This window comes from Sciurus vulgaris (genome assembly GCF_902686455.1).
Source record: "Sciurus vulgaris genome assembly, chromosome: 9".
Taxonomy (NCBI): Eukaryota; Metazoa; Chordata; class Mammalia; order Rodentia; family Sciuridae; genus Sciurus; species Sciurus vulgaris.
Genome location: NC_136469.1, coordinates 9288269 through 9410164, shown reverse-complemented (window position 1 = coordinate 9410164; position 121896 = coordinate 9288269). Strand labels below are relative to the sequence as shown.

The following is a 121896-nucleotide window of genomic DNA, read 5'->3' as shown; positions in this document are numbered from 1 at the left end:
AAGGCCAATGAACAGCCACATGGTTGGTGAAGTAGTTCAACCTTAAAACAGGTCTCTGATCCTAAAGCCTATGTTGCCTCTACAAGTAAATGTTTTCAGATCCCAAACTGTATTCTAGGGAAAAGAACTCCAGGTGGAAAAGACTAAAACCAAGTGTTACCATAGTTATCAGAGCTGAGCCAGAAAGCAGCCCAGTGAACCTGTGTCCCCTGCCATCCTGGAATGTGTCCTTCAGCTCATCCTTGAGCTGACTTGCAAGACAGTAAACACCCATTCAGGGCTGCTTAGTCACATACTATGCCTTTAAATACAAAGCAAAAGCAGATTTCAAGACACTTAAAAATGTATTGCAAAATGTACAGCATTTATTCACATACAGACAAAAAGGCACAAATTCTACTAAATAGTTCAACAAAAAAATACAGCTGTCCTCAACTAGTTTTATAAATACTTTCAAAAAGGGGGTAGAAATAAATACAGGATAGGGCCATGTAATATAAAATAGTCATCTCTACATATACTTTGTTTAATTTCTGATTTTTAACTCTTCATGCACCTTTTTTCTCGATTTTAGCTGAATGGACACCAAGCTAGGCACATAGTGAAAAATCCTCTGTACAAGGTTACAAATGTAATGACAAGTTTGTCCATTTCAAAATAATTAAGATTTGTACACAACACATAAAATCCTTCATTTAGATTTTGTGTTTATAACCTAACAAATGACATTCCAGGCAACTTTACAAAAGTTTAACTAGCCTACATTTTGACATAATACATTGATCATAATCAAAGATATTTCTTGGTCAGGATGCACAAGGAAAGATATAAAGAAGAGGAAAAATAAAGAAAAAGAAAAAAGAAAGCAAATGGTTCCATACTAATAGAATGTGAGTGGGTAGCCGGCTGGTTGCTGCCTATGGCCACTCATACAGAGCTCCCAGCATGACACGAGACTAACCTACAGAGCTACTGTTACACTGTCAGAGAAACAGTGCTCTATACCATTTGCATTTTGAAGCAGGAATAAAAAGTGTGGGCTTTTTATTTTTTGTGTTTTGTTTTTGTGTGGGTTTTTTATTTTTATTTATTTTTTTGTTTGTTTGTTTTGTTTTGTTTTGTTTTTTTGGTTCAGCATAACTTGGAACATTTGAAAGCTTTTCAACCTAAATGTGGGGAAAAACAGGTAAGGCATATTTTTTTTTTTTTTTTTTTTTGCACAAAACTAGCATTCCTAATAGTGCAAATGAATCTGATACCTCTTAAAATGGTGAGAGGTCATATACTTACTAGATTAATTTAGATTTTCTTTCTATGGCTTAACAAATTATCCCTCCGTAAATTCTACTCTCACCCAGAGCTGTTGCTGCAATCCAAAGATTAACATAGAGTCCAACCTTCTTCTGTATTCAGCAAAAGGTTTTTGCTCATATGCAAAAAAAAAAAAGTTTTAAGCTATGCTACGAGCAAATGTACAACTTGGATTCATAAGAACCTTCTAATATCTGTAGCAACAAGCTGATCTGGACAGCAGTCTTTCAAACTGAGCCCCATAGCTCAAAAATAGTCAATCTAAAAACCTGGGTCATTCTTTCCCTCCCCTGAATTAGCTACGACAATGTACTTGAGAAGTCAAGACTTGGTTTGGAAACGGCATACACACAATGGGGTGCACTGGATCTACTACTCGATCATCTGATAAAACTTGCATAGCAAGATGGAATTCAATAAGCCTTTTGTGTTGTTGACAATCATCTGGAAGACTTGAAAGTTAACTATAGAACTCAAAGCATTATTCATTAAGCATCAGAATGTCCCTGCCACATGGAAACAGATGTATAAATGAATCAGGAATCTCAATACTGATATTAACAAACTAAGGGGTAATTTAGGGGAAGCTGGGCTTGTTCCAAATGCCCATAATTCTAAATCTCATTTGCTATTTAAACTTTCCTTCTCATAAGTTTGATTCACAACTACATTGAATTCCAAAGAAAATTAACAGTACCTTAACACTATCCACTGTCTTAATACACACACTCCAGCGAGTGCAAAAACAGAACATTGTACTTGAATGCTAAATTATTGCTGATAACTTACTAGTTATTGCCATTTGCAATTAGAAAGTCCAGGTTACGAATGAGAGTGCAGAGCTCCGACTCCAGGAAACCTGCGCAAGGGCACACTTCAGTCTCCTGCCTGTACAACCTCGGTCAATGGTAAGAGCTTATCGCAAGTTATTGCCTTTCTATTGTTTTTAAAATATAACCTATTTCACTTATTCATTTTCTTTTTTTTCTCCGTTTTTTTTTTTTTTTTTTTTTTTTTTTTTTTCCCTTTTTATCAAGGAATCCGTTCATGTTGGAAGCCCAGATCCCCAACTTATGCACTAGTGTGGGCTCTGGGAAGTACCAGTCAATCACCAGAGTCTGAAGTTCATCACTTGAACTTGAATCGCCAGATGGCCAGGTACTGGCATCGGCCAGGGCAAACCTAAGTGGTTGGGGAAGAGGAGGCAGGACTGGTGAGAGTGGGGCCCAGCTGCCTCTCAGAACTTTCCCAGTGGCTTCGCTTAGGCCAGTCCTGCATCCAGCGTCCACTCACAGGCTTCAGGAACAAGCCTGGCCACATTTCCCCAAATCTCCAAGCCATAGCAGCTCTCCCGTCCTCAGAGCAACTCGGTAATGACCTTCTTAAAATGCTCTCTTCCCTGGCTGCTGTGTCACACATGAATTTCCTAGTGTTGCTGAAGTGCAGAGCTGCCGCCTATACTGTCAACACAGCCTTGTGGGCCAGAACCATTCCAAGGTTCACCACAGTCCTAGAAAACGAGCTCTATGGGCTAGAAATGGTGCGGGAGGGTGTGTTTCTATAACTGGTAGTAACTCATTATGCAGAATCCTATCCGATTCTGTATGTTCAGGTAACCAGGAGTTTGTGCTTTGGGAAGAATGCAGAGGGCGACAAAACTTCATGAGGCTTGGCCCTCGCCCTCTTCAGGACTGGCTTACTCGGGTCTAACCTAGCATGTCTTACAGTTAGTCTACACTTCTGTCTCCTCAACAAGCTGCAAATAACACAAACTTCTCACAATGACGATCTGTAAATGACTGGGAAAAAAAATTCAATCTGAATTGCAAGTAAATGTGTTTGTGTAGCTAAGGAATAATGGCTCCTGCTTGTCCCCCGCACCAGGCCTCCCCAGCGCCCGGCGGCAGGCCAGGGGTCAAGAGGCCAGGATGCTCCTCCTGATGATGTCTGTCCTCCTGCTGATGGTGCTGCTGGCGTGGACGCACTTCTTCTCCGAGGCCTCGCTCTCTGAGTCGCTCATTTCTGCATCGGGGACATACCCGTCATTCTCGCTGTCAGGTTTTAATTTGCTCTTGGCCCGTTCCTTGGCTGGAGCTCGGCCCAGGCCCAGGTACGGGTAGTCTGAGTGCTGGTGGCAGGCGCCCTCGGCGGCCTCTCCCTGCTGCGGCCGCTCCCCCTTCTTTGGAATCCGGAATCCCCCCCAGTCTTTCCCTGGGCTGGCAGGTGTTGTAGGCACTTGGACTGCAGTCTGACTACAGTTCGCTCTGACCAGGGAGCCATTGCACCTGGGCACCACGTCCCTCCTGGCTCCAGGAGTGGCCTGCCCCGCTACAAGCGAGGGGGTGGCTCTCGCGCTGTCCAGATGCCTCTGGGACACGTCTGTGGACCTGAGAGGCTTGTGACTCTGTTTCAAAGGTTTGTCCTTCAAGTCTCCTTTAATGAGATCACAATGAAAACGATTGTCTCTTCTTTTCCCGTGGTCTGGCGTCACCACGCCATTTTTCTGTTGTGCTGATATGAGACGTGCTTCCGCAAAGGTCTTTTCAAAACTCAGAAGGCTCTCGGGGACCCCCAGCCCCTCCCTCACACCGCACAGCTCTGGCTGCCTGGGCAGCATCTTGCCCTCTCCCCCACTGCTGTTCTGCAACAGGTCTCGCTTATGGGGCTTTTTCAGTGAATGAACTAAGGAAGTGCCCATTTGTTTCCTGAAGAACGCAGAATGCCATTTCAAGTCCTCTATCTTGGGAGCATCAGGGCCCAGGGAAGGACTATTAAACAGAAGCATGTGTTCCAGTGAGAAGGAGGAGCAGGAGGAAGGCACACCTGTGAACACAACAAAGGGGGATTACGCAGGGCAAATCCAGAGGAAGCGAAGGCTACCTCCTCAGCATCGCCCACCGCACACAAACCCCCCTCCAAGTGTGTAACACAGTCACCTACTCCGTAAAAAAACTGCTCTTAATATAAAGATATCACCTGTCTTAAGAATCTGCATTTGATATGCATACTTTCCTTTTCCTAAAATAGCTGGAATACCATATAATTCTTCACAGAAAAAAGTCTTTTCAAGGACTACATTTTCCTTCAAACAAAATAACCGATCTGATTTTCCAAGGAGAATCCCTGCAGGATCCGTCAACCGATCCATGGCTGCCGCTCTCCCTCCTGGTTACAGCAACCCTGCACGGGGGCCAGTCACTAGCCAGCAGCCTCCCTCTGCGACTGGGAGCACAAAAGGGCAGGCTGGGGCCTAGAGACACACTTCCTTCTCCCACGTGCCCATACCATGAGGGTTGTTGTGGGGATAAATACATGTAAATATATGTGATGAATAAAGTGTTTAAAACAGTTCTTGACACATAGTTGTTCAATACAATGTTCATGATCATTATATGCAAAATCCACGTGAGATTCGACTGAATCGTCTTCCAACTTGAGTTTAAGTTAAATTGGTCTTTTTGATGCAAATCATAAGAGTAAAAGCTCACATTTCATGAAATAACATTCATCATCATTGCCTCATATGCGCTGCTCTTTCCTATTTATTTCACACCTTTTTTATTAGTCATGACCCACTGAAGCCATCTCACTAACGCATTACTACAGCCCGAGTTTGAAACCCACTGGGTGGATCTGTGCTTCCACAGGAGCACCTACGAGGAGCAGTGCCCGTGCTTCCCATGCTTCCCATCTCCCAGAAGGTGTGAACCAGGAGAAGAAGGCTCAGGCCTCAGAGTCGGAGCAGGAGCCCCTCAGATGTGAACACCGCAAGCAAGCAGAGCTCACAGTTCATGACTGCAGGCATGGAAATGCCCGTGTCCACGAGTCCACTGTTAGCGCCTGCCGCACTTGGTAAAGTGCCACCACAGAAAGCAGACAGGCACTGACGTTTCCTGAACTCTGACCTGAACTTAGTTGACACAGCACCCATGTCTCCAGAGAGCTTCTGACTCCAGACCACTCAAGTGCCGTTCCTGCTGAGGACACATTCATTCTGCACAACCTACTCGCTCCGAGAATCACACAACGAAGCTTAAACCATGGGCCCTGAATGCCACATACCATCATTTGGAATCATCTATTTCACAAGGCAGATGCTTGACCTCAGGCATGAAGAACACAACCAAAGTCTAGAACTGGGAAGAAAAGCCACCAGGACATTAACTGGGCTCCATCTGGTCACATCACTTCCAGCTGATCATCCCCGGAATGGAGAACTCGTGTCCCTTTCTGAACAGCAGGTGGATTTCAAGCGCAGATCTACCTTGCAGCTCTTGCTGCTCAGCCTCGTGAGGACTCTCACTCACTCACCCAGTAGAAGCCGCGACCACAAAACTGCCACCGCAGCACCACAAAAACGCCTCTGGGACACCAAGTGAGAAGGCCCTCCTCCGCAGCTTACTCTCAGAGGCTCACTAGACAAGAGCTGCACACAGCCTGCAGCAGCGGCCCCACACACTGTGCCACCATCCCTGGGACACTGATCCAGGAGGAGCCGAGAGACCGAAGTGTCCTCTGAAGAGTCTGCTCTACCTACGACACCCTGCTTAGAGTGACAAACTCCGAGCTCCAGCTGAAGATGCACGCTGGATATGTCTGAGAAATATTTAACCTCAGGAAGAAAATATCTAAGATAGTTTCAGTAAGTTAATGCCACCGAAACTGGTACCACTTCCAGAATATCATTAAAAATTCCCTCAGCCTTTTTCAGTTTGCTCAGCTGACCCTCTTACCTCTGCTCACATATATCTACATAAACCAGAATGTGGATTTCCATATAAAAGGTGGTAACATCTCTGCTGTCTATATGTGACAAAAAGCCACAAGTACAGAAAAGTGAGTGTATCATCCATGGCTCTCTATGCATGAAAGTCGAGAATGCCGTGTTGTACCCTGCAAGCAGTCCAAGGTGGAACCCCTGTCTTCCACCCACGGCCAACCTCAGACCCACCTCTCCGTGACCTGCCTGACCCACCCTGGACAGACCTGATACCCTTATGCTACCAATTTCAGGGGCATAGGACCACAGAATGTTAGGGCGAAGAGGCACTTAGAGGTCAGTTCTACACCAAGCCTCTTACAGAGAGGTCAAACAACCTGCGACCCTCCAAGCAACTGATGTGCTCTCCAGGGCAGAAGCAGATCCCCGTTTGCTTTTCTGTCTTCCCTCACCCTTGGCAATGTAGACTAGAAAGCACTGACTGAATACCCGGTGCTCAATCAGAAATAGACAGAACTCCATCCGCCAAGAAGAAGTCTGCTGTGGGTGTGATCTGACAAGTGTCATGAGCACCCTTATCTTAGAAGGGTGCTTATAATGTGCTGCAGGTAGGTGCCACGGCTGGATGATCTGTAAACAAATCCGTCACACAGACATACAGACAGCAGAGATGTGGTTACCACTACTACAGAGGAATTCAAATTAGGGTTTATGTCCCCAAGACACATTTATCAAGAGCTCTGCCGAATGTGTACTGCCCTGGAGTGTCCTGACGGTCGGGACGTCATCCTCACCTTCCCCAGGGGGCGGGGCCGAGAACTAGGCGTGCTGTGTGTGTCAGGGAGAGGACTCTGGACTGAGCCGGGAGGACCGGTCCACACCTCACCCCCTGCACCGTGAGGCCTCCAGTGCCTAGAGATCCTCTGTAAATGTGGAAATCTGTGCTGCTTATGGTTGAACAGATAAGAGAAAAAAGGGCAAACCATGTGTCCCTTAACGGGCAGGGAGGGCACGCAGCCCCACCCAGCCGGCGGGCACGATGCCTACCTGAAACTCTTTCTTGCTCCAAGAGCTTAGTGCACAGACTGAACATCTGTTCCTGGACTCTGCACACAGATCGCTTGATCTTTTCCCTGCGGGTCACCATGTAAGTGAGGTTCCGAACCTAGAACGCAGAGGATAAAGATTCTGAGTGAGTGATACAGTTGTGGTCATGGATACATGGTGCTTTTTAAAATCTTATTAAATGAGAGAAATCGGTTGTACTCAGGCCTCAACAGACATCTGAGATCAAAATGTACTTTAAGCCAATCTCTAATCCCCTCTGAGGAGGAGAAGGTTCTGCTTCTTCCCCCAAGGTGGGCAGCAGTGTCCCAGAGAGCAGGAGCTGGGAGCTGCGGCGCCGCAGCACACGGCCTATCTGCTCCTCACGCCCAAGACCACCCGGGGAGGTCTCTGCTGCTCCTCACACCCAGGACCACCCGGGGAGGTCTCTGGAGAGGCCACTGGCATCCACTGCAGACTTGCTGCCTTTCCAGCTGCCGGCCATCTTCTTCCCAGTTACCCTACTGTCAACAGCTTTAGAGCCGTTCAGAAGTCACCTGAGCTGCACTATGACAAGCACCTTCTGAAGGTTGAACTAGGTAAGCACAGGGTCACCTGGAAGACCAAAGGGTCACCAGGAACTTCAGGAAGCTTCTTGTCCACTGGACACTGAACCAGCAGGAGGGCCTGGCTCCCAGGTGTCGCAGCACCTAGGCAACGTCCCTCTGGCTCTGCCAGCCAGCCACTGGTCAGCATCTCTGGTCCGGCTACATCTCTCGCCTCCTGGAAACTGACATTGCCCTCTCCCTGAACCATCTGTAACTGCAGCACCAAGTGCTGGGAGCTCTGCTTCACAGCGCTGTGGCTGCTTCAGGTCACGCCCACACTCCCAAGCAACGCTCAGTGACCCACAGTACAGTGGTCAGTTCTCTGCCATCTGCCCATCACTCAAATAGCACCAAGACCTGGAAAATCAGTCACTTCACCCCACTGATTCCTCTGTGCTAAAATCTACAGCAAACCTCATTAGGTGGCACAGGCCTGGAAGCACCAACCAGCGACCACCGCAGCACACGGCCTGGACAGCGCACCTGGCCAGGGGAACAGGTGCATGAGAATGAGCCCAGCACGGAGTGACAGTGGCATGCCCACACGCTCCAGAAACTGAGCCTTTGAGACCCGCTCGGAGCAAGCCCTGCCACCTGGAAGGGAGAAAGCTCGGAGGCCTCCAACCTCTTCTTGCAGCGTAAGGACGGCAACACACCTCGCGTACACAATTTGCATTCTGGGTATAGACAGCTCCCCTCAAGTCTCCAGCCTCTCTCGGCCCTAGCCATTGGTAGGGCCATTGGAGCTGCGTTCAGGGCAGTCTCATTTGCCAAAGAACGTGACACGCCAAGAACAGCACAGGTTGGCTGGCTTTGACATTTGGCCCAAAACAGGAAATGACCAGGTCAGACTGGCCCTGCCCTAACCAGTTTGCTACCAGGGTCTTCCCATCTTTGTTCCCATATCAATCTCTTATGTAACCAATACTTAACTGTTAAATTCATCTATTTTTTTAATTAAAGAATTGAGAAGAAAATCATTCTCCATGAGTAAAACTCATGTTGGTGTCCTCCGCCTGCTTAAAGGTACTTCTTTGACAGCCACACCCTCCCAAAGCCAGACAGTAGGTACATTTACAGAAATCCTGATCAACATGAAATGGGGGTGGCGGACCATTTTATTTACTATTCATTGTTCCACCCAGATGAGAGTAAGAGTGGAAGTTCAGAAACAAAGGTTCAGACCTCCGTCCTTACCACAGACTCAAAACTTGTGGAAAACACAAGTTTCTACACGAAGAGAAATCCAACTTCCAGAAACAGGAAATGGAAATGAATTCTCTGGCATCCTAAAGAGTAGAAAGGTTGCTGTCATATTCAACCCAGATGTGCACAAATTGCAGGAAGTTATCCATGAAAATGGAGAACTAGGGAAGCACACACTTCCACTTTATATATGATTTGCATATTATTCAGTTAGGTGGCTGGCTTCAGTACTTCACCCAAGAAAGGCTTCACTGTGGCTGCAAAGTCAAAATATCCCACTTTTATTCCCCACTCTCTGAAAAGAAATACCTAAATAAACCCAAAAAGCAAAGGCCACGATTTCTAATTCACATCAACTGGCCCTGACTGGTCCACTGGCTCACCACTCCAGAGAAGCAAGCACCCAAGCCTAAGAACCCTCCTATGAACAAAGCAGTCTTGCAGGACAGCTGGAGTTGAGCTGGAGTTCATCCATTCCCCAAGCTCATCCTGCTGTTCCTTCCTCAGACTTCCCCCTCTGCCCCAGCTGCCTTCAAGGACACCAAAAGAGTAAAACAACCAGCTCACGGTCCGCCCTGACTTAAACCCCCATCACGCCTTCCCTAAAGCAGTGATTCCCAAACAAGTACACGAGGGCCCCAAATAGACTGCGGGTCCCACCTGTGACCTGAGTTTGCAGTTGTTTTCAGTAACGCTGCTGCTGTCCAGGGGCCACAGTCCAAGAACACTGCCCTCAGACTCCAGAGGTTCCAGTGGGTCTCCTTGAATCCCAAACTCTGCTTGCAACACTGAAGCTTAACATGCCTTTTGCTCAGGGGACTATATCCTCTATCAGATTTTCATTTTCAAAGATGACCATTCTGCCCTTGAGTGACCTGTGAGTAGGACTGTCCCCTAGTCACAGGACCAGAGTGCAGAGGAAAATTGTTTTATTGCAACAAGCACTCATTTTCTGAACTCACATTTACCCCATCTTCTAAAAAATATACTCAGGGGAAAGGAGTCCCACCAGTGACGTGGCAGCCTTGGGGACGTGAGAGGCCACCTGTCCCATCAGCAACCGTGTCTTCTGAAAGCTGTGGATCCCCAGAGCCTCCTGAAGTCCACTCCTGCCATCTGACTTTGTGATCCAGAACTGGAAGGCAGGCGTGCAAGGCCCTGAGGCCTGTGCTTGCAGGAAAGAGCAATCACCATAACCACTCGGCTGTCTGCACGGCTGAAACCACCGCTCATCTGCCAGTTCAGGAATGGCCACACGGCACGGCCTCTCTTATGCTCAGGTATTACCTGATTCCTGACTGGCACAAATTGAGATTAAGGCAGAACACTAACTTACTTGAGGAAAACAGAGATAACTTCCAATTTGTTCTTAATGATGTCCCTACCCCAATCGGCTGGCCTGGTACACTAGGTTTGTTATCACAAAGACTGGGCTCTCGGCGTGGTAAAGGTTGACTTTTTAAAAACCTCAACCATCAGAGGCCTGGCCGCAAATTTGGGGCATCATTTTTCCTTATAATAAGCCCATTTTAAGCTTCTGCTAATGTCCCCTAAAATCTCTTAGGCTTTTTAATAAAACCAATGTAAGTAATGCCACACACGCACACACACAAATCCTGATTTATTCCCTGTTTCTCGTACATCATAGGCGGTGTTCTACTTAAAAAGCAACAGTGACAACTCCAAAAAATCGTTCAGTATTTAATTGTAAGTGCATGTTAATCTGAGTAACTCACGTACAGAAAAGAGTTAGTACACCACAAGCATTTTCTACACTTTTATTCTGTGGTGATTGAGACAAACACAGGCCACACATGAGACTTCTCCTCCCCTCCCACGACTGTCTGCCTCTGTGCACCCCAGTGACAGTAGTGTTCAGGCTAGGATGACAGCTTCTCACCAGGATGCCAGCTCATCCTCCCAAATCCCTTTCTGATCACCTAAAATGCCAGGGAAGGACGTGGGTAAGAGCCAGGTCTTCTTTACACTCGCCACTAGGGGGCATGCGGGAGCACAACAGCCTCACCAGCCCACTTGTCTCGGGGCGCCCTCACCTGAAACCTGACCTGCCCAGAACCTGACCTGGTCTAGGAAGTGGCAGGAGGTGCCCTCAGAGGGTCTCTGAGGAGCACTCGAACTTGCACTCTCACACCTCCAAACAGGGCCATGCGGGTCTCAGATCTGGGCCTGCCAGCCCGTACTGGGCAGCTTCTCCCTCCTGCCTACACTCTGATTTCCTATCACGTGTGACTCGTTCCTCACTAATAAGTGAGGTGCTTGGGGGGTGCATTAACTGTTCCCAGCCACTTGGGTGCCCTACGGTGCAGGCTGCTGGGCCAGGAAACCTCAGTGCCATCTCCTTCGCACTAATGAACTTCATCGGTAGTTAGCAGCCAGGGGAGTTGGGCGGAAGGTGCTCTAAGACACATTCCCAATTAGCAAGCCTCAGTCAGACCCCACCCCCAGAAGCAGGAGCCCCAGGGGAGGCAGCCAGCTCCTAATTACTCCTATGCTGGAAGGGAGGTCCAGGCGGGGACTCCAGGGGTGATGGAGATGGGGAGGCATGAGGCGGCGGCAGCTGATCCAGTGGCGAGTGCTGAGCATTACGAGGCCTCCTCAGATCTGAAGCCCGGTGCACCCGGAATCCCACCTCTCCAGACACACAGATGCACACACGCCACATGCACAGCCTCGGGATGACTTAGCACCTCACTGCCAGGGTGTCTTCTGTAACAGATGCGTGTTGCTAAGTAAGTTCATGCACACGTCAGCACAGCCTGCTCTGCTCCGTGACCGTGCTGGAAGGCCCCTGGAGATCAGCCAAGAAGCCAAGCGGGGCCGGGGAGGGCAGCACATGGCTCTCCCAAGCCAGCCCTCACCAGCACCTGCATCTCCCCAGGCTGACAAGACAGTTCCCTACCTCTGCCCCCTCCCCTGCATTAAATCCATTCCAGTTCTCAATATCAGTCTTAATTGAGTCATCCCCTTGGTCATTTTCCTGGGGCTCAGTTCCCTCCAGCTCTAGAACGAAGGGGGAAAAAGACACACCCCATCTGATCTTGCAGAACAATAAGGATTAATGGGAACGTGTTTAAAGAAAAGAATCACAAAGCAGCTCAGCTCTGTGGCAGTCTTACACATATGCACGTGAGCTGACCAGCCCATAACACATTTAACCAACACCACCTCATGCTGCGGTGTGCACAGGGTCTGGGAGCAAGGACTGGCTAGCATTTCTTGCTCTGGGCGAGCGTTCGCCTCTTTGCATCTTCTTCTCTAAGTCACTATAAGGTGTCAGTGTCAATCATTACCCTCTCCAGGTCCTGCCGCAGGTGCGTGAACAGCTGCAGCCTCCTAAACAAGACATCCTGCTCCCGCTTGGCTAGATTGTCCTCTTCATCTTTCTTTGGGGTGATCAGAGGCTTGTTGAAGTTGACCTTCCTCTTGAGCTTCCAGTACTGGTACAGGAAGTCCACCACTTCCTCAGGCAGCCGCAGGGCGCGGGCCACGTCCAGCAGGTTGACGAAGGTGTAGAAGCCGTCCTCCAGCTGTTGCAGCTTCTGCTTGCGCACGCTCACGCGGTGGGCCTCCTCCCGGTTCTGCTCCAGACTGGCAAAGGGCTCCAACGGACTCCGGGGGGAGCACTCGGGGGCCCCGTTCTCCTGCGAGGCCCCCTCACCAAGGCTCTCCTCAGGCTTCCGGTGGGAGCTGTGCTTTGGGCAGTAGGACTTGAACTTGACTTCGTCGTTCTCGGCCAAGATAGTCTTCATTTCCAGGCCCCGGTCAAAAGCACAGGTCACGTGGAAGGCCGTGCGGCAGTTCTTCACAGAGCACTGGAAAGAACACACAGTGGGGAGAAGACCGTTAGGGAGCGGCAACCAGAGCCCAAGCTGCTGGCCCCACCCGTGGGCAGCCCAGGTCCGCACTCCAGCATGCACTGCAACAGGACAGCCAGTAAGGCTGGGCCCTGGCAGAACATGCTGGTGCCAGGTGGAGTAGCGGGGGGCTTCAGAGGGCTCTCCAAATGAAAGCCCGCCAACCAAACTGCCACCTCCTTAGAACGGGAGCCACACCCGCGACTGCACAGGGCGCTCGTGGCACAGGTGCATGGTCCTCAGACCATGCTTGCAGCGTTACCTGCCGGATGTGCAGAGCGCGCCTGCAGCACTGCCCGTTTCCTCCCAGCACGAGCTCCTCTGTGTTCCTACAAAGAGCCTGGACCAGACTCTCCCCAGGACGCTGACTGCCAGTCAGGGTGTTAAGGGACAGTGCAGCCCCATGACTCCACAGGTGGGAAAGTAAATAGTACACTCCCTTGAAGTGGTGCCCAGGGGTCACGGCAGAGGGTGCAAAGGAGACAAGAAGGCCCAGCACAGCATGGAGACAGGCCCCGCCAGCGCAGAGGCTCCCTTGAGCCCAGGGGGCAGGAGGCCGTGGGAGCCACGCTGGCAACTCAGGGGTGGAGGCGGCACCATCAGGGACACGCCCTGTGGTCAGGAAAGTCAACCTGAAGGCCAGGCCGCAGCGGGCTGTGCTGACCGCCCTCACTGCTGAGCAGGCCACGGTTCAGTGCCTTGATCCAGACCACAAGCCTCTGGCCTAGCAGGAGCCCGCGATCGACTTCCCTGCCTGATCTCACTGCCTGATCTCACTGAGCAAATCCCTGGAAGGAGGTTCCTTGGGAGGCCCAAGTCAGTCCCTTAAAGCAACACTGCACTGTGTGAGGCCAAGAGACCCCAGGGCCCGCCAGTGCTGCAGGAGCAGAACCGTGGCTCCAGGCCAACGAGAAGCTTGATTAAACTCGCTCAACGGCCCTGAGGCACACAGCCACGGGCGGCAGAGGCTCCTGACCACCGAGGTCAGTCGTGCCGGCCATGTTTCTGCCCACTACTATAAAAATCCAGTGGCCTTCACCATCCCCACTCCCATCACCCAAAGCACGTGAAACATCCACAGTTCTATCTATGAACAACGGCAATGCCAAGGAGTGTGTGCACCAGCAGAACACACAGTATACACCTGGCCGCCGTCCCAAGGACAAAGTGCTCCTCCCCAGCACGCCACCAGCAGGAGGCCGACATGCCAGAGAGGCCGACTGTGTCTGGCTCACGTTACACTCAACCCGAGCCGTCCACCCTTCAAGAGGAGCTGCTGCTGCAGAGCGCTCATCCAGGACTTTGTAAGGACGCCACATGGCCTTCCTCTGGGTTTTCCGACTCAGGTTGACTCAGCAAACAGCTGTCACCGCAACATAAACCAGAGCCCTCGCAGCTGCAGACATCTCAGAACGGAATTCTTTTAATAAAATCAATCCATTCTGTGAAGATATGAAAAATCGTCGGCCTTCCTTGGCCTCTTCTTCAGATCAATGTTCTGGAAACAGGTCAATGGTGACCGAAGACACCACATCCTGTCTCCTCGAAGGCCAGTGCCCAGCGCCTGGCTCTCAAACTCGATGGAGGACTAGGAGCGTGGGAAAGCACATCAGTTGTAGGCTCAGAAGAACAGTTTCCACCTCCTCGACAGGCCACGTGCTCATAGAGGTGCTCACACGTGGAGATGCGTTCATGTGGAGGTGCTCACGCAGAGGCGCTCACACGGAGGTGCTCCTCATGTGGAGGTGCTTAGGTAGAGGTGCAGCTCACGTGGAGGTGCTCACGCACACACACCCACTGGAGCCTCTCCATTCTCCTCCGTTCTCCTTGACCAGTTCGATGCTCAGGCCAGAGGCATTTCTATGGTTCCGTTTTTAAAAGATTCTACTGACATACAGAAAAGGTCACTACCGTAAGGTCCTAGCCAAATCCCCCATCTCACGTCCCACCCTCTGAACACTCCTGCTACGCCTTAGCTTCTCTAGTATCAGGAGAAGTGATAACGAAGAAAATAAAACCACTTGGCATGTGAAAAATTAAAAAGTTTTAAACCACTCAGCCATTCTGGTACCTTACTGAAAGAAATATCTATCAGCCAAAACATAATTGGCTTCACCAGACAAAGTCGTGTTTCTTCGAGCCCCAGAGCCACATGTGCACGGCATATCTACGCCAAGCTGCAGTTTTAGTTTTCTGCATGGAGAGAAGCTGCCTGTGTGTCTGCTCCAGAACTCAACACCGCGCGCAGGCCTCTCCAGTGAGGACTGTCCCAGGGGCCCACTTCCGGAGTTCTTCAGGCAACTGGGAAAACCAGGCGGCCTGGGCAGCGCCTCCATTCCCTCTCTAGCCCACCAGCTTCGTGACTTTGGTTACCTGTTCTGGAAACAGAGTAGACGGCACATCCACGCATAGGAGTGCTCTCAATCTCTCACACGCACACACACATGCAGTGCCATGAAGAATCAAGTAACCAGACCGTTCAGATAAGGTAGCGACCCATGCCAAGGGCACCCAGTGTGGCACCTCAGGGACGCTTTTCCATCCGGCAGCGGCATGGCCAGCACCCTGACGCCACAGCCTGGGGTGGCCCCAGAGGCGCCCCTGCTGCAATGCTGAGCCTGCGGACAGGGCCGACTCCCCCAAGTCAGGGCATGCCTGTGAGGCTGGGTTCTCTGTGGGAGGTGTCTCCCTGTGGACAGGGGCTGTGACGCCAGCTGGAGGGCAGAAAGGGAGGAACCTGAGACCACCTGGAACCGCCTCCCAGCTCAGGCAACCCTGCAGATCAACTGCAGGACTACCACCAGCCCACAAAGGTGTTCGCACTGGACAAGCGTTGTCGCCACCCCTGGAGTCCTGGAGCTCCCCTCCCCGCATCCCCAATCCCGGGAAGGTGCACAACCCCCCTCCCCACTACCCGCCACACAGGGCAGGAGGACCTACCTGTATGGAGGCCCCAAACTTCTCATTGCAGAGACTGCACACGAGCGCCCACCGACTGCTGGGGATGTGAGACACCTTTGTGATGGGCTCCATCTTCTCAGGGCTGCCAATGCTCACCTGGAGACCAGAGAGGGCAGGAAAGGGCAGCCAGGCCATCAGAAGCCAAACACGGCCATTCGGGACACAAAGGTCCTTGACTTTCCTGCAACAGGTGAGCCCTCAGGCACCAGGGGCAACAGTAGAGCCCACAGCCCAGCCCCCATGTGACACGGACAGGTTCATTTACAAAACCACTCCAGTAACCGAGTTCTCATTTACCCCTAAGTGTCAATGGCAAAGACTTGTGAATCAGGCTGATGAATCTACTATGCCTCCGACTCCCGAGGAATTTGCCAAGACTAAAAAGCCATCCTAAATATATTTAAGTAGATGATCGACAATGGCGTGAGTTCGTACAAAAGCTATTTTTAATCTCTCTCACTAAAGAAAAGCATTTTCTTGAGCTGCAACACATGACTAAATTCAAAGTGGAAATCTACCAAAGTCAACAAAGCATCTAATCTACTCCACACTCAGTGGGGTCGCTGAACTGTATCCTGTTAATGCAGAAATCGTGAGATCCAGCACTACCAAGACCCAAATCGGAAACCTCGACACCATCCCTACATCATTTTCCTCAAGAGGGAAAATGAACCAGATCACACACCAAAAAATGGTGGAATTTGAATCACAAATGATATTCTCAAAGTGAGCCATGCAAATTAAATTAGTCAAGGTCTGGGACTTGAAATAAATTAGACCAGACCTGAAATTATAAAGGTTGAGGCTGAGTAAGAATTTAAATAAAAATCAGAGTGCAAGCGAGAGCATGGTGTCTTAACCACGGTACGCAGTGTGAGCCTGCCACGCGCAGGAGTCACCGGACGGCACAGCCGATCACCCAGGCCACAGCTGTGCAGCTGCAGGTCTGACCTGCCAGTGGGTGTCAGCCATGACCAGGCACAGGGGAACCACCCAAGGACACCACCCGCCCGGAGCTCACCTCTCGGCCCCATCGACACTGCCACCAGCGCACACAACAACGTGGAGGTGTGCTGCAGGGTCAGTGGAAGGGGTACAAAAGGTCACAGCAAGGAGCAGTGTCTTTTTGCCCCTCAGCTACCAGCTGGCCCCTGCACACCCAGTCCCAGGTGACAGCCAGGAAGAGCCACGCTTACCTCAGGGATCCACAGGGCACAGCTGACGTGCACCCACTTGGTTCCGCTGCGGGTGGGTTTCATGGCACCGCCCTTCTTGGGACACAGCAAACATTTTGGCTGGACCCCCAGGGCACACGTCCGGCACAGCCAGCTGCCTTCTGGCACCTTGAGGATCCCATAGCAGGCCTGTAATGCCCCAGGACATCCCCAAGGAGAAGAGAAAAAAAGATTAATGGTTCCCATTTATACCTATTAATTTGAAGATGTCTAGGAAGGTTTTCACAGAACCACCAGCAACACAAAAACAGTCCCACATCTACTGAGCAGGACCCTCTCCCTCAGGGAACAGCAGAGGCCAGCACAGGAGGCACTGCATAGGTCTGTGCTCTGAGGACACACAAACGCATCCTCGCCTGGCACAGGGTACTCCTGCAAGCCACGGACAGGAGAGTCGACCATGATCTGCTCGCAGTGTTGCTGCACAAACACGTCCACACCAGGATTCTAGACAGAGAGCATCAAGTCCTCAGCACTGCGAGGCGTCAGGTGGGGAAGCCATCCTCCTCTACCCTCCTCTTCACCACCGCAGGGGCCCAGGGAGGGGCGACCCAGGGCAGTGGCCGGAAACTGAAGTAAACCAAGGACACCTCACTCCCAGGCTGGGCGACCTCCACCAGCCAGACCCCAACACCCTCCCACGTGAGCAAAGAGACTCAAAAAACAGACACCCCAGACAAAGGGAGAACTGGGGCTCTTCGGCTCATGTGTAGAACGAAGCCTCTTCTGAGGAGACGGCCTCCACCGCAGCACGCAGGGCTTGCACAACGGCAGCGATGAAGACGGCTCCAAGCAGCGGCGCCGAGAGCAGAGCGAGAGGGAGGCACCGCGGACCGGGGCCCTCAGAGCCCTCTGAAGACCAGGCGGCCCGGAAGCTTATCCTCGATGAACCGGAAGCCAGGAAGGCCAGGAAGTCGCGTCACGTAGCTCCAATTCTCCAGACACAAAACAGCCACGCACTCTGAGTCCCCAGGACGCAAAGGAAACCACAGGCGTGCCCTGAGCGCTGAGGCTCGGCCCGCGCGGGGCCATGAAGAAGCCACCACCGTGACATGGGTGGCACACAAACCCCTTCCTGATGTTGCTGAATGACACCCGGACAGTTCGAACACTAAGCGTCTCCATCAGGCCTTCTAGAGCCTGATCTCACTCATTTAAAAGAATGAAGTATGCCTTCGACAAGCCAGAGGCTCTCACCAAGAAAAACGAGGAAAAGGGACAACACAGTATGGCAGAAAGAACAGAAGAGGGGAAGTGGGGTCTCCAGCCCTGAGTGCCAGGGCCAGTTCTGTCACCACCCCTGCCGGGGAGGCCCCAGGCGGCCCCTCCCTGACAGAGGCCAGCTCGTTCACGAAACAGAGTTCAAACAGGTCTCCAGCAGAACTTGCTGTCACAAGCCAAGCAGCAGGGAAAGACTGAAGGGTCACCCCAGTGAAGGGGCACCAGCAACCAAGAGCGGCAACAGCGGTCACGCTGCCTGTGATGCCAGCACCGCATGAGAAGCCCTGCCCAGGACACTCCCCAGATAACCTGAAAATCCAGAGCTGAGAGATGGGCTTCACCACAGGAGATTATGATTGAGATGCCTCGTCAAGATGAGCTGGGACAAGGCCACAGCTGGTGACGTCTGCAGGTAAGAAATAAAGCCAAGAGGCGGCAGCCTACTAAGAAAATGGCAATCAGAACTTCAAGGAGTCAGGGCAGTGACGCATGCCTGTAACCCCAGCGGCTCAGGAGGCTGAGACCCTAAGCAACTCAGTGAGACCCTGTCCCTAAATAAAATATAAAAAAAGGGCTGGGGATGTGGCTCAGTGGTTGAACACCCCTAGATTCAAACCCCAGTGCCAAAAATAAAGAACTTCAAAGAGCAGGTGCAGTTGCAGCTACTCTGGAAGTTGAGGCAGGAGGATCACACAGGTCTGACCCTGTCAAAATAAAAAGTAAAAAGGGCTGGGTTGTGGTAACCCTTGGGATGATCCCCAGTACTACATGCACAAAAGAAATGCATGAAGAAATTCATCAACAAACTAACTGAAAATGACAGAACAGGCATGGAGACTGTCAAAATCTTTTAGAATTATCCGGTGCCCAACCCACTGAAGTTCTAAAGACTCTGTGGACAACAGCAAGCAGCCACCAAATCCTACTTTCCTTGAGATAACCTTCGATGACCCTCCTGAGCTTCAACAGCTCCGTGTGCACTATACATTAATTAACACATCTACCCAAGTTAAAGGTCCCCCATAAGACATGCTGATAAGACATGCTGAAGTCCTTAGCCCCACCACCTCAAAATGCGACCTGATGTGGAAACAGGCCCTGTGGACATAATTAGGAGTGCACTGGAGGACCTGGGCCCCTGACCAACATGACCCAGCTCCTCACAAAAACGGCTCCACGACAACAGACAACAGGGGAAAGAAAGCCAGATGCCCAAGACCGAAGGCCCACCCCCGCTTGGAGAGGCCAGGAAGAGCTGCCCATGTACTCAGGGAACAGGCCTACTGACAGCGCGTTTGGACTTGCAGCCTCTAGAACAGCACAACAGGCTTCGTGGTTTAAGGCACCCCGGCTGCAGTGCGCTGGAAGCAAGCTGGCTGCCCCTCGGCACTGGTTTCTCCAGCGCTCCGAGCTGGATCCTGGCCTGCTGCCGTGAAGCGGGCAACACATGCTTCCAACCCCAGCGCCCAGCCCTTCAGCAGGTTCTGTGTAGCGGGGCAGGGGTCCCACTGGGCGCACCCCGGGTGCCACCTACCTGGTGCACACAGATGTTGCACTTGTCACAGAACACCATCTCATTGCCGTCCTCGCCGTCGGGGGACTGGCAGACGTCACAGACCACATCCTCGTCATACTCGATCCCCAGGCCCTCCTCGGTCTCTATGGCGTGGCTCATGTTGTCGTAGCAGCGCTGCTCAAACTCCTCCAGGACCCGCTCCATGGTGAACTCGTCCAGCTGGGGCATCCCTGGAAGAGACCCGCGCTCACTAACCGCGGTGCTTACCACAAGGGGACGTGCTGCTGTACCTGAACTACACACCAGCGCATAAGTGACTTTCAGAAGTCACAGTCACGTGCTGGCAGTCTGGGCACTGTTTTTTTTTTAAACTTTACTTTCTTGTGCTTTAAAAAAAAAAAGTGCTCAGAAAACTATTTCACTCCAAGCACTCGACTCCCTCTAACCAGCTTATCCCTCTGCACGCCGATCCGACGAGCAGAAATACAGCTAATCAGACACATGAAGGACCAGCACGGGAAAAAGAGGAAGGCAGTGTACTATGGATCAGAGAAAACATACTCTTCCGTAAGAAAGACCAAAGGTAAATTGGAAGTGACTATCTTGGTCTGAGCTGGGAGGGGGAGAGGATTTATTTTCTTCTGTTTGCAGTTTTCCACATTTGCTACAATGAAATCACTTGTGCACAGAGGAAAACAATGGGTAATAAAAATAAATTAGGACATTGAAGCTGAAAAAAAAAAAAAAAAATCGCTGGAAATGTTACTAGAGCCTACAACAACTTTAGTGCATTAGCATAGATCTTAAAGCCATCAGTTTGTAAACTGGAAGAACACATTAGGCACCGAGAGTCCAGCCTGCACACACGCAAAGGGCCACCTATTTAATTACGATTGTGGGCTTCTCCACAGTCAACTTCTCACCCCAGTTCCTCAGAACTCCTAGTTTTGGAAACGACAATGACTTTGAAAATTCAATACTATGCCTTATAACTTTTACCATGAAAAGACCAATAGCACCTAAGACAAACATCTTTCAGCACATATTCAATTTATGTTATACAACTACGTAATTTTTCCTGCCAAAAGATCCTGCAGTATCTTTCAAGCTGATGAATTAGCCCAGTTCTTATTAATTACACCATTCACAACAGCCGAGGAGCTCGGGCTGAGGCTGTGCTGCTGTTCCACAAGGGACACTCGCCTCCCAGCCCCTCATCACCCCCACCCGAGGAAGAGCTGGCAGTGGATCCGCACCCTCGCCCTGAGTCTCACCCATCTCCCTGAACTCCTCGTTGGTCAGCTCCAGCCACGCAGCATCCATGTCGTTGAGGTCGTATCGACACACACTGTCGGCCAGCGTGCGGATGTCCACGTAGCCCAAGTCAGGAGGCTCAGGGCCCGACGACACGATGTACTTCTTGGGCCTGATGAACATGAGGGATTTCTCTTCTGACACAACCCTGGTCGACAGGAAGAGAAGATGGCCACATTACCCGTTCTCCCTGGGGTCAGCCTGCTCCTGACGCCCAGATGCCCAGGGTCATCCCCAGTTCACAGAGAACACAGGCCCATAACCCAAATACCACATGAGAAACCCAACCCAGAAAACGCTGTGCAGGAGTCTGCAAGACCTCTTCACAAGACAGTCTGCCACCAGCTATGTCGCTGGCGCCTCAGGCCTGCTGCCAGCATCCAAAAGCACTGACTCTCAAGTGTCAGGGTCAATCACTTCCATAACCAGGCCTGCCCATCCCTGCCAGAGGTCATCAGAACATGACTTGCCAGCACTGGTTTCTTAAGAACATCTGCAGGAGCAAAAACAGCCCCTTGGGCTGGACACATACAGCACATGCTGGAAAAGGGGAAGGTGCCTGTCCACTCTCATCTATCAGAAGGGATCAGAGAGAAAAAGTTAGGCCTCAGTCATCAAGCACACCTAAGACACAGAGCATCCCAGCCGAGCAGGGGACTCTCCCAATGTGAGCCTATGATCCCCAAACAGGAGCCCAGGTGTCCTCTTCTCCCACTGACACTCCCCTGACCTGTCAGCACCTGGAGACCAGCTGCCTGCCTCACCCTTCTCACATAAGAGCAAACCCACCCCAGCCAGGAACCAAGGCCCCCAGCATCTTCCACAGCTGTGTTTCCACAGTCTGCATCCGTGTCAACAGGCTGCCCCACAAGTGACACAAGTACTTTCATCCTCCTTCAATTAACATAGTGATTCTGTCTAGAGGGCCACAAGACAGGCAAAGAGAAGGGACTTAGCTTTCCTACTCAAGACAGCAGGTTCCGACTAAAAACCGGTGCATGCTCACTGCTTCTGCCCTAGACCCCCAGCTGCAAAGGCAAGTGTGCCTGGGCTGGGCTGCATCCCAGGGAAGCCTCTAAGGCAGACCCTGTGTGTGCCCTGCAGGCCCAGCAGGCACTGCTCCACCAAGCCCTGGTGTCTCCTGGAGGCTACCTAAGTCTGCCCATCCACAACGGACTGCAACATAATATGGACATTTGTCATACTGGATAGGCTCCTCAGAGATCCCAAGGACAACACTCAAATCCAATCAAGTGCCTAAAGAGACACAAAGAGAGGAAAGCCAAGAGGTGAGGCCAGGCCATGCTCAGTAACAGAGTGGCAGCCGAGCGGGGGGTACTCGGTCCTCTTCCTGAGAGCAGACATGGGAGGACACAAGCAACCAGGGGGCAGCTCCACCTTGGAGTTCACGAGGATTTGCCCTAAGAGAGGTGAGGGATTTTCAGTGGGTCTGGAGGTCACTCCATGAGAACATCTGGCAGAAGAGCTAATATAGGACTCGAATACACTCCCCTGCTTTAAAACCCTGCCCAGCGCAGTGCAGTGGCACCACACCATAATCCCAGAGACTCAGGAGGCTGAGGCAGGAGGATAGCAAGTTCACAGCCAGCCTCAGCAACTTAGTGAGACTCTAAGCAACTTAATGAACCCCTGTCTCAATAAAAAATAAATAGAGCTGAGGATGTGGCTCAGTGGTTAAGTGGCCTGAGTTCAATCCCCAGTACACACACAAAAAAACGAATGACATAAAATAAAAGCCTGCTTTCTTTACCTGTCCTCCAGGGGAATAACCAACCAACGCTGGCCAGAAGTGCCCTTGCTGGAAACACTTCTCTCCTGCAGAAATCTCTAGAGTCCACGCAGAGCATGACAAGAGGCAACAGCGAGGGGGCGTCCAAGCTTCCCCGCAACAGCCAGTCACTTCCCGAGTGTCCTGGCACTTCCCTCTTCCCTCGAGGGCGACACCGCCCCACAATGGCTAACTATTTTCTCTTTGTATCTGAACTGTGTGTCCTCTTCATCCATCCATCCATCCATCCATCTGCAGTACTGGGACTGAACCCAGAGGCTCAAGCATGCTAGGCAACTGACATACCACTGAGCTATGTTCCAGTACTTTTTATTTTGACACAGAGTCAAATAAGGCCCTTTGAGGCCCAGGCTGGCCTCAAACCTGTGATCCCCCTGCCTCAGTCTCCTGAGTCTCTGGAATTACAGGTGTGCACCACCATGCTGGGCTCTGCTACATTTCTATTTCCATGGAGACTTCACGTTATTTTGCTGCTAATTCAGAAATTGTCTCTTCTCAGGCTCCTGGCTGGAAAGGAGGGAAGGCAGGGGTGGGCAGAGGCACAGTCCTCTCCTCGGGGCAATTCTACCTGGCCACGGGCTGTGGGATGGTCCCCGGGCTCACAGGCACCTGGACCCCCTTTTCCCATTCCTGTCTCCAGGGATCTGCCAACACATAGTACTCGTCCGGGTTCAGCTGGTAGGAGTCATGCAACTTCATAGCGGTGATCAGGTCTGTCCTAAACACCTGCAAGGGACAGAAAGGGACACTGACGTTTGACATGTGCATTCTTTCCAGAGCAACAGCAGCTGCGGGGTAACCACGGCGCTGCAGGGTAACAAGGTCACCGGATCAACACAAAACAAGGCTGGCATCCTGCAGAAACCCTTCGCTGGACACACTCTGCCTCATGCAGGCCTGGAGTGGCGGCAGCTGGCAGTATTGCCCTCTCACCCCTCCTGTCAACACAGGCAGATGCAGCAGGACAACTCCATCCACAAACGAAGAAACCTTGCTGTCCTCTGAAAACTTCTAAGAACTCTCTGTTCACCAAGGGAGCCAGTCACACACACACACACACACACACACACACGGAAACCCCAGGGGAGACACCTCACTCAAGGGTGCTCTCTGTTAATGTTTAAAAATAAAACTCATTAATTTTAACAACCTCAAGCCAAAACCTAGAACCACCAAGGCCGCATCCTCTGCACTGACCACCCCCACCAGCCCCTACCTGCTGGGCATGGGGTTCATGGCCCTGAGTCTGCTGAGGGCAAGGTCCAGGTTGACTAGCACCAGGAAGAACCACACGCCTGGAAATATCTGGAAGGTGCCAAGTCAGGGGAGTGGCTTGGAACAGCATGTGCGTTCACACCCCACTTCACCGGGCATGACCTCTACCCAGGAAGCAACACTTGTGAGGGGAGAAAGAGGTGAAACAGACCCCAAGACTCCAAATTACCCCAATTCTCATCACAGACCAAAAAGAGGGATCTGCAGGAAGGGGTCCTGGCACCTCCCTGGCACTCCTGGGCCTGTGGTGTCCTGTCAAGCAGGCCTGACCACAGGCAGAGCAGAGCACCGCCACCTCTCAGGCCTCGTCCTCAGCTTGCTCCAGACCAGGACACATAAGGAGGCCCGACCTTGGCGTCCGCATGGCCCAAGCTGCATTTGGCAGAGGAGCATGCATCTGTGAGCTGCCCTCTGTTTACACTCTCTCCTCTCGGGACAGGGAGTTCTTTCTTGTGCTGCTAAGGGCAGTTCACATCGTATGCCTGCTAACAGGTCCATATCTGTTTTTCCTGGTGGCTTTTCAGGCTGGTGGTCACTTTAATAAACTTATCACAATCAAGTCTGAGGCAGTATCTCAACTAAAAGGCCATTTCTCCACACTGCCATCTTTCATGATGGCTTTCCCCCAATGCCGCTCCTTGTTTCTACAGTCCCATCAGTAAGAAAGAACCCGGTCAAACACCTTCCACAAAGATCTATAAGTATCATCAGTTCCTGTCAAGCACAGAGCCCCTGACCCAGGCGCCCAGTCCATTGTCTTCTCCTGCCCACGAAGCAGTCCCTTACAAAGGAAGCAAGTCTGCCACAGGAGGGGACCCGACAGCAGCAACAAGATGAGAAAAGGCAGCCCACCACTCCTTCATGAGACCCGGGGAGGTGCTGGTCAAGAACTAAAAGACACCCACAAATGATCTTCGCTCCCAAGTTCCTGACAGCTCAACATGAGCACTTTACTTAAAAGGCGGTCTGAATTCAGAGAAAGTTGTGCAGGTCAGGAGAAGACTGGCATGTGGTCCCGCTGCTCAGAGACTCCCTCGATACCTGGTACAGGCACTGCAGGGGTGTGGAAGGGTCTCCCATTTACATGGTGGGCACCAACTCAGCTTCCTGTGGGGCTCTTGCACACCTGCACTGAAACAGCACAGTGTGAACTTCAAAAAGGACTTAGAGGGTCATCAGAAACATTAGAAAGGCAGCACAAGGAATCGAAAAGAAGAAATACAAATAACAGCTGACACCAGTACCTGGAAAGGAAGTGAAAGCAAAAGGCCTGGAACAACCCAAGGGATGGAATGGCCACCTCCTCAGCAGCACCTGACCTAACGCGGAGGCCCCTCCTGGGAGGTAGGATGTGCAAGAGTTCCTGGAGGGTGTCACCAGTCAACTCCACCACTTTGCACACAACGTCCTGTGGCAACTCTGAGGACACTTCTCTGCTGCGGCATTTCAGTGCATTACTGACCCTGAGGTCAACTGTGAAGTCCACCATCAAGAGGCAGCACAAAACCAGAGTCCAACCACAAGTTCCTTCCATAACCTGCTCACCTGCAAACTGTGGAATCCTAAGAGCCCATCAGAGGTGTTCACATGAGACAGACCCCAAGACAGGGGGGTCTCTAACAGAGCAGAGAAAGATGTACCCTAAAAACAAATGCAGGTAGAAAGACCAGAAAAAAATGTGGAGCACCAGGGGAAACATAAGAAGAGAAACAATTAGGAATGAGGGGGAATCCTTAGCATAATCCCCAAAACAAAACCCCAGAGTTATGTTGGGGTTGGGTTGTTGCCAAATAAGCCACAAATTCATGGCTAAAACTAACTTGAGACTGGCAGTGACTTGGCTGCAGCTGAATCACTCTTTTCCTGGCCAGAGGGAGAGCTGCTGGGAGCCAGCAGAGATGAAACAGGAAAGGAAAGAAAGAAGACCATTAATCATAACAGCTAACAGTTACTGGGCACGCTCTGTGTGCCGGGAAGCGTCCACGTGCTCTGCATATATGCGCCTATGCGTATTGACCCAGACTTCACTCAGAGAACCCCACAAAGCACACACCTGAGAAACCCCCATCTTACAGGTGGTACGAGGGCACAGAGAGCTTGACTTGCCCAGGACTGCACAAACATCAGCCAAGAGGGCATGCGGGGGCAGCATGTACTCGTGCACGGTGCACGTCCGCCAGGCAGAGGCGGGCAGGTATGCGGGAAGTACCTCAGAAGGCTTCCGGTCTTCATGTCTGGAGCAGGAACTTCTCCTGTGCTGGGACCGGGAGTTCTGGGACCATGTAGTTGATAGGCCTGGAGAAAAATAAATATCCAAATAGGGGTCATTAAAAACTGGACAGGTCACTGAGTTCTCAGGGGTTTCCTGGCCCAAACTCATCAAAGCTCACCAAGGGGCTGACGCCCAAGGCACCCCTGACTCTCAGAGCTCCGACTGCTGCCACTCATTTCCCCAGGCACCCCGAGGCCGACACTGGCCCGAGCACGCATGGTGGCTGGGCGGGGCAGCACACGAGGACAGCGCACCGCAGAGCAAGTGCAGAGGGAGCCTGCGCTTCCCAAGAGGCTCTCGGCCTCACATTCCTACATTCAACCCAAGAATGTCTTGCAGAGTTTTCGATAACTTTCTAAATGCAAAGATCACCGTGCTCACATAAGACCGGGCTCTAAACTTCACGGCGGCAGGGGAGAGGACTCAACAAAGCATAAAAATGTAGTCTTCCCTGGAACAAAAAGCCTGCAAGTAACTCAACGGCCACTCTTCTTTTCCATGAAAACGCACTGGCTCTCTCTCCCGCGCTGCCACGGTGTCTAATCCTGGCAAATGGCACCGAGGTCCCCTACCTGCCGAAGCTGGGCACTTCTCTGCAGCAGCAATGACTCCATCCTGCTGGATGTACTCCCTCTGCCTCAGCAAAAGTGCTCAGCGGGGCTCCCACTGTGGGTTCTGCTTCTGGGAAGCCATGAACCTTGCTGTTTCTAGCACAGCACACCCAAAGGACACCAGCAGACCTGCACTCTTCACTGAGCTTCCTCCCACGTGCCAGATCCAGTCCCCCTTCATGTCAGACCGCAAGCCTTGAGCTGGGTCTGCCGACTCAGCATCACAAACTGAGCTCCCCAGAGCACCACACCCACTCTGGCCCTGCCCGGCCTGCTGTGATGAACACTGCCAGCGCTTCCACTCCAGGTCACCGATCTACTAGTCACCCTCGGACCTCCCGTCAGGACACGGCCCCTCCGTCCGTGGCCGAGTCATCAACTCAGCTCTCCCACAGCTGAGCTTCAGTCTGTCCTCCACTCCTGCCACGGCCCACTGTTCACGCATGACACGGACACCTGCAATGGCCCCTCTCTGGGGTCCAGACTGTTGCCAGAGACCCAAAACAACACTCACAGCCACCTGCAGATTGTGTCCAGCTTCCTAAGAACTCACCTCCTGTGCCTACCCTATCATCAGCACCTGATCTGACACACCTATGGTACCATTTCCCGGAAATCAACAAAACCCCCAAAATTAAAAGCCAAAAGCCTGAGGAAACCGCCATTCTACCTGTAAAGCCACCTGTCACTCAGAAGCCCTCATCTCTACAGAATCCAGACAGGGGGACACAGGATCAAAGCACTCCTAAGACCTCAGGGACATTAAGAAGTCGACCCTGCACGTAAGCCTGTCATCAGATTTGCAATGACCGCGGAATTTCCAGCTTCCCTCTGACAGGGAAGGCATCAGTGCCACCCATGGGCCCCAGTTAAGAGGCTGTTACTAGGTGGGCGGAATGAGACTGCCTTCAAGTGACCCCATGGCATTTCAGTAGTCCCTTCTAGCTGGGCAAGATGGCACACTGTAATCTAGTGACTCAGAAGACCAAGGAAAGAGAACACGAGTTCAGGGCCAGCCTCAGCAACGCGGACCGGCCCTCAGCAACTTAGACCCTGTCTCAAAACAAAAACTAGAAAGGGCTGGGGAGGTGGCTCAGGGGGTTCAACCCCCAGCACCAAAACGACAACCAAAAACACTCCCCCTGCAAAGTGGAAAGTGGGGCTGGGTGCGGCTCCACAGCAGCGCGCTTCCCCAGCACGGCAAGCCTGAACTCCTCCCCCAGGACCACAAACATGGGACCAGTGAGAATTGTAACGAGTGTTTCTTTCGACCCTGAATAAGACGGCTTCATTCTCGTGCTGAAAGAATATTCTGGGCACACTAGGGTGAGCTCGGCTTGCCCTAAAACTCGTCACTCCTGGAAAGGTAGAAGCCACCTTAGGAGCCTGGAGAGAAAATGGCTGGGCTGCTCGGCCCGCTGGTCCTGGAGGCCATCCTCCAGCAGTCTGCAGGCCCAGGGAGGACAGAAGGAGAACACTCACTGTCTGGAAGGAGGCCCAGGAGGCCCAGGGTGGGAAAGAAGACTGCAGCAGGAACGGGGCTTCTTCACTGTCAATCTCCGTGGAAAGGATCATAAATGGAACAAAGCTAAACACTTAAAAAGAAACCACTGCACTGCTGTAGTTTAAAAGTTAACATGAGGGAGAGCGAGGAGGATCCTTAGAGACAAAAATACCTTCACGGTTAAAACTACTTTGGGGTCTACAACCCTCTTGCCTTTTCTGGGATCCACATCTCCCAGGGTTCACGAGAAGCTCACAGCTTTGTGGGCACAGCATACTCCCCAATGACAACACTCACTTGGAGGCTTTTCCTAGGACTGCTTTTGTAAGTCTTGGAAACTGGTGTCTGCACCACATTTGCTTTCAAAAAACTTATCTTCAAAGTTATCCAACAGTATTAACCAAGCGCAGCCCTAGTCCACCCCAAAACAGTCTGCTCCTCTTAATTTACCTAGTGTTGATATAATGCAGAGGGTAAGAAATCAAAACTGACCCTATCAGAACCACTTTGTGGGCCAGGATGTGGCTCAATGGCAGAGCATGTGTTGCATGTGCAAGGTCCAGGGTTCCATGCCTAGTGCCACAAAAAAAACCTTGCAAGGGAAACACCAGAAAAGCTAAATTTAATTTATCATTAACATAAGGAAATGTTCTCAGCAGCTCATTTATGAAAGCAAAAAACTGGAAACAAAACATCTACTACCACACCACAAGTAAATAAACTGGTATGTCCATACACGGGAACATGAGCCAGCTGTCAAATGAGCTGTTAATACCTGCAGTACGGATGAACGGTGAAATAGTTATGTTGAGTAAAAGAAGTCAGACCAAAAAAAGGATACGGACTGTATTATTTCATTTATATAAAGCTCTGGAAAATGCAAACTAATCTATAATGACAGAAAGCAGATCGGTAGTTGAAAAGTGGGAAAAGTGGGCAGGATCACTTTGATTTTGATGACATCATGGGTATAAACACGTCCAAATGTATCCATGTGTACACTTTAAATATGTGCAGCTTGCCATATGTCAATTATCCCTCAACAAAGCTATTTAAAAGCTACTGTCAGTCATGCCTATAATCCCAGCAGCCTGGAAGGATGAGGCAAGAGGATCACAAGGTCAAGACTAGCCTCAGCAACTTAGGAAGATCCTGTCCCTAAATATTTTAAAATAATTTTTTTAAAAAGGCGGGAGGAAGGGCTGGGGATATGGCTCAGCTGGTAAAGTGCTTGCCCTGCATGCACAAGGCCTTGAGTTCAATCCCTCAAACAAAAAAAAAAAAAAAAAAAAAAAAAGGTGGGGGGACTGGGGTATGGCTCAGTGTGTGAGCACCCCTGGGCTCAATCCTGGGTACCAAAATAAATCAACACATAAATAAACAAATGCTACTGTCACTGAGATGTTACCCAGTGGAAAAGGAAATTTCCTATTTTATCTTACACGGGTGGTTTGCATAAAGCTGAGACTCGGCTCCTGGATCAGGGGACAGGGATCTGAGGGCGCTGCTCGGCCTGTGTCCAGTGGCAGGACGAAGCTGCTGGAAATCTTGTTCTTGATTTTCATTCTCATATCGAAAGCAGCTACTCTATCAAGAGCCACCAGAACGAGGCGCAGAATTTATAACACACAGTATAGCTGACTCAGTGCTGAGCACTCAGCAAATTCTCAATATTGTTTTGAAAAGTAGACCAAAAGAATTTTAAGCGGTATTGGTCAGAGCAGTCAGTCTTGCTCTGACCAGTACCACTGCCCATCACTGGAAGCCACGAACTGAAGGTGGCAGGCACCAGGACTACCCTCCTGTTTCACCCAACAGAAGAAAACCAGGTCAAGGAAGGGAGAGCAACATTCAAAGATCCACGGGGGACCACTTCCTCCTGTCTAGAACACACCTCCGTCCAGGGGCAGCTACTGTCATTCCACCAGCATCCACACCAGGTCGGGAAGCTCCCCGAATATTATCAAAGCAAAAATACCCTGCATTCCTTTTTTAATTTATAAAGGAGAGGGCTGGGGTGTTGCTCACGGTACAGCCCTGTCCCGGCCCGCAGAGGGCCTGGGCCTGGGCCTGTCCAAACAAAAGCCATGCTCTAAGATGCTTTTTGACAAGCCTGGGGTGCAGGTTCAACCCCGAAGGACACTATTTCCAACAGTGGCAGGACTGGGGACAGTCATCCGTGCTCTAGTAAATCACAGGCCCTGGCTGAAAACCGTCAGCCCAGAGCACATGGGGCTGGGCTGGGCTTCTGTTTCCAGAAAGCTGGCGTTTAATGACACCGTGCATGAGGAATATGACTAGGAAAATGCTTCATTTTTGGCTTTTGGGAGAGAATCTGACAACCCTAAAAATGTGGTAATAATGTCTAACATTATTCTATTTCCACACACAAGGTAAGATATCACCTAACCTCAAGTCTGCTCCGGTGACGAACTCAAGAGACTTAAAAGACATGTACGTTGTTCAAGAACAATTTGATACTAAACTAAGGGTTTGTCTTGGTTCCTCAACCCCGGCTTCCATCAAGACAGAACCTCTGGGGATTCTGAAGTAACAGAGATCACGGCACAGCCAGCGCGGACCGTGCCCACGCACGACACTTGGAGCCCTTCTTCCTGGTCCTGTGATACGGCATCAACACTCCCCCTTGAAATATTAAAAACAGCCTCCTGTCTTGCCCTAGCTCTAAGTAAGGGAACCTAGGAGTGGCGCTAATAATACGCAGTGCACACCGACCCAGGCACCCGCGCGTCAAGCCTCTCAGCTGCGCCGGAAGGTCCACTCTCAGGCTGTGAAACAACTGCAACTGGCTCAAGACCCTCCATGTTGCAGACGCAGCTTTGGAATACAACACGCTGCTGCCTCCAGCCTTAACTCATGGAGCCTAACCAGTAGGCTCCGTGAGACGCTGGGCCGTCCCAGCCCATGCACCACCTGAGGGCTGGCCACCCCTGTGCAGGTGAAGCTGCCACTTCTACCTGTCCTGAGCACACCCAAAGCTCTGCTAGTTGTCAACCCTAACTGCAAGACCGCAGGGCTGCCTTCACTGCTGCTGGCATCTCAACTGACCCTACGCCTGCTGTGGCTCTTCCACTCCAGCCCAGAGGACCTCTGTGGTCACTCCCACTCACTTCCACCTTCCGAAAAACAAGGACCTCAAACACACACTCAAAGAGCTGGCCCAAGAACATCCAGCGGACTGAAATGCACACGGGCCTTCAGTCAGCTGACACACGGGCGTTATCATAGTCACCCAGCACTCCTGCCAGGTCCAAGTCCAAGGACCACAGCAGGCTCCTCTCTGGATGAGACCTCAATGATAAGGGGAAAAGAGGAAGTCAAACGCACAGTCCAACAGCAACAGCATTGCAGGTGGAGAGCCCTTCAGACGAGAGCCCTGCAGACACCCGGCACGCGAGTACCCAGGCAGTCAGTCAGATCCGAGGGAAGGGACGCTGCCAACAATGTGTGGGACCCACTGACGGAACAAATGCAATGGGGCCCAAAGCAGGAAGTATGGACCCTCCCCTAAAAGTGCTCATCTCTCTTCATTAAAAAGCCAGAGAGTCCAGAAGGACAAGTCCACACTTCATATTCGTCCCTCAGCCTGCACTGCCAACAGGAAATCAGGGAGTTCGAATTTCAGGCCACTCTCTTCTCTGCCCATTGGCTCTCAGGTGATGGACCACAGCCCAGCTGATAACTGAGAGACAGAAGACTTTCCAGGAGCTCCGGCTTCCATGGAAGCTGGCTGGCCAGGGAGGGCCCCACACCACACCTGCTACAGACCTGCCTCCCATAGGGAGGCCGACAAAACCCTGAAATTTAGCAAGTTATCCAAGAGTAGGAAGCCATGCTGCACAACTTCAGGAACAACCACAGGTGATCAGAGCCCTCCTCCGGCTCTTTGCAAAAGGGAACCAATTTCCCTCTCTGAAGTACGGAACAAAACAACCAGAAGCAACAAAAACACCACTTGTAATTGGCTGCCTCACCCAGCCAAAGACTTTGTGACTTGGGTGGGGGCGGGGTTTGCCAGATAACACTATTTAATTGTCTTATTTTTAATAGAAGAAAAAATCTAAAGATACAGGGTTATTAATTAGCCTCAGACAACAAGTAACATTATTCCTGCCAAAAGAAGGGACACTTGATGTTTGAATTATCCTCTGCAGATAAAACGAAATAATGAACACAGCTGGTAGGACTAATTCCCACACTTGCCAAAGCCCTAAGGTCAGAGGATCCTGGACGGGAAGCAGGAAATTAAAGGGCCTGTTCCCTGGGCCACACCCTGGCATGAGGCATAACGTCAGAGATGGGCTGAGCCACCCGGTCCCAGGAGCCCAGCAATTAGAGCTGCCTGCAAACCCCAGCTCCGCTCCATCCCACTGCAGGACTGGGGCCTCCCGGGCGCCTGGAGAAAGACAGCAGGACTAGGCCTGCGGCTGGAAGAGGACCTGTGCCTGGCACAGCGAGCGTCCACCCATCCCCAGCTGTAAATACCACACTGGTATCCCCTAGGCCGGGCCAGAAAACAAAGCATGAGCTCCAGACACCACAGAGGGCAGGGCACGGTGTGGCCGCGGCCAAGGCGCCATGTGGCCGTGGCCAGTACTGTGCCCCATGCTGACGTCTGCTGCTGCCTCTCCTCCACTTGGACACATGCTCTGTGCTGGGCTGGGAACTGCTGCCAAAATCCTATCAGCCAGCAGGCTGGAGAGCCAGGAGTGACCAGCGCACAGGCCCAGCCCAGCTGAGCGGCGATGGAGGCGAGCACTTATCAGGTGGTGTTCCCTCGTAGACTCTACACCAGCGGCAGCGGGCATGCCTACTGGGCCCCCAGCAGCACAAGAGAGAAGGCACTCTAGTGCACCTCAGTGGGAGAGGCAAGGGTGCTCCATGTTAAAAACGTGTACGTTTTGATGGGGCCTGGCATTTGCAGTGAGACCTGTTTGTTCACCACCACCGTCATCATCTGCCACAAGTACCAAATCACTTCATGTGCACAGGCAGGGCGGCCGCAGAGAATCCGCACACCTCTCACGATGGACCAACCCTACGGCAAAAGCATGGCCTACCTGCTGCCAGCAGCCAGCCGTCCTGTCTCAGGCCCAGCCTACGGCTAGGAAGGAACCAAGCTCCAGCATCTGCAGCTTCTGCAGGGAGGCCACAGGAAAGGCCATCTCGGAAACACCCTTCTGGTGGACTCTGGGCAACTCCTCCTCCTTTGTCTCTAACTGGTTAATGTACTTTCAGATCTTTCAGATGAGGCATCTCCCTTCCAGGGCTACTGTGGGCTGCACTGTGCCCATTATCGTGTGAAGCCCTAACCCCCGGTACCTCAGACTGTGACCATACTGGAGGCAGGGTCTGGAAATGAGACGGTCAGGGCAGGCCTTACTCCAATCTGACCAGTGTCATTAGAGGAAATTTAGTCACACAGAGAGATACCAGGGATGTCTGTGCAGAGAGGAAAGACCACATGTGGTCACAGCAAGGAAAAGGTCATTTGCAAGCCACTGGGTGAGGCCTCAGAAGAAACCAAGCCTGCCAACACTGATCTTAAAACTTGCAGCTCCAGGAAACAAACCCATTTGAAACAACCCATTTCTGTTTGTTAATTAACCAGGCCTATGGTGCTTTGTTATGGTAGCCCCAGCTCACTGAGCGAGGGGTCTGAGCTAGCGAGAGACTCTGGCAGCAAAAAGGGACAAGTCTACAGTGTCTGTGTCCAGAACTGCACTGCACAGAGTGGTGGCCACAAGTGGCAATCACTAGCTACACAGGGATTTATAAATCTGTGTTTACTAAAATGGAGTAGAAGTTTAAAATTCAGTTCCTCAGTTGCCCTAGACTAGAACATTTCCACACTACTGGACAATGGTGGTCCAAAAAGGGACAGGCTCTAAGCTTGAGAGAACATTCCAGACGAACCTGCTCTAACCCAGCTCTCACAGGAGGAAATGAGGCAGTGGTGAGAATAGAGTGAGCATAAACCTGAGGCTGAATGCCAAAGTTGTGCTGTGTACACACACACACACACACACACACACACACACACACACACACTCACACACACAAATAGGATTTTAGCCTTTTACTGGGCACTATTACTATGTGGAGATAATTCACAAGACCTTCTGATTAATTCTGAACCTATAACGCAGGCTTCTGTTTTAATTGCTTCAGGACAAAACTGCAAACTCAAGCAAGCAGCAAGGCTTACTGAGTACTTAATAACTCGGGAGGGCACTGGCAGGCCCGGCCCCATGGGGGACTGAGAAGAAACACCAAAGCCTGTTTTCTCCTGAGGAGAAAACAAATAGTAAAAGCTGGGAAACTACAAGCACCTCGGGTTCCGAAGGCAGCAGCCAGACTCAGACAGTGGCTTCACCTGCCTGCAGGTGGGTCAGCCCTTGGTGCCTTGCCCCTCAGATGCCAGGGAAAGCCTTCTCTTTGGAGCCGACACCAGTAGGCTCACTCACTGGCTCTGCGGCCTTCCCCAAAGCCCCATGCCCCTGGCCCTTCCCCAGCCCTCCACGGATGGTCAGTTGGGCACACATCCCCAGACATCTGGCCCCCTCCTGACTCCAAGCCTGCACCCGAGCAGCATCATGCCTCTGGCTGCGCCGCAGGCTCCAGTCCCCTTCTGCAGTTCCCTGCAGCCACTGGTACAGCCCCTACTGCAGCGAAGCCTTGCTTTCTCTCTGCAGCTTTTAATTTGCTGACATTAAGAGACCAAGAAACTGATGACAGCCATGTTAACCAAAAACCTGTTTCAGCCTCCATGAGCAGCCGAACTTCCATGTCCTGGGGAGGCTTCCCCGGCCCGCCCCTCCAGCGTGTGTATACCTACTTCCACAGCACATCAGAAACTGTCCCAACACACCTGGATCTGCCCGACATCTTCCTATCAGAGCAGATTTACCCTGAAGCAGGCCCGTTCCTTCCCCTCCCACAGTATGGCATACTCTCCTCAGGGTGGCCAACAGAAGCCAGCAGGGCAGAGCTCAGGCACTGTGCTGGGCACGAAGTCTCCTCCCACTGTGTGAAGGGAGCTCCTCCCCAAGGCGCCTGCTGGCCGCTCAATGCAGACTGAGTGACATTTACTTTGACTGACTGGAAGCCAACCCACTTCTGGCGGAAATGTGAGGGTGCCAAGCGCTGAGATGCAGGGCAGCAGAGGACCATCAGCACCGAGGAGCGTCAGAGAAAGCCCGGGAAGAGCGGGCTCGCGGCCTCTGAAGAACTGGTCTGCGTGCTCACATCACGCCAGGCGGCCCTCAACCTCCCCCTGTAGGAATGAACTAGTTAATAAGCACCTGGTTTGATGAAGTTCCCTTTTCATAAAGGGCAACTGCAAAGCACCACAAATGATGTCTAAGAAAAACAGACACGCCAGTGCCTCTTGGAACCGGGTTATTCATCCCTGGATAACAAACAGGAAGCCTAACCGGGAAGATCTGGCTACAGACCTGCAGTATCACACTCCAGTGTGCTCAGCCTGGGGCTGTCCCTGACCTGCTGATATGCAAAGGACCTCAGATATTTAAAGTATTACATTTAAAATCATGTTTTAACACTGCCCCAAACCCTGGAAGGCTCAGGAACAACAAAGCAGGACTTACTGCCATTGTCGTCAGAATCCTCACTGCTGCTGGGAAGGCGACCTCGTTTCATGATCTCCCCGGGAAGCAGCAGGCAGCCTGCAAGGCAATGAGACAGCACTTAACCCAAGATGATAACACACAATCATCAAGTTGTGCTCAGATGGCGCCCAGGATCCACAGCAAACAAAAGCAAACAAACGGCTTAAGTAGCATTTGAATTGCAAACTGAAAAAAGACCAAAGACACATAATTAGTTGCAATCATTAACAGACCAGGTTAAAAAAGGAGGGGGAGTGGGGAAGCCTCCTGTCAGCAGATCTCCTGAAGGTGCCAGGTTTCTCTCCATAGTCCCCTGAGACTTCACAGCTACCACCACCCCAGCAGTCTCTGGCTGACAGCAGCAAGCACTGCAGGAGCAGACAGCCCCAGAGACACCAACTCCATTCCTTGCTAGGGACTTCCCCATTTTCACTTTATGTGCCTATGTGGGGGATGGGTGCCTGAATGTTCGAATTTTACACTACACTGAGCATGATTAAGCTTCTCTGGCAGATTTTGCTAAAATAATCCTAAAAGCCAAGTCAACATGGAGTTCCAGAAAGAAAACAAATGGGTTAATGGGAAGGCAAATGTCTTCCTAGCCATCTCTTCCTCAGCAACTCACTGCTGGACATCACCCACGCTGGTCCAGACCCCTCTCTTCTACCCATTAGGCAGAGCCAAAAGGGTAAGAAGCGACTTCTCCAAGGTCACACCATGTGTGGGCACAGAGCTTCGGACACCAGTCCAGTGGTGTCTCCGCTCCAACAACTCCTTTCAAGTCCAACCAAATCCACTGAACGAAGATGTGGGTTCGTACAAACACCTGGTCCACTCTTCCAGGAAGCTGATGGTACCAGGCCTCTAGCACCACTGAAGTAACAGCAAGACTGCACTTAGAAAGAGGAGGTGGGCCCAGACTGGACAGTCACTGAGCTCACACAGATGAAATCGCAGAACATCCACACAGGGCGGCGCTCAAGAGATCCAAACTAAAATTACTGATCACCCTGACCCCTGCAGGGCACGATCTTACTGCAGGATCAAGGATCCTGCAAGACGAAAGACAGCCTCTCAAAAGCCAGACCAGGTGTGGTGGCCCAGCACCTGCCCCCTGCCCCTGAGAGTGTGCATGCCCAACACCCCCTACCTGGGAACCACAACACGCACCACATGTTTCCAGCAACACCAGGGCACAGAACAGTGGAGGAAAATGTGGGCCACTGTGCTCAGCGAGACAGTGACCGAAAACCCAACCTGTAAAAGTGCAGCCTACAATAGCAGACATGTCCTACTGGGGGATCAAACACCTGGGTCAGAGGGTCACATGAGTGAAGGCAACTGAGTAGCAGCAGGCGTGAGGGGCTCTCTGCCTTTGCAGAGTTGACTAGAAGGGCAGAAATGTCCCTTCTGTAAAGAAAACTTCCATTTGTGCAGGTGCTCCCCCAATAAACAGCTCGTGTTCATAAACAACCCCACACACACCTGTCATCTTCCCAGAGCCAGCCTCCCTAGAAGCCCAGTGCCCTCTGGCTGTGTCTAGTCCCTTCCCCATTCATCACCCTGAGTTACAAGAGTAGGTACGAGCCCAGCACCTGGCGCACACATGTAATTCCAGCAGCCTAGGAGGCTGAGGCAGGAGGATCACCAGTTCAAAGCCAGCCTCAGCAACTTAGTGAGGCCCTAAGCTACTTAGTGAGACCCTTTCTCAAAATATAAAAAGGTCTGGGGATGTGGCTCAGTGGGTAAGTGCCCCCCGAGTTCAATTACAGTGCAAAAAAAAAGGAGCCCCTGGTACGACCACCTGTGGGGATTTCTACTTCTCTGTGACACAACATCACTCCCGTAAACATACCAACAGAGCCCGTGTGCCCTTCCTCCTGTAATCTCCAGCTTATTAATTCACAGGCTCCATTAACTGAACCTTTGCCAGGCCCAATGCAGTGTTTCCCCTTAGGAAATGGACAAACCGGACCCATTCAATCATTCAGGTCCCTGATCTATCATTACAGTATTTTATATTTCTTCCTGGAAAACTAACTCGGTTAAAAGTTTGTGGGTTTGGGGAGCTGTGATTGTGTCTCAGTAGTAGAGCGCTTGCCTAGCATGCGTGAGGCACTAGGTTCGATCCTCAGCACCACATAAAAATAAACAAAATAAAGGTATCTTTAAAAGTTTGTGTTTTTGCTTACCAGTCAATTGCTCAAAACCCATTAAAAGCCAGATGCAGTAATCCCAGTGGCTCCGGGCTGAGGTAGGAGGATCATAAGTTCAAAGACAGCCTCAGCAACTTAGAGAGGTTCTAAGCAACTTAGTGAGAGCCTGTCTCAAAATATAAAAGGACTAGGGATGTGGCTCAGTGGGTAAGTACTCCTGGGTTCAATCCCCAGTACAAAAAAAAAAAAAAAAAACAACACTAAAAGAATTTACCAGAAGGAAGCCTGGACTTGAGTCCTGATAGGATCACAAGCTCCCTTAGGGACACAATCTGTGGGCTAGGGTTTTGCCTGTGGGCAGGGTCACAATTCTAAAACCCACACGAGAGCCTCTTTGACTCAGAACTCTCCAAGTTGACCACCCCGGCCAAAAGCCTCCACCATCCAACCCCGTGACACATGCCCCGCCACTTGCAATGACTCCCTCCTGCTCTGTGTGCTCCAACACCAAACTGCTGCCCGGATATCTCCTCCACCCTCTAGGAGACACCCTGGTCCTGTGGGGACCCAACAGGGGGCACCAAGAAAAAGGGAAACCCACTCATTCTTGACAACAGCGCCAGCTCCCCAAAGCCTGTTATGAACTGCTTTAAAAAAATAGAAAGTAGAACCTACAGAGAAATTCCTTAAAAGTAAGGTGTGAGGCGCCCCAACAGGATGCAGTTGCCACCTCCTTAGAAGGTGTAAGGCACAGGAACGGAGCCGAGTGCCTGCAGCCTTCCCAGGTACACAAGGAGCAGAGCGGCCACACCTTCACTGCTCAGACAACTTCCGTCTGCCTACACAGAGCAGCCTGGAGAACCCAGGATCCTTTCAACCAAATGCTGTCCTCCCAGCTGTCGAGCAAAATTCCCAGCGAAGGCACATCGGCAGTCACTAAATGCCAAAGGCAAGCACTGGGAACACCCCTCTAGCAAAACTATGCGCGTAAGGAATAAAGCAGCATTTTCCTTCCAGGGAACCCCACTTCCTCGCTCCCTGGTGATCTGTACTTTGCTTCTCCAAGGGAGCTGGCAGTGGTGGTGTTGGTGGCCTGCACAGCTTCTTCCTCTGTGGTTCTAATGTACTTAAACCTTGACATCAGGCTGATTGATCACACCCAGGGTTCCTCACCCAATGAGAAAATCAAAGACCACGCTACCTTCTTGAACATACACAACACGGTGTTTGTTCGTGTTTGTTCGCTGTGAACATCCGTCAACCAAAAGCTAGCAGAAGCAGAGTGCCTGTGCATTGTTACCTTCTCTGACCTGGGTGAATGGCTGATCCACCTAGATGGGAGTGGGATTAGGTGGTGATCAATTAAAAGGGCTGCTCACAGCACTCAAGAGAAAGCAGAAAGAAGTACTAGCAGATGGGACTACCTAATGTATTAAGAGGTGTTGGAGGAAAACCACTCACTATCCCTGGCCTCACCGGGCTTCTGGTCTCACTGAGGGCACAGGCAAGCAACAGGAACCAGCCATCGATGGTGCCCAAGTGGAAAACACACAGCTCTGAGAATGCAGCCACAAGTGGACTCAGGAGAGGATAAGCACCGGGGAGGCAGCCAGAAGAGAGAGCACATTTGGGGCACAGCACAGTGACCACGTAACCAACACGTGTAATGACCAAGGACATCACTCTGGGCAGCATCGTTGTGCAGACTCTTCCTATGTACCCGTCTCTTTACTAATACGCATCCCTCCTTATATGCAATCGCCAAGGCTCATCAACTGAACCCTGCAGACCTTTTGTGCCCCTACTGCCCCACAGTTTGGTCTTCAACCACCGCTATGGTCTGAATGTACCCTCCAAAAGTTCACGTGTTGGAAACCAGATCCCAGTGCAAGTGTGGTGAGGTGGGCCTGGGTGTGGCCCCCTCTTGGTCCCCCCCATTTAATGCCTTCTACCTTAAAATGACCAAGCAAGGAAGTTGTCACCAGATGTGGCCCCTCAATCTAATTACCAGACCCTGGTACTTTATTATAGCAACAGGAAACGTTCAGAAAACACTTTTATCTAGATTCCTTTAGATACCTTCCCAAGCCTATGACTTCTTCCCACCACCAGTTACACAGTGATCACCCCGAGGTGAACCCATCAAGCCGTGAACCCATCAAGTCGAGGTGAACCCATAAAGCCATTTCCTTTGCAAATCTCCTCATAAAATCCCCCTCAGGGCCTGCGAACAGGTCCAAATACAAACTGTCCAGGAGAAACTCCAGGTTTCCTGACCCTCCTCCTAGCCCTGCCCACACACCCATCCTAGGAAGCCCCCAGCCCAGCACACCTCCGCTGCATCAGCCCCTGCTCTCGAAAAGCCCTTCCTTGTAGTTCTCAACCTCTGCTGATGCTGCTCCTATTACCACTTTCTCTCCTTACCCAATCCCACCTCTTCCCCAGGTTCAATCCAAAGTCACCAAATACCTTCTTCACCATCACAACTCTGAGTACTTACGAGTCCATAGTGCTTATTCCTCTTTTAGAACTTGCTCATCTTGCTTTTCACTGTATTATTTATCTAATAGAGTTAAGGAGGGGGTGGGAATCATGGTACTTGTTGAAGATGGTAAAGCAGATTTTATTCAAGGGAGAGGAGAGCAAGGATTGGGTTAGGCACAACTGCAATGGGGCCTTGCAGTGGGGGAGCAAAATGAACCCAACTCAGTCTCCGAGGGAAAAGTGGGGCTTTACGGCCCAGGAGCAGGGCAGGTTCAGTGGGAGCAACAGTACAGGAAGCTTTGAAGATAAGCAGTTTCTGACTGGCCACCCTCCAGGGCATCGTAGGCAAGCCAAGTAAGACAGGAAGGAGGTCAGCTGCCAAGGGCAGGGGAGAGCCTCTCTGCTCCCTCTCAGGATTCCTGAGGAAGCCCAGGTTCCCCTCCTCAAACAGAAGACTTGGAGGAGCTGGAGTGTATCCAGCCTGCCTAGCCTGGATCAGGACCTAGGGGTATTTCATACAGGGTATTTCAATCAGGGTATTTACCCTGATTTCTGGAACTCAGAGATTTTCTCAAGCTAAATATGAAGTAAAGATATCATGTGGAAGGGCCAGCTATTGATCAAAAGGGCCTCACAGGGCAGCTAGGACAGACGCCCCCAGAACTCTGGGTCCAGTGCTCAGCACAGTTCAGTGACTCAAGGTACACGAGTCTGGAGTGCCCACTCACCGTGAAAACAACACCTACTCAGACGGAGGGCCAGTGGGCACTGAGAGGGCTCGAGAGAGGAGGCATGAGTGACTGGGGAGTCGGATTCCAGGGAGAACGTGCCTGGAGGGGCTGGCCCCAGGCAACAATGGTGTCCAGACCCTGGCACGGTGTGCTGGGCCCCGAGAACCGGCTCAAGAAAGAAACCCACTAGGTGACCAGCAGATGGCTCTCCTTCCATCCCCTGTCAGACAGCACAGCAGAGCTCACCTTCATTCCATGGATGTTTCATCAAGTTCAATGTCAGAGAGGGGTGAAGAGTCCCAGGAGCCCTAGGCCGTGGAGAGGGCAAGCAGGAGTGACAGCTGCCTCAGTGGGCCCGGCCGTGAAGCCTCCAGGTTGCTGTCCACGAGTGAGCGGCAAGCACTCAACGCCCTGAGCCTACCTGCCTGGCCTGAGCCGAGGAGACCAGCAGGCAACAAGCAAGGAGGCTGGACTGGACACCAGCCCCAGGCGCAGAAATTCAGTGCTCAAGTTTGGGGCCCCAGGCAGGTCAAAGAAATGACCCCAGGGATGAGAGGAAAGGACCTTCACAAAAGACTAAGGTGACTTACTTGGGAAACCAGGAGGCTGAGGCAGCAGTATAAATCACAAGTTTGAGGCCAGCCCGCTCAACTCTGGGAGACTGGGCCTCAAAATAAAGTAAGGGCTGGGCGGGTGGCTCAGTGAGAGCACGCCTGGCCTGGGCAAGGCCCTGGTTCCCCCCAGTGCCACAGAGCGAGTACAACCGTGAAGACCTGGAGGCTGTTCACTCGGCGCTACCCCTGGGAAGGGACGGATGAGGAAAAGGGACTGCAGCACTCTCAGCTGTGGAACAGGAGTTTACCAGGCCACAAACTCTGCAACCACAGTGAGGACCACAGTGCGTGATTTGAACCATCATATGCCTCAGAGGTAAGAAGGCTGAGTTCCTCCTCCAAGTATCAACCTTATGCACCAGGTTTGCACTGTCATTTACACCTCATTCCAAGAAGTCACAGAAAGTACTCAAGCAAAACCCTTTGCACACTTCCTCTACATATCACTGAATGCAAGGCTGAGTGTGAAAGCAACCTCCTGGCCGAACACCTGAGCTCCTGCACACGCTGCGTCCCGGACTCACTCAGCTTTACTGAGCTGAGGGGCCTTCCTGTTCACATCTACGCAAGCTTTAATTGGAGCAACTTCTACGTTCATTTTAAATTTACTGGTGTCCTCCGCTCTTTATCAAACAGTTAAAATTTAAGACCTAAATGCACTCTATGAAAAACTGCAATTCTCAGAAACTGAGTCAACTGTATTTTCAGACACCAAGTGGTCCCTACATAAAGCTAGAAAGTATTTTAGCTATTCCTTTTTGTTTGCTAAATTCACACTTTGAATACTACAGTTGTAAACAAAACTAGGTGAATGATCATTTGATTAACCCAATCATTTGATCTGATTGAGTAATTAGTAATCATAGAATCAACCCCCCCAAAAATACTTTTCATCTTCCTAGGTCACCTTCTTGTCTTCCAAGGAGTATACAACTCTCCACCCAGCTGGTGCCTTACCTCAGTTTTTAAAGCAAACATTAATCGCCTAAGATAGGAAGTTTTCAAATTGGCAACATTATCCAATTTATATGCCCAGAGTCTAAAAATTCTGTATGACTATAACTCAAACCCAAAGTTCTCACTTTAAAACAAAGGGTTATATATCCAGTTTAAAAAAAAAAAAAAAAAAAAAAAAAACCACAGACTTGATTTAACTGACAGTATAGATCTTAAGTGTTAAAACTTTTTACCTGTTTTAAATACTTCAGCCAAAACAAATGGAGTATTTGGGGGAAAAAAAATTCTTTATAATGTCGTACATCAAAATTTAAAGAAAATGCTGCCCAAACTACCACAAGACCTTCAGAAAGAGACCAAGCTTGCAAATATTCAGCTGAAGAGTTTATTCAGCAATAAACCCTCCCCACCAAAAGGAAGACGATGTGCCAGCCAGTCCTGACTGCAACAGTCCCTCCCGGGAGCCCTACCGGCAAACCTGGGTGCCTGCCTCATTAGTCCGCTGTAAATTCCTTACAAATCACTCTAAACTCAGATTCTAAAAGCCAACAAAAGCATTTTTCAGAATTTTAAGGAATGTATGAATTTGGGAGGTTCTGACTTGGCAGTTTATAAATGATGCAAGCACTTGCTCAGGAGCCCTGAGACCATCTATCACGCCCCTTCCAGGCCTCTTAATTGCAAAATCCGTTAAGTTAGCAACCCAACCAAGAGCAGCTATGACAGAACAGAACATTCCACTCACTAGTACCTGGAATGCATTGTGCTGACTGCCCTTGGCATGGGAATCAATGAATTCACACCAACAATAAAGGCACCAATTGGAGGTCACCCTGACCTCCAATCTTTAGTTTCTAATTCTATTTCCTTTAGTCAGGATCCCTCTTCTACATCTATATGCTCAGATATAGAAAGATGCCCAAAACATATTAAGAAAGAAAAGTGGGCAAAATGAGGAGGAGAGGGACAAACCATTGGGTCCATTTATATATAAGAGAGGGAAAAGAACACACCTACTAAATCTTCTTGTATTCATGGGAAAATCTGGAAAAAAAACATGAAAGATCACAGTGGTTCTGAACGTGGTTCTCTTAACCTTTAAACTGATTTAAATTTTTGACCATGACCCCATACTACACTTGTAATAGTTCAGAATTAAACCTTAGAACCCTCCTTTCCTGCTCCTCACTCTATAGGAAGTCCCAGAGGGCACAACTTGGCCCAGAGCAAAGCCCAGTCCAAAATAAGCAGCATCAAAACTATACACTCCAGCTCCTTCCTCAGATGGACATGGGAGGCTCACTTTAAGAATACCACTTGAAGGGTTGGGGTTATGGCTCAGTGGTAGAGCACTTGCCTAGCATGTGTGAGGCACTGCATTTGATCAGCACCACATAAAAATAAATAAATAAAATAAGTTGTGTCTATCTACAACCAAAGAAAATAGTTAACAAAAAAAAAATACCACCTGAAGGAAAGGCAGAAGAAAGGTACAGATACCACCACAAAAATCACCCATTCTACTTGATTATGTCAGACACACTTCAAAAGCAAATGTTTTTTAAAAATATAATAGTCAATGTCAGTAGGAGGTCACTTAAAATACATGCAACAAGAGAAAAAAACTAACCAAGAAGGAAAAAAAACAGGGTTTAAGTTACCTTTAAAGAATAAGAGAGGCTGGGGCTGCAGCTCAGAGATGGAGTGCTTGCCTAAGATGTGTGAGGCACTGGGTTTGATTCTCAGCACAACAATAAGTAAACAAAGTAAAGCATGCTGTCCATCTACAACTACAAAAATAAATTAAATAATAAATTAAAAGAAGATTTTCAACTTTTGAAAGTAGTACTGTAGTAGTACTCCAAGTAGTGTTTTAGAAAATAAATACAAGTAAAAGGCCACATTCCAGGGTGGCTAACAAACATGGCACGGCCTCCACCGTGGTCAGCAGACTAGGTCATCTCATTCTTTCCGCCAGCCCAGAAATGACCTCTAGCCTTCTTAACTGCACTGCCACCCAATCAGACAGAGCCGATTCGCTCCTTAAGTTATCCCTCTTCTCAAACTTTGACAGTTTACTTGGAAAAACTAAAGTAAGCCTAATCTCGTCAGAAAAATAAAGTTTATTTTCTAAAGTATTTCAATGATATCAGAAGTGTATTCTGTTCTGCCTTGGGGTCTCTGAACTAGGCTCTAATTTATATAGCACCTGGCCATACACATACCTATAATACACATGTGCACACACACATACCTACTTTCGGGTCAAAGTCAAGGTTTATTAAAGAATGACATTCTAGAAAAAACAAGTATTAACGGGAGATAGTTTCTGAATGAACCAGGGTAAGGGTGAAGGAGAGAAAGGTTTCTAAACCTATTATTCCATCGAATAAACCAATAAATGCAAAGTGTCTACAGGGTAATTTTAGAAGGTTTTTAAATGCTCCAACCAGATGTTCTTATACAGGATACACAAAGCAGCTTCTGCAGGAACCAGACTCAAGCAGCTAATGACAATTACACTGTGCACAGATTGAAATACAGCTGCTTTTCAGGAACTTTGATTATGGCTGGTTGTCAGAAACTATCAGTTACCACTAACAATGTTAAGTCACCAAAAATTTTTAAAATACTATTTTAAAAATAGAGCAAGAGAGACTCCCAATGTTGTATACTGGAAGATCTAGACAGCACACTTAACAAAACCTGCATTCACATAGCCTTTGAGTTACACACGAAAACAAACATTCCGTCCCAATTGTAGGAGTCTTGTTGTTATGGTCATAGAAACATTAAGATGGCCTCAAACCCTGGCAGTAAGGTCTGGAAAACATTGAGGCTAAAGTTGAAAGGATGTTCACAACACGGGCTATCTCCACAGGGTCTTCCAACTACAACTACAACTACACTGCTAGAGGATCACAACTACAGTGCTAGAGGATTTCAGAGATAAAATAATCCACCTTTCCTCATTTTAAAGAGGAGCACATCAAATTTTGGAGCAATGTCAGCAGCTTGTGCAAAATGAACACAAGGTCTCAGACAGAACCAACAGCAGAGCTGGACACAGTTCCCAAGCAGCTGGGTGCACCTCACCGCACCTGAACCACAGGGCATCCGTCCACCTGGTGACTGCCGGGATTTAGCCATGATAAATCACTGGAGAGCAGACAACCAAAACTGAAACTTAGTTTTCAGTCCATTAACTAAAACTGAAACATGGTTTTCTGGCAAACTGATGGGAAGAGGGTTGTGACTGCCACTCCGCTGGGTGAAGCACACAAGAGAGGCAGAGAGAGAACGTGCGGGCGCTTCCCAGGCACTGCCACAGGAGTGAGTGTCGGAGCAGCAGGCAGTGACTTCTGATGGGCAAGCTTCATTCTACTACTTGCACCCTACTTGACTTATTTCCTTCTGCAGGGGAATCTAGTGCTATAATGCACATCCCCTTACTCAGGGTCACTGGGCCGGCCCCCTGAATAGGCATGAGTGACTCCCTAGGTGTTCTTCCCTAGGTACACAGGGTTGCATGTTACACATCCTGGCCCCAAAAGGTTTCTAGGAACCAGAAGTCAACAAACAGCCCTGGGAACACACTCCATTTTATGGAATGAGTCCTGCCCTATTCTAGAATCACATAATAAAGTCAATTAAGATACTAACACACAGCCCTCAGACTAGCCAACTCCCTCCATGTTTATCAAAGAAACTTCTAATCGCAACTTATTTATTCAGGTTCCCTACAAGAAAGAAAACTGAGCCAGTGGCCCAGCTAACCAGTTTACCCTGTGTTGACTATGAAATCAGGGGTCAATAGCTCCTTTTTTTCATGTAGCCCTTAAGGTTTTCACAATACTAAATGGTTCGGGGGCGGGAAGGTGGGGATTCAAGGAACATTCCATAACAGAAAAGCATTCAAAATGCAATCTCAGTATTTATTGAATAAAGTTTTTTTGGAATACAGTCAGGCTCATTAATTTACCTTTTGTCACATGACTGCTTACAGAATTAAGCAGTTGTGCAGACCACATGGCCCAAAAATCTAAAATAATATCTGGCCCTTTACAGAAAGAATTCTACTTTCCTTCCTGTGACTCAACAGATTGACAGTACATTTATAAACCAACTTTATGTATGCTTAGTTATAGGTGAATCAATTACCAGGTCCTGGGTGAGTACCTAAAGCTCAAAGTCAAGGACCAGACAGACACACTCCCTGAGAAGCTCTTCACTAGAACAGCAAAAAACAAAAGAAACTAAGTAGGGGTGGGATGCTGCAAGCACCTTCAACAAAGGCCACATCCAGAAACCAGCAAGTTTTCCTCAAAGGAAAATCCCTGGGCCTCCTGCTTGGGACTAGTGTACACTAATAATAACTTCTAGCACTTGGCTTATGTGATTTTTAAGTTAATAACAGAAAATAATCTAATAAAACAGAAAAAAGTGGCTGCTCCAGTCAGGAATTTAACTATTCATGGTTAACAGTGATAGTAAGATCAGAGAGAAATCATAAAAAATGATCAGAACTTAATTAAGTAGTCCTCCAAGGATATGCTTATGTGGGGGGGCCCACTGAATCCCTGAAAACAAACGCACACATTTAGCACTACCCTTTTCCAGGGAAGAGGCTCCAACCTTATAGAGCTCAAGAGTGTACGAGTTTAAAGACTCTGAGCCTCCAGGTCTTAAGTGCACCATTACGCTTCCACACTGAGATCACTGATGCTTGTGAAGATGACCGTGCACAATCAAGAATTTAAATTGCTCTTAGTGTTCTTTGTGCTAAACAAAAGCAAACCATGCAGTTCAACCTCCAGCAACTTGCTAACCTTGCTATTTCTTGCTCCTTAACCTGCAGTAAGAAGTAAAGGAAAAATGCCCCATTTATTCTTCAGTTTGAACCCTCACCACTGAAATCTTCACTTAAAATAACTGCTTAGAAACTGTCTTAAAAGCAGTCACAGATTCAGATTAGTAGGATTTCCTGTGGAGATATTGAACAATTTATTTCTAATTTTGAGTGCTTCCAACAAGAGTAAACTATGATTTAATTCCAACAATCGAGCAAGCACAAAAGAGCAACAGGAGGAGAGGGCTGTCATTTTGTGGTGCTGGGGATGGAACTCAGGGCATCGTGCATACTAGAAGAGCACTTTACCACTAGCCACACCTCCTAAAAATAAACTTACTGGGCTGGGGAGTAGCTCACAATTCTCACTACCAAAACAGTATTAAAAATTTTTTTTTTTTTTACGAACTAACTTTCAATTGTCTTCAATCACCTAAGTATGTCTTGACTCTATCTGAAGAACCAAAAGCAAAAAATATTGAACTAGTGTTAACAGTTTGGTCTTTGAATATTAGTGGATCCCATTGGTCTAAAGTCATTAAAGATAAAAAATTAAAATATGCAGTCTACAACCACAACCCTGAACTTTCCCACATCCCATCTCACCTGATCTCAGAAAAATGAAAACATGCAGTCCCTGTTACAGTGACTAAGCTTGCTATCCCAAGTCTGGTGATCTTTATTTGTTATTTTGAGGTGATGAAAGACATCCTTGGTAATCATTTGAGTCCTGCACTAGGAGTCTAGTGTCAATCTCCTCCACTCTGTTCCTTGGCACTGAACCCCAACTAAACTTAAGTATCACTTCCACTTGCAGGGAGAAGGGCACTCCAGGGCTACTTCTGCATTTATTAGAAAGGCAAAGAAACTCACTTCATCAGAGACACCAACTTTGAAAAAGTAAATATACATATGTACATTCTCTTGGTCACAGATCAAAGTTTTTACATGCAAAGTACACCAGAGCTAGGCACCATGGCACACACTCATAATCCAGCAGCTCAGGAGGCTGAGGCCGGAGGATTGTGAATGCAAAGCCAGCCTCAGTAAAGGCGAGGTGCTTGCTAACAAGATCAGTGAGATCCTGTCTCTAAATAAAATACAAAATAGGACTGGGGATGTTGCTCAGTGGTCCAGTGCCCCTGAGTTCAATCCCTGGTAACCCCCACCAAAAAAAAAAAAAAAAAAAAAAACACCAGAAGACGTAACTAGTCACCACATGAATCACCTATAACCTTACCAACTCAAGAGGCTGCAGCAGGAGGATTACAAGTTCAAAGACAATCTCAGCGACTTAGAGCAAAGCCCTACCTCAAAATAAAAAATAAAAAGGGCTGGGGATGCAGCTAAGTGGTAGAGCACCCCTGGCTTCAATTCCCAGAATCCCCCAAAAAAGAACACAGATGACAACAGACTCTTCCAATTAAATCTCAACTTTGAGACTATATTCTATCAAGATAAAAACATAATAATTACCCTTTTTTTTTTTTTTTTTTTTTTTGGTTTTTGTTTGTTCTTTACAATTCTGGCAATCAGACCCAGGACCTGTCACATGCTAGGCAAGTGCTCCATACCACTGAGCTACACATCCCCAGCACTAAAAGTTAAATACACAGAGTGATGCTGCAAATCTCAAAGACGGAAAAAATAGACTGAAGGCTAAAACTTTCAAGGAAACAACTTACCAGTCTAAGGAATTAAAATACTTTTCCAATTAGTGGTGCTACCAGACTCCTAATGCCCTCTAAGAAAAGTAACAACTCCATGCAAAACAGCTTTTACATTAAAACCTAAATAAAAATGGGGGAGGGGTAGTAATTACAAAATGCGGTGCCAATTTTCTAAGTTAAAGGCTTGAACTAGAAGAGAGTTTAAAACTGATGTAACTCTCACTGTTTTTAACAATCAAGCCAAACTTTTCCACACCAACTCAAATAAAAATGCAAGATGTGTTGACTAAGATGTCCTAATTCCTCCAGAGGGTATCTATTCTATAAACTGTGTCTATAATGCAAATTCTGAAAGACCACTAACTGCAATGGTGCCTCATACTAAAGGGTCAGGCAGAGCTTCAGAAACAGGAAAACACAAGCAAGCAGAACCAAGGCAAGTCCACTGCTCTAGCCCAAGATCCGGGATATAATCAGTCGATGGCTTGTTTGCTGTTCCAGCCGCCTCAGAACTGAAACACAAACATGTGTCAAGTCTTTCTCCAACCACCTGTGCATAAAAACACCAGTTGAGCTTGTGCAGTGGTGCACACCTGGAATCCCAACTAGGGAAATCTGGGGCAAGAGAATCCAAATTCAAGGTCAGCTAGGACAACTCACCAAGACCCTGTTTCAAAATAAATAAAAGGGACTGGGGTTGTAGCTGGGCAGTGGAGTGCCTGCAAACCCCGCGAGAGGCCCTAGGTTCCATGAAGTATTTTTTCAGGCAAATGGTCCTCCTAATCTAAGGTTTCCAAATTACAATGAACATTATTTTATTTCCAACTTCTTTTAATAGTCAACATTACATGCTTGCCTCAATGTTATATATCCTGTCAAAAAGTGACAAAGATTACTTCAGGGAAACAACCAGGTGCAGTAAATGGTCCTTGAAAGGACAGTGGTTTAAACAAAGTTTAAACTTGGTCACATTTTAGAGCCAAATGGGGAGATTTGAATGTGTGCCAGTATAGATGAGATTAAGTTTACTAAGTGGCCATCAGGAAAAAAGCTCCTTACAGAACTGTGTCTACAGTATGATCTCACTGATTCCAAAACACATGCATAGACAATTATCTGGAAGGTGGATGCATAGAAAAATTATCTGGAAGGTGGTACAATAGTGATCTCTGGGGTAACAGGAATGCATTTTTTTTTTTTTTTTTGCTTCTTTTCTAGTTTCCAGAAACATACCTGTAGAGCACCTCTGTAGTGACTTCCTTTAGATCACCAGGGTCCCTGAAGTCAACAGGTTAAGACTGCAGTTCTGCTTTAACTTCGGACCACGTCTCCAAGCCTGCTTCAGTCCTTCCTTCTTGCCTCCAGCCTCTGAGCTACACAACAGCTCCTTCTAAAAAAGGCATTTCCTTAAAGTCCAAGTGCCTAACTCCCTGCACTCGCTATTCTGTTATTTTCGCTGTGTAACTATTCTTACAAGTTTGGTAACGAAGAATAAAACACTTGTTTATACACTGAAAACCGGGTGAAGGATGGAAGAATAAGATGGCTTTTTCCTTTTAAATGGACATCCATTGACTTTGTCAAAATTTAAATCTCTGTAGAGTCCACTCAACCTTTCTTACTAGAAAAGTGGCCTGTATGCTTGCCAGAATCAAGTTCAAGTTTCAACTGCATGTTCAGGACAACTCCCATTATCTGCGGGTAGAGGGATAAAAGGAGATAGGGAGACCCCAACACTTAAATAGCTTTAAATTTATATTCGCTCTAGCTGTTGAAATGCAAATACCAAGTCAGATACCCTTACAAAAACACACAAGTTTCAAGGAAGAAAAGAGAAAGCTTTATCTTTCTTATTATCCTGAACTGACAGTAAATGGGACTAAGACCTCCAGGATAAAAGGCAAAAGTTCCGAGTTGCAGGCGTCCTGCTAGGTGCCGGCCACCGAACCTGCGCCCTCTGCACACGGAAACCGCTCCCGAAGCGAGAAGGCAGGGCATGGGACACCCAACTCCTCCCTCCTCGGGCGGCAAGCGATCGCGCCGATTCGCCGCGATCCGGTCGAAATGCAACTTCCTACACAACCTCCGGCCTCCGGGGAGTCACTACCGAAAGTCGCTTTCGGGGGAACTCCACCGCATTTCGGAGAAGTTCCCGGCCTGGGAGGCTCGGGCCCTGGCTCGAGTAGCGGCGAGCCGCCCGCGCAGGCCGCCGCGCGGGGGCCCGCTCCCGCCCCGCGGGAGCGCGGCCGCCTCGAGTCGCGGCCGGCAACTCACATTTTACAAAGAGGACGCCGAGCGCCTGGCGGTGGGCGGCGGCGCGGGGCGGCCGCGTCCTCTCGGCTCCCGAGCCGGCGGCGGCTTCCAAACGGCCCGCGCCGCCGCCGCATTCCTAACGGGCTCCGAGGGCGCGTTCAAATCGCCCGCTTTTTTGTCTGCTCGCAGCATCCACCGGGCGGCGGGCGAGGCCCCGGGGGCCGGGCCCAGACGCCGCCGCCGCCGGCGTGCGCAGGGCCCGCGCCGCCCCGCCCTCCGCCGCTCCCGGCGGCCGAGACAACGGCGCGGGAGGCGGGGGGCGGCCGCCGGGGCCCTGCCGCGGCCCGGCCCGGCGCCGGGTGACACCTCGCCGGCGCGAGCCCGGCCGCTCCCTCCGCGGCTCGCCCCCGCCGCCGCCCTCCCGGCTTCGGGGCGGCCGCCCCCGCCGCGCTCCCGCCCGCCGCCGCTGCACCAAATCCGCTCGGCCCCAGTTGCAAATCAAACGCTCCCTCGCGTGCAGAAAGCCACTAGCGCCGCTGGAAACGGCCCGCGCCGGCCCCCGCCCGCGCCGCTCGGGGCGGCACCTGGGTCTCGGGGCGGGGCGGCGGCGAGAAACGGCTGCGAGCGGCGGCGCGGCGGCCCCGGGCGGGCTCGGCTCGGCTCCCGCCCCCAGACAGTTCTGGAACTGTGTATCACCTCTGTCACAGGAAGCCATCCGGCGAGGAAGGCCGGGCGGCGCGAACCAACAAACAGACGCCCGCGGACGCCCGCCGGAACCGGCGCGGGGACCGCGGCGGCTGCGGGCCGTTCCCGGCGGGGCGCGGCGGCCGCCCCCGCGCCGCGGGCTTTGTTGCGGGGCTCCCGCGGCGCGGGCGCGGCGGGCCGGCGTCCCCCGCCTCCGCAGCCCCGCCCCGGCCCGGCCCCGGCCCCCGGCCGCGCCGCGGGGCCGTGAGGTGACGCCTCGGCCGCCGCCCGACCCCATTCCACACCGGGCCGCCTCTCCCACAAACCAGAGGCGGGCTACAAAAGTTGGCCCCCGAGGCCACCCAGCACCTGCCCACGTGCCGCGGAGGCTCGCTCCCGGGTTCTCCCCCGTCCCTTCCCCCCCGCCGCCCTCAGCCGCCAGGTCACCTATTACCGGTGGGAGGGAGAGAGGCTGCGATTTAAACGCCCGCGGAAGTTGAGGCACCCCCCACTGGCGGGTGCAGTGCACCTGCCTCCCGCCGCCGCGCTCCGCCACTTTGAGCAGCAGCCGCGTCCTCGGCCCCGCCTCCTGCCCGAAGGCGGGCGGGTGGGAGCGGGAAGGAGGTGGAAGGGATCGAATTTCTCCAGCAAATGGACCGATTCCGACAGGATTCGGTTCCCCGTCAACATTCCACATTCCAATCCACTCTCCCGCATTTGCAAGCCAGCGCCGAGCAACCCGGAGAAGCCTGCTGCTACCGAACAACAGCCCCCACTCGCGAACACACACTCACAGGCAACAAGAACACGTGCACTGTGAAGGGCTCTGCAACTTGGCAGTCCCGGGGTACACACTGCACGTTCGGTCATTTAGAGCAGCAGGGAGACCAAGAGACCCCACCCCCACAATTTGCAGATGGTGCCAAAGGTTGCAATTGCAATCCGTTGTAAGTTCATGATTAATCGGTACTTTGCTCTATCGATGGTACTACTCCTTCCCGATTCCCACCGATGAAGGGTTTTTACACTTTACAAGCGGTCTCACTGTAGTAAAGGTCTGATCGTTGGATACCCATTTTGGAAAAATCTAATTGCCAAGGTGTCCCTCCAACCCTGCTGACTGTCCTTGAATTGATGCAATGAATATTTTGGACATGTGGTGACGCGGTGACAAGAGCCAGGGCTGCGGCCACTCCACACAGATGTACCTACTCACACCTATGTTCGGACAAATACAGTCCTTCCCCCCGTACACACACGGCCACACACACGCTCTGGATCCATGTATGTACGCGAACCTGCGTTCTGCCATTGCCATCTGTCTACCAAGTTGTTACTATGCTTTCCACTTTCATGCAACCTAATGCACTTTGGCTTTTAAAAATTCTCTATGAACTAAACTGGGTTTCTGCTGCCGATCGCGTTTAATTGATGATTCACCTGAAAACCGCATGTTCTTCGCGAATTCAAAAGGAAAAGCTCCGACTCTTCGGCCCCCCCAAAATTGAAAGATAATCGTAATAGAACTTACTGATCCACCAGAGATCAATTCTCAGGATCCAAAAATCATCCTCTCCTCCTCCTCCGGCCCCCGCCCCGGCAAAGCCCAAGTTACTGGTGGGATAGTAACGCCGCGCTCGGCGGCCGCCTCCCTCCCTCCTCGCTACAGATCCAGAACCCAATCTTTTGGCGCCATATTAATGACGTACTATATTATTTCCACTAGGCAGCGACCTTCGGCATTAAATTACTCCCGAGAACTCCCGAGCAAAGCAACAAAACCATCAAATATGGCTGAGCCTCTCGGCTCGTCCTGCAGCCGCCGCCGCCGCCGCCGCCGCCGCGGGGCCGGGACGCGCACCCCGACCCACGCGCGGAGACGCGCGGCCACACGCGCGGCGCGCCCCCCGGCCCCCCGCGGCCCGCGCGCGTACCTGCTGCGGAGGGGTTCGGCCGAGGCGCTGGGCTCCGCGCCGCCCGCTCGCGCCGCGCCGCATGAGTCCGGGCCGCGGTGGGCGGACGCGCGGGGCGCCGGGCGGGCCCCTGCCCTCGCCGGCGCGCACACAGCCGGCACTCGCGCGCGGAGGCGCTCCCGGCCGGGCGTTTGGCTCGTTATGGAGGAAGGACTGTGTGAATCAAACTCATTTCTGGGTCACTGCTGCCACAGGGGGGAGCACTTTAATCCCTTGCCAAAAGCGGAGGGTGGGGACGCGCGGGCGGAGGGAGCGCGCGGGGCGCCGGCGGCGCGGGGGGGCTCGGCCCGCGTTAACTCTTGGCGGCCCGCGCCGGGGCCTGGGCGGCGGGAGCGCCGGGGCCGCGCAGCGCAGCCTTCAGCCGCCCGCGAGCCGGGAGCTGCCGTGCGGTCCCCGGGCAGCGAGCGGGGGTAGCTTACCCTTCCAACTGCTGTCCCAGTTCCAACTCTAGCCTGACGTCTGGAGAAGGATTCTTTCAAATTAGCTTAAAATTAAGTAGATTAAGAATGTGGCTATTAAGGGGTGTGATTTGGGTGAAAGATTTTATGTTTAGGCTGAAAGGCAAAATAAGTAGTTCTTTTGTTTCGTAGTAACAGTTTTAAGGAGTTGTGGAATCAAGTGACATTTTTAAATAGAGATAATTCAATTCTGGAACCCGAACCTCATCTCTACCTAAATTTGAATTGAACTGATTAATTGCAAGTGAACCCTTAAAAGAAAGTGATTGTTTGTAAATTGACACCACCTCTATGTTATGTTACACAGTGTAACAACTGAACATCTTCCAAATATGAAGATTGAGCCTGATGCTAACATTGGAATTTCAGAGTGATATAAAATCAGTCCTCAGAGATTTGTTTTTGGGATTTTTGTGTGTGTGTGTAAAAATGAGTGATTTCCCACAGAATGCAAACTTGGTTTTATTTGGAGGGTAACATATTTCCTCCATGCATCCGCAAAGCAAATAACAGTGTAGGTGACATTCACCTTCAAAATGAAGAAAGTACAGATTAAAACTCCCATTCAGCAAATAGGAACTGTGATTACTAATTGTATAATTGAATATTGAACCCAAAAGGTATACACTGGAATAATTCTGAAAAAATCAGATTGGATCTCACACAATCACACCTCAAACTACCCACTAACAACCAGAACATTATAATCTGATAAATGGCAAAACAAAACTAATTGAACCTTCCAATTATTTTTCAGGAAGCAAGGTAAACCAATAGAAATCTTAAAATATATCCTCTTTTTGCCTCTCCTGTTTCCCTAATGAAGAGTGTAGACCCCCTACCAGTCCTATTCATGTGCTCACTAATCCTTTTCAGAGAGCACATATGTAAAGCACTAATTTAACCATCATTATAACTATTATGAGTTCAGTATTGCCTACAGTTATTATTTTCCTTGGTTCACCTTACACACACTGTGTAGAAGAAAAGGTACAAAGACTTCATAGCCAGAAAGTCCCTGGGTTGGCTCTGCCTCCACTACTAGTTATGAGCTTGTGTGGCCAACTGGTAAGTTACAGAACTTCTCTATGCTTCATTTTCTTTCTGGGTAATAGAATGAGGTTAACAGCTGGCCCCTAACCAGAAGAATTGTCAAGAGAAATGAGATAACCCCATGAGTGCAAGAGCAGAGGTCTCGATAGTAAGAGGTTGCCTATACTCTCTCAGAATGCCAGACAATTGCAACTTTACTTAACTCCAGTCAGCCTTACTTCACTCATTTTCCTTAAATTTTTTAAAAATAAATTTTAAAATCACATTTGTCACTTATTGTCACTTCTGACTATTCCTACCCTCTAAAACATCAGGCAGCAAACTGAAAGCATACTTAGTAAACAGATGACAAAAACAAAGAGGTAAAACACACACTAACACTCTGCACTATAGTCTGATTAGGACTGAGGGTCCACTGAACATCCTCTCATTGTGCCACAGCTTGAGAATACTGGGCATGCAGGCAGTGCCCTGTGCTACTCACAGCCCTGCCCTGGAAGTCAGGAGACACCCACCAACTCATGTGACTCTGGAATGATCTCCGGGGGCCTGCTTTCTCCACTGAGACAACAAGAAAGATAATATTTAAGGTCCCTATTCTCTTTAACATTCAGTAATCTCTGATGGCTCTTACCAAACCTAGAAAGGGAATTATTTGAATAAATGGAGGCCAACTTGAATCCATAAGGAACATGTAAAAACATTTTTTCATTAATGATCAGCAGTTGGCATTTCTTAAGATAATAGGTGTCTTTTGCCATCAGACCACAAAGGAAACTTTCATAGAATCTATTTCTAAAATGGGAAAGGCAATGACATGGTTTGCCTTGCGGCAACATAGATAATGCAGCCTAGAATAAGTATTAAGCTGACAATTAGGAAAACGAGTTTCCTATTCGACTCTGTCACTTTCTTTTACCTTGCCAAATCATTCAGGATCACTATTTCCTAGTCTTTGGATTATTCTGGTACTTCACACTGTATTATGAAAGATAGCAGGACATTCTAAAAAATAGACACAAGGCAGTCAATGTGGTCAAAATACAGATTCTGGTCTTTCCTGATCTGCTCAGTTTTCATGGTGATAATCACAATTCTATCTATCCCTTACCTTCTGCTATAATCATATATAGTTTATTTTCTTCCATGTTAATGGATTTTTATGGAAAAATTTGGATGTTTACATTCATATTCCTGACTTTGAAACCATACATGATTAAACCTCTAAATGTTTACCTATTCATTTCGTCTACTTCTCCATAGATAAAGAATCACAAGTTCTTAACAAGAGGTTCATAATTGTTCATATTTGAGGAGCCTTGAGGATCTAGCTCAGTAGTAGCATATGCCTTGCAAGCACAGGCCCTGGATTCAATTCCCAACACCACACACACACACACACACACACACACACACACAAAAGGGGGCTGGGGAGATAGCTCAGTCGGTAGAGGTAGATAGAACCCATAAGGCCCTGGGTTCAATCCCCAGCACCACAAAAAAAAGAAAAAAAAAAATTGTTCATATTTGAAATGAAGAGGTGCATTCACTAAGATCTTTTATTATCTCATTTCTTTAGGGAAATGAGAAATAAATTCTTACTGGTAAATACCATTGCCAATTGGTATACATTACAACATACAGATAAAAAACTGTAATGCACAAGTGCAGTCCTAAATAAAATGGATTGTATTCTAAAAGTTTATTTGTATGTACTTTTTTTTGGAACTTTACATTTGTACCCAAAATAAGCCTTGTTATAAAGAGGACATAGGTTGTCAAGTAGATATTTTAAAATAATTTTAACAACTACATGATAAGCAAGAGTAGCTGCGTTAACTTTTTCAGGTGATATTATATGGGGAGGACTCGGTTCAACAGGAAAAGTTGAGAACCATAGTTAATACCCATCTGAACCTAGGAGACGAAAGAAGAGGTGACTTACAGATTAGGACTGGAGTTTCCTGTCTGACCAGGTGATGAGGTAACCAGTCCTGAACAGCCCTCTGGCCCCTCCAGCTAGGTCTTTACCACATTCAAATATATGGAATGATCATAACACCGATACAGTTTTTATTGCTGCCAGTATCAACCACATTAATTTTTTCTTGAGATTCTTTTGTGAATGTTCATACTTTTAGCACAAGTTAAGATAGATATAAAAAGGGCTGGGGGTATGTATAGCTCAGTTGGTAGGGTGCTTGCCTCACATGCATAGGGCCCTGGGTTCAATCCCCAGCACCACACGTGTGCACACACACACAAAGAAAGATGTATCAAGAAATTTTGACCACTACCTTGCGACTTCCAAAGCCTTTGTGTCCCAACCCTCCTTACTTTCTATCTGAAAACTCACTCTATCCCTCCAGCCTTCTCTTCTTACTGGGAGCAAAAGGGCAATCCCTAACCTCCACCACCTTCCCTAACTCCCACCACCAGCTGTGAGCAGCCCTGGCACTAGTTAGATGCATTATTTTGGGCCACATCCCAGACCTATTGAAAATCAGAAGTCTTAACGAGTCTTCCAGGAAATTCTCCTCCACGCTCAAGTAAGAATTTGTGAGTGCTCATTCCCAGCAGCCTCACTTTAGTGCTGTTTCCTGAACTTTCTTTCCTTATCGTCCTTCATCATCAGCCAGATATTTATCAAGCAGTTATTATTTTGCAGGCACAGGACTAGGCACTGGAGACAAGGACACAAATAAACAGGCGAGGGATTGGGGCAGCAGGTGTCTCAGTGGTATGCCACTCCAATAATGAAGACATGGTTTTGAGAAAAAGGAAAAAGAAGATTTATTGCTTTGCTAGCATAGGAGAAATTCAGGGGACCCCTGTCCCACAGGCTGTGATTCTGCCCATCATGGGGAACAGGGGGCTTTTACAGAGGTGACTGAAAGGCTACATTCCAGGTGTTCCCTGTTGGAGTTGTAATTCACTTGTTAATTTGGGACACGGTCATTTCTGAGATCTTCTGGTGCCATCTCCAAGTCTGGATTACTTCATTCCTATGGTGGGTGTGTGCTCAGGGACAGATGACTGCCTAGGACTGGGAAGAAAGGTCATCCTGTTTCCCCTGGATTAGGGAAGGGGAGAGAAGAGGGAGGAGCAGGGAAAGAAGAGAACGAAACATGTTCATTTAAAAATCAGTTGCAGTGGCAGAGCAGCAAGGGCTGTGCATAAAGTGGACACCGTTACAGTGGAGCTGGTGCTTAGCAAGCTAGAGGCCATGGTTTGATCCCCAGCAAAGAACCACCCCCCTCTCAAGAAAAAGCAAGCAGTTAAGCTAATTTTTCGTCCACCCACGAGTAGAAAATATTAAAAACATGGTTACAGCCAACTGCAGGATTTGGGGGAAGCGCGGGGCATGGACTCCTCGTTCTCCATCTGTGGTGAGAGTGACTGACTTCTGAAGGATCGGAGGCACTAGCCAGGCAAGGAGGAGCGTGGGGGTCCGGGGTCGTGACTTCACAAAGCTCGAGGCTTCCGTGCAATTGGCTGGGTTGGGAGGGCGGCCGCGGGCAGACTGGAGGTCAGCAGGCGCCCGGGCCTGAGAGGGGGGCTTCGCACTGGCCTCGCTCTTCCGAGGCCTCGGGATCGCCCAGTTGCGCATCCCTGGGCCATTGGTTTGGGAGGAGAGCAGCCTGCGTGGAGCCAGGAAAAGGTCCCGCCGCGAGGACAGCAGCTGGAAGGCCGGCTCCGGGGTTCCGCGACCCTCCTTCCCTGGGCGCAGAGCCGGCGGAGGCCCGGGGGACCCGAGCCCCCAGGAGTCCCGGCCGACCCCCTTCTCCACCTGGGCACCGCGTCCCAGGCCTGCTTCGTCCCTCCGGTCGCCACCCCGCAGTCTCTTTATCCCGCCACCGGAAAGCTCCACTTTCCCTGTTCTTCCACAATACACCTTAATGGCCCATTATAACCTGAGCCCAAATCATTAGCAAGTGAAAAACGGGTTCGCTTTTCTCCGGGGCACAGCGGGCTGGGGGGAGAGGAGGAGGAAGCGGGAGGGAGCGTCCCTCCCACCGGTTTAGTTTAAATGTTAATGAAGCACAGAAAAGGAGGTAAAGCTGTTAGATTTCCGCCTTAAAACCGCTTGAAATTTCACTTTTTGGCGCGCGCGCGCGTGTGTGTGTGTGTGTGTGTGTGTGTGTGTGTGTGTGTGTTGCCCTGTGGCATCTTTAGGTGTGGGCAAGACTTGATGAACTCTCAGGGCTGAGGAGGTTGGAGATGACTCCCAGGTCTCTGACTTAGAGAGCTGAGGGAACTCCTTCCTTTACTTAGCAGCTTTTCCCCTGAGCACTGTGCCCAAGGCCTCCAGTGGTGAGCAAGACAAGTAGACCTCTACCTGCCTGCAGCTCATGTCTGAGAAAGGCAAGGCAGGGACATGAACAGCTGTTTGAGGTGCCCAGAGACACCACCTGAAGATAGCCAAGAGGCAGATGGGACCACGAGGGTGGCGCTGGTGAGAAAGGCCCGGATCAGGACTTACCAGTATAGGGAGATGAACTGAGGTCACCCGAGTCAGCAAGATAGACTGGAAGGGTCTATAAAGTGAGGAGCACTTTGTTTTTGTTTTTTTTTTCCCCTCTGTACTGGGGTTTGAGTTCGGCTAGAAAGCCGAAGACATATTTAAAGGGTGGATGAGGAAGCTGTAAAGCTTCAATGGTTTCTTCGAAGACAGTCCTAGAATAATGCAAATATGTTAGCCATCTCAGTGCCTGAATCAGGACTCATAAGCACTTTTGGAGAAAATCGTAGACCCGTTCTGATTGCTTCTAGTTCACACACACAGTCATCCCCACCTCCACAGCAACCTGAAGCCAGGCATTTTCCTCATCAGCCTCCCATTCTCCCCGGGCTCCATCTCAAAGCTGCCAACCTGCTGCCTGCTCTGGATCTCAGCATGCTCTGCAGGTCTCTTCCCTGTTTCCCCCAGTACTGGGGCTGAACCCAGGGGCTCTCCACCCCGAGCTACATCTCCAGATCTTTACTTTTATTTTTCATTTGTTCTTTTTAGATATACGTGACAGTAGATTGTACTTTGACATATTATACATGGAGTATAACTTCCAAAGAATGGAACAAAGAGTTAGATTTCTGATCTCCAGAAGATCCTTCTAATTACTGTGTGTTTGGGGCCATTCAGAATAATCCCAATTATAGCAGGAGGTAAAAATCCAATTTACTTTGACTACTATCACCTTAGCATTGTGCACTTTAGATCACGTACGCTTAATAACCGGACTAATATATGATTATAAGAGAAAACCTACCTTTTAATTTTAAGACAGGTTTTTGCTAAGTTGTCCAAGTTGGTCTTGAACTTTCCATTCTCCTGCCTCAGCCTCCTGAATAGCTGGGATTACAGGCATGTATCACCATGCCCAAGTACAGCCACACGGTTTGAAAGAATGGTCTACATTCTTGTTTTTGTTTTGTTTTGTTTTGTTTGTTTTTTTTCCTCTGTACTGGGGTTTGAGCCCAGGGGCACTTAACAACTGAGTCACATGCCCAGCCCTATTTATTTATTTATGTATTTTGAGACAGGGTCTCACTAAATTGCTGAGACTGGCTTTTAACTTGCAATCCTCAGCTTCAGCCTCCTGAGCTGCTGGAATTACAGGCGTGTGCCACCATGCCTGGCTTACGTTCATTTTTGAGCCACTGAAATTTGACTTGTGCCCTTGATCAACCCAGTGAAAGTGTGTTTCCCAAGATCAGCATTGACTTTCTTATTGCTAAATCCCAAGGTGATTTCTCCTCCTTGTTTTATTTGACCTCTCACCAGCATTTGACAGTGTTGTCCATTCATGCCCTATTTCTTGAAATAGTTTCACCTGGCTTCCGAAATGCCAACATTCTTCCGGTTTCTCTCCCACCTCTGGGGCCTCTGCCCATTCTCTGGCAGATTTCTCTTTTTATTCTGTTAAAGCAATGTCTTTCACAAGTGGTTTTTTAAGCACAGGAGAAGAGACTTTTGGAAAGATTCAACTGAAGGAGTAATTTGGGTTGAGTCTTTTTATAAGGAGAGAAAGAATGGCTCACTAACCATGTTAAGAATGGATATTTTAAAAAAGAAGAAGAACATCTGGTTAAAGATTATTAGGCTAGTCAATCAGCTGGGTGGGTAACCCGAGCTTCCCAGAAGGAGTTCTCAGTCTTATTAAAGTCTGTCAGAAAACTGTTCACACACTTTATCAGGGATGCTAATTGCTTCCCAGGAGTTGTAAATTACATCACACACAAAATTTCCGTCCCAGACCAAGTCTGAGTCAAGTTTCTTTCTCACTCTCAGCCTCTGTCTTTAGGTTCCGTACTGAGCCCTCTTTTCGTTGTACACATGTCCTTTGTGCACATGTCTTTCAGTCATCGCCTAGGAACTCCCTGTACGTGTCTGTACAGCCAGGTTCTCACCTGAGCCTCAACTGCTGTCTTCAGTAGCGTCCTGAACACCCCCTGGGACTTTCCGCAGGCATCTCAAACCCAGGGTGCCCTCTTTATGCCTCCCCATCTCAATCAGTAATACCACCAACCACAACTGCCAACACAGCCACCAAAACATCCTTACCATTTCCTCCACCACATCACCAGTCCAGCCGAGCATCCGGTCACTTCCGCAGCAGGTCCTCTCCACCCCTACACTACTGTCATCAACTCAGCGCCTGTCTTGCTTCCCCACCTCCAATCTCATCTTCCTCTGATTCATTCCCTACTCAGGAGCCAGCATGATCTTTCTGGAGCAAAAACCATGCTATTTGATCGTGGTCGGAAGTGATCTCTCCGTGTCTTTTTAATATGCTGAATTGCCCTTTCTCCCAATTTACTTTTAAGGATAAAAATTCCAAAGTCATCCGTAGAGTCTACAAGGACCTTTTCAATTCCTTCTTGCTTTGCCAGTCTTCCTTCAAACCCTCCTCCAGCCCAGCCTTTCAGAACCTTTGAAAACACTTATCTCTAAACTTGGGTCATTCTTCTCTATCACAACTTTTCCTGCGGCTCTCATTCACTCTAACAAAAAAATAAAGCAAACAAACAAAAAACCCTTGTCCTACCCCACTAACCTTCACCCTTCTGTATATTCCAAGAGGCTCAGCACTTGTAACTGTCTTGTAACTCTTATGACCTCTCACTAGACCATCTTTGATTCAAAGACTTTGTAAATTATGTTCTACATTGTGTACCTAAGACTGGGCCTAACAGTAGGTAGGCACTTGATAAATGTCTTAAAAGAAAGGGATGAATGGCCACTGTATTCATGTAATTAAATAATCTCTAGAACTATTTTAAAAAGAGATTATAATGTTCAAGTTTTCTTTTGCTAAAAGCTAACATGCTTTATTATAATCCAGGAAACAGAATTTTATTGAGAATAAAATTATATTGACATTATAATATTCCACCATATAAATGGGATTTGCTGATTCCTTGATTTTATTTTTCACTAGTAAATATTTAGTATTCTAAATCCTTTCTTTTAAAGATAAGAAATATTCCTGTCATACATTTTTTTTTCATCCAAGTATCTGACCATCCTTTAGCTGGATTCTGACAAAGGTAAAATACTGAACCAAAGGTTTTGTTGGATTCGTTTTGCCAAATCACTTTCTACAAAACACTTTGTAAGTTAGAGCCCAAGACCAGTGTGTCAGGGGCTTGTTTAGTATTTGCCCCGTGCCCAGTACTGTGCCATGCTGTGGGGAGAGCTTGGGGGATGTCGTGCCTACTGGGGGACACATAGTTGTGGGGAGATTTATGGTGCATTTGTGAACAGCCAAGGTAACTTTACGTTTATCCGAACACCAAAAAGGAAAAATGGAAACAGGAAATGCTGTCAATGCTTAAGTTGGTTGAGAAGGTTTCATAAAAGAAGTAGAATAATTAGGACTAAGCGAGGTAGAGAGAAAGACATCAGGACTGCAGGGAAGGAGACTATGAGTTGGGGAAGGTGCTGAAAGCGTCTTTGCACGGGGGTGAGAAGCAGCAGGGTAACAGTTACTGAGTCTTTCCCATGTACGTGCCTGCCAGACAGTGTGGTCAATTTTTTACACATAATGTTTCATTTGCTTTTCATAACAATCCTATGAAGTACATATTATGATTTTCATCCGGATGTGAATGAAGTCAAAAACTGAGGTTCAGAGGAATTAAGTAACTTGCTAAAGATCCCAAACCTATTTCAAGGTGGTACCAGGTTGGAACCAAGACAGTCTGGCTCCAAAGCCCACGCTCTTAAGTATATCACTCAACTGCCTCATTACAAAGTCAAAATCATGTACTAATCAGGAGCTGTAAGCACAATTTGATATCAGTGACTTGAGTCATAGTTGGCACTCAGTAGAAGCTTGAGAAAGAGAATGAGAACAGAAAGGATTCCACATGCTAAGACTTATTTCAGAGTCAGTATGTCGAGCAAGATCTAAACGGCTACTTAAAAATATGTGGCAATAGACCTCAGTGTACAATGCAAAGCTGTACGACTTTGGGGGAAAAAAATGTCAGAGACAATCATCAGGCTATCAGGCTAGGCAAAAAGCTTACTAGGAATTGAACCCAGGTGCTCCCATATGCTAGGCAAGCTCTGCACCACTGAGCTACACTTCCATCCCTTTGTACTTCACTTTGAGACTGAGTCTCACTACATTGCCCTGGTGGGCCTCACACTTGCCACCCTCTCATCTCAGCCCTCAGAGTATCTGGGATTACAGGCACGTTGCCACCAGGCCCAGCGTAGGCAAAATACTCTAGATGCCAGAAGTGCAATCCATGAAAGGAAAATTAACATGTTGGACCACTCAAAATTAAAACTTTTCTGAAAGACTCCGTTAAGAAAATAAGAAAACAATCCACAGCCCAGAAGAAAATATTTGTAAATCACGAATCCAAAAAGGACTAAGTACCTAGAATATATAAAGAATGCTAGAAGTTCAACGATTCTTTTAAAAATTGAACAATTCAATTGGAAAATGGGCAAAAAACAGGAACAGACACTTCCCACAGAGGATGCAGAGCTGGCAATTAAGCACAAGGACAGATGTTCAACATCATCAGCCATCAGGAAAATGACATACGTTAAAACCACAATATCACTACAGAATGGCTGTGTTTTGGCTTAAGTCTGAAATATTCCCCCAAAGACTCATGTGCTGAAGGCTTGGTCCCCAGTACAGCAGTGTTCAGAGTGGGGATTTGAGGAAGTGATTGGATTATGAGGGCTCTGGCCTCCTCCATGGACTAAATCCTTTGAGAGATTTGTAGCCAAAGGCATTACAGGGAGATGTGGCCACTATGGGAGGTGGGCCCAGCTGGAGGAAATAGGTCACTGGGGGCATGTCCTCCAAGGGTATCTCTTATCCCTGGCCCCTTCCTTGATCTCTCTCTCTGCTTCCCAGCTGCCTTGAAGTAGTAGCTTTGCTCTGCTGCATCATTCCACCATGACCTCACCTCAGACCTGAACCAATGGCACCAATCAACCATGAATTGAAACTATCAGCTAAAATAAATTTTTCCTCCTCTAAGTTGCTCTTGTCAGTAAGCAATGCAAAGCTTACTAACACAGGCTATGGTAAAAAATAGTGACAACCTCAACTGCTGGCAAATATGTGGAGAAATGGGATCATCATAATTGCTGGTGGGAATATGAAAGGTTCAACATTCTTGAAAAGAGTGTGGCAGTTTCATAAAAAACTTAACATGCAGGGTATAGCTCAGAGGTTGGATGCTTGCCTATCATGTAGAAGGCCCTGGGTTTGATCTCCAGCACTGTTGAATTAAAAAACAGAAACATACAACTCCCAATGGTCCACAGACTATACTCGTCAACATTTACCCCAGAGAAATAAAATCTTATATTCATCATAAAAGCCCAATATCAATGTTCAGAGCAGCTTTACTTTGTTCTGTTTGTTTTGGGGATATGGGAATTGAACCCAGAGCTAGGCAAGCACTCTACCACCAAGCTACATCCCCAGCCTATAGCTTTGCTTGTAATAGCCCAAAACTAGAAACAATTCAGATGTCTTTCAATGAGCGAATGGTAGAATAAACTATAGCACATCCATACCACAAAATATTGTTACTCAGCAACAAGAAAGAACAAAGTGTAGTTATATACATGAACCTCTAGGAATTTATGCTGAATTTCTAAAAAATATCCAAAGTTTTATATTGCATGGCTGCATTTATATGACATTCCTGGAATGGCAAAATTATAGAAATAGGGAGTAGATTAGTGGTTGTCAGGGGACAACACGAGAGTCAGAAGGAGAAAAGCAGATGTGAGAAAAGCATAAGAGCAACAGGAGAACTCCTTGTGATGATGGGATTTTCATGAATCTTGACTCTATCAATGTCAATAGCCTGGTTGTGATATTGTACTACAGTTTTGAAAGATGTTACTGTTGAGCAAAACTAGGTAACGAGTACACAGGCTGTCCCTCTTAGACCTGCATGTGAGCCCAAAATTATCTTAAAAGTGCGATGAAAAATATACAGCCAGTTAAAAGAGGAAAAACAAAAAAAAAAACCCACTAAACATTCCTAGTGGGCTGGGGATATATAGCTCAGTTGGTAGAGTGTTTGCCGAGCAAGCCCCGGGTTCAATCCCCAGCACCACCAAAAAAAAAAAAAAAAAAAAAAGAAAAATTCCTAGACAGTAACTTAAAAGATAAGGCAATTACCCTATGTCATGCAACAGAGCCAGATGAAAGAAGGACTCACCTGGCCATAGGTCCTGCTGATCTGCACATTCCTAAGATATCTATTCTTATGCAGGAAGACACACCCTTTTGGTACTAGTAGAAACAGAAGCGTCAGTACAGTTGCAGAGATCAAGACAGAAAAGAGGCACTTAAAATGGAAAAACAGAGAGTGGTCCTTCTTAGAGCCTTTTATCAATATCCTCTGTCTCCTGGCTTTTCTGGATTCTACTCAAATGACCCAAAGGAATGAAGGACCGTGCCCTTTCTGTGGCAGAGACCCACCAGGGATCTGCGGGCAAGGGAAGAATCTTAGTCTTACCTCGCAGCAGCCAAATCTTATGTGACCATGTTTCTCCACTGCGGTCTCCAAGGCTTGACCTGGGATGCCCTCCCCACCCTCCCAGGATCCCCTTCGCCTGGCACCCCACAGCCAGAACACAGCATCCATGCGGACATCTAATCTATTATCGCCTGACTTCTCATTGTGGGTCAAGCCCACTAGGTCACTCGGCAACAGTCATCTTAGTTTTAAAAACATGAGAGGGACATTGTTGGCAAAGATCCAGGGGTAATGAATTCTATGTTCTAGAAACAGAAACTGAACTATTTCAATTTGAAAGTAAGAGCTGGCAGGAAACCAACAAAGCCAAGTCCTCTTGGGGGGAAAACAAGCTGGTTAGTTAACTTGTAGGTCTGTAAGGTGGGCAGATTTCTTTTAAAAGCAAACAAAGCAATTTTAGACTTAAGACTTAATTGGCATCCAAGGCCAAGAATATGAATAATGTTATATAAAAACCTTGCTCAAGTGAGAATTCTGCAATCGAAGCATTCTGACTCTAATAGCTAAAGTTTAAAGGAAAAGAATATAGAAAAGGATGGTTCTTTATCCAGTCCTATATTATAATATAAACCAATCATGGTATCATATGAATAAATCTCATCTTTTTTTCACCATGGCCAGAAAAGGTTGATGCTATTCAAAATTTCTTTGTCTAAGAAAACAGTCATGCTACCTTTGGAGGCCACAGACAATGCCAGGACACGGCTTGCCTTTGTCCCTCCCTCAGTAAAAGGAGAAACTTCATGTATGCATAAGACAAAACCAGAGAACTAATAATGTTTAGTAGAAGTTCTAGATTACTTTGAAAAAAAAAGACAGGAACAGTATATATAAAGAGCATTCCAAGATAATTAATCTATTTTTTTTTACCCTTTCTCTTTCTTGTACCTAAAAAAATCATCATTGAGCAAGAGGAGGGCAACCAGGAAGAAAAACAGGAAAACAAAGGACCTGGGGAAACTATACCTATGTCTCTCCTTTCAAATAATAAGTATGACTGGATGGGTAAAGATTTACATATAAAGATGCTCATTTCTGGAGCTGAAGAAATAGCTCAATTTGGAGAGCATTCACCTAGCATGTACAAGGGCCTCGGTTTGAATCCCCGGACCCTTAGACGGGGGTGGGGGGGTTGGGAAAAAGAAAAAAGATGTTCATTTCTGCTCTATTCATCTGATCATAGCAAAAAAAATAAATTAATTAAAAAAAAAAAAAAGGAGGAAGTGGTTTAACTGTCCAAAAGCAAAAATTGTTTAATTCATTTATGGTATGTTGATGGGACAGAATATTTTATGTCCATTAAAAGAAGTCACATTTTCAAATAGCAAAGAGTAAAGAGTCCAAATACCCAGCAATGGGGGAAAGGAGGGAAGAACACACACACGGTGCCGCAGAAGAGTGCACGGTCACGGCCTTACAGAAGAGCAACCTGGACACATCTATTAAAACGAAAATACACTGTGCAGACCAGACCCCCAGTGTGGAGTATTTAAAAATGAAGCAAGACAAAATCAGGTCAGGAATATGCCCAGGAATCCTGCTATACAAATGTGGAATAATTTTCATGGAAGTAATCCAAACCGAGAGAACTCTCTTGCAACGCCCTGCCAGGCCTGCAAGGTCTGCAGGGTTCGCCCCTGGCATCCTGAGGTCTCGCCTGGCTCTTCAAGCACCAAGCCTTGGGGTGCTTCCAGTTCTCACATGCAATTCACTCAGCCACGTTCCTGGGGCACCCATATTGTGCAGTCCGGCTGGACACGTCCCCTCCTCTACTGTCTTCCTCCTACTCCATGTCGACAGTGAAAGCTGCCCATCTGGTCACCTCTGACTTGACAATGTTCCGCACCTGTCCCTTCTCCTCGTGCCTACACCCTCTCTTGTGACTCCAAACTGTACTGCCTTATCAAATGGTAAAACTGTTCTCCTCACTTCCTTGGCGCTTCCTGCTCCAATTTATTCTACACACTGTGACCAAAGAAATCCTTGAAGGAACTCTGACCACGAAACTCTCCTGCTCTGAACAGACAGCAAACCTCAACTCCCCAGCCCAACACTCAAGCTTCCAACCACCCAACTGTATGCATGGCCTGAGCTCCAGGCCTTGGTACACTGACCTTGTGCACCGGGTTCAATGGAATCCCACAAAATTGATGTCTACTTGAAACCTCAGAATGGGACTTCATGGGAAAATAAGATTTTTGCAGATGTAATTGGTTAAGATAAGTTCTTGCTGGGTTAGGATGGACCCCAATTCCAATGACTGGTGTCTTTATAAGAAAGAAGGCCATGTGAAGATACAGAGAGACACAAAGCTGGAAGATGGCCCTGTGAAGAAGGAGGGAGAAGTGGAGTGACAGAGCTGGAAGCCAAGGACTGCAGCAGCTACCAGAAACTATCAAAAGACAGGAAGAGTTCTTCCTCGGGAACTTTGGAGGGAGTACCGGGCATGATGCTGCACGCATGTAATCCTAGAGACGCGGGAGGCTGAGGCAGAAGGACATGCAAGTTTGAGACCAACCTCAGCAACTTGGGGAGGCCCTTAGCAACTTGGTGAGATCCTGTCTCAAAATTAAAAACAGAGGGCTGGGGAGATAGCTCAGTCGGTAGGGTGCTTGCCTTGCAAGCACAAGGCCCTGGGTTCGATCCCCAGCACCGCAAAAAAAAAAAAAAAAATCAAAAACAGAAAGGACTGGGGATACGTCTCAATGGTGGTTGAGCACTGCTGGGTTCAATCCCCAAAACAGAAAAGAAAGGGAAAAAAAGAAACTTTGGAGAAAGCAGGCCCCCTGCTGACTCCTTGACCCTCAGCTCCTACCTTTAAGAAGGGCGAGACGATAAACTTACATTGTCTTAGGCCACCACATTCACGGAGGCGGTTTGGTAGGGTAGCAGCAGAAAACTAATACGATTGGTTAGGAGACGCTCAGTGGCAATAACAAAAAACAAAGATCCGATTTATCTTGGGGGGAAAAAGAAATTATGAGAAATATACTCTCATATTTCAGAGACCCAGAGGCAGAAATGGAGTGGAGCTTTGGGAATGTCTAGAATCAGAGCCGCAAAGACCACCAACAGTCCCCCTTTGTGCCTGCTTCGTTTCTCTCTTTCTTTTCCTCTCTTCCTTTCTCCCTCTCTCTCTCTCTCTCTCTTTCTATCTCTCTCCATATTGTCAGTCTCACTCTCTTCCTCTATTTCTTAAGTCATCAGTAGATTCCCTGTTTACCTCTGATACCCAAAGGGAAATTTTTTCCAGGTACAGTTCCAGAGGTACCAAGGAAGACGCGGCTGGCCTGATGGGTCAGAATCCCGCCAACGGGCACCAGTCAGAAGCGGGATCCTGTGACACCAAGAAGATAATTCCCACGGTGACCGTGTGGGCAAAGTGGCTGAGAGGGGGACGGGGAAAGAAAGCCACAGGTCCACGGTGTCCATGCGTCCCTTTCTCTGGATAGCCCTCTTCCCCTCGTTCTTTATCTCAGCCTGTTGAAATTGTGCGCGTATCTTCCCGCCTTTCAGGTCTGCCCTAATACCGCCTTTTCCACAAAACATGCTGGTTTCTGCCATTAGGTGGTGAATCTCCAAAGCAGAAACCACGCCTTCCTTAGACTCTCTTGGCCTAAACAGGCCTGGGTCTGTGGCCCGCCTGAGGACTGGGGCCGTGAGGCCTTCTTGGATCTAGCGAGGCGGAGCTCACCTGGCCCTTCTCCAGGCTTCTGTAGTCCCTCGTCTGGTCCTTCAGAGCGGTCGTCACCTTCTGTCTCCTAGTGAAGGTACGCGCCGAAGCACATTCCCCCTCTCAGGGATGAGTTCCTTGTAGACAGTGTCTGATACTTTGTACCCTGTTATCAGGTAGTGACTCTGTTAAGTAGAACTTTGCATCTTCATCCCCCTAAAAAATCCATATAACAATATGTAAAGTGAGTTTCAACAAAACTACAGCAACAGATAAAATACCAGTGTATCCTGGTCCCTCACATATGGCCATTTTCTGCCACTCCCCCCTCACACCACAGACTCGAACCTACCTCACTGCATAAAGGAGGAGCCTTTTACTGCCGTGGCGGCTGGGCCTTGGCACAAGAGCCAAGAAGAAAGACGTCCTGCCAGAAGCCCGTCGGCTCAGGCCCCTGGTGCCATGGGAAAGAGGGGAAGGCAGAGGGAAGAGAAAGGAAGGCCTGGGCACACTGCCAAGGACCCAGGAGGGGAGACTGTAGCTGGGATGTAAGGACAAGCGCAGAGGGGCTTCTGCCCAGGTTGCTGAGAAAAATGCTAACAGACCAAAGCTGGGGCCGAGCTGGCAGGTGGGAGACCCCATCCAGTCCACTAACCTGGGAAGATGAAATGAGAAGAAAGGAAACAGGGTGGGTCTTGTCAGACAGAGACCCTGCAAACCGTCTGGCCCCCATCAGGACAGCAAAATCTTAAAGGTGTTTGTCAGGTGTGAACCCTGCCCGCAGACCACCCTGAGGGATTCAAGGAAACTCCCCACTCCCACCTGGAACGTGCTGAAGCTGTGCCCTGGACAGCAGCCCAGGCCAGGCAGGGAGCAGGCCCCTGGGGAGGAGTAGAAACTTGGAGGTCCTGAAGGCTCACCAGTGGGTGCGAAACCCGGGTGGGGGGCGTTCTGCAAGTCCCAAGCTTCACCATCCTGCATCAGAGCATCAAAGAGTGGGCCCCTCACTCTGGCAGTCAGAGACTTCTGATGCCGTCCTAGGCAAACAGCCCAAACAAAAAGGTGAATGTTGATGAAAGACAGAAAAATACAGTTGACGGGAAATTGAGCACTCCCATCCACAGCCCCACCGAGGGGGGGGTTCAGGAATAAGATGGGTTAGAGCAAATTTTAAAAGTACAGTAGCAAAAAATGTAGCGTGAGACTCTGCTCCCACTATTAATCAATAATTGGCTATATTTTTGTTTTATACTAACCGGTCATATTACCACAATGTGGTGAATTTGCAGCTTTTGTGCCCAGGGCCCTCTTCAGGTTTTTACTGTGCTCTGCTTAATCCAGCCACAATTAATCCTGCAGGTCAGTTAGGAGTCCCTTGGACAATCAAAGAGCAAGTTAATAAAGAAAGACCATTATGCCATGTGCTCAGCTTCTTTGGAGACAAGGATCATGCTGTGAATGGGCATTAAGGCCAGTGCATCGCTTATTACATGCATGGAGCACAGTGAGGACGAACCGTGGGGGCAGAGACCAAGCCAGGCGCCGCGGGCTCCCTGCTCCTGCCCCACCTATGGGCTTGGCACCGAGGAGATCACAGCCAGAGCAGCCAGAGGCGAGAGCCACCACGCTTGCTCAGCAGGCCTGGCGCATAGGTTAGGAACTCTCTTCCCCCGTGGTTTGGATCTTAAATCCCCAGCCTCAGGTGTAGAGGCTTGCCTGGCAGCCTCTGGTGCTACTGGGAGGTGGTGGAAAACCTGGGAGGCCCGGCCTGGTGGAAGGACGGAGGGACACTGGGTCCTGAGTTGGACTGCCTCGCTCCACCACTTGACTCCTCCCATGAGGCTCTTCTTCCTAAAAACCAAAGCCAGGGGCCGAGGGAACATGTACAGTTGTCTCCAAAACCATGAGCCAAAATGCATCTTTCCTCCTTTCAGGTGACTGCCTCAGGTGTTTTCTCACGAAATGGAAAGCTGGTCCAGACAGCCTCCTCCTGCTTCCTACCTGCCCTCCGAGGGCATCTTTACTCACAGGTGTCTTTTGGGTGTAGAAACAATTATTCCATTGCTACTTTGTTTTGAAAATTAATATCTGAATTTATGGAATCAAAACCCAGGGAGTTTTTTCTGTAAATCTGAAATTAAGCAAATTTTATAGATATAGCTGAAATTAAACAATCACTTTTAAGGGGACTTTTGATTAATTTTTTTGGTCGCATTTGCAAATTCCCTTAATTAACCTACTTTAAATATTTTAACTGCATTTATACATGTAACATATTCAATTTATTTTGTTAAGCATACAGCTGACAAAAAAATCCTTTCCAAGTACTTAAGTAATTCCTATACATCCAATAAATTAATCATATAAATATGTTAATTTTAAGTTCTTTTAAATGTCTAATATTGCATCTACATTTTGAAATAGTTCCACTTAAAATCACAAATGTAAATAAATTACTTGAATAATACATCTTAAATAAGTGCCATGTATCTAATATATCATTCTAATAGGCTATATTTCCTTAAAACGTAAACCCAACACTAAATACACAGATTCCTCTATACAAAAATACTCATACAATGTGTGTGTTCCTCAAATATTTCTATATTTAACTATAATCCTTCCCAGTGTTTTTATACAAATATTTACTGCTTTAAAAAAAAGTTTATTTTCTCAAGTTCTTTTGAGCACATCTTCTAAAGCTGTTTGGATGCTGCTGAGGTCTTATTGAGGTGTGGAGTCACATGTGCCCAAAGGAATTTTGCTCATGACACCATGACCCTACTATGGGTACTATGGTTCCTTCTATGTGTTTTTCTGTTTGTTTGTTTGTCTGTTTGTTTCTTTTTTGGCCATACTGAGGATTGAACCCAGGGCCAAGTGCTCTACTACTAAGCCACCGTCCCCACCCCACCTCCCTTTGTACTCTTATGAATGTCAAAGCCTAAAAAAGAAGTTACAGCCAAAAGGACCTCCAATATTCTCACCTCCTGGTAGTCCCTCCCCTGGGCTGACACCTCTGTTGGGAACAGGACCAATCTATAGAACTAACGGGCCATGTGGAAATCACCCAGAGTGGTTGCTGAAGCTGGGTCATGAAGCACGTGGTCAGTTACCCACAGCCAGCATGAGTTTGCCATGAGTGTGACTCCCTCTGGAGCAGATCCTCTAGCCCCAGGCCAGCCCTCAGGTAACTGCACTGCTGGCCACTTGCAACCCCGTGAGAGACCCTAACTAGAAACTAAGCTGCTGCATCTGCCCGCCCGCTCCCCCAACCAATTTCAAAACAGTGAGCTGCTCCCAAATTCCTGATCCACAGAAAACCTGTGAGGTAATAAACATGTTATTGTTTTCAGCCTCTGAATTTGGGGGTCATTTATTCCATAGCAATTAATAACTAATACGGAATGATCACGGTAACTCACATCCCTGAATATAAATCATATCATTTGTGTCATTTTCAAGGCTAAATAGCTCCTGTAAACCTCCACTCAGGTGACTATTCCATTTGCTTGGATGAAACTGTCACTTCATCCCATCCTGAATTATTTTCCCATGCTTCCTATTACATCCATAATTCTACAGTGTTATTAAATTACATCAAGTTCTGTGTCTCAAAGACTTATTCCTGACTCCATTCACTACTTCAGACAATGACATTCTCTTGCCACCTGCAATCACAGAATCTTTGAGTTGACCAGTTTGAGTTTATATTTTAATAAGCAAAGATGGAAGCATCTTTCCAAGAAATCCACTGCTAAAAATGTCCATAAAGTCTATTTTGTTGGAGTATAGATTTTCAAAGTAGCTTCTCATTATGTTATGTGTTTCAGTGGTGTCTGTTGTGATATTTCCTTTTTCATCATCAATTTTAGTAATTTGAGTTTTCTTTCTCCTTCTCTTTGTTAGTGTGGCTAAGGGTTTGTCTATTTTGTTTACTTTTTCAAAGAACCAACTTTTTGTTTTGTCAATTTTTTGAATTGTTTCTTTTGTTTCAATTTCATTGATTTCAGCTCTGATTTTAATTATTTCCTGTCTTCTACTACTTTTGGTGTTGCTCTGTTCTTCTTTTTCTAGGGCTTTGAGCTGTAGTGTTAAGTCATTTAGTTGTTGATTTTTTATTCTTTTCTTGAATGTGCTCCATGCAATGAATTTTCCTCTTAGTACTGCTTATATATAGTGTTCCAGAGATTTTGATATGTTGTATCATCATTCTCGTTTACCTTTAAGAATTTCTTTTATTTCCTCTCTGATGTTTTCTGTTATCCATGCTTCATTCAATAGCATATTATTTAGTCTCCAGGTATTAGAGTAATTTGTTTTTTATTTTGTCATTGATTTCTATTTTCATTCCATTATGATCTGATAGAACACAAAGTAGTATCTCTATTTTTTTAAATTCACTGAGTGCTGCTTTGTGGCATAACATATGGTCTATTTTCTAAAAGGTTCCATGTGCTGCTGAGAAGAAAGTGTATTTGCTCATTGATGAATGGAATATTCTATATATGTCTGTTAAGTCTAAGTTACAATTGTGTTATTGAGTTCTGTGGTTTCTTTGTTTAGTTTTTGTTTGGAAGATCTATCCAGTGGTGACAGCAGTTTGTTAAAGTCACCCAGAATTATTGTGTTGTGGTCTATTTGATTCCTGGAATTGAGAAGGATTTGTTTGATGTACGTGGAAGCACCATTGTTTGGGGCATAAATATTTACTATCGTTATGTCTTCCTGATTTATGGTTCCCTTAAGCAGTATGAAATGTCCTTCTTTATCCCTTCTGACTAACTTTGGCTTGAAGTCCACTATATCTGATATAAGGAAGGAAACCCCTGCTTTTTTACTGAGTCTGTGTGCATGGTAGGTTTTTTCCCATCCTTTCACTGTTAGTCTATGGATGTCCTTTTCTATGAAATGAGTCTCTTGCAGGCAGCACATTGTTGGGTCTTTCTTTTTAATCCAATCTGCCAGTCTATGTCTTTTGATTGATGAGTTTAGGCCATTAACATTCAGGGTTATTATTGAGATATGATTTGTATTCCCAGTCATTTGGGCTTATTTTTGGTTTTCAACTTGACTTGGTTTCTCCTTTGATCGGCTTTTCCTTTTAGGAAGTTCCTCCCTTTGATGACCTACATTGTTGTTTTTCATTTCCTCCTCTTGGAATATTTTGCTGAGAATGTTCTGTAGTGCAGGCTTTCTGTTTGTAAATTCTTCTTACTTTTGTTTATCTTGGAAAAATTTTATTTCATCATCAAATCTGAAGGTTAGTTTTGCTGGGTACAGGATTCTTGGTTGGCAACCATGTTCTTTCAGAGCTTGAAATATGTTGTTCCAGGCCCTTCTAGCTTTTAGGGTCTGGGCTGAGAAATCTACTGATATCCGTATTGGTTTCCCTCTGAATGTAATCTGATGCTTTTCTCTCGCAGCCTTCAAAATTCTATCTTTATTTCCTATGTTAGGCATTTTCATTATAATGTGCCTTGGTGTGGATCTGTTGTAATTTTGTGCATTTGGTGTTCTGTAAGCCTCTTGTATTTCTGATATTATTTCATTGAATAGGTTGTTCATTCCTTAGGTTTATATCTCTGTGCCTTCCTCAATCCTGATAATTCTTAAATTTGGTCTTTTCATGATGTCCCATAGTTCTTGAAGGTTTCCTTTATGATTTCTTACCATCTTTTCTGTTTGGTCAACTTTATTTTCAAGATTAAATATTTTGTCTTCATTGTCTGAGGTTCTGTCTTCCAAGTGATCTAGTTGGTTGGTGATGCTTTCCATTAAGTTTTTTATTTGGTTTATTATTTCCTTCATTTCAAGGATTTCTGTTTGTTTTTCTTTTTTTTTTTTTTTCTTTTTTTTGAGAATCTCTATCTCTTTGTTGAAATGATCTTTTGCTTCCTGTAGTTGCTTTTTCAATTGCTTATTGGAATGATCATTTATTGCCTGCATTTGCTCTCTTATATCATCCTTTGCTTCACCAGTCATTTTAGTTATGTATATTCTGAACTCCTTTTCTGACATTTCTTCTACGATGCTGTCTCTGGATTCTATTAATATAGAATTTAGGTTTGTTTGGAACATTTTCTTCCCTTGTTTTTTCATGTTCTTCTCATATCTCTGCATAGCAGTGCAGATCTGGGGTATTGCAGTTTTCCTCCTATCAGCTTATAGTGACCTTATAGGTTTCCAAAACCTCTTCTTTAAGGGGGAGATCAAAATTAGCAGTGCCCAGTACAGACAATATGCAGCCCTAAACCAAATAACCCCTATGAAGATGTTAACAATATTGTCATAATAAACAGAGAGGATGAGTTCAATTATTATCTACAGTATGATAAATAGATTTGCAATTAGGTCTGCAGTTTCTAATGGAGAACAAAGAGGATGAAGAGGAGTAGAGAATGTAACTGTTAATCGGATAAGAAAAGAGTATATAGAAGTTCTAAATTGTAGAAAGAGTGAAAGTGTAATCAAAAGAAGTTGATTGTTAGCATGAGGAAAGGGAGAAAGAGATTCTGAGGAAATAGGTAAACAAAAGGAAAATAGAGCAAGAAAAGTAAAGAAATAAAAACAAAATTTTTCAAAAAGGAGAAAAAAAAATTTACACTATAACAGTCATACAGTATTCAAACCTCCCAGTCTTCAGTAGCCTGAGTTATGAGAGGTACCTGACAATGAGCTTCCAGTCTCCAGCAGGTATCTCAGGATGGAATTTGCCCCACCTAAAGATGGCAACTTCTGCTTCCAGGATAATTCAAGATGGCCACTCTGGCTTCCAAGTGTGCTGGCAAATGGGGAGCTGCAGCTCAGAGCCTGGGCTTGGTTGGCTGGAGGTCCTGGAGGCAGGGTGTGGTCAGTCTCAATGAGGGGTCCTGGAGATGGGGCTTGGTCAGTCCAGCTGGGGGTCCTGCAGATCCTGGCTGTTATCTCAAAATGGTGGTAGCCACATGTAACCAAACCTGAGGGTAGTGTGACAGTGGACTTCCAGGCAATAGCAGGCAGCCAATGATCTGCTGATGGACTGCAGTTGGTCTGCTGCCAATCTGCAGGTGGACCTTGGGTGGTGGGTGATGGTTAGGTGAAAGGCAGGCAATGGGTAGGCAAAAGGCAGGCAAACAAGCAAATGGTGGATGATAGGTGCCAGTTAGTGAGCAATTGCACTCAAAAAGTAGTCAATATGCTGGCAGACTGCGGGTGATTGCTGTGAACAAATGGGGTAAATAGCAGGGGATCAATAAACAACAAAGCAGCCTTACCGAGAAACAGATATCCTCTTCTTGAAACCCAAGTTACTGAGTGACAAGGAACACAGCCCCCCTCTAGTCTGCTCTCTTGGATCAGCCCATAAAGTCTAATTAGCACTTCCACCTTAACATAGCTGAAAGAGAACTCTGGGTTTTCCTCTATCTGGTTGACTCTCCCCAGTCTTCCACAACTCCACAGAGGGCATTGTCATTCATCCAAATACTTGATTCATTCATGTTTCTTCTTCTTCCTCCTTCTTCCCCTCTTCCTCTCCTCCTCCTCCTCCTCCCCTTCCTCATTCTCCTTCTCCCCCTCCTCCTTCTTCTTCTCCTCCTTCTTCCTCTTCTTCACCTTTTCCTTCCTCCTCTTCTCCTCCTACTCCTCTTCCTTCCTCCTCTTCCCTTTCTTTCCTCTTCCCTTCCTCCTCCTCTTCCTCCTCTTTCTCCTGGGTGTTGACCCCAGGGCCTCACACATGAGTTCCTTACCTCAGCACTCTATCACTGAAGAACACCCCAGCCCTTTATTTTATTTTGAGACAGAATCTCACTAAATTGTCCAGACTCGCCTTGAACTTGTGATGCCTCAGCCTCCTTAGTAGCTGGGATTACAGGGGTGCATCACCACACCTGGCTAAGAGTCTTCTTGCTTCCTCTCTTTTCACCTGATGGCCAACAATCTACCTCCTGAACATATTCTGATTTGTGAGCTTCTTTTCCTCTCCCTTCCTACTAGCCTGGACCAAGCCCTCATCCAGGACCACTGCAATGGTCTCCTACCTATAATCCCTGCTGTTTTTCTCTCTCTTTTTTTCTTAAAACAATCAACTATTATGAATAAAGTCATGCCCAAGTCTTTGCGTGACATATTAAATTTCTCTTGAGTAAATAAAAGTGAAATTGCTGGGTCAGATGGTAAGTACCTATTTGATTATAAGAAATCATGAAACTTTTTCAACTTGGGTGTGCCATCTTATGCCCACCAGGAATCTAGATGTTTCAGTTTTCCTACCTCCTCTCCAGCACTTGGTATTGGTTTTTGTTTGGCTTTTTTTTTTTTTTTTTTTCAACTATTTTAGTAGTTATATAGTGCAGTAGTTTTGTTTTTTTTCTTTTTAAATTGAGGCAAAACTGACATACTAAAATGTACTGGTCCTAAATGTACAATTTGGAGTTTCCATAAATGTGCACACCCATGTAATTAAGATGCAGAACATTTCCATTACCCTAATAAATTCCTCAGTAACCCCCTTTCAGTCATTCCCCTGCCCTGGAGGCAAACACTTCTGATTGCTCTTGCTGTAGATTAGTTTTACCCCTTCAACCTCATAAAAGAAATAGCAGAGCATGTATTGGTTTGTGTCTGGCTGGTTTTGCTCAACATAATGGTTTTGAGATTCATCCATGTTATTGTGCATCAGTAGTTCTTTATTTCTGTTGCAGAGTGGCATTTTATGAACAGATCAAAATTTGTTTATCTAGTCACCTTTTGATGGATGTTTGGGTAGTTTCCAGCAATTCCATTCCTTGGTATTTACCCGAGAAAAATGGAATCATATGTCCCAAAAGAACTGAAAAATAATCGCCTGCCTTTTCTCCTGATCCACTGCAATCCAGTCTCCAAACAGCAGCTACCAAAGTTGTAAATGAACGACTCAACTCCCATCACTCCTTGGCTTAATACCTGTCAGTGGCTTCCCATCCCACTTAGGAGAAAATGCAGACTGCGTCCTGTATGAAACCCAGACCTCGGTGGGTCCCAGCTGGGGCTGCACACCCTCTGGGGAACCTTCTGGGAGCTGTTGATACCCGGCCTGCCTCAGATCCAGTGAGCGGGAAGCTCTGGAGGAGGGCTCGCATATTTTTAAAGCTCCTCAGGTGACTGAAACAGTGTGACCGGGCCCCTGTCACATGCCACTGTCTACCTCCTCCCAGTCCCTGACCACAGTGATTTTGCTCCAGCCCTGGGGCACTGCACTAACGTTTCTTGTTTAGAATGTCCTTTAGATCTTGATGTGACCAGTTCTTTCTAGTGACTCAGGTCTCGGCTGTCACCTGCCCAGAAGGGACTTTCCTGTCCACCCAGTCTAAAGGAGCCGCCCAGTCTCCCTGTAGCATGTCACCTGTTCAGATGCTGCACATCACACTCACTCTGAATACTGCCTTGTACTTTCTGTTTTCCCACTTCTAGAATGCCCATCCATGAGCACAGGGCCCTGTCTGCCTCGCTCACCACGGCAGGCCCAGGATTTATCACTCTTCCCACAACAGTGAGGGTGTAATAAATGGTTGCCAACTATTTCATCCATGAATGGAACATGCACTGTCCCTGGGATAAAGGGCCGCAATCCAGAGGGTTCTTCTAACCTCCTTTCCCCGGCGTTAGCATGAGGTAGCATGAGGTAGTTGATTTCCAGGAAAATGAAGACTAGCCCGAAGGGATTGAACCCAAGTACTAGGTCCTAAAAGGAAAAGTGTTTTGGGGCCTTTAATACCTTATCTTTGGCTCTAACCTGGTGCTGTGCTCATTGAAGATACTCAAATATTTTTCTATTAGCACAAAGTGACTGTGGTCTACTTTTAGAGGGCAAGGGTATGGGACCTGGAGGAGATTGGATGTTCAGGGTTGGGGACCCGCAGAGGGCAGTGTGTGAATGGGGGTGACTAAGGGATCACAAGAAAAGGAGGCCAAAGTCAACCTGAGCCTCTGTCTCCTCCTTACAGAGCATCCTCCAAGTCAAAGCAAGAGATTCAGTTTCATCTATTCTGTCCACTTGACGCTCAACGCACTGTTCTAGCTATAGTTCCTCTTGACAAGTGAGGCGACACATTAAAGCATTTTTTAAAAAAGAAATTCAAAAAGAAGGAAAGAGTGAGGCAGGGAGGAAGAAGGAGGAAATTAGAAAAAATTTATAAGCATCTTCTACGTGCTAGGCATGTTTAGTCATCTACTTATCACAGCATTTTGTGAAATAAATAAAATCGTATTCATTTTACAGGTAGAAAAACTGCATGGAGCTTAGAGAAAATGACTCTCCACTTTCTGTTATAATAAGATTAGATAAAAATAGACAAGACATATACATTAAATACACAGATGACATTAGCAACGGAAAAGCTTTCTAATGTAAGAATGATTGATTGCAGATTCAAATGATCTCCTTAGATACAATGTAATGGAGAAAATCCAAACCCTATAGTCAGCTACAAAGGTACCGAAAGAAAGAGCTCTCTTGGCTGGAGTTTGTATAAATAATATCTTGTGGGTTTGTTTATTATTAGATACTAAAAATGTGACTAGGGTCACTAGCATTTTGTGATGTTTCTTATCTTCTTTGACTTCTTTCCAGTCTTTATCTCTACAGGTACTTTAAAAAATTCTCTCAATGTTTCTATTACATCTCATTGTTCCATCTCCGAAGCAGATCCTTATTAGTACTAAAACTAATATTTTAATCACCCTCATTTATTAAAGATTCTAAGACAACTACACATACTATATTTTAACCCTCCCCCTTAATGACATTAATGAAATGGGTATCGTTGTATGCTCCATGTTATAGACAGGAAACTAGGGTTTAGAAGGCCCAAGTGACCTTCTCTTGATGAGAGAGCTAATGACCAGGTAGCACCCGACTCAGCACCCGTCTGTCCAAAGCATATGACCTCAGCCAGTGCGGTCTTCTGTGTCCTTCAGAGCTGCCCTCTGCTGTGCTCTCTCCTTCAGGGTCAGTATTCCTCAGAGTCCTGTCCTGGCCGCCAGCTCAGCTTGTTGCCTCTCAGATTATTCTCGGTAGACGTGGGACTTGATAGCTTCTACCTTGACGAAGCCAGTGGCTGCAGCTGGTGGTTGCTTGCCCAAAGTCGCTTACCCTCTGCACTTTCTGCCTTGCTGAAAAGGACTCCTCCAGCTTCTGAGGAGGCCAGGCCCAGGCCAGGCTCAGGTCCATGCTAGCCCCAGGAGTGAATCCTGACTCCTGTAAGCCAAACAGGCTGCTCCCTGTCTTTAGTGAGTAGCCTAAGACGAGGAGAGTCAGCTGGGGGATATTGAGGAGGATATACTGGCTCTTAAGCAGAAAAACTCATTGATGGAAACTTCTATTCTGTCACATTGCTGTGTCCACCTGGGACGCCTGGAGAAGGCCGCCACTGTGGAGCCTGATTCCTTAACTGGCATAGTACCATCAGTGTTGGCACACAGACAAAAATCATTCCTGACTCGCAGCCTGTTGTTCATACCCAGAAGATGAAGAAAAATACTGTTTAGGGATCAAAGAGCAGATTATGATACATATACCAAATTTCTGTGCAGTGATATGAGAGGCAATCAGTTTGAGTACTGCTCCCATCTTTATTTCCTTTTAAAATAAAATGGTTTTGAGAAAAGTGTACTTTAAGAAATTATAAATCCTGACAATCTCATTGCCTATATAAATTTACTTAAAAAATAAAAAATCCTGGGTAGTGGCGCATGCCTGTTATCCCAGTGGCTCGAGAGGCTGAGGCAGGAGGATCACAAGTTCAAAGCCAGCCTCAGCAACATAGAGAGACTCTAAGCAACTTAGGGAGACCCTGTCTCAAAATAAAAGAAATTTAAAAGGCAGGGGCAGGAAGCTGGTGAGGTGGCTCCGTGGTTAAGTGCCCATGGGTTCAATCCCCATTACAAAAAAAAAGTCCTGATGAACCAATTACCTTTTTTGAAAAATATTTTTTACTTGTAAGTGAACACGATACCTTTATTTATTCATTTTTATGTGGTGCTGAGGATCAAACCCAGTGCCTCAGACGTGCAAGGCAAGTGCTCCACCACTGAGCCCCAGCCCCAGCCCCCAATTACCTTTTCAGTGAAGTTTATTTTCACGTCAGGTGGAGATCTTTCAGGAACCATCCCTGGAAGATGGCATTTCTACAAATCTTGGTTCAGAAAAAAAATTAGTCCTGCATGCACTCACGTCAGACATAGGTCTCTAGAGATGGCTCTTCCAAGTAGACATGTGGGAAGCACGGAGACAACGTCAAGAGGTGCGTTCTTAAAGAAACTGGTAGCGTGAAGTCCATACTGAAGAAATATCCAGATTTCAGCTTTGGCCACCCCAGGGACTTCATCCAGTCCTTCTCTGTTAGTACCAGACGATTCTTCCATACCTTGAGGAGAATCATTCTCTCTTTCTGAAAGAACACAAGAATGGCTTATTTTTGGTTCATCTGAATAAATGTGACTCAAAGTGAACAGTTTTGAAATTCTGCCAAAATATGCCTCAAATTCTTAGATAAAAATATAATTCTGATCAAATCAATTTTATTTGTCAAAATTCACTCTCATGGCTCTTTAGAAATTATTAGCACCTATCTTCATTATGTTTTAAATCCCATCAAAATTGAGTTTTAGCAAACCTTAGTCATGTGGAACCCTGTGGTGTGTTCTCACTCAGCTTCTCTTGTGTGTCTGCCCCGTCACTGTTCCGGTGTCCACTGAACATATGTGTATTGATTGATAGGTCTAAGAGCAGCTTGAAGCACCATCTGTCTGGCCAGGAACTGCAACTCTCGCAAAGTAGCTCAGTTAAGAAGAGATATAGGAGCCAGGCACAGTGGTGCACGCCTGTAATCCCAATAGCTCAGGAGGCTGAGACAGGAGGTTCAAAGCCAGCCTCAGCAAAAGCGAGGTGCCAAACAACTCAGTTAGACCCTGTGCCTAAATAAGATACAAAATAGGGCTGGGCATATGGCTCCGTGGTCGAGTTTCCCTGAGTTCAATTCCTTATATCCTCCCCTCCACCAAAAAAAAAAAAAAAAAAAAAAAAAGAAAGAGATAGAGCAGACCACCATTGTAGGTATCCAAGGGCATAAGCAAAGCACACTGGGCCATAATGGATATGAAAATGGGCATTTGGGACCCATCCCATGGCCAGTCCTTCCAATCCTCTTAAGACCCTGTGGCATCAGGTCTGTGATTCTGTTTCCTTCTTTCTCAAGTTTCTTTTAGGATACTGACCTCTATTTACTGTGGCATCTTATTTGGCCTTTGGATTTTTTTTTTTTTTTTTTTTTGTACTGGGGATTGAACCCAGCAGTCCTTAACCACTGAGCCACATCTCCAAGTCCTTTTTATTTAATTTTTCAATTTTGAGACAAGATCTCACTAAGTTGCTGAGGCTGGTCTCAAACTTGTGATCTTCCTGCCTCAGCCTCCCAAGACACTGGGATTGTAGGCATGCATCACTATGCCTGGCTGGTAAGGTATTTAGCTTCAGTTTGCCATGGACCTATCCAAGTATTTTACTTCAGTTGTTTATCAGCATCTAATTGGCTCAATTTCAGTGGCCCATTTCCAAATTCCATAGAGAGATCATCTGATAGGGTGACCTAGAACAATAAGTCATGAGAGGGAAGTAGGAAGTATTGGTGATAGAGAGATGCCTATTCAGGTGTGGTGGGGGCCAGGCTTACGAGCAAGGGAGAGTAGGCAAGGAAGTTACAGCTGGCACATCTGCTCCAGTTTATCTACAACCTAGAACTGGGACAGGTATGTGAAACTGAGTCACTAGGGGTAACTCGGGTCATAGACAAACTTCCTTCTTAATATAAATCAGGGATTTGCCTTTGGATCAAATCTGACCTGTGTTTGTTTTTTCTTCCTTTTTGCTATTTTTTAAAAATATTTTTCATAAGATATTATTCTGTTTTATGTAAGAGCTAAAAATAGTTTTTACATGAAGAATAGGTGACAGCTTAAGTGATCTGCAAAACCTAAAAAATTTACTAAGTAGCCCTTTCCATAAAGAGTTTGTAAACACTATCACCTGGTCACCTACTTCCTACTTTTCTTCACTCATTTAACAAATATTCACTGGTCCTGGCATGGTTTTAAGTATTGGAGATATAGTGATGTTGTAAGACAAAGGTGATTCCTGCCGGGGAGCTCAGATTCTCCTGTTGATGGGATGGACCAACAATAAACATAGTCACTAATAAATAACACAACTTCAGTGCTATAAACACAGTAAGTAGGGAGAACAGGTAGGGAAGGAGAGGCTGCTTAGACACCCTGCCAGGAAGATCCTGCCTGTGGAGAAGAGAGTTATGCCAAGACCTGAAGAGCCAGCAGTGAGAGCAGCACGGAGAGTCCTCCAAACACTCGTGATGGGACCACCATGTGACCCAGCCACCCCACTGCTCAGCGTTTTCCAAAAGGACTGAAATCAGCGTACTGTAGTGATACAGCCACCCAATGTTTACAGCAGCACGATTCACAATAGCTAAGTAATGGACTCAACCCAGGTGCCTGTTAATAGATGGATGGATTAAGACATTGTGGTATATGGAGATCATGGAATTCTACTCAGCCATAAAGAATGAAATTGTGGCATTTGCTGGTAAATGGATGGAAATGGAGAACAGTGTGCTAAGTGAAATAAGCCAGACTCCAAAACACAAAGGATGAATGTTTTCTCTCATGTGCAGAAGCTAGAGTAAAATAAAGGGAGGGAGGAGGAAAGGGTAGGGTGTCATTAAGTCACAGGGAAGATCAGTAGCATAGGAGAAAGAGATGGAGGGATGGGAAAGGGGAGGCAAGGCAGAATGAATTCCAAAAAAATCACGTTATGTGCACCTAACAGGGAATTTCACCTTTCTGCATAGCTAGAAAGAACCAATCAAATATAAACAAATAGATGAGCAAAAAGAAATCCGGCAGAGAACAGAGAATGGGGGAAGTGATCACGAACTGAAATTGAATTCACTGTGTGCATGAGTTTGTAGGGATGAACCCAACTACCTTGTGTAACTCTAAAGCTCGACTGAAAAAGAAGTAAAAAATTATAATCACACACACACACACACACACACACACACAGAACCAGCAGTGAGTAGGCTGGCATTCCAGCCAGAGGAAGCAGGGGCAAAGTCCCGGATCGAGGCAAGCAAGAACTTGGCTCAGGCAAGAAACCTGCCACAGGCCACTGGCAGGAGGAAAGGGTATGAGGGAAGTGAAGAGGAGGTCAGCAGAGGCCAGAGTCGCGGCCTTGAAAGGAAGCCAGGGAGGTTGTGTTGACCTGCCATTGGTCTTCAGCATCTCTCTTTGGCTTCCACGGAATAGACTACATGGAAGAAAGAGTGCGTTTTGTTAAGAGGTCATTGCGGTCATTCACGTGAGCCAAGATGTGATTTAGACTAGATAGTGACATGGGACTCAAGAGAGGAGATGAATTAGAAGATTTTGAAGACAGAACTAATGAAACTTAAGGTCGGTGGAGGGGTGGGAGAAGAGAGGATCCAGCCTGGATCCTAGCTTTCCATCTGAACAGCTGAGTGGACGGGGGCTGTCTCCACATCATCTCTGACGGCTGAGTAACTGCCACGCCAGAACTAAGAATTTTGCATCAGGAACATTTTCAAAGCCCCCCTCCCAAATTACTCTCAGTATTAAAGCTTCTTAACTTTTGCCTTCATACTTTTCTGCAAGAGTTAGAGAAAAAGCACTTCTTTGGCCAACTCCAGACTGTCTCAGAAAACATAGAAAGTTGTTTTCTACCCTCTATCTGCAGAGTTTGTGCATCCTTGCAAATGGCAGAGCAGCCTCTCGGGGCTGCGATTTTGTCCCTAGATTTTGTGACTCTAATGGCTTCTTTCAGGAGATGGCAGAGAAGAGCAGAAGACCATGGGACCTTGTCCTACGGGGTACACCGGTCTTCCGCAGAGGGACCATGTGCAACACAAGAACTGGCCTCGCCTACTGACGCTCTGACCAGTTTTGCAGCATTCAAAGAGGAAGTGAATACCCGGGGGAAGCTTTAAATTTCCTTCAACTTACAGAAGTTGAAAAGCAAGAGCTCTCTCTTCACCATTAATCACCTGGTCCAGTGTGAAGCCCATCAACTTCAGAAAGTTAGTAAAAAGAGGTGACTAATGGCTCATGTCTCTCCTCGTCTCTCTCTTCAGGTTTGATCTCGCCAGACACACAGGCTGCATGCACTCCCCACTCCAACGGAGCCCCGACAATGTGCTGCGGGGTGGGGGAGCACGTGTGTCAGGGGCCTGTACTGAACCCAGTCCGACCCGTGATGGGAACTTCAGTGCCCGGCCTGGACGTAAGCAGGGGTAAGGGTGGAACAGTTCGCATACTACGGCTCCATAAATGTCCAACTTGACTGAGACAGCTTAGGCACCACCTCGAATCCCTAGGAGGCTTGATGGTTTCATTTAAAATGACCCTTATTATCCAGAGAGACTTTTTTGAAGGTAGTTCTTCTAAAAGTCTGCTTTTGGTCTCGACTCGCTGAGCCCTGGGAGTACTTATTTGAGAGATAAGCTTTCATGGCTCTCCCTATTGTTCCAGCTTCAGTGATGAAAACATCCAAGGCTGCGTTTTGATTCTACTTCTTTGTAGTTATTTTATCTTGGGTCTTTCTGAGTCTCAGATGATACTAAGTAATTATTAGTTACTTTGAATCCACAGATTCACTGCATGACCTCTGATTGTAAGCAAGTGTTCCTCTCAGTAGCATTACAAAGGAGCTTGTTGTTTCAATCACATTCATCTCTCATGATGTCCACTCTCCTTCACACGCGGAGGGTTCCTCTGCTTCTCTCCCCCACAGCTCTGCGATTCCAGGAGGCTCTTGCCAGCATGGGTCAGGTACATCTTAGGTAATGAAGTCAGTGGGGAAAAATCAACAATGGAAATATACTCAGCTGATGTCAGCGGCCTTGTTTAACTGTTTAAGGTCGTATCTCAAAGAATAAGTGTGTCACGGTGTGTTTTGCAAAGTAGTGCTTATAATCCATTGAGCTTTCAAAATAGCTCTCTTTCCTATTAAGCCTGCATTGAAAAGTGGGTTTAATTTGCCAGAGTACTTTTTTGTGATAATTACAGGACTTGCAGATTAGCATGAGTGAATTGGCAAGGTTCTGTAGCTAATAAAAAACACACACACAAAATTGTAACACTCAGCTGCTTCAAGGTTCCTCATGAGAGGAACATTAAACATTCCTGATAGGCTAGTTCTGAGTCCGAGCTAGTACATTAATACGTACTTAGGGAAAGATACCTTCCAAGTGACATAGCATCCAACGTTCCCATAATAAAAGTCATAGTTCTGCTATAGAACTATGAACTATAGAAGTTTGAAACTTATGGGTGAACTAATAGGGGACAAATTTTATGAATTAGAAGGTGCGTAATACATTTTTTTAGGTGATAATTATTTTTCCAGCCAGGCTCCACAGCTCTTGGCTTTACTATAATCTTGCATGAAGTGTTGTAATTCCTCGCTGAACTTGGAGCACTTTGACGTTCACTTAATGAACATTTTTAAGCACTGCTGGGTGCCAGCCACCAGGCTAGGACCAGGAGATGGAAGTCCAGCAGGCAATCCCATCTGAACACTTGTGCCCATGGATCTTATAACTAGAGACACCAAAGTTACTTCAGATGTGTTACAACGTCCTAATTGCACACGGTTGAACTGTGAGCCTGTGAAGGAATCAGTCGCCTGGGCTAACATTTCCAAAAGACTGGCCATTCAGCTCCAGAAAGTTATCATGTAATTATGTAACCTGCTCAGGGCACTGGGACATCTGCCTTCCACTGGCAAGATCAATGGCAATACCAAATTTTGGGGTGGGATGAGGGGGCATTTTCTGTATATTTGAGCAAAGACTTCTCCTATATTTAGCAAAACATAAAAACAAACAAAAAATACTTCCCTAGCTAGAAAACAAGAAAGGAAGCTTTCTGTTGTTGCTGTTTGTACATGGAGGGGGATGAGGGTGCAGATCAGGACGTTTCTACAAGGTGCTTCATTGACTACCAACTTCATGACCCTTTTTAATTTTTGTTTATTTTTAAAAGGGGTTTTAGAAATAAGGTCTCACTATGTCATCCAGGCTGGTGTTGAACTCCTGGGCTCAAGGGATCCTCCTGCCTCAGCCTCCTGAGTAATGGGACCACAGGCCGTGTATCCCCACGCCTGGCTTCACAATCCTCTTTTAAAAGAATGGAGTTAGATTTACAGAAAAATTAAGAAGGGCACACAGAGTTCCACATGACTCTCCCTGACCCCAGTTTCGCCTATGATCACTGCCTGGCTTGGGTCCTGCACCTGGGTGGTGAGCCCAGACTTCTGTCTGAAGTCCACCGGCTGCTTGGGCATCCTTAGCCTTCGCCGCATGTTCTTTTACAGTTTCGGGACGCCACGTGGTGTCCTACCTGCCATCCTCCTGGCCATGCCGTCGCTCAGAGGCCTCTGTTTTCGCTGATGCCGACAGTTTTGAGGTGTGTCCGAGGGTCTCCCGGTTGGAGGTATGTGATGTCTTTCTCAGGATTAGACGGAGGTCATGGGTGCTGGGAAGGGGTTCTGAGTCCGTGCGGTTCCACCACATGGTGTGATCCGTGCCTGCTGAGGTCCCCGAGGCCCGGCTGAGGAGGTCCTGTGCCGTTCCCGCGGGGTGGAGTCTCCAACCCCTTCCAACCATACAACTGGGAGGGCCACTGCCGGCAGCCCAGCGCAGGAATGGGGTCGCCCTTCCCCTCGTGACGGGTGGAGTAGCTACAGACGTTTGCGATGCTGCAGGGGAGTGTGAGAAATTGTCCTGTTCCCCCAATTCGCTAATTTATTCCAGCATGCGTTTATATTGGTCTGGACTCATGGACGGTTACACGTCGAGTTATAATTCAATCGTATTTTTTTGTTGTAATTTATCTCAGCTTTGGTTACCGGGACCTCTTTGGTTGGCTCCAGTTTCCCTTTGACACCTGCCCATCAAAGTGGCTTTTCAAGCTCTTCACTCCACCCCCTTTTATTCTAAGAAAGACTCTTCAGGTGGTCAACTCCAATATGGAGATTCAGACAGGAGAAATTTTCTTTTTAGGTACCTGGGTCTAGTTCGTCGAATCTCATGATAAAGGTGCACATTAATTTAGGCTCCTCTAAAGATATCAACTGTCTCTGCTGTCTGTCTCTTACCCCTGGCCCTTGCCTGGGTGCAGGAAGATGAGTTGACCATATTCCTCAGTTCCTAGTGCATTGTTCTCATTGCTATGTGCAGATTTCTGCTCTTATTCTACTTACTTGTTCTTTCATCCCAATCCTCCTGTTCCCCAGCCCCCTCCAGAGATCAATCCTAATGTGTACATGTGTATTATTTTGGTTGTATGTGTTGTGTTCCTGCAAAATCTATGTTGTTTTGTGTTCCGGGATTCTTGACTTAAAATGGCTCACTCTGTTTTCAGTGTCCGTCCATGTGGCTGTGTGCGCCCCTGTCGCTTGCTTCTAGCTGGAACGCTAGAGGGAATGGTATTCCTTGTTCCATCTATGCCCTCTCCCAGATTGCTCTCATCTGCTTACAACCATGAACAACCTCTAACAAACACCCCGTGCGTATCCCTGCCTGGATCTGTGCAAGAACTTTTTTGAAATACACATCCAGGCACAGAGCTGCTGGATCCTGGAATATCTTTATCCTTTATTCACTAAGTAGGATGAGATTGCCTCTCCAGATTACACAGATCTACATTCCAACCACACATATCCCCACCAACACTTGGCAGTAACTAGCTAATTTTTCCCAGGTTCCTCAGTGTACAGTGGTATTTTGTTGTTGCTTTAGTTTGAGTTTCTCTAGTGACTGGTTATCCTAGCATCTTTTCACATGTTCCACGGGCTTTGAGTCTGCTTTCTTATCCAATCCCTATTTGGAGCCTTTGCCCATTTTCCCATTGAACTTGCTGTCATTTCCTTGTCAATTTGCAGGAGTTCCTTGCATGTTCTAGATGCTCATCTCTTAAAGACTTTAGATAATGCAAACGTATTCCTCATTCTGCACTGTCATCTCTTCATTATGCACTTTCCTGCAGAGAAATTCTTAATTTTCATGTAATCAAGTGCATCCGTATTTGCATTTTGAAATCTTGTTTCAAAAGTCCTCACCTGATTATTGTCATCTTTTACAGTTGCAATGATGGTGTGGCTACTCTATTGAAAAGAGTTAAGTGTTCACTGTGATGTAGGATGAATGTTATGAAATCTTGGATTTAGGAGGCGTTCCTGTATGAAGATATAGCTCATCTCGGTGTGTGAGTACCTAGCATACCTAAAGGTCAGAGTTCGAATCCCCAGCTTCCCAGGATTCGAGAGGAAATCTTGAATTTACTTTAAAATGCTTTGGCAAAATAAGAAGGCATAAAAAAAAAAAAAAGTGGGGCTGAAAAAACGTAGCAAAATCTTATTAACTTTGAAAACTGGGTGAAGGCTATTTACTCTATTCTTGCTATTTTGGAACATGTTTGAAAATTCTCAGCATGAAAAAAATGGGAAACTAGTTCTTTCCTTTCCCTGGGTCACAAATAGTTTCCTACGTTTTCTTTTATTAATTTTATAGTTGTACTTTTCACATTTAGGTCTTGATTCCAGTATGTGGCTTTAGGCAGAGATTCAGTCATATATTTTTGCACATATCAAGTCAGTTTTCCCTAAACCATTGGCTAACCTGTCTTCTCTTTATTAAACAACAAACAATAAACAATTTTGTGCAGTAACACAAAATCAATAGCAGTGCCCACATGTACACTGGTGTCAGTATGTTTGGGCTGCTATAACAAGTAGCACAGACTGGGTAACTTGTAACTCAGGTTTACTTCTCCCAATTCTGGAGGCTGGGAATTCAGTGCTGATGACACCCTGCTTCCTCATACATTCACGTCTCACTACAAGCTCACATGGAAGGGGCAAGACATCTCTGGCGTCTCTTTTGCAAGGGGACTAGTCACATTCATGAGAATTCTTTCCTCATGACCTAGCCACCTCCCTCAAACCTCACCTCCTTATCCCATCACCTGGGGCTCAGGATTTCATCTTGTGAATTTTGAGAGGACATTAACATTCAGTCCATTACAACTGATGTCTCTTTGACCACTTTGTTCTGTTTATTCATTGATTTGTTCTTGTACTGATACCATACTGTTTTTATTACTAAGCCCTTACAGCATATTTTAATATCCCTTTACTCTTTTTTTTTTTTTTTTTTTTTTGAGGTGCTGGGTATTTGAACCCAAGCACTCTATCAACTGAGCTATATGCCCAGCCCCCTCCCTTTACTCTTGTTTTCTTTTAAATTAAGTTAGTTAGCTGGGTGTGGAGGAGCACACCTATAATCCCAGCTACTCAGGAGGCTGAGGCAGGAGGATCACAAGTTCAAGGCCAGCCTCAGCAATTTAGCAAGACCCTGTCTCAAAATAAGAAAACAAAAGGATTAGGGATGTAGACTCAATTCCCAGTACTGAAAAAAAAAAAAAAAAAAAAGTTAATTCATGTATCTTTTTTCATATAAATTTTAGATATGTTTTTCAAATTTAAAAAAAATTACTTGTATTTTGATTAGAATTGCACTGAGTTTATAGGTACAATTAAAATGAATTGAGAGATTTATAATTATTTTGGATCCCTTTTCCTAACATACTGACTTAATAAAGGGAAGGTTCTATATCTCTTCTATCAGAGTCTGGCCAATCCATGTTATTTATCTGTCTATTAACAAGATAAAATTTAATTATATAGTCATAAAAGTAGACAGAACTGGTTTCAAAATACTAAGTGGGTGGCAAAAAAATCAGAAGTCATAGTCATAAAAAAGCATTTATTAAACTCATAATTATTCTTGGTGTTATGATAGATCCTATACAAAAAAAAAAGGACATAAGTGTGTGTATTGCATCATTTAAGGGTTTACATTTAAATTGACAATGTTGAGCAGATACAGAAGCACAGGACTTAGCACTTATCAGTGCTTCTGGCTTATAAATGTGCAGAGTAATCGCAGATTAGGAATGAGAAAAGTGAGAGTGAGAGAAGAGAGGAAAAATGGCCAGGGCAGAGGAAGTGCCCAAAGATTTCAAAAGTTAATTTTACCTGAAGAAAAGGAAATTCAAAAAATATACGAAACAGACTGCCATTTGTGTGAAAAAAGACAAACAAACAAACAAACAAAACCCGAGCAGATGTACCTGAGCAGATGTTTTCTTGTGTAAATGATGTCTGGAAGGATACAGAAAATCTAATAATATTGGTTGTTGCGAGATCAGGCACTGATGGCTTAGGATGGGAAGAGCAATGCAGAAAGACTTCTGACCATGTGCACGTGTATTTTTAAAAGTCTGCATTACATAAATGATCAATTTAAAAATTAAGGAAATTGAACTTTCATAGTTGATGGGTACATGAAGAAAAAGAAATTTCTGGAATGCTGTGATACGGAATTGGAATAACAGGTTTGTATGAAACACACTTGTTCATATATATCTGGAGAGTTTCGCACCACCATGCCACTAAGTTGACCTTATATTATTAAAAAGAGATACAGAGAAATATTATGGTAGAATTTCCCAGTTCATAAGTAGACCTGCACACCCTACAAATCACCCGTCTATTATAAGTAGAGCAGATGGGAATCAATTAGTGAAGAGGTGGGTCTCAGGCTCCCTCAGGGTCCTGGGGAACTCTGGAATGTATAGGATATTTAGCCGTGCTAACGCCCACGCCACCTGCTCGCTCAGCCAACTGAAGTCTATGTCCAGAGTTTAATGATGGATTATTGATCTGCGGATGGTAAGGGCTGAGACTCACTTGGTGATCCCAGCAAATTCATTGCCAGCCATTAAAAGATTACAGACCATTCACCATAAGCAACAGAACAGAGCCAGGGTTTCTGCAGTCTCTCGGCGCAAGAGTAACAAAGAGGTTCAAAGGCTTTTCTCCTGGCTCCTCCTCAAATTCTTCACATTTTGCAGATAATTCCTTCTGTGAGTGACAATTGCTAACTTGGTTATAAACCTGGATTTTCTCCTTGCTGCCACCAGTGATGGTACATTTACCACAGTCTCTTGATTAAACCTGCAAAACATGTATCATGAAATAGCTCTGTTTCTGTATCAGAATTCCTCTACATTTTATATACTGATTTTAAAAATCACTTGTTTACTTAGGGTGTATGTGCTCTGATTTCTTATCATTTTAGAATTTAACTGTAAAAGATTCTCTTCTTGTCCTTTTAAAAAATTTGAATTATATTCTATTTTATGGTTTTACTTATAATTTTTCACATGCAATTATTTTCTCTGAAAACTATCATTTAACAATTATGTTCCTTACTGCTACTGTTGGAAATTAGGTGACTTATTCTGAAGCAATAGTCATTGTAACTTTATTGGAACCATGAACGGGAATAAAGGTTTGATTATAAGGACATATTAGGATTCTGTATAATAGAGAAAAAATGCAAATGATTAACTAAAGTACTTTAAGGACTGAGGCTTTCTTATTATTATTGGACACATTCTCTTCCTGGTTCCCCTTTGGCATCAACTACAACCTGAGGATATTAGGTAAAAGTCTTGGAATGTGAAAAGGGTCATACAAAATTTTAGGGAAACTAGGTCCTGAAACTCATTTGTGTATATGTGTGTGAAATGTTGGAGAACTAAGCTTTATTTAATACTAAACTTTACTAATGAAAACAAGTGCAAACTCTATTTTTAAAAAATCCCAAAATGCAACAGTAGTTCATTATCTGAACTTTTTTGTAGCCAGAGTGCTTGCAATCAAATCCCAAGGCTACCACTCACCAGTCATGTAACCCTGGGAAAAAGACTGAGCCCCCCCTCCTCCACATGCCTCAGTTTTCCCACCTTGAATTGGGTTTGTAATAGAAACCTGCTTCCTAAGCTTGTGGACAAAATTACTAGTGAATAAATATACACGAAGCACTTAGAATAGTGCTGATATAGAAAACTGGGTTATTTCTACCCTGGTAATTTGAGGTCCACTATCTGAGGTCCTAATTTCCTTTTTGTACTTTCACATCATTCCCCTGTTTAGCAGAATTCTAGATCTCCATCATCATCAAAATGTAATATTCGGCACCTGTGCTGGTGAATGGCAATTTCCCACAAAAAAAAATTAGCTCTAAGGTCATCAAAGCAAGTTTGGTAGGTGACACAGTTTCATGGCATGCCCCCAGCTCCCCCCCAACCCCATTCTATTTCTTGCTCTGAATCTTTCCTTCTCGTTTTCAACGAGCTGTCCCTTAAGGTGATAATGGAACTCAGAAGCAAGTTAGGAAGGAAAAAGGACAACTGGACTTGTCAAGCCCTGAGAGATTTTACTATCAAAACAAAGAAAGATCCAGACATTATGCCCAGTAAATGCTCCAGGAGGCTAAAAAGAGACAACCACCTCAACAGATAAACACAGTTCCTGTAGAAGCTGTTCACATCAGACACACTCTGACCTTCATCTGAGTTCTCACAGCTTAATCCCTTCATGGATGTTATGTGCACTAGAGGGGACAAGAGCTGGAAGAAGGTAAGTCAGAGTTTCAGAGAGGATAAGGTACAGAAATTCAGAGGAAAGGCAGAGGAGAGATTTTATTTTGTGTTATTTTATTTTGCTTTATTTTTTAAAGAGCAGGATGTGACCAAGAAGTTGGGGAACAGGAATGGAGATGGGAATGAAATGAGAAACCTGCATATCCAGGGAGGAAATGGGAATAAATGCTACACTTAACAGATGGCATAAGCAGAGGTCAGCTCTGAAAACAAGAAATCAAAGGGCAAAGAAAAAAAAATCTGAGGATGCGTGGGAAAGTAGCTGGAAAGAGCTAACAGGAGTGAATCTGGAAAGAAAGAAAGAAAAGACCTTTAAGTTCACAGTGTTTGAGAGAAGGAAGAAAACTTTTCTGACTTTTCAAGATTCCTCTCCCCTCTGGCAACATGGTCACGAAGGGGCCGCCATCTTTGTGATGTTCGCTCCTCCAACCCATTTCCCCCTCTTCAGACATTCATTTTTATTCAAGTAGGCTACAAGTCACGCCTACTAGACAGGCTCCAAATCATATCTCAAAAGTTTGTAAAAGACTTGCTGCTCTTGGAATGGTTTGAAGGTGTTGGTTGGCTGTTTCCTGGGTCACCCAGTGGTTGGAGGGGTTGGTTGGCTGTTTCTTGGGTCACCCAACATTGGACTGTCCCTGCAAAGCTACCGCAGCAGCAGGCAAGTTGAAACTGGACTCGCAGGTTGCCCTCAGGGTTCAGGTTACTTCCTCATGTGACCCAGTTGGCTTTGCCTTCTTCTGTGGCAGCAAGCTGAGTCTCCGGCCAGGCCAGCTGTCACAGAGCTGCCAGCAGGCAAGGATGTCCAGGCTCCTAATATAGCCTGAGGATCCTACAGGGCTCCCCTCAGCCAGGAGAGCCTCTGTGACTTCCCTCGGGGGAGGGGGGGGGCTGGGTAAGAGGCCAGGCCCTGACTCAGAGGCACCTCACTACCACCTGGATGTGGGGGTTCTAAGCAGACCAGACCAGGCGCTGGAAGGAGCTTCTGTTTACCAGCAGACTATGAGGACAACTTCTTTCTTCCTTCTTTCTTGCCAGCAATTAGGTTCATAGTTTTCTGTTTTTTTCCCTTGCCTTCTCTGTCCTCCCTCCATTTAGTTTGGAAGCTAGGATACTTTTCCTGCAGTGGTTTTCATTGATGAAACCAAAATTCTGTGGAATTTCTCAAATGTATACAAATAGAGATAAGTATAAATCTCTCAATGAACCAATTGCCAAGTTTTACAAGGGATCAATAAAGAGCCAATTCTGTTTCATCTGTACTCCCGTCTATGACTCCACCCTTGATTGTTCTTTTTTGTTTTGTTTTTTTTTGGGTACCAGGGATTGAACTCAGGGGCAGTCAACCACTGAGTCACATGCCCAGCCCTAGTTTGTATTTTATTTAGAGACCGAGTCTCACTGAGTTGCTTAGTGCCTCATGGCTGCTGAGGCTGGCTTTGAACTTGCAATCCTCCTGCCTACCTCAGCCTTTCCTGCCGCTGGGATTACAGGCATGCGCCACCACACTGGCTCCACCCTTGATTGTTCTGAAGAAATCTTACACAGCATATTGCATCGCAAGTACGTGTCCTAGTGTTTTAGAGCTGGGGCCATCCAAGAAACAGAGGCACGGCGAAGAGCCCCTTCTTCAAACCCTGATTCTTGTGATCAAGTGAGAAAGATTTCAGACGTGTCACTCAGAGTAACAGGAATAAGTTTATGGAAGGGATAGGAAAGAGGAAGGGGGCACTCTCAAGGGAGAGGGAACACATGCCTCTCCTGCCCTCTGGTTTTATTGGGGATTCCAGAGAAGTTTCCAGAGAGTCCTGCCCAGGTCTACCTCTTGACTTTCAACTGACAGCAAGGTGACATCAGACTCTCAAGTCCTCATTGTCATGGCAACTGTGGGTCACTTTGGGCCGTGCTGACCGGTTCTAATTGGATTCTTAACCATACATTCTTACAGATTTTATGGTTAAGAGGAACTACCCTTACCTCCCAGAATTTCAGGATCTGGTCACAAAAGTCTCCTCTTTCAGGGTAATTTAGGTTCCTCTTATCAACTTTATTTTGGGTCTGCGTTTCTCCTGCAGATCAGGTAGCTTGCTGAGGAATGTGACATATCCTTCCACTGAGGCCAGGCAGGGCTGCAGGGAAATTGCTTCTTGGCAAAGAAGGCATGTGGGGGTCAGCAAGGTGGGCCAGTTTATAGACTTATTCTCTGAACCTTGTGTTCCCACCATCCTCATCTGTCTATTCCCCAGCACTGGTATTTTTTAAATATTTTTTTTAGATGTCAATGGACCTTTATTTTATTCATTTATTTATATGTGGTGCTGAGAATCGAACCCAGTGCCTCACACATGCTAGGTAAACGCTCTACCACTGAGCCACGACCCCAGCCCAACACCGGTATTTTATCTAAAAGATAAGTGCTCTTTTTTTAAGAGCATAATTATGTTAAATTATTATTAAATTGACAATAATTCCTTAATATCATCAAATATCTAGTCAGTGTTTATACTTCCCCAGTTATCTCACTATTTTTTTCTTTTTTTAATTTATTCGTCTGGATCCAAATAAGGCCCATATGTGGTAACTGATTGACAAGTGTCCTAAGTCTTTCTCTCCCTTTCCTCCTGATTCCCTCTTTCTCTCTCTCTCTCTCTCTCCTTTCCATCTGCTTTATCTTGTAATTTTATCTTGTATTCTTTTTTTAATTGGAGAAACTTGGATTTTTTGACCCACGGAGTTTCAGTCTAGATTTTGCTGATTTCATCTTTCTAGTGTTCTTTCAAGAAAACGTGTTCCAGGGCTGGGGAGGTGGCTCAGTGGAAGAGTGCTCACCTAGCATGCAGGAGGCCCTGGGTTCCATCCCCAGCACCACAAAATAATAATAATAATAATAATAATAATAATAATAAATAGAAATAAAATAAACTAGAGAGAGAGAAAAAGAGAGAGAGAGAAGACGCACATTCTACTGTCCATCATAATTTCCTGTGAAGTAGTAGCTGGGTCTAAGCTTTATCCAACCAGTCTCTTCTTATGACATTATCAGACATTGACAGTCATTGCCTAGAGTCAGTAGTTAATTAGGGGGTAATAAATGGTAATTTTTTATTGCTTCTTTATTAGCTGGGATACTTTTGTAGAGAAAATGTCTCCTCATCAAATATTCAGTTATACTGAGGTGTAGATCATTTGAAAGAATAGGATAAATTCTTCATTCTATCTCCTAACCCGATTTTAAATAGCCAGTTTCCCTAGCATCTTTCAAAGATGGTTAAGAAGGCTGTGTGTCTGCCTTCGTGGCAGGCAGATCTCACTGTGAACTGACGGACATCAATGAGAATTGTGAGCAGATAACTGAAGCGGTGTGGTTAAGCCACCACGCTTTGGAGGGTTGCAGGGCTGTAGGTAACTGTGGCAGTGCCGGTCGGGAAGGGAAGTGCTGAAGTATTTTTTACCACCATTCTCGTTATCTCCTGAGGAACAGGTGGGCAGTGCCATTTGTTTCAGAAACTGCAGCCCATTTTGTGCCCGTCCACATAGAGCAGGGTGGCTGACCAGCCTGCCGTGTTCCCCTCCATCCCTCCTGGCAGTGCCTCACAGGCCCTGCCCTGCCTTGGCTCCCAGAGAGCTCACCCCCAGATTGTCACCAGATTCTGTTTCTTTCCCCCATTGCTTTCAACTAACCCTCATCCTTCAGGTCCAACGCCTGAGAGGCTCTTTTTCTGGAGACACGAGAATTTCAGCAGAATCCATGAGCACGTTTCACTTACCCAGAAGCCATGCCACTCCAGAGGTGGATAATTTTAAGTGACCAGAATTGGCTTCCTGACTGAATGGCTATGATTCGTTTGAAATCTGATTTGAAAATGAGACACTTTCATACAGCTTTCAAATCATGAGTCTCTATCTTGGAGCTTACAGAACAATAGTAAGACTACATGGAATACTGTTTTTATAGCAAAATTGCAAGGGCTATATCTCGAAGCTTCATGAGTACCCAAATTTCCAACACCAATCATTAAGATTTGTCTATGTTTGTGCCCTAAGTGACTTTCACCCACCAGGCCTCAAGCATGGCCGATTCTTTCCTATAAAGTACTTTACAAGCATCGTCTCACATAATTCTTACAAAACCTCTATGAAAGAGAAATCACTATTGCATATTGCAGCACACTGGGACCCTTTAGGTCCCCCCCAAATGGCAAAGCTGCAAATGTTTTGTTTTGGGTACTGGGATTGAACCTGGGGTGCTTTACCACTGAGCTACATCCCTGGTTATTTTTTAACTTTTGATTTTGAGACAGGTTCTCACTATGATGCAGAGCACAGCCTCAAGCTTGCAACACTCCTCCCTCAATCTTCTGAGTCGCTGGAATTACAGGTGTGGGTGGTGGTACCTGGTAAAGCTGTAATGTTGCATCAAGTGTGCCAGGGACATACTGTATTCACTTACTGTGATCGCTGGTTACTATAGTGTCCAGGTTTGTGGGACCCCTAACTCAGCACTCGGCAGGCTACTAACAAAAAGGGTCAAACACCTGGGCACGGTGGGGTACACCTGTCGTCCCAGTTATACTTGGAGTCAGGAGGATCGCAAATTTGAGGCCTGCTGGGCAACTTAGCAAGACCCCATCTCAAAATTAAAAAATAAGAACACCTGGGATGTTGTTCAGTGGGACAAAACCCTTGGGTTCAGTCCCCAGTACTGCAAAAAAGAGAGAGAGAGAAAAAAAAGAAAGTATAAAACAGAACCTGTAATTTTGGTGTCTTACCCCTTCAAATTAAAATTATGAGTTAACTGAATGACACATGCAAGCTATTTTAGTCAGTGTTTTGTTACTGTGACCAAAATACCCAACAAGAGCAACTTAGAGGAGGGAAAGTTTATTTGGGCTCATGGTATCAGAGGTTCAGTCCATGGTGAATGGATGACTCCATTCATCTGGGCCCAAGATGAACATCATGGCAGAAGGCCCAGAGGAGGAAAGCTGCTCAGCTGAGGCAGGGCCAGGAAGCAAAGGGAGAGGGTGGAAGGGCCCACAGGGCAGATGCTCCCTTTCAGGGCACACCCCCGGTGTTCTGCCTCCTCCAGCCACACCCCACCCGCCTACAATTACCACCCAGCCAGTCCATTCAAACAAGGATGGACTGATCAGATCTCACCTCTCACAATCCAGTCAATTCACCTCTGAACATTCCTGCATTATTAACACAGAAACTTTCCAGGGACACCTCATATCCAAACCATAACACTGACTCTGCCCTCTGGACGCTCCCTGATTTTAGTGTTGCTTTGAAGTTTCCTAGAGGAGGAAAAAAAGTCTACTCCTAGGCAGCAGAGGAGAAAGGAACAAGAGACAGATGCAAAAGAAGAGAGAAGTTTCCTTGACATAATGAGACGAATTCATAAAGTACAGTATGTATAATGTAGGCTAGAGGGAAATATAGAAAGTTCTTTCTTGCTTTGTGTTTGAGTGCAATACCATAAGATTATAGCAACAGAGCCACAGGAAAACACTGAAAGAAAAACAACAAAACCAGGTACTTGGACAGGCTGCCCATCTCCTTCATGGTGATGTTTTCTTTGCTACTTTTATGGCTGGGGAGAGTGAGTGGGGGATGGGGGCAAGTAAGTACATTCAGAAATAATTCTGGGAAATCTTCAATCCAATTCAATGGCACCTTGCTAACCCTTAAGCCCAGTAATTTATGTATACGCTTATATCCAACACAAACACACTCTGCTGCCTGGTTCTTTAGCAAAGAGAGGGCAGCTCGTAGCCGAAGAGAAAGCTCACATTACAAAGACTTCATTACTTTTACAAAATATGCACCAAAGGACATTTACTAGTGCATTGAGAGCTATTATCATAAATAATTAAAACTAAACTATTCTTCTCTAAATAAATGTATAAAGTACATTGGGTGATTCAGAGCACTAAGCCTTCTCAACGCACTGCTTTGTACACTTAAAATGCAAGAACACACCCAGTCCATTAAATCATACTCCTGGTTCTTCCACGGAGACTTTATGAAGCAGATTTGGATGGGCACGAGAACTTGGGATGCTGAAGTCTTTTCTTCTATTGTTTTTTTCTTATGGTAATCATTTATAAGAAAATGAAAATGTTTATAGACATCTTTGCGTGAGGGATTCCTGGAAGTATTTTACTCAAATACTTTGATATGTGGTTCAGAAGCCTGAGAATTAAGCAGCATGGCATTTCTCTGTGTCACCCTGTGGAGAGGTTTCCTTGGGTCCTCCTACTGGAGGAGTCTAAATGGAAGAGTCATCACCACGTGATCAAAAGGATTTCTTGTACCCTTGTTCCAACCCTACATTCCCATATTTCACTCAATAGATCGAGTAGAGAGCTGATCACTGTGCAGCTTGCTTTCATGTGGGGGAAACTGAGGCAGTCTTGAGAGTGGAGACCTTAGTTGTTTGGTTTACTCTGGACTTACTCCGATTTGGGTCTCCTGAAGGTGGCATCTTTCAGGAACCCAGCCACCTCGAGGTCTCTCGAGTTAATCTGAATGAATCCATCCTCGGACTGGAACCTAACTCACATGCAGTCTGCAGAGAACCTGACCCAGGTTTTAATTCTTGCAGTCTCTTTAAACAAAACTCAACCTTGCCTTGTCACAGCCTTGCCACACAAGACTGGTGTGTACCCAAGTGAGCACCAAATCAAAAGGAGTTACAAGATGGTCAGATTTAAGCCAAACTCAAGTCAGAGAAATGTCACCATCTTGATAAGCCAAGAAGAAAATTGATGTGCAACTTCTTTTTAAATATCATGAAGTTCATGGTCACTAATCAGAGGTCAATATAGCAAAACAAAGTACAAAACTCATTTTGACCCCAGATTTAAACTCGTCCTCAGTCTGGTTCTCTTCCATCTCCCAGTTATCACAGACTTGTGACTTCCCCTTCCCCTTCCACTTTTGTCAGATCACCCACCAGCAGCTTGAACAGGCTCATATTCTAGAATATTCAAACACGCGTGTTAATCTACCCTCTGGTCTGGATCTCTGCTCGTTCTATCTCCTCTAACACAGAACTCAAGAGAAATATGCATTTTCGAAGAGGCATTAGGGTCTATTAAATGGTTCAGCTTGGCTCATTTAAAAAGTTACATTTGACAGATTTCTATTACACCTTCTCCAAGCAGTTCTATCATCCATTCCATCCAGGGTTATACACGATCACAGGAGATTCAACCAAAGGTGCCCAACCAGAGAGAGGCAAAACCACAGGGTGCGTAACTGGAGGCCAAGCCGAGGTCTGGACCTATGTGGGAATACAGGCATAAGCCACCGTACCCAAGCGCCCAGCCAAACCATCTTCTTTATTGGTCCCTGATGCAGGGACCATGCAGTGTTCGCCAATGTCACAGTACCCTCTCTTTGGGCTAAAGCAGGGTTGGGAAATACCTGACATTCATACCGTCACCTTCTGTCCCATTCTCAGGGCAGGCAGGACTAAAGTACTGATTTTCTGTTTTGCTAAACTCAGATGTGGCCTTAGAATACTTCCAACACTCTCCAGAGAGCCACTATCAACTGTTGGTGTTAGCCTCCTAGAAGAAACCTATTTGCTACTCTGATGTTAAGGCCCTGAAGTCTTCGAAACTAAATGAAATGTCAAACACAGTGCCATTCTCCAGCATAAAAACTGTAAAGCTCAATGCTCCTGTCAACTGACCGTCAGGCCTGATAAAATGGGAAAATGTTAGTAGAAAGAAAGGAGAGACTGGGGCAAGAATTTAAGACAAGGAACAAAATATTCTGGAAAAGCAAAGATGAGCTTGCAAAATGAATAATCACTCTGTATACTATCTGTCTGGTGCAGATGAAGTTTTCATAAAGCAGGAATTTTTTTAGAACAAAAACACTAGACTTTGAATCCATTTGTTACCCTGTTTTACTTAATCAGAAACTGGAATATGATGTATTTTTATAAATATTTAAAATGTAGCCAGAAAGGAGAGACAGGAAATAATTTTAATAGCTTACCCATTCTTACTTCTGTGAAATTCATTCTGTTCTACAAATGAGAAAGTGGAGAAGGCAGTTGAAGGACAAGTTTAGAAGCCAGAAAAGTAAGACCCAAAGATAAAGCGCACACTATAAAGCCCAGTGAAAATAAAATCAGAGAATTTTAGTACAATTGTAGCAGCAAAGATTTGGCTATCAGGGACGGGCAGAGGTTGAATCTTTAATAAAGTAGAGGTGGAAAACTTCAGACTGGGGGTTGGTTTCTGCATTCTGGGTGGTGACAAAGAACAAGAATGTGTCCTTAGGTCAACCCCTCATTTCTGTTCACATTGATAAGTCTTTTTACTAATGTAAATGTAGTGCCCAGCTCTCCAGGGAAGCCGTGAAGCACAACTTCAGACACTTCTGGGTGGCTGACCTTCTGCGTGCTATTCCTGTCCGTGTGTTTTCAGCTGAACGTGCTTCTCCAGAGGCAGAAAATATTTTCCTGTATAATCTGAATTTCGACAACTCAATGCCTAAAAATGATTTCATACTTGGGAGATATGTTCAACCATTGGTTCATATGGTGATCCTGAGACCAGACTGTGGCAGGAAAGATGCTTGGGCCAAACTGTTCTCTAGCTTGAGGAAACAGAGCCCTAAGGAGACAGCTGCACCTGGACAGTGTACAGAGGACAGGAGACACAGTTTGTGGGGCCCAGTGAGAAATGAAAATATAGAGGTTGTTGAAAAGCAGGTGGAAAAAATTAAACATAAAATACTAAAATAATGCTTTTTCTTTTGTCTGTCTCACTCCCTGTGACACAAGGACAGTCACGGGGTAAATGTTGATCCTCATAGGGACTGACAAAGACTCTCTCCTTGACCAGATTTTGGTCAGGGTCCTCGAACCTTCTTCTGAGCTAGGCGTCAACCTGACCCCTGTTCTCTCTGGGCCTACATTACCCGGTTATAGCAAGAATCCTGCTAAGTCGGTGCAGAGGGAATCCCAACCCTCCTTCTCTGTCCTCCTGGCCTGCCTCTACCCCTGGTGTCTGCCTTGGGTGTCTTCCCAGCTACCGACTCCCGGGCTCTGACAGCTGACCATGAGCCTGCACTTGGCCTTGCTATATTTGGAGCCGAGTCCTGTCTTTCCCCTCTATTGACATAGTCTTGAAGTCCAGTGCAGTCATCCTGAGTAAAGTCTTCCCTGTCATTTTAAATGTCAGAATAAGTTTTTCCTCCAGTTCTAGTCAAACTAACTTAAAGATAAACAAGTGTTCACATCAATTAAATATTTCTAAAGCTTTGAGAAAGAAATTAACCCAAACTTTTTTTTTTTTAGTTCACATATATTGAGTAAATCTTTAATAAACAAGACTAGTTTGGCACTGTTGGTTCAATAAAAATGTAAATAATAGATATTCACTAAATATCTAGATTATTCCCAGGTAAAGTATCTGCTAAGACATTCATTACTAAGAGTAAGTTTGAGTTTATGCATTTTTAGCTTTTCATTTAATAGGGTACAGAGAGGTTAAATGTATTTGGATCTGTTAATAAACAGATTCTTTTGCCACATTGGAAAATTGTACTATGAAGACACATATGCCCATACAAATCGTTAGGTGGTATATATTCATAAAATTTGCTGGTCTGCCAGCAAATGCCAATATGTGACGAACCATTCACGATTGTCCACCTTTTAGTTCTTCTTCTTTGAAAAAAATAAAGATTACTCATGGCTAAAAATGACAATCAACATATTTAAATAAAACTAGAAATAATAAGGGTGAAGAAAAACAACTGTGCATGGAAAGTATGCAAGGAACGCAGGATGTGTTTTTGCTAAGAGAATTTAGCAATATTGTCCTAAATTGAAATGACTGGTCTTTCCAGAACGAGAAAGTGGAGAAGTATAGGACAGAGTGGAAGGAACGTCAAAAGTTGTAGAAGGTTCGTGAAAAAGGAATTTTGGAAGAGAAATCTTATCTTGTGTGGTCAAAGATGACTAAGATCAGATGGATTTATTTATAAGGTTTTTAAAGATAAAGTGCCCTAAAAAAAGGGAGAGTCTACCACCAAAGCACACTGACGTGAAACTGAATTTGATTTTCTCTCTGTGAAAAATGAAAGTGTTTCCTTGGGTGACCAGTCTGATCTTTTTTTTTTTTTTTTTTAATATTTTTTTTTTTAGTTATCAATGGACCTTTTTAACTTTAATTTATTCACATGTGGTTGTTAAATAGGTGGCAGTATTGTTTTTCTGTGGCTATGGGTCTTATTTAATCTAATGTGTATTTTTGACAATTTTGACTACCCAAAACTGAATTCCAAATGAAATCAGTCTTTAGCAACCTCAAATAATTTGTTGTTATCCTTTGTAAAAAGAGAAAAATTTTCATTTTTGCTTATTTAAGTCTTAAATTTTTTGACACTGAGGATTGAAACCAGAGCCTCATACATGCTAAGCACACACTGTACACTGAGCTACACCCAGCAAGAGACATTTTTAAAAATCAGGATTATCTGAAATGTTGACTTTCATGAAAAGCATCAAATAAGAAGAGATTTCTAATCTCTAAGTTTTATTTATGTGCAAAACACCATTGATATAAGTATTCCAGGAATTATAAGAAGTTCATCAAAAACTATTAATGTGTTCATTGTCCATGATATGTTTGGTTTCATATCAATTCCAGTTATTATTTTTAAAAGTTGCATGCCAGAAATAACCAAATTTCCTTGTTGGAAAGACTCTGATCTGACCTTTAGACAGGGCTCTGTTAAGCGCCTCATCACCACGGTTAGCTGTGGCTCTACTCTGGTGCCCTCCTGAGTGTTTGCAATCAGCTATGGGCCAGAGTCCTTCATCTTTTTTTTTTTTTTTTTTTTTTTTTTTTTTTTTTTTTTTTTTTTTTTTTTGCTGTACTGGGGATCGAACTCAGGGCCTTGTGCTTGTGAGGCAAGCACTCTACCAGCTGAGCTATCTCCCCAGGCCAGAGTCCTTTATCTTTAACAAAAGGACTGTTTCAGAGACACAAGGAGAGGGACATGACAGGTACCTGGTGAACAGGCTTCTGGTGGCTTTGCTTACAAGACTGTGAGACCATACCACTGGACGGAGCCAGTGGAGAACTCTGGTGGAGAAGCTGAGTTCATTGACCTGCTTGCTCAAGATCAGCAGGATAAGAATTAATGGCATGGGACTGAATGGGCCAATAAAGGATGATCATGGTTTTTTGTCTGGAAATTTGCCTGTACATGTTCTGTTTTTTGGATACAAGGACCCCCTTTCTCTTTTAAGTTATCTATAACTTTCAACAATTGATTTTTCTAAACAAATTAAACACTTATTTTTTTTTTTTTTGCTTGCATTGTCCTTCCAAAATACAGACATTCTTATTGACTATTCTTATTTCCATGGCAATATACTTATTTCCATGAGTTCAGTATGGATCTGTCCTCCTGTAACAGGACATGATAGGAAAAAGTTATTACATGACCAAGATTTGATAGGAATGTAGAATTTGAGAATAATGTAGGTAGGATCAAATATGAGCACATAGTCTTGAGGAACTAAGATTGGCTTCATGGAGTCAATGCTTACGAAGCCTTCTTGGGAAAACTGGCCTGAGCCGTAGTTCACAGGGATCTCAACCATCCAGGTGAGTAAGGAAGGTCACTTCTGACAGGCTGGAGAGCCCTAGGGTGTTTAGGGACCTCAGATGAGAGGAATTCCCCCAAATGCATGGTCATTGCAGGTACAATCATGGGGCAGCCAGGAGACTTGACTTGACTTCTTGGCTTGACTTCAGTCTTCCAGAAGCTTTTACAACTTTTATTCTGAGATTCCTTGTGAGAACTTCCAGCCAAGCAAACTTTAAAAAGTCAACACATTACCATTCAAAGCAACAATGACCATTGGTGCTCCATGTATGGAAATCATCAGGCCCAAGTCAGCGAGGCCCCATTCATTGTGTAAAGGAGAATCCAAAAGTGGAGTGACCAGAGAGAGAGATGCTGGGTTTCAGTGAAAGACTCCAGCACACCCTTGAAGGTTATCAGATTCTGGTGTTTGTTGTGAAATTTTGTGATCTATCTGTACCTTGTGCTGTATTTTGTCTTTTTTGGCATATTTTGTTAGTCCTTACCAAAATTGCTGTTCTTCTTGTCTCCTCACATATCTGGCCATAGCTCTCTGAATTAACAATTCCCGTTTTCCCCCATACTGTCCCTTCGGTCACTGAGAACTAAAACCTGCCTGCCCAGACCCTTCCTGGGGTGTAGGTTGTCCTGTCTTTAAGGGAGCCAGGCCTGCTGGAGATGGGGAGGGGCAGCCTTCGTGACGGGAGCCTCTGCCGTGTGCCCTACTCAGCATGTTCACTGGCCACCTGCATCTTCTCTGCTCAGCATGGAAGTGTCCCAACAGACACTGATGTCCATGATGTCACCCAAGACATTTGTGCTACAAACCAGAAGTTGGTTTGTTGCCAGCTCTCACTCCAACACTGAAAGATGCCACGGTGTAGACATTCAGGTCGGCTGCACTACTGCTGAGTCTCCACAGATGGTTCAGCAAGGTCCTCAATAAACAGTAACGACCAACATGGGGGAGACATGAACTTGTATTTGTCTTTTTCCTTTGAACTAGAGAAGAGTCTCTCCTAGACCAAACCTTAATCAGACTCCTCTGAGCTCTCGTCGGGACTAGACCTTGACCCTGGCCTGGTCTTTGCTGGGTCTGCAAAGCCCATCTGTAGCACGAAGCTTGCTAAGTCAGTTCAGAGGCAACCCCTCCTCTTGATAGCGGGTCACTCTTGGCATGGGATCAAACTCCTCCTCCCCCACCTTTACTCACCCTGGCTTGCCTCAGGAGGAATCCCATCCAGTGGACTCAACATGAATTCCTCTACCCTGGGGGCCTCCTCTTGGTAATTTTCCATTCCCTGACCTCCCTTTGCACACTCTCTGCTCCGTGTTGATAATTCCCCATTCCTTGTGCTTGGAGTGCAGCCCCATCTCTCTTGCCTCCGGTGATCGTAGTGACACTTCTCACAGTGGTTCTGAACAGTGTTTCTTATCGTTTTAACAAGCGTCAATGTTTTCTTTAACAGTTCTCCACGATCCTACCTGCAGCTCAGGACGTGGCCCAACAGGTCCCCTCCTGCCACCTGCCCCACCCAGCACCTGCCCCAGGGCAGAGAAGTTGAGACAGGCGCCTGTATCAGGGACCTGGAGGGGCCTGGGTTGGGTGAGAGAGGCAGGGCTCTCTCCTCCTCCTCCCTCTGGCAGGAGGGCAAGTCAGAGGCCTCTGGAGCAGATAACCGGAGGACCCTGTGCCCAGCAGTATGGATCTCTCCCAAGAGTCAAAGGCATCTCAGGTAAAATGAAGAGACCTGAGCAAAAAAACAAGCAGACCAAGGGATTTGTTGTGGAGCTGGTGAAGAAATCTCCTGAGAAATTTCCAAAAATAGCCAATGGAAGACTTTTTAAAATAACTAGTTTCAGCAAATGGGTCAGCAATAATTTAGTTACAAAAAAAGCCAAAAGGTATCAGTTACACATTCCATCAATGAGGAATAACTGGATAATCCTTCCTTTTCTAAAATGCAAAGAAAAAAATCTACAGCTATTCACCACTTTAAAAATCAAAATAGAGGGACTGGGGAGATAGCTCAGTGATAGAGCATATGCCTAGCATGTGGGAGGTTCAGAGCCCAGCATCACAAGAAATAAAGTACAATAGAAATGATTTCTTGGAGACATACCAAAAGCACAGGGAACAAAGGAAAAAAAAATAGACAATTTGGACTTCATAAAAATCAGAAACTTTTGTTGTATTGAAGTAAAAAGGCAACCCCCAGAATGGGAGAAAATGTCAGCCAATCCCATCTCTGATGAGGTTCAGATGCACAGTACATAGAGATACAAAGGGGTGGGGAGCCACACTGAGTGGGTCAGGGCTCAGGGTGGGACAAGAGCCCTTCTGGGAAATGGACACAGCAATGCCTGCCCAGCTGCTGGAATGAACTCACTGCCATTCGAACAGCTAAAATGGTAACTTCCATGCTGTAGGTGTTTTTTGCTACCGTAAAAAGGCGAGAAAAGTCCAAGTACCGAAACCCTGAATTTAATGAATCAATAAATTAGAGGATAGTTATTGAACTATAAATGGATTTGTCCATTTTTAAGTGATTTCCTTTAAATTGAGCTCTACTTCGAGCTTCAGCACCCTTGGCTAATCACTAACATTTGCTGATGTTCGGGAGTGGGTAAATGGAGAGGCGGAGGAGAAAAGACAAATAGGCGAGGGCCCTCTGCAAAGCCACGTCCATCTCTTAGCAAACCCTGAGTATTCTGTTTATGTGGGCTTCACAGAGGTTTCGTTTTGGAAAAAAATCTCTAAAGCTTAGAGTACAATGAACTTCCTTATACTTGTCATTTGTTAACCAAAGAAAAAGAAATGCTCTCTCTATATATACGTACGTATATAATTTGATTACTTTGTGCAGTATTAACAATTAGAGGTTAATTCCAGACATCACGATTCTGTACCCCTAGGTAGTTTCAGCATGTACCTCCTGAGCCATGACTTTGCATTCCATGTCTATAGCACAATGATCAAACTCAGGAACTCGCACATTGAAGAACGTGGCACAAGATACAAACACGGGACAATGTGCCAATTCGCATATTCCAGCTGCTGCCAGGTCTTCTCTGGGAAAAATGACCTTTTCTATCAGAATGGTAGTGCGCTGAGCTCACAGCTCTTGCACCTTGATCTCTCCCCCCGACAGAGGGATTCTGACCAGTCACCTGCAGGGTGTCCCTCCTGATGGTCCAGCTCTCCTCCTGGACAGGAAAGTGGCAGGTGGCCTGCCCTCACAGGTACCTCCCATCCAGAGACTCATGTCCTTTCCTGGTTGAGGGGTGTCAGCCAGGCCACCCCACTGGAAGACACCACCTTTCCCTTTGTTACTCTTATTTATGGAGAAGTTTTTTAAAACTAAGTAAATAATACTCTCTAACCTGAATTCAAGGGTTTTAGCATTCATTGATGATTCTTCCCCAAATCAATTATTTCTCTGACAATTTCAAAACGGTAACTTTCTATTATTTCTTTTATGGAAATTTTTTTAAAATGTGGCTTTGGCAAATAAATGTATTCTTTTATATGGCAGATATCACAGAAACGATTTGTTTTATGACTGTTATGGTAAAGATAATTTTTTTTCATGACTACTAATTTTTTGACCCACACAAGACCTCAAGTGGACAAGTATTTCAGTTTTCTTTCTGAAAAGTAGAAACAACTTTTGGACAAAAAGAGTCATGTAAGATGACACCAATGTTTAATATAAGGCTTATTATCTGCAGGACAAGGAGAAAGTAAAGGAAGCATTTTAAAGAAGTGTGATTATGAATAACCATGCTGAGAATGAATGCTGATTGCCAACAATTACAGATTAGTGAGGAAAGTACCAGATCAGTTTTCAGTATTTATTTCTCTAAAGCTTACTTTAAATATTAGTTTTACATGGGTTCAATAATTACAATTGCATTTGACTATTTTGCTAAAGTACATTTGTTCTATTTTTCCCTTAAAATTTTGAGTGTGCTAAATATTTTTTCTGTTTCTTATGCTATCAGCCTAGACAGTAGCCCACAGAACTAAGGCTCAGCATTCGTGTAACAGCAGGATACAGTAATTAGACAGAATAAAATGGAAGGAAACATCTTTGGATGCTGAACTTGCAAAAATAAACATATTAAGTGAGAAAAACCTTACCTCAGTGGTTCTCACAGCACACAAACACCTGGGAGCAGTAAAGCCCCCTGTCCCTAGCCTCTCTTCAACCTAGTTACACCAGTCTCTCCAAGCGTTTCACCCTAGCAAGGGTCTTTTGTGACGATCCCCTGGTAATGCTAACGCAGTCAGCTTCAGGGACCACTGCCCTAAACCATCAGACTACTTATTTCTTCCTTTCTTTTCTTCCTTCCTTTCTTTCTTTTTTTCTCTTCCTTCCTTTCTTCCTTTCTTCCTTGGTACCAAGGATTTAACCCAGGATGCTTAACCACTGGGCCACATCCCCAGCCCTTTCTTGTATTTTATTTAGAGACAGGGTCTCGCTGAGTTGCTAAGTGCCTCGCTAAGTTGCTGAGGCTGGCTTTGAACTCTTGATCCTCCTACCTCAGCCTCCTGAGTCACTGCGATTACAGGGGCGCGCCACCACGCCCAGCCTGGAGTACTTTTTCACTCGAGCCCACTGCTCTTTCTTGGGATTTGGCTAGAGGGTCTCTCTTCTGCAGCTGTTACCACCTGTCTTACCTCTTAAAGTTCCTCTTTATGGTGCATGTGAAGTAAATATTTCCATTTCTCCTATTTTCCTTTTCTGCAGAGAGCCTCTTTTGTTTTAATAGTTGAAGTGCAATAAATGAAAAAAATAAAAGGCACATGGCAAAACTGTAAATATTGTGAACAATTTAGTTAATTCTTAAAATATCTATTGTTTATTGAGATCTAGACAAAAGTTGGCTGGCTATTTTCCCTGCCTCGCCTCACTTCTTCGATGATATTAGAGAATAATTCTCTACACTTTCCTTCTATTATTTTTATTTGCCAGAAGTTGAGTTCACGAGGAATCTCCATTCATAATAAAAATTCTCAAACTCTTGATATCCTTCTTAGAGATAATGATGATTTTATTACAGCAAATATACCAATTTATATTTATATACATATATGCATGTTGACACACATGCTGGTTACACACAGCAACTGCTTGAAGACTCCAGTTATTTACACTTTGGTTTATGCAATATCAAATTTCTCAGTTTTGCACAGGGAAAGAAAATTACTCATGGTTTCTTGCTGCTGTGTATTGAATATATATAACATAGAAAGCATAATGTGTATAAAAACAAAATACGTGATAAATTAAAACTTGAGCCAATAGAATACAGGTTCTTTGGTTTATTAAACTTGTTCTAAAACATGCCCAATGGCAGATAGATAGAAGAATTGGCAGAGAGTGAAAACAGAGAGAAACATGAACAATTACAGTGATGATCACATCTAATCAGTACTTACAGGAATTTGTTGAAATGCTTCTAAATCCTAATACGAACGTTTTAACACTGCAAAGTGCATTTCTGAAGTAAGCCAGTGTCATAAACTTGCCCAAACATGAACATATTCCTAAACATCCGATTTCAGCAAACTTGTGTTCATCTAAGTAAAAATGCCAGGAAAGTATAGATCTTCAAGTCCAAAACAAAGACAGGTAGTATTTTAATTAAGGCTTCTATCTGATCAAACAATTTCCATTTTCCAGGGGATCAAAGCATTTGCTGCTCTGGTCACAATAAGTGACCTTGACAGTGCTTATTGACTGTGGTCTCTATCCAGGATAAACTGACTTACCAGCACAAGGCCCAGGCTGGATGCTATGAATACTGTACGTGAGAAGAGAGGGGAGGTTTGAGCTGTCTTAGCATACAGTGATTTTTCTTCCAACATACAAGTAGCCGTTTTTTTGTTTTTTTTTTTAACCTTGCTTTTTTTCTCCACCCCAAAGATCACAACAAACACAGCAAGATCACTCTAAGCTATCAATGTTTTATTCAGTCTTTTTAAAATGAGAATATGACTTCTAGCTCAACATTCACTGTAGCATGATACCGGTACAATAAAACAACTGAAAAAGGGTGGCCTGCTAGTTACAACAGAATTTACAGTTGATTTGTTGGAATCAGGATCTAAAATTGTTCTACACAATGCATTCGTTCATTATTGTTCTTGAGTTTTTTTAATTCTATAAGAGCCTCAACCCCACCTTTTTTTCTATTTACATACCAATTGTTATAGAAACTGGCTTTTTTTTTTTTTTTCTTTCCCTATAAGATGTCCCCATTCTGTATTGGCAGACTCTTCCTTTGTGGTTAATTTCTTCCTATGCAATTGAATATTAGAAATTCAGAAGTCGAACCTGGTTATTGACTTATTTATGGTACTGGGGATTGAACCCCGGGGGTGCTTTACCACTGAGCTATACCCCCAGCACCCCTCTCCACCTTTTAATTTTGAGACCAAATCTCGCTGAGTTGCTGAGACTGACCTTAAACATGCTGTCCTCCTTCCTCAGCCTCCTGAGTCTCTGGGACTACAGGTGTGCAGCACTGCACCAGGCTGAACCTAGTCTTAAAAACCCAGCAAGATTCTGGAGAAGGTAAGATTTGCTCCGAACTTATCCAATATAAAGCTACGTAATTTTGAAGAGACTACTAATAGAATAAAATGCCAGATAAAATAAGAGTTAGACACAAACAAGCAAAATGAAGAAAACCCCAGAACACGAAAAATAATGTCTGTGGATAGGAAAGATTTGATTACTCATACTTGGTCTTTTACTTTTTAATGACTCTTCACTGAAATTCAGCTCCATTTGGGGGATGGTGTTGGTGTTTCTTCCCATGTTGGTTTTAAGGGTCCTCGGTTCCCATCAAGGACTCTGATGCTTCTCTAATGCTCATTTATCCACCTTTGAAGATCTGTGGTGGCATGTGAAACGACACGTCCCTTTTCACTTGAAAAAATGTGTCTGATGAGTTTTATCGCCTCACACCAGTAGGACCATGCAGACCGCAGACAGGCGCCTTGTGCGGTCTTCCTTCAGCTCCGGGCAATGCAATAGTCCCCTGATCTAGGACAGTACAGACTTCCTGTCCACTGTGGTGTGCTTTGAAAATAAAGTGTGCAGCAGCTTTTGAGACTCCATGGGCTTCCACAGAGACAAGGCTCACTTCACAGAAACAAGCTCGGTTGTAATAAATAGCATCAAACACAGTGGTCCCGCGACATCAAAAGAGGTCTACGCTTGTTTGAATTGAGTCAAAAGACAGCTTCCAAACCCTCTGAATCAATGTGACAATGGCCCCACTTAAGTTTCTGCTGCCTTCTAGACTCCTGATTTAGGCATAATGAGAGGAGAACAAGTATTTTTCAGATTTATTATTTTATTTTAAAAGAGATGATTGTACCAAAGCCCACGACTTCTTAATTAACTTTGCTAATTATCAACATTTTGCCAGTCTTGGGATTTTAACACCAGGGAGAGCTACCGCAGTTGAGACTGTCACAACAAAGCTACGACGGGCCCATCTGAAAACCCACACAGGGGAGGACTCACCCGACGGCAGGCGACGGCTGGACAGGTGTTCTCCGGTGGGGCCCTCTGTGTGTCGACCATGTCACTGGACATTTTCAGCAGCAGCAGCAGCAGCATCACGTCACCTTGGCCGTGGGCCTTGTGAGGCCCTGACTAGGAAAAGCAGCAGCTCTTCTCCCAAGACCCTGCCTGAGCGTTCTGACTTCATAGGTGAGGGCGGGTGTGAGACAGAAGGAAGCTCCCTTCCTTCCAGAGTGTTCCGGGATGGGAAGGGTCCTGGGTGAGGCTGGGGAGGATTCAGGTTCTATTCCTGGCTCTGCTGACAAGTGGCTGGGTGACCATTAGCAGGAAAGGAGGCCACTGTCAGAATAAAGTATCACATAAAATAGGAGCCAAAGCCAGAAAGGGGCACGGAAGGAAATGATGCAGAGTCCGGGAGCGTGTTAAGCGAGGGCAGATGAAGGATTAAAATGGATCAAAACATTGACTCTGAACCTAATCTACCTCTCAATTTGATTATCATTTATAGGGATCGAGGAACAAATTAGCCACCAGGGAACAGCCTGCCAAGTGCAGGTTGGCGGCATCTTACAGAAAGGAAGGAACCAGTTTCTAGAGCAAATGGATGGGTAAAAAGACAACGGCGGGCTGGGGGCTCCTGTGGGTAAAAGGCTTAAGAACCGTCATGAACAAATGCATTGTGCAGAAAACTTTTGGATCCTGGTTCCACAAGTAAGTGTAAAAGATAGCCTGGCCAATCAGAAGGTGGTCTGGGGCTGAGACAGGAAGGCACTTAGAATATCTGTTAGGTATGATAATACCTGTGATGATTGTATGTTGAAAAAACAAAACAGGTCTTGGTAGAGATTCAGATGAAGGTATTTACAAGAGGAGGACCAGGTGTCCTTCCTCTTCAATTTTGCTCAAACTAAGTCATCGGTACCTGGGGTTCCATTAAGGTTTTTCTCTCTACTTTTGTGTGTGTTAGACATTTCCATAATTAAACATATTTTTAAATGCTTCCATGCATCTGGGGCTCTATACTATCGATGTCAGTCTGCTTGCATCTTGGGATTTATAAACTGAGAATTTTTCTTCCTGTTGTACAGCAGAGCAGGAACTTTTAAAGGACACACACCCCCCTGGTGAGGCTAGGCCAGCTCCCGCACTGTTTCCAAATCATAATTCCCTGTTGTTGAAGGACTGTTTATTTCCTCCTTATCCACTGTTTCTGTAACAGCATTTTCTAGCTCTTGAATTCTGTGCCATGTGGACACCATTATAAATTAAACACTGCATGAGTCCCCACGCCAGGCCATTTAGAAAACAAATGAGACCGTTTTCTTGTCTATTTTTTTTTTTTTTTAACTCTGGAATGCCCATGAAAGTACATTTCATTCTGGGAACACATTCACAGATAGGCTAAAAGGCACTGTGGACATTTTCTTCTTTATTAGTTATGGTGGATAAAACCTGTCAACTCAAGGTCCTGGCCTGGCAAATGGGAATCATTGTACTGCCCCAAACCATAGCTGCCTGGAGAATGTGACCTCATTTGATGATAAATTTTGGTTTTATCAAAGGTTTCTGCCCACACAAGCAAAAGTTACTAAACAGTGCACAGCAGGGCTGTGACTTCCTTGCGCCCACACCAGATATCTTTAGATTCCAAATTCCTAACAAAAATCTTCCCTGTGCATTTTTTTTTTTTTTTTTTTTTTTTTTTTTTTTTTTTTGTACTTAGGGGTACTTTGCCACTGAGCTATATTTCGGATCATTTTAAATTTCTAAGTTTTGAGACAGGGTCTTGCTAAGTTTGCTTAGGGTCTCACTAAGTTGCAGAGGCTGGTCTTGAACTTGTGATCCTCCTTCCTCAGCCTCCAGTCACTGGGATTAAAGGTGTGAGCCAGGGTGCCCCACTTCCTCATGCATTTTTAATATGAAGGAAGCAAATGTCGAATGAGCATTTAACTTGAGATCTGAATTTGATTTTTAAAAATTAGCCAGATTTTTGTATGTTAATTTGTCGTTAGGGTAAATTCTTAGCGGAGTTCTAGATATTCTAGAGCAGCTGTTAAATTTTGACTGGACCACAATGTGATCAATTTTTCAAAATGGGGAGACAAGCAATAATTCTTTAGATGTCTTTAATGACATCTTCAATGATGAATCTCCAAGCGTTCAGTCTCTTTGAACAGAGGCCAAGCACACAGAGGCAAGTCATAGGGAGACCAGAGACAGGCCCTGGAGTGCAGACACTACCCACAATGAACATCCATAAGATAGTTGCCTTAAAACAGCTGTTACTTATTTTTCAACTTGCTTTCTAACAGAAATATAAAATCAGTGCTGAATATGTGTGAACATTTATAGGTAGATAAGTTTTCACAGACATCACATCATGTGCCTGCCATCTAGATCGAGCATGGACAGCCCCCAGCAGCCTCCTTGATCACCTACCAGCTACTCTCCCCCTCATCTGTAAGGCAAGCCCTGCTCTGACTCTGGACACCACATTTTATTTTTGCGGCTTTTACACTTTAAATAAATGAAATCATGCAGTGTGATATTTGTCTATGTCGTTTATAAAATTCACCTGTATGGCTGTGGTTGTGTTATTTTCATTGTTCAGTAGTATTCCACTGTGGGACTAGCCTATTATCCAGGCAGCGACCTATGAGCATTGGTTGTTTCCAGGTTGGGAATTGTAGACATAGCTGTGACAAAATTCTGGTACTGTCTTTTGGTGCATATATGGATGCATGTCTGTTGAGCATATGTAGAGGGCATTTGTTTTAAGAAAACCTGAGTTTTATAGTGCAGGGTCACATTGCTCTATCTCCCGGGTCCTGTGACTCTCCAGTGCCTGGAACTTAGTAGATACCCAATGACTCTTTGCTAAATGAAGGAGTGAACAGGTGATTTCCGTGGGTGGTAGCTTTTCCTTCAGACTCAGTGCCGTCCCATTAGCATTAGTATGTTTCGTGGTGCCCCTGAAATCTTTGTTTATGCACATTTGTCCATTTCCTTTATCACAGAGGTCTTCAATATTATGTATCCGTGTGTATAACTGAAGTGATGGATGCCCTGCGGGCTTTTCGAACAGCGCCGTGCATATTAAGGCTGCCCTGGCTCTGCTGTTTATGGCTGGCCTTTTTCGCTTTGTGAACTGCCTGACACTTTTGCTCAAAGGATCATTTATCAGCGCGAGCACATTCCCCGCTTATCTGCCGGCTACCCTTTTCCCAGTCCTGAATACTGTAACGAGACGCTCTTTCTCGAATTATCTCTGGTTATAAGACTAGCTCTCACAAATTGGTTACATAAACTTAAAGAAATGAACTTTAAACTAACATTTTTGACTTTTATCTTGTTGCAACGTGGGCGTAGGACAAAAAAGAACACTTCTCGAGCGCTATTTACGTGAACCGGGAAAGGCTGCAGGCATATGCTGCAGGTGCCGATGTGCAGTTCAAAGAACTGACGAGCAATATTAGCATCTTACCTCGCCTGGATGCAGAAAATGTGACTCTTTCATTGTGGGTGGCATTCATTAATGATGAGAAGATGTGGAATTAGACAAAAAATAAATATCACAACTCTGCATGAAGTTATGAACTGTGGCCCAGCGGCCCACCTGGTGGAGTCCTGGGCTGTCCAGGGACACAGCTGGGTGACTGCTTGCGTTAGCCATCATCCTGGTCAGGTAACTCAAAAGAATGTGCTCTAAAAGCTTTCAGGACTAGAGATAACATGGGGCTTGCTGCACACTTGCCCTGACAATTAAATTCCTATGTAGAAAGAGACCAACCCCCAAGTCTTCCAGAGAAGCCTCTGCGGCGGTCGTGTTTGATGGTTTGTGCAATTAACTTAGAAACATCCTTGACATTTTTCCGCTGGGAAGAGACTCTCGGTGACACTTTTTATGTTGCTGTTGTTTGGGGTTGTGCAATTTTCTTCTTGGTTGTTTTCAAGCCTTTGAGCAATGGGGAATGACCTTGATCCCAAGCTTCGAAGTTTTAGACCCCTGAACGTGCTCAGAGCTACTTTCTGGGTCGCTGTACTTGGAGCTTCCATTCTTGCCACTTCCTAAAGTCGTTCTGATGTCTCGTCATTTAAAAACTAGTGTCCCTGAGGGCCGGCCGTGTGGCTCAGCGTAGAACGTGTGCCTAGCATGAGCCAGACCTGGGGTTTGAACCCCAATGCCAGAAAACAAAAGAAAAAACAAATGAGAAGTAAAAACTACTGTTCCAAAGACCTCTCCCGGTTGCCTTTCAGATGACTGATTACAATCAAAAGAAGAAAAAAAGTAAAATAAACTTTAAAGGGGAAAAATCCCAACCATTTAAATCGGTGCCATAAGACTATTTTAGAAAACCAGCTTTCTATATTTTAATGCTTTCCATGTCTGAGGCATCTCTCCAGACTTTGGTGCTATAATTGTAACACCATCTTGACACTTCTACTTTTAAGCCACAAAGTTTTTGCCTTTTCCTTTTTCAAAGAAAAAAAAAAAAAAAAAAAAAACCACTGGGAGCCAAGTGACCCCCCTGCATCCTCGCCACTCACGGGTGACAGAGGGGCCGAGATGGGTCCAAGACGGGTCCAGGGCAGGTCTGCGCCCGTGCTGCTCGGCACCATGTTCCATGGGGAAGGCGGCCGGGGCCCTGCAGGAAAGAGGTGAGGCTGGAGCTGAGACCTGCTGCGATGGGACAGGGACCCTGCCTGCAGGACACGGGACAGCAGGAAGACTCTTCCATGGACTTCAGAGAGTAGGGTCTCTGCAGGTGTGTGCACTGCCCCCCAGGGTGGTCTTGGTGGGAAAAGACTCCCTTTTCTCCCAGTTCACATGAGAGGATCTCGGCTCAGGGGTCAGCCCCTGCTCCAGCCCCAGTGGGTGCTCTAAGCAGGACACACCCCTCTGACCACAAGTCACACCCCAACCACTTGGCAGCCTTTAATTTGGCTGTCCACCAAAGGGGTGTTGGACCAGGAGGTGTCCGAGTCATCCAGAAAGGACCTTTCAGAAAGCCTCGCTGGGGCAGGGATTTTGAGGAATTAGCAGCTCCCGAGCACACACTGAGGGATTGTTGGAGAAGGGGTCAGGGCAAGATGGAGATAAATAGGCTCATCCCTAGATGTGATGCGTAAACAGAAAAAAACTCCAAAACACAGGAGCTGCAGTAGACAAGGCTGAAGAAAGGAATATCATATTTACTAAAAACTTACAACCCAGGTGCTGTCAGATTCTTTACTTTTTACAAATGTTCCCTCTTTAATCACCAGAAAATGGTAAACTATAGGCATTGTCTTCATTCTCCCATTGGGGAAAGAATCTAAAGTGAAGGAAGATATGCAAATGGCTTGGGGTCATGGAGCTATTAGTTGCAGAGTCAGCCCCCACCCTATGTCTCCACCTGTTTCAGTTCTTGCTCGTCAACAGTCTTCAGATCCAAAGAGGGAGGCCTGGGTCTGGATGGTGAAGACTACTGCTTCCTTCCAGTGTCCCTTCTCTGCTCCTTTTTTTAAAGGCAGAGCTCTGATTTACCTGAGTACATGGCTACTCAGCTAACAGACTACATTTCCCAACCTCCCCTGAACAAAGGTCAGTCACATGATACCATTCTAGCCAATGGGATGTGAGTAGAAGTGCCATGTGGAACTTGCTAGAAGTTCTTTAAAAGGCAGCTGTGCTTCTAATCTCCTTTCTCCTTCATGCTGTCTAGAAAATGAATATAAGTTTAAGCCTTGATGCTGTCCCAGGAATAATAGTTAAGTATGCAGAACAACTTAACTATGGAAATAGCCTGGGTCCCTGACATGAAGCATCACCCCAGACTTCTCATGAGCAAGACGCACCCTGTCTTATTTAAACCACTATTTGGGTCTCTCTTACTGCACATTAACCTACACCTGGCTGGCAAATGCTTGGGATCTGCCACCTATGAACCCACGCCAACGACTTTTCTTTCTCCTTTCTACCTCAGTACCCTCTTGTTATCCCTTTTTATACTCAAGCCAATTTTATTTCATTATTGCTTTTGTCCAATACTAAGGCTTAGAACTCTTCAGCCCATATTTATAGGTTTCTCTGATTTTAAATCTAAGGTAAGATGGGGGGGGGGTCAGTCCCTTCTCTGGGGAGCTTCTTTAAAGATGAGCTTCTTATCCTTTTCAGCAAAACCTCTGCCTACCAAGGGGTATTATCAGGAGCCTGCCTTTGAAAGGTCCCCAACATTTCCACTATTCCATTGCCAGAAGAGTGGTACTTATTCACCCTAAGTCACCTAGCTGGGGGACCTCAGTCACCTGCATGCTCCCTAAAGAAAGTCTCTCTGTTCCTACACGATTTGCTCTTCTACCTGCTCAGAGAAGCAGGGTCACCTTCCAGGTCCCAGCTATACGGGTTTTTGAACAGGGATGTCACATCCCTGTTGTTGTAGGTTGTGTTTGCATAAGGCATTTGCCCTGAGAAAGGGGCACTGTCCCCCCAAAACACAAAGGAGCTACCTGACGGCCAGGTGACTGGCTGGAGGGCAGCCTTGCCCAGGTGCTGCACGGGACTCTCACGCACCTGGGACAACAAGCCTTTGACCCCTTTTAGTTTTAGTTTTCATATGAACTCCGCCCCCCCCCCCTTCATTCCCAGGACCTGTGTGTTCTCAGCTAAAAGGTAAGGACCCTGGAATAGACAGGATTTTAAGTTTGGCACAAAGCCTAAGAGATCTTGGCCATTTTCTCTTGGCAGAGGTTCTCGGTGGCCGCTCAGTCTGATGGGTCTCTCCTCTAGAGCCATCTTCTGTTGCAGCACTTTGGTGTCTTCGCCTATCTGTTCACTACCTGGAACTACTCCATTCACCATGGTCTACCCCACACTAGTCCCAGGGAAGGTGGGGTCTCCCAGGAAGTGGGGCCACCAGCCGCCTTCCTCTCTTCCTGCCCAGCGTGTGGGGGCCCAGCCGCACACGGCAGGCCTGTGTTGGACTCCCCCACCCGGAGCCTGGCCACCCTTGCCAGCTGTCGGCTGGATTTCAATCTCTTGTGGGTCCTCTGCTCGGGCTTGAGAGGAACACGAAACCAAGAGGATGGGGTGGAAGGAAAGAGGGACACGAAGGCCAGGCGGGGCTGCCGTGTGCATGCTGCTGTCAACCCTGAAATGCCAGCCACACCACCCTCTCTGTAAACAGAAGCAGACGCGTAAGCAGCATCTGCAGGGCGAGAGAAGCGTCCTTAAAAGTAGGAAGGTGTCAAAACGAGATGGGGCAGAAGACAGAGCAAGAGGGAAAGAAGCACAAAGGTGTCAGCAGAGAAGCCCTTCACCTCCCTCAGAACTGGTGAAACGCCATTTGAGAAAGAGAAATAGCCCAGTGAGACGGCCTCTCTTACGTCTCTCGAACCTCTAC

At 46.3% G+C, this 121896-nt stretch overlaps 1 protein-coding gene across 3 annotated transcripts; it reads right to left on the bottom strand.

The window, feature by feature from the left end:
* Window positions 1–343: 343 nt before the first annotated feature.
* JADE1 (jade family PHD finger 1) lies at window positions 344–54662 on the bottom strand. 3 transcript variants are annotated; one of them, XM_079153680.1, is made up of 11 exons: window positions 54468–54662; window positions 36115–36192; window positions 26306–26391; window positions 23390–23547; window positions 20972–21159; window positions 19716–19927; window positions 16922–17089; window positions 15705–15821; window positions 12201–12722; window positions 7079–7196; window positions 344–4134 (listed from the first exon to the last, which is right to left on the bottom strand). In XM_079153680.1, exons 2-11 carry the CDS (start codon window positions 36164–36166, stop codon window positions 3227–3229), a joined length of 2529 nt encoding a protein of 842 aa, XP_079009806.1. In that variant the 5' UTR covers window positions 36167–36192; window positions 54468–54662; the 3' UTR covers window positions 344–3226. The 3 variants fall into 3 exon arrangements, with proteins under 3 accessions (XP_079009806.1, XP_079009807.1, XP_079009808.1); XM_079153681.1 differs by lacking the exon at window positions 54468–54662 and adding an exon at window positions 54065–54190; XM_079153682.1 differs by lacking the exon at window positions 54468–54662 and adding an exon at window positions 51871–52125.
* Window positions 54663–121896: the final 67234 nt, after the last annotated feature.

Bases quoted from the DNA above. Each gene is read 5' to 3' on its own strand.
- JADE1 (XM_079153680.1), bottom strand. From the start codon at position 36,166: ATGAAACGAGGTCGCCTTCCCAGCAGCAGTGAGGATTCTGACGACAAT. The intron at 19,928-20,971 runs GTGAGACTCAGG...GGTCTCTTCCAG, and splicing joins CGAGGAGTTCAGGGAGATGG to GGATGCCCCAGCTGGACGAG. The intron at 17,090-19,715 runs GTAGGTGGCACC...GGGGCATTACAG, and splicing joins GCAACATCTGTGTGCACCAG to GCCTGCTATGGGATCCTCAA.